Here is a 114,187-nt window from a genome sequence, read left to right as displayed (position 1 = left end):
AAGCTACCATTCTGACCTGACAGTGCTTCACATAGGCAGCAAGGACTAAGGTAAGCTTGGTCTGCACTCTGCACTCCTACCTCTTTCACCAGGGAAGTTTTCTCCGAATTGTAGCCATACTGGAAATAAGTATGGAAATTAAAATCAAATCATTTTACCAGACATCTAAGCTTAATCTGAGCAGAAAAAGGCGCAAAGCGGTGAAAGTCTGGGGCAAAATTTCTTGTCATATTCCTGAAAAAAAAAATTGCAATTTATTTTTCTCCTCTCATTTTACTCCTCTTAATCATCACGCTGAGACAGGTCTTCTTACATGTTTGCAGAACCTTCTTTATGAAACCCCTATATCACTGACCCTTTGAAATCTGTTCTTAAATATGTTTGCAGATCAGCGTGAAGGGTCTGCCTGTGCAACACTGGTTTTTTTAATTCAAAAGAAAAACTTGTATCTCCTTCAACATGTTTTCAAACTCTACAAGCCGCTGACACCTTCTCCTTCAAGTACAGCTTCTATAGCGTGACCCACAGGTCTTTTCTTCCTCTTGCACTTGCTGTTCCCTTGATTATGGTCCCATAATCAGCACAGTGAAGAACTGGCAAGTATAAAGGCAGTGAGCCCAAGGACATCACTCAAGCATTAAGATAGTGCTGCTTGGGAAGGTGTAGAGAAGTGGTGTCTGACCTTACTGAACCACCTGCTTATGAGAATATAGTTTAGCAATAGGCCTTGTCCACAGGCTCTACCCAGCTCATTTTATCTGCTCTTTGCAGCTGCTGGCAGTCATTGTGACCTCTGCCATGTTCCTACTCTTCTCATTCTCACTCCAAGAGCCAGATCACTTAGTGCCTTGAACACACAGGCATTCATGCAGTCCTAGATCTCCCCCCTCCCATTCTGCCTCCATTCATGGGACCTCAAGCAGAAGTCTCCTGCTCCAATGAGATGGTAACCAAGGGGACATTTTGGCATCCTAACTAGGCCAGTCTGGCCGGTGGTCCTCACAGAATCACAGAATGGCTGAGATTCCAGGAACCTCTGGAGGACATTTGGTCCAACACCCCCTGCTCAAGCAGGGCCACCTACAGCTGGTTCCCCAGGACTGTGTCGAGTATCTCCAAGGAGAGAGATTCCGAAACCTCTCTGGGAAACCTGGGCCAGTGCTTGGTCACCCTCACAGTGAAAAAGTGTTTCCTGATGTTCAGAGGGAACCTCCTGTATTTCGGTATGTGCCCACTGCCTCCAGTCCTGTCCCTGGGCACCATGGAAGAAAGAGTCTGGCTCCCTCCTCCTCTTTGCACCCTCCCTTCATTTACTTATATGCATCAATAAAATGCCCCCTGAGCCTTCTCTTTTCCAGGCTGAACAGTCCCAGCTCTCTCAGCTTTTCCTCATAGGAAGATGGCCTAGTCCCTTCACCATATGCGTGGCCCTTCATTAGATTCTCTCCGCTACGCCTATGTACCTCTTGTGCTGAGGAGCCCAGACCTGGAGACAGTATTTCAGGTGTCACCTCCTCAGTGATAAGCGGAGAGGGAGGATCACCTCCCTTGACCTGCTGGCGATGCTTTGCCCAGTGCAGCCCAGGATACCGTTAGCTGCTTCTGTGGCAAGGGCACATTGCTGGCTGGTGTTCAACCTGGAGCCCACCAGCACCCCCAGGCCCTTTCCTGGAAAACTGCTCTTCAGCTTGGTGTCCCCCAGCATATACTGGTGCACAGGGCTGCTCTTCCCCAGGAGCAGGACTTTGTACTCCTCCTTGTTGAACCTCATGAGGCTCCTGTCAGCTCATTTCTCCAACCTGTCCAGGTCCCTCTGGCCAGCAGCCCGACCCTCTGGCGTGTCAGCCACTCCTCCCGGTTTGTCATCAGCAGACTCGCGGAGGGTACACTCCAAGAGTGTGCCTCCTGAGTGCTCCTCAGCTAATCCAGAGAAGATAAAAGAGGACAAAAGATATCGGAGTCCTTGAAACTGTGATCCTGGGTTTACATGCGATTTTTCAGCTGCTTTGATCCGTAGTTATCCTTCCCCATATTGCAGCTCAGTAGATCCTCACCGTGTTCCCTCAATAGAGAAAGAATTTTTGTCCTTTTTTACTATACTCTTTTTTTCATTCATTTTCTTTAAAATGCATAAAAAGGCTCTTAGTTACAAAAATATGGACAGGAACATGTATATGTAACTATGTAAATGTGTTCCCTGAGACACACAAGAGTAGCTTCTAAAAGCTTAAAAGACAATATTAGGACCTCTGCTAAATCTCGGAAATTTCAGTATGTGTAAGATCACAAGAATAACTGTAGCTATGGTGAAAATTAGTAAACGATATAATTATTGCTATGTATTTTATATATGTCACCCTGCTTATTTCAGTCTAAGAGTAACACAAATACTTCTGCTAAGCCCAGCCATACGGATAGATGCTTAATGTTTTTCTCAGAACAATGCCTTGGAGAGGGGCTATGTGTTCCAGAAAAGAAAGCAGTATTTGCTGAAGTTCTGTAACTACTCTGCTACCTGGCTCTTAATTGCCACAAGTTACTGAGGAAATAAAAGCATATGTAGCTTCCTCAGCTTTTCTTCCAACTTTTCTTCATCCAAAGGGAAAAGCACAGTTATCAAAATCAGTTTGCCCACATCCCCAGATGTGGTATTATCCTGCCAAGAAACAATTTCACATGAATTATAACTGATCCCATAGTTCAGATAATAAAATCTCAAGTACTTGAAGGCAACTACTCCAATAGCAATAGGAAGAAGAAGGAAGCAGTTTGATGAGCAGCTCTATCTGAATGTGACTGTGATGGAGTGGTCACTCATAGCCATCCCGAAAGGTGGCTTTTCCGTTGTTAGCAATGGGACTGCTTACAAAGTAAGATGAAACACCACCACAGGGAAACTATTGCTTTAAGGGGAATGAGACCAAATTAATCTGGTTTGTATGTTATTCATTATAAATATTTTTCTCAGCTCAAACCATGGTTTTTACTAGTGCCTCTTGTTAAATCTATTAGAATATTGAGATGATGAGTGCAGCACAGAGAGGAAGCATTATGTCTGGTTTTGTTTGTACAAATAAATGCTTTCCAAAGCTCTGTATGTGAATCCTGGAAAAGAATGGTTTTGATTTTCCCTTGGGAAATGGGCTGAAACATTTTTGTCAATAGGCGTCCTTTTCAGATAGAAACCTAATTCATTCTGGCCCTGCTGAATCGTTTCAGAGCCATGCACCCTGGCAGCAATAATACTGTCAGCTTTACTCTCATATTAAATTCACACTTGAGGAGCTGTAGATGATGAATTTCAGATTGCTCTAACCCTCGATGCTGTTTTCAGATTTTGAGTAAACTAAAGCAAAAGCTGCTTGCTGAAGGAAGTTGATAGAGTCTGTCGATAAGAATCTGAGCCTTGGGGTCATATAGTAAAACATTTTAAAAAAAAATATATAAGCATTGTATCAATCTATAGGTAGCACAATGGCCTTCCTTTAGGCCAGCTTAAATCAGACATTTTAACCTTCTCTCTTTCTTTCCTTCTAGGTATGTATATGTACTACATTATATAATAGTTCAGAAATCCTCGAAGAGAACTTATGTTGGGGTCAATTAAATTAACCAAGGAGGGATCTGGTAGTCCAAGTCCAGGACAACTAAGTCATTGAAGTAATTTTCAGTTTTAATCCTAAACTTTAGAAAAACAGTATCTTTATCCAGTCTGGTATGCATTGATCTCAGTGCGGGGTGGGAGGGAAGGCAGTTTCTGTGCCTTGCATGTTTATACAATGTCTTGAACATTTAAACAAGATGTGCCTGTTCAAGATGCAAGCATGATTGCTTTATTGCTTTGCACAGTGTCCTTGAGCTCTACATTTACTTTTGTGGAGAAAGCATCAGAATGAAAGCCCGATGGTCAAAGGCTTGTATTCCAAGTAGGAACTGGCATGGGAAGAAGAGCATTCAGCTTTGGTGAGGAGTCAGAAAAGCGAGTAAGGGGCAATTCTGGCAAAAAAAGGGCTCAAGCACAGTTCAGAAACAGAGGTTTTCCAAAAAGGAATTTGTATCCTGTTTGACTTTTTATTCTTGTGCATATTGGCATGGCGCCAGTAGCCTGTACATAGCTTTCCTAGCTCAGCTGGCATAAGTAGTCTCTCCTGAGCATAACTAGGTTATGAAAACAGAGGTAAGGTTTGGGGTCTTCCCACTCACCAAGGAAAATAGAAAGAAAAGACACATCGAAAACATCTGGTTACCTTAAGGTCCTGCTCAGCAACGTGCTTCTTTTCCCTTCTCCATACAAGCCACAAATTCTCCCAAACCTTGACAATGTCTGTTCAGCTGATCTGTCCACCAGACATTTCTTTTGAACTGAACACTGCAATTTATTGCTGGGCAATGAACTTCCCAGCCTTGCTTTACCATAGGAACATGGCTGGATCTCAAGTGGGCACTACCTAGAGGTTTTACTTTCCTTCTTAGGCTTCCTCCTTTTCCTAGAGCTGTACCCTGTTCCTGATCTACCAGACCCAGCATTCAGGCAGCGTACACCTTAAAGTCATTACCATGAATGGTAAAAAGATGTTGGTAGGCTTCAGATTGCCAATTAAGTCTAAATTAAATAACCTTACAAAATTCACTATTTAATACGGCTTGTTCAAGAGAAGATTAAAATAAATATGACAACATCATCGCAGCACAATCATGGAGAGAATTATGTGATTTGTTTCAGTTTTGAGGGAATTAGACTCAGTGGGAGAAGAAGAAATTCCTTAGCCATAAGAACCAGCTGTGGCAGTAAAACACGGACATAAAATTAATTCCCAATTAAAGATAAAAATCATAGGTATGTGGGGAGATGTTTCTTTGTAGTTTAGGGAGGGGGGCTTGTAGATCTGTGAAGAATGGTCTTTATTGGCACATCAGGAAGTCTATCCCTTTGAATGTGAAATAAGTAGAGTGGGTGCTTCACATCAGCTTCTCAGCACCAATCTGCACATCTTTCCTTACACAGTACTCAGCCCAAGCTATGATGCCACCTTGCAAGTCCAGCCACCACAGACACAAGCCCAGTGTGTTTCTGTTCATTTTAGCCTTAACATCATAGAACCTAGCTCCTCACCAGGACGTCAGAAATACCTGGAAGTACTGTTGGAAAAGAAAATATTTAGTTGCATTACACATTAAAGAGCACTGCAATTCACTCAATAGAAAGCAGAAAGTACATAGAGAAGACTTTCCTCAAAGCACCAGACTCAGGTAACCCCAGGCTAACCAGAAACACTGAAGAAAGCTGAAGCACGCTCGATGGCCTAAACCTACATCTTAAACCTGGCAGCAGCCAGGTTCTCTGCACACCACAGATGTAAAGATTCTGCAAAGAGAGTAAACATACTGCAGGCAACAGCTGAAAGAAGCTCAGAACCAGGCACGCGTGCAAATGCTGCACTTGCCAATCCAGTAGAAGTCTTTCCTGTGCCCAGCAAGGAAAATGTTGTAAGGGAAAGAAGCCACGCAAAAATAAAACAAACAACAAACCAAACCAGAAAATGTTCTTGTATGCTGAGATGGCCCCAAGCAGCATCAAACATAGGGAATTTTCAGATTAAGCTTCACATTTGAGTGCTCAGGCTTTTCACAAGTATTTTGTAGCACTTAGACATTAAAGAAGAAAAAAAAAAAACAAAACCAAAGAAGGATTTCCTGTCACTGAAATCATTATAATTCATGAATGTTTGAGGTACTCCTAAAAAGCAGAGACGTATAGATATACCAGGCTAAACTGGTAAAATGCAGCATTGCAGGATTACCCATCACTGCTGCACAGAATAACAAGCACAAAATTGCTGCATTGTAGCTCCTGCCAGGCATTTTACAACACAATCACTCATTCACTCTCCTCAGCCTGACTAGAGACAGAAATGGAGCAACATCAGGACAATACTAACTCAACAGTTGGCTCTTGTTTTGCGGTTTTCTCCCTCTCCACATTTTAGCAGTATGTGGTTGTTTCTATTATTTCCTGATCTGAGTCCTCTCTGTGTGTAGAGATGTTGCTAATGGCTAATTGTATTCGTGAAATTCTAGCGGGAATGCATTTCAGCATGAAATATACTCTATATCCTGCATTTATTCTTAATCAGGAAGCTCAGCCTGTAAGAAGTATGCTGATACATCTCCTTTATTTTTACGTCTGGCACCTTACAGAAAAAAAAAAAAAAAAAAAGGAAAGGTTGGCAAGACCTCAGTCTTTACTATACTGAGATTTTAACTCCTTCAGAGTCTTGTGTTAAGAAAAGATGAATCAGTTTGAATAAGAAAGGCATCCTCATCCTTCATCCTGTACGTATGGGGAAATCTGGTAGCCCTCTGAGGGCATTTCAGAGCAATGTTATTCCTAATTTCAGATGCAAGCAGGAATTTGAAAATGCAGCTATCACCAGTCTACTCATAAGTGGAAGGCTGTATTGTAAGGTTTCTTAATCTGCCAGATAGATATCCTGATCATGGAAACTTCAGATGCAACACTGAATTTGACCCATATATCTACATCTCTTGTAGCTTATGCATCCCTGGAGAGATGTACATGAACTGAGGAAATCTGTTTAGCTCCCTTTTCAAGTGAGGCCTTGTGAATGCTTCAGAACATATTCGAAGCCCCCCAAAGTCAAAAAGACACTGAATTTTAGCAACTTCACTGGAGCTACGCCATCACGTACCATCTTAGATGTAACTGCTGAGAGAAACAGTTAACATTGTTTTTTGGACTTTCTGTGGCATGCCATACAGTTATTAAAATATTAGAAAAGTATTTTTCTTAATGAAGAGGATATCAGGGTAACTTAAAGAATAAGGATATAATAGGCATAATTCTGAAGTCATGGGGAAGTCTGTTACTGGTTTCTGTGAACTTCACATCAGACCTTCACTTTGGAAAACGTTAAAGAAAGCAAAAATGGAGGTTTTCCTTGGCATAATGCAATGGTAGATCTGCCACATGCGGCATGCACCCACTTCTTTTTATTCCTCTTTTTTTTATTAAAATATTAAAAAACCTTGTAATTTGCAAAATTTACATCTTGGAGCATAATATTTCCCACCACAATTCATACATAAGTTTGGCAATTTTCTATCAATTGCATTATTTCCTTAAAGCTTAGTTTGATCTTTTATGGGTACAAGTTGGCAAAATTATGATCAACAACTTGTCGTACTCTGACATGGGCACAAAATGGATTTGACAGCCCTTAGAATGTGTCTTTTAATCCATTAAATTAGCCCAGTCCATTAATATTTACTTGCACAGAAATCTAAAAAGAAAGCTACTATTTAATATGGCAAGTTTGGCGGGCAAGTTTCGTAAAGCTACTATTAGAAAAGAAAAGGTGGTATCTGATGGCAAAACGTGCAAGTCTTCTACCTGGCAAGCACTCACAAAAGGATGCCCTGCATTTCAGCACTGGAAACCATGCAAACATGTTCCTGCTGTCAGTGTGGGTCTCGCCTGTTGTGGAAGGCCATCTTCCAAAAGATTTTCTTAAATAAGCTCAAATAACCATCAGAAGAGTGGAAACAAGCCTCTAATAACATGTCATGCCTTCAAATTTTTATTTTTGGCCCTGACAACACGCCTGGCTATTTTTAGCTTTGAAACTTTGGGTTCAGCTATTTTTCTGAGTGGGGCATTCACAAATAAATGGTGAAATGTTTATTGTATCAGATGGGACCATACAGCAACTTAAAAAATCAGAGGACCCTTGCAATAGCTGCAGAGGTTGGTACGGACAATGACATTGTGTGCCATTGTGACTGAGTAAGGTACTTAAAAGCAAGTGAAAAAATAGCTGGGCATATGCAAAAATGTACCCTGCATCCAAAGTAAAAATGAACAGTTTATTCATACTGATCATGAAGAATGTTTCATCAGAGTGACTTTCTTTAGGCTACTGTGTGGCTCAATAGGTAGCCAGTCTTCAAAGAGAGGCCAAGAGGTAAAAACGTGCATTAGAATATGGGGTCATCAATAATACGCTGAAAAACCTGAAGAGTCATGTTTATGTTTCTCAACCAGAGAGGAAAACTCTTATTCCATGAAAGCATGTATAGCAGCAGCCAGAAGGGTTTCTAGGAAAAGCTCCTAATAATATATGCTCATTTTTTAAGACTCTCTTTAAAAATATATAGAAAATGCTCTTTTCAAAGTTTGTTTATATTAAATTTAAATTCCAAGCAAAGTGGCTTTGGGAACAGTAGCTTTCTGCAGAATTATGCAGGCAGCTCAGGGAACGGCCTAGTTAGGACTGCAGTTCAGACTGTAACTCAGAACTGTGCTGTGTATGTGGCTATATATGCAATTATGTGTGTAAACACAGCTGCACATATTACACCCTTCAGTGCTGATCCGGAAATGCAAATCGATTGGAAAGCATCGAGGGACTGAGAAGGGGGGAGCTGGAACACACAGTGTTCCAGCGGTGGCAAGTGGGACAGTTGTTCAGCTGAGAAAATGCTGGAAGGCAATCGAGACTCAGGCTGCTCCAAAAAGACCCCACACCACTTACCCTCAGGTCTTCCAACATCTAGAAAAAAATAAAGGGAGGTGTAGGAAGCAACAGCTACTTCCTTTCCATTTGCTTAGGGTGGCAGCAGATCTGAGCCGTTGCCTTCTGATTATCTGATACTGCTTTTGCCACTGGATGATTTGCCATGCTTCAGTAATGCAGCCACCTCAAATATACATGATGATGCACTGCCATGAGCTCTTCTTAAGGCACAGACTGGGGGGAGGCAGTGGGAGCATACAGGCAGCGCAAGCGCTTGCACCCAGCTCTAGATGATCTGTGCTTTGGCTGATAACCTTATTAGTATTTATGGGAATTGCTGTGTAAAGTTACACGCGGTGCTCCTTGCCAAAGGATCAATTTAATGTTCTGCCCTTAAGGTGCATCGGTTGTCTGAATAGTTTCCTCTTTATAGATTTGGGCAATATGAGACTGCATTTTCAGATATCCCTGGCTGGAACCCAGTCCATGTCTCACAAATACATTGATTCAGAGAAGGAAATGAAGGAGATGGGGAGGAACAGGGGGAAGTACAGACCTGATAGTCTGTGTCAGATAGATTGAATCAGCCTTCTATTACCTGCATTGCGGGGACTATATCAATCAAAGATACGTTTAAGAAATGGTTCTGAATCACCGAGCTGTGTTTCTAAGTAACCAGGAAGCTTACGCTACTGTGATGTTTATCGACCTTTTAAAATTCTTCTTTAAATATATACTTATGATTGTGTCTACCACTCACCAGACTGGCACCTGTCAAAATGAACCTAGCTTGGCTGTTGAAGCAGGGACCCCTCTCCCTATCCCATTGTCTTCAAGCATCAGTTTCATTCCCTAGTATTTCAGATCGATTAATCTACTTCCTCAGGATCTGGAGTGCCATTTTTACAATTTCTCTGCCTGCAGTGGAATTGCATTCAAGAATGGTGCCCAGCTTGCACGTCCCATTGAAGGTAACTTACCGTCTTCACTTTTCCCCTGTAAGACTTCATCTCAGCTAAGGCTGGGAAAGTGCCTGATATTAAGTCTGATTTCCCTCATTTGCGCAGTGCCCACAGAGCTAAAACAAGAACAATATTATTGACAAATTAATAAAAGGAGGAGATATGTTGATAGATGAAAGGTATTTGCAGGGAGGGAAGACTGTTAAGAGCTGCTAGACCATAAACCCGTCCAGCTAGGTCTGCTCAGAAACAAACACATTTTCATCAGATTTCCTGATTCTTTCAAATAGAAATAATGTCTGTAGATTACATGATTTCACTGGAATTTGTCTGGAATTCTGCTAGCAACCCATCTGCTTTCCCACTGTCCTCCTGTTCAGCTCCAGGGACACCCTTCTTATTGATGGGCATGGGTAGAATGGAAATGCCTGATTCTCAGCATCCTGAAATCCCAAGTGACTTTTGTGTCCATGGCTCTAGGGTTCTCTTTCCTTTCACAAGGAGAGACATAATTTCATTTTTTTGTGGGTTTTTGTTTTTGTTTTTGGGTTTGTTTGGGTTTTTTTATAATATTATTGATGATCATCTCTGCACAGGACCACCCCAGATTTCACCATAACCCAGCTCCCCATCAGATGCAGAAATGAATTCTCTCAGCTCAGTTCTCCACTGTCTCATGTCTAGCTCTTCAAAATGGGGAAAAAAAGCAGAATTTGGTGCTTAACTACTTAGAAAGATGTGAGTACGCAGCCAACCCACTCAAGAACTGTGTATTAGTAAGGAAGAAAAAAAGAAAAGAAAAAAAAACCCCAAACATGCCAGCTGTTGCAAAATGGTATGTGGAAAAATCAAACCTTTAAGATGTTTGTGAGGTGCAACTGAGCTATCTGTAATATACACCACATGCTGCCTAACATGGTGCCAAGGTTTTAAAGAATCCTCTGAAAATTTAAGATGATGCTTTTCTTTGTTTCTGATCCTTCTCTCGCTCCTGTTTCCTAGCAGATCAGGTAAAAAGGGTTTTCTACCATCTTAACACATGTTAGTGGTAAGGGAGTAATATAACCTGTTGTCCAAACATCCGATAGATTTGGTATTTATACTTGTAAGGGTAAATTTCAAGCCAGATATTTTCTTTCTCCACAGGTATTTGCTCCCTTGCATCTGTGTTGATGTTGCTTAACTAAAAAAAGGTATCTTGCAGATGAACACATGCGTATTTCTCCTGTGACTAATTGTTTCCACCAGAGCTGCATATCCACCCTCTGCTGGAAACTGAACTGTTTCCACCTTCTGGAAACTGAACTATTATTAGACTTAATCTTGTGGCACTTTATCCACAATGTGGCTCCTGGAAGGAAAGAAATTGCTGTAGGATGGAAAGGGCAGAACAATGATAAATAAAAATACTTAAAAGCTCAAGGTCCGTCTTCAGCCAGATGAGCTCAAAGCAGAAAACAAGTGTTCTTTCAGAAAATACATTACAGCATCCTCTGGTAATGAAATAGCACGAGCGCTGTTGTTACATGTATCTGCAGTCAACTGGAATTAGCAGAATAGGAAGAGCTACTTAAATTCTGTGTGCTGGTGGCACAGCACCCCAGAAGCCGCTGGAAAAGTTGGCATGCAGGAGGGAAAAAAAGCGTGCATGGGAGGCATGGTAAAGGAAAAGTAGAAAAGTTAATACTGATTAAAAAGTGTTCCTGTCTGTTGTCGGGGGTTACATTTCTGACCTGTTGTAATTGGCATTTGTGAATGTAAATGTGTACTTTCACATGTAGCTGGAAGAGTCTGTCCTGGCTGTCAGGCCAAAGGAACTTGCTCCCTTGATGATGATGGGTAGAGAGTAGCCTCTCGTGAAGGCTGCAAATATATCTGTGCTAATTTCTCCATTAAGTAACAAGCTCAGCCCAAGACATCTGAAACCTACCTGCGAAACTGACAAAAATTTAGTACCTCGCTAAAGTGGCCACACTGTCAATGACGGGCCCATCCTCTGAAGCATCTGTAAACGTTCTCAAGCAGCACTACTCATGCAGAAAAGCTTTCTGGGGTGTTTTCCTACTCCCAGTCATCTGTTACAACGGCTTTGTTGTTTTATTTGCCAGGATATCTTCCATAAAATCTATAGTTGCATTAAAAAACATAATCCTGAAAGACTGCTCTGCAATGGCAGTATGTCAAGAACAGTGGCCACAGGAAGAGCATTTAGTAAAAGACCGTCAAAGGGCACTTTGTATGTACTATGTCAGTGACATGCAGCCACCTCTGGGGTAGCCCACACATGCTGCTCAGTGTGCTTTAGGAACACTGAACACTGGAGACAACCATCATTATGTATCCATCTGAACAGAAAAGCCCCTACAGAAACCATTATTTGAAGAGTCAACTCTGTTGACCGTGGGTGGTTTCTACCGGTCGCTTGTCAATCACAGCACGGATACAGATGCTCTCTCACCAGTCCCCTGTGCACCTTTGGTCTGGTCAGGCTTTTTAGCAATTTCCCCAGGAAGACAGGCATCCTGATGGAAGGAATGATCTACTGTCTTTGATGAGATTTGCCTTCCAGCTCATACTAGTGTCCTCTTGCACCAAATACAATCCATTGGGAAAGGGGTCCTTCAAGAACAGGAAGAAGGTGGTGGCGGTAGCAGGTTTGTCACTGGAAACAAACAGCTGGGTTTGTGGCGGCTGAGGGGACAGCATGGCAAGTTGCTTGCTAGGCACCAGGGCGGTGAAGCTTGATACCTAGGGAGGTACTTAAGGGTGCAAGAATGAGCCTGTAGGTATGCTGGTACCAAACAGGACGGAAGCTGTAGGATAAGGATAAGAATGGGACTGAAGTCCGAGACCCCTCTCCTGACTTTTTCTGAATGCTTCTAGTTTCCTGGGAGAGACCCTGGGGGCAGGTGGAGGTACTGAGTGCTAGTGTGTGGAGGAGTCTTAGGGTAGAAAGGAGGGATTTATGCCTGCTAAGACCAGGAGACAGGAGTAAGCTGTAAAGGATGGATAGGCTATACCTTAACGGAAACAATTCCAGTTTGCTGATGCAAGGAACCATGGCTGAGAGAGCTGATGGGAATGGAAAATTTTCTTTTTACAGCTGGCACATTCCTCAGAAGGAATGTGGTTCAAACTCATTTGGCCTCTGAAAAGACCAGAAGGGAAATAAATAGCACAGTCACAATGAACAGAAAAAATCAAACCGCCTACAAAGCCAATACCGAGTGACAGAGCAAGGGCAGTACTTGCAGGTGCATTTACACCAACACCAGAAGTCTAAAAATGGCACAAGGGAGCCAGAACACTTGGCATCAAATGGCAATCCTGATCAAACCAGCACCTTGGGGATGCAGTGGGGGGAAGATAATCAATGGCAGCTCTGCCACACTACCCACTTTACAGGAATGACAGGGAGGGACATAGGGGTGCGGGAGTGACACTGTACGTGAAGGACTATATGAACCGTAATAGAAGAAATATATCATAGGAAAGAGACTCATTGTAGAATGCTTGTGGGTTGAAATACTGTGGTGGAGCCAACACCATGATCATGCTGATGACAGCATTTAGGAAATACTATCACAGATCAGAAAACCTGAGAATTTATGACTGGTGACTGTAGAATTCTCAAGCTACCTTTACACAGAGTGAATAAATGCATCACCAGAATGAGATACAGAATAAGTAGTTCAGGAAGCATTTTAAGAACTTTTTCCTAGACTCCCCAAGGGGTGTGGGAGCTAGATCATGACATGCTAGCTAAAGGGCTGCTCTGTAATAGTACCCATAATGGTAGTAGGTTTAACACTACAGTGGGAAAGGACAAGCCAAATAGACTCAAGCCATAGCTATTCAATTGCAAATAAGAAAGTTATGTAGAAATAAGGGAGCTGATCAAACATATAAAGACCAATTCAAAAGCCTTTCAGGAGCCTGGAGACTGTTCAAAGATCTTATATCAGAAACCCAAGTAAATGGTATAGCACAAGTGAAAAAGAGAACAGTGAAGACCTTGGACGCAAGTAGAAAACAGAATAAAATAGGGAATAGAAAAAAAAAAAAACCTCAATAGAAAAGTCAGGCGGGTTAATCTAGAAAAGTCAGTCCCCCCTTCATTGGGGGGAGGGGGAAGGCAATACTTAAAAATGGAAATGCTCAAATGAGAACAAGAATGGCCACAACACAAGTCAGGTCAAATGTAAACAGGAATTAAGAGGGCCCAAAAAGAACTTGAGGAGCACCTTGGAATGGATGCTTATGCTGACAGCAAAAAAGTTATGTAAATACTCATAGGCAGGAAGCACTAGCAGTTGTGAGACGGTTGGATGACTGAGGTGTAGAAAGGACATTCAGGAATGAAAAAGCCACGGCAGAGAAGCTCAGTTAATTCTCTCCTTTTCCTTTTGCTGATGAAGATGGTGGGGAGGCACCTGCTCCCTACCCACTCTGTGTAGCAGATAGGTCAGAGAAGCTAGCTTGATATAAGGTAAACCAACAGTAAGCATTAGATGGAATGAGTAGGTTAATGTTAACAAGTCACCAGGACTAGCTGAAGTTCACCTGGGAGTCCAGTGGGAATGTGGCTGTGCAACATACCCCATATGCTGGCCAGTAATTCTGCAGCGCTGCACCAGCATGCATGTGGTCTGCCAGGGTAGGTCTCATCTACACATACAGCCCAGAGATGGTTCAGGGATCTGCAGACTCATCAGCCTCCCTCCCACCCCAGGTAAGAGGGACTCTTTCAGAAAATAGGATCTCAGAGCATGGGATGAACACAACCAGCTGGGAAAGAGCTAGCATGGTTTCTGTAACAGAAAACCTCTGCTCCAGCCCACTGAACCTCTGGGGGCAGCGGGGGGTGTATGAATAAGCATGTGGATAAAGGAGATCCAGTTGGCCTCATAACTTGGATTTTCAAAAAATTGTGTGTTGGGAGTGGGGACAGATGGGCTTCAGGGTAGATAAATACATTACACATCTAGGGGGGAAATAATCTAATACTCATCTACGGGATGCTGAACTTGGAACCTGCAGTCGTAATTCGGGGATCTTGGAGTCACCACTGACGGTTCTCTGAAACTGGCTTTTGTTGGCTGCTGCGCATTTAGCCAACAAGATGTGGGGAATCATTATGAAGGAACAAGACTTTTGGCCCTAATAAAGACTTTGCACAACCACAGCCACCTTCAGCACTGAGTACAGTCCTGTTCACTGCACCTCAAGAAAGGGCATACAGAGCTGGAGAAGGTTTAGCGAAAATCAAGGGAATAAGCACCTGCCTCTGTAAGAAGACACTAACAGAGGCTGGGGCTTCAACTGGGAGATGGGGGAGGTTATTCAAGGGCAATCTCTGAAGCTTACCACAGGCAGCTGTTGGAGGCACACTGCATCAGTAGGTTCAAAGGCAAACTTATGGACCATGAAGAGATGCTAAAGGCAATCAGCAGCAATGAAGCATCACACTGCTATTAAAGAAGTATGACTGCTGAGGAAATATGAGGAGAATGGGTCACTGGAAATGGCCAGGCTCACAGACTCTTGCTAAATAGTGTCTCCTATTGCCATTGCTGGAGAGTGTATTGGGCTGGATGGGCCACTGGTCTGAACAGACTTCCACCACACTATGGCTGCTGCTGGAAATAGGACAGTAGACTAATGACGCTTTTGATCTGACCCAATACAGATGTTCTCATCTTCCCAGAGAGCTGGGAAATTGAAAAATAATGACACAAAAGCCCTTGTCCAGGTAAGACAGATCTGAACAAACCAAAATATCTCTTTATACCAACAAACCCATTGTGACTTGCTGCTCTGAAGAGCGGGGCAACTGAAGGGAAGCTCAGCAGAGGTGAACACGCACTGTGTTTGTCACTCTCCAGCCTTACCACCAACTTCATCAAGTATGGCCAGGTTGGAGGCTTGAGTCAAAGAAAAACAGCAGTGGATGAAAACAATTGCCCCATGAACAAGCCTGAGAAAAGTCAAACTTAACTTCACCAGTCAGACAAGGGAGGATGTAACACCTGAGCCACCTGCCTATAAGATGATCATTAATCAGCTGCTTCTAAGACAAGCATTGGACACTGACGTAAGGTACTGAGAAAGGGAAGAAGGAACCAGACTTACAGGTCTCTGACCTGCATTACAAGGTGCGAACTGAAAGACTATCCTTGCCTTAGTGAGCAGGAGTCTAGAACAGGACACAACAGAGCAACACAGGTCTGGAGGAGTGTAAGAAAACTGTAGATTTGCACAAGCAGTTGTCCTTAGAAAACTTAAAAAAATAGATCTATTTTCATGGTCTTACATCTTTGGAGATGTGAATTGAAAGTACTCATAGGATACAGCCAAAACTACTGGGCTGGGGGAAGGGAAGTCTGTGGTAAGCAGGTTCAGGAGAACCCACTTTCTTGAAAAGTTGACAATAAAAGTGTATTAAGAAATTACACTTCAGAAACTGAAGCCAAAGATGACTGGAGCCTAGTGATGCTCAAGGCATGCAGAACACTAGGGAAGGGAGGCTAGTGACAGTCCGGCAAGGTCAGCATTAGCCAAACAGTTCACTTTCAGCCTGAACTGGAAACACCAAAAGGGAAACCAAAAATTATTTGTAGTAAGCTACTTAGATTTTAGCATCTTTATTTTTTTCCTTGATACAGGCATTTGACCACCATCTTCCCATCTTTATGGTTACTGACAACATGAATAACAACAATGTGCAACTTGGTATGTTGTGTAGGCTTGGAAGAAGCCAAACTTACCGCCCCACTCAATCCAAAGGGTACCCCCATGATTTCATCTGCCCGCTCTGCAGCTACCAAATAGATGTAGAGGAAGAACTGATGTGAAGGAGAACTGTGCAACTGTTACAGAAAAAGAAATGCTCTTAAGTACAACTGCAGCAGCAGAGCAGTTATGTGAGTTCAGAGGCAGATGAGGAGCCTGTACGAGCTACTCATTTCGGAGTAGGGTAAGAACGTGAGTAGGAGGCCTAGTAAGAAAAGAGAACCAAAGATTATCCTCCTACATATACATATATCCATACACATACACAGAGGTTGCATGCTACTTACACAAACTCTTCCTCAGGCTTTTTCTGTACCCGTGGAGCAGTGCTACCACTGTTTAAAGTCCTGAGACTTTTAATAGGTTTGCCATTAATTCTGTTCTCTCCTTCAACACCTGGTGGGGTCTGGCCTTGCCGTAGAGATGACTGTCATTGCCAGTTATAAACTTGAGGACTGAGGAGGAAAGCTGGCAAAACCAATGTAGTCAGCTGTTAGAGCTTTGGAGGGGTATGGGGGTAAAGATGGAAAAGTGTGGGGTCTCCTCTTTAACTGCTCCTTAAAGCTGAAGATTCAAGGACTGCTTCAGCTCCAGGAAAGCATCAGTATCTTCACAGAATCATAGAATAGCAGGTTGGAAGGGACCTCAAGGAGCATCTGGTCCAACCTTTTCTGGCAAAAGTACAGTCTAGACAAGATGGCCCAGCACCCTGTCCAGCTGAATCTTAAAACTCTCCAATGTTGGGGAATCCACCACTACCCGGGGGAAATCAGTTCAGTGGCTGATTACTCTCATTGTGAAAAATTTTCCTCTTGCGCCCCATTAGAATCTCCCCAGAAATAACTGGTACCCATTACCCCTTGTCTCTTCCAGGTGACTCCTTGTAAAAAGGGAGTCTCCATTTCCCTTGTAGCCACCCTTTAAATACTGGAACATGGTGACAAGATCTGCCCTGAGCATTCTTTTCTCAGGGCTGAACAAACCCAGTTCATTCAGCCTTTCCTCATGTGGCAGGCTTCCCAGTCCTTCGATCATCTGTATGACCCTTCTCTGGACCCTCTCCAGCCTGTCCACACCTTTTTTGCATAGTGGGGACCAAAACCGGACACAGTACTCCAGGTGTGGCCTGACAAGCGCTGAGTAGAGTGGGATGATTTCTTTATCTCTGCTGGGGATGCCCCTGTTGATGCAACCCAGCATCCTGTTGGTTTTCCTGGCTGCAGCAGAGCACTGTTCACTCACACGGAGCTGCTTGTCCACCAGGACTCCCAAGTTCCTTTCCACAGAGCTGCTCCCCAGCCAGGTAGATCCCAGCCTGTGCTGCACTCCTGCGTTACGTTTTCCCAGGTACAAGACCTTACATTCGTCTTCGATGAACTTTGTAAGGGTCTTGTTAGCCCACTCTTCCAGCCTGTCCAGGTCTGGTTGGAGAGCAGGGTGGCTCTCCCTTCCGAAGCGTCCACTTCCCCACTCAGTCTGTGGGGCAAACTTCATCAGGGTACACTTGATCCCATCATCCAGATCACTTACAAAGATACTAAACAGTGTTGGGCCCAATAGCAGTCCCTGGGGGACCCCACTTCTGACAGGTTGCCAGTCTGAAAAGGAGCGATTTACAACCATGTCCTGGTGCACCGCACGGACCGCTTCTCTAGGCAGTAACGTATCCGTTTCTCTAGGAGGAGGCTGTGGGAAACCCTATCAAAAGCCCTGGGAGAAATCCAGGTAGACAACGTACATCATTCACCCCACATCAGCTGAGCCCATTAGTTGGGTAACCTGCAAGTCCAGTGCTGCAGTTATATATTTTAAAGAATATAAAGTTCAACAGGACAGATAAGTGCATTAAGACAAGAGCATGGAGCTCTTCCCACTAAAAAGCAAAACAATCAAAACCTGAAATTTGGACTCATCATTCAAGCTGTGGTACCAATGCACTTTAATGTAGACTGTAGTAAGAAAACACCTTTGGGGCAGCAGGGAGAGAGGGACAGTTACTAGAAGCTCTCCCTCCTTTCTTTGCAGAGAAGCTTAAAAATGCAACTCATATGCACTGGAGGAAGGAGATGAGGGTTGGATTTGCCTCCTGTTGCTATAGGGGAGGATTTGGTATTCCAGATAGGGGTAATTGAGATAAGACTCATGATTGCTACGAAAACCTACTTCTGTGACACTGGGGCCTCCTCTGTTCTTCACGGCTGTTTTCAGTGCCATGTAAAAAGAAAAAAGTTAAACTAACTATGTATGAAAATATTTTAAAGGGTTCCTGCAACTTTTCTGCCATAGTTCCCTTTTCTCCCAATTTAAAAAAAAAAAAAAAAAAGAAAAAAAAAAAAAAAGGTGGGTGGGATTTGGAATGTGGAGAAGGCAGCACAGAGCTGCTATTCCCAGTGCACACCTAGAACCAAACACCACCAAGACAGGGAACTGCACCAAGTGCATCACTGGTCCCTGCAATGTCAACTTTTATTAGTCTCTACAGTAATGTAAGAAACATGAGGGCAATCTTTTGTAGTCTCTCTTCTGAAAGGATTGAACCTCTTCTAGTGCTGCAGTTATGTATTTTAAAGAATATAAAGTTCAACAGGACAGATTAGTCCATTAAAATGAGAGCATGGAGTTCTTCCCATTAAAAAGGAAAATGATAAAAACCTGAAGACCGGAGTCATCATTCAAGCTACAGTACCAATGCACTTCAAAGTAGACTGTAGTAAAAAAATTAATATTCTTCTCCCTTGCCTTGGCACTCCTCCAGTTGCATATTAAGCCTGTGGGCTTGTAAAGAACAGACTTTCCACATAAATATACATCACATGTAATTCAGTATGTGAGGCCAATTCTTCTGATAAATATATTAATTTTAGGCTTGTTGATCAATGATCGTGTCTCTTGCTGTTCTGCGTTATCTGTCACTCCCCCAGGGATGTTTTCTTGCCAAAAGCAGACACCAGTAAGCAAAATGCTGGTAAAATGCTGCAAAATGTCTTGGGCTTTTGTTCTTGACTTCAGCTCAGATCTCAGAAGAGGAGACTTTTCAGTGGTGGTGAGGAGATTTCCTGTAGATCCTAAGGATAAACAGGCCGTAGGTTGGATGGAGCCGTTTCTCCAGTACTTCTTGCTTTCCTCTTCCCAAAAGTCCCCATACTGTCTTACACCTCTAGAAGCGATGCAGAGGAAAAGTTAAGGTCGTGGACAAAGCTCTACTGCTGAGTACAGAGTCTGCTTACCTGCCCAGATAACGGAAGATGCCGTGAAGGACCGCAAGCACAGTACATATGAAATGGCACTGGCAAAAGGGAACACCCAGGCACTCAGTCCACAACACTGCACCTACTGTGATAAGGTATTTAGCACAATTCCCATTCACAAATAATTCATGCTGATCGGCTGGATCAGCATCGCTCTTGTTCTGCACGCTGCTCTTCCTCCATTCAGTCATTAACTGCTTTAAACTTGTTTAACCACGCTAGTAATATGCAAAAAAAGGTTTTAATTTACAGGGCTATCTTCTCAATATGAGCATTTTAAAGTTCATTATTACTTAGAAAATGTGGCTCCAAGTGAGATAAAAACTTCAGCTCATGGATATTGTTAATAAAGCTCTGCTGATGAGCTGGGCTTCTGCATTTTGAAGCCAAATACAAAGCAAGCCCAGGTGAATTAGCATATGCTATGTTACTGAGTTGTCTAGATCTCAAACAGTGACGCTATTGACTCCCAATTAATCATACAAGATGACAGTACTGAAAGGAGATAAAAAGGAAAAAAGGGCATTTGTGAGTTGGCAACAAATCTAAAAGCCGTCACAGTTCAGCGGGGAGGCTGGGGAAGGCACGCTGCACAGGGAGGACAGCATTTCCTTTAAGATTACACAGGGTTTATGACTACTGGATTTGGACCATCAGGTCCAGTTTGTTATTTCTCCAACTTTTCACACAGCTCTGCTTAGAATGCAAAGGCTAACCCTTTGCTTTTGGCTGAAGATCCTGGGGCTTGACACTCAGCTAGAGCCTAAACGTGGTTGTGGACAGGCTGTAGGAGCAGAAGTTGGAGGGGGGCAGACGGAGCCCCTATGCAGAAAACCGGGAGGAGAGCGGGGGAGGCAGCAGTGCAGCGCGCAGCAGCATGGCTGCGCAGGGTCCACGGGGCTGGTGCAGGGTCCACGGAGCTGGTGCCGGAGGGAGCACGTGAGCCGCCTGAAGCACGTTCCTCCAGCTCCCTGAAGGAAGCCTCAACGCTTCCCACCCATGTGGTGCTTGAGCTAACATTAGAAGCATTCAGCTTGCACAAAGTACCAGCTCAGGAAAACACAGCAAGGCTGCTTCTTACAAATGTGAAATTCTTCATCCACTTGCCCCCGCGTGCCATCTGCCCAGTTCATCCCCCACATGAGGGCAAGCTGGATGTAGTTCCAGGGCAAAGAGCCCAGTGAAAGCAGAGAGCAGAGGGGAAACTCTGTCCTCAAGAGTCTTGCCGGCATCGCTTGCCAGACTTGCATCGTGACTGGTGTCCGTTTTTATTGAAACACCCACCTTGATACTACTGACTGAAGATCAGTTTTCTGATATGGTGGCAAATAGTTTGGTCGGGCAGTCGAACACTCCGGTGTCCAGAGTAACATCGACACGTTAGCTGGAACGGGCAGCGCGGCTGGCCTGACGTCCCGGCCATGTCTCTCTGCTAGGCAGAAATGCAATCACCTTGGATGAATAAAGATGAGGTCGTCTTTACCACAGTGCACAGACTTGGGTTTTTTTTTCCAGCTGTGAGTCTTTCCTTGCATGTTTTGCCCCGTTCCCTCTTTTTACCTGCTTACCTCAGGGCTCTCGGGGAAAAATTGCTGTTATCAAAACATCTGCTCATGACTCTGTGTTGGTTTAAAGCACAGGTTCAGGAAAGTCAGATCTTTTACTTTCTTCTTTCAGCGCAAAAAGCTGAGACCCAGGAGACCCAGCACTAGGCAGCAGCCTCCACTGGATTCTCCCACTGTGTGTGCAATGCACACGCCTGGGTTGGAAGCAGAGGGGGGATTCCCAGTGCGAGCCCCTTAGCTCTGCAGCGTGCATCAGGCTTTCCCCAGGGCTGCAGGAGAAAGTATTTTCCTTCACACACAGACGTTCTGAAGTGTAAAGGGCTGTGATGGAAGCTGGATTTCGGTGAAAGCTGTCAAGGTACAGCACAGAAACTCTTACACTCCTGATAATCTGGACTGAGCCACTTTCAGTCAGCTGGATGCAGTTCATTTTGTGGTGGTTGACTTCTAGAGACAACTTATCCCTACTACAGAAATGTTTTTGCTTTTTAATAGCGGTACTACAGACCGCTGTATCACAAAAAGTAATAGTCTGCCGTGCATTCTTGTTGCTATTGTGGACTGTATTTGACTTCAGGGTAATTTGTGTGTTTGCTCTTGGATGTGGACAGAATTTTCTGTGAGGCTGGTGTGCTGTCTATAAAGTTTTACACCTCTGGTCAAAACTGTAACAAATTTTCGGATGTAAGAAAGCAAGTTCTGTCTCCAAGTGAGGCACCGAAGTCAACTACAGAAAAACCAAGCGATGGTTTGCCCCTTTTGAAGCCCTTCTGAATGTACTGGGTCCTTGCAAAGATTAGCATCTTCCATGAATGAATGGATAGGAGACACTGTTGGAAGTAAACTGAAAAGACTGCTGCCCAAGGGACTGATCCTATGACTGAATCAGCAGCGTTTCTCTGTGGTTTAGTCTCGAAATACAAGACTCAAGCAAACAACAGACAGCAGGAAGAGGGAAGCAATCAGGTGATGGTATGTCCCGTGCTAACCAAAGGTACTGAGTAACTACAATCCTGTTTGTAAATAATACAGGTTATGTTACGCCAATCTCAAAGATCAGCTGGAGTCGGAGCCCCTCCAAAGAGCTAAGCTTTTGGGAGAACATACTCAGTGTTGTGTGGCCCTCCCAGAAGAGACCCCCTGTAGAAAAGACCTTGGTCTCTACTGCAAGATCTATTTTTCCTTCTATCTGGATACATTTACCTCTTTCTTGCTGTAACCTTGATCTGTCACTGTAGTCCAGATAGGGCACGTCAAATAGGAAGATGAACAGACATGCAAGGATGCTGACGCTTTTTGCAGTATCATCACCTTGGCCGAGGAGGAAGACAGTCTTTTGAAACCTGCTGGACACTCATTCATAAATTGAGGCTGTTGCACTAATGAAGAATTCCAGTTTAGTCTTCAATGGCTCCATAAAATAGTTAATTATCGGTCATTACAGAGAAAAAAAAAAAGCCCCATATACGTGATGACCAAGAAATAAGAGAAGCAAAGAAGTTAAAAAGGAACTAAATCAAATTACATCTACAGCAGAGCCTGTCACCAATTGCATAGCTGGAAAATGTTGAAGTGGCTGAAGTTCATATTTTTCTGAAGCATTTGTTAGTTTCTAGGAATAGCTCACCTGTTTCTTCAATGGACTTTTAGAACATTAAGCAACTAGTCTCTAAATATTATCCTCTAAAGATCCACTGAGACTCCTTTCTTGCAGGCTGCACATTCAGTATGCAAGGGTCTTGGACTGCACAGAATCTCCACCCCTTATCATACTACTTTTTTCTTTTCCTCCAAACCCTTTAAGCTGTGCTGCAGATTTCATTTTTTGCTCTGATAACCTTGAAAGGTGCTGTTAGGCAACTAATGAATTTAAACCGGGAAGATAAATATGTGTGTATTCCTGAGAATATTCTCAAGAGATTCCCTTTGAGATAGTAGCCAAGAAGAATGAATGTCTTGGTCATGTAGACCTCAGAAGCATTCCAGATGTAACTGGTACACAAAAAAACCCTGAGGAGCAAGTATTTATTAAAGGTGCAAGGTCTTAGCAAGAATGGCACGCTAATGAGGGAGGAAAGCCCGTAAACTGCTCTTGCAATGTTGCTTTTAAACAAATCGAAGAGCAGGATCTGATCAAGTATATCATGGCAGCCATTGCCTTTTCTGCTTCTTCTGATAATTTTTTGTGTTGAGGTTTAAAAGACCTATGGGAAAACCAGTCATAAAAGCTACTGACCAAGCAGGCAGGTGGGGCACAGTCAAGCCAGAAGCTCCTGACACATGATTTAATGCACTTGTATGACCTTCAGGCCTTGGCAAGGCGATGTCTTGCACTTGCCACTGGACATCAAACAACCTAGCCAGTCAAAATGGGATTATTTTCTCACAATCAATGAGCCAGTAAAATATTATACAGAATAACAGAGGATTTATTGATTCTCTCTGTTTGAATGATTTGCTGTTAATAGCTGCAGCTGTCACAGGCAGGCATATAAACGGGCTTGGAAGTTCAAGAGCCTGCATGCTGGAATGCCTCGCTTAAGCGAGCATGCGAGAACGTGAGCTGTGATCTGCTCCTGCTGACACAAACTGCAGGAAGAAAAACACGTAACAAGTTATTTTGCTATTAGATTTCCTTTGGTTGTTTGCTAGGGTTGTCAAGGGGCTTCTTTTAGTTCACTTGGAGATCAATCTCCTAACAAGGCTGGTGTCAAGGAGCAAAGAATAATGTGGGGCTACTCTGCTGAGCTCTGGGAGCTGACTAGCCAGTCTGAGATGCCCGAGAAACAGGACGATACGAGCAGCAGCAAAACAAGGGCACGGTGCAAGGGGATCTGACCATTGGTAAGAACAGGTGGATTTCCAAACTATTCAATTCTTGGTGACCTTGTGATCTTACCGTTGGGGTATGATAAAAGATTTGAGGTGGGCTGACAGCAGTTTCTGGCACAAATTTCCTGTACACACAAGCCTGAGTAACTCAGGCATGCACGTACAACTTTGGCTGTAATCCCACCCAAAGTACCTCAGCTATTCTTAATGGCTGTACTGGGATGGCTTATTGGAGCTATGCCACAGTACAGAAAAAGATGGATGATTCATGGGGTCAAAAGACTGAGTCATTTAAAATAAAACTTCAAAGGCATCTGGCTGATTTCTATATTTAACTGCCTAGTAACCACGAATCTGACCAGCTGGCCTATTAATTAAGAAATAGGCACCATCCTGCAAGCACTTAAATGTTCAAATCGGGTGTGGTGAGTTACCTGAAAAGCACCTGCGCCCCAGAAAGGACTCTCTGCTTCAGATTACAGCTGGAGCCCAGACCCCAGGGCAAGGTGAGATGTTGCATTAGGTCCTGTTGATTAGTTCTTGGTAGCTCCCTGCTAGAGGATCGTGCGGCCACAGCAGAGCCACCTAATCCTCTTCATGCTCTGTAAATGGCTATTGGACTAAGCCATGATGGTACTACTACTCTCCTATAAAATGTTGGTTTTCTGTCAGGAACTAGGTTGCAGGAAGAACTATGGTGACTTAGGTGTTGGAAGAGTCAAGGAAAACTTGAGCATAACATGCTCGCTCTCATGCAGCTATGACAGGCACGGCTGACCTCAGCAGACAAGCAAATAAAAATAGGTTGTGCAACGAACTACGGGGCTTCTACCAACACCGGCTGGCCAATCTCTAAAGCACTGGAGGATGACGGACAGAGCTCTGCACCTTACAGGTCACTTTTCCCTTCTCTGAGGGACGATGAACCTTCTCCTGGCAGGAAAGCAGGTCCAGCCTGCAAATGTCCTATATTAAAGATGAAGAAAGGTAACACCATTTACCAGGCACTTGGATATGGGAACAACTTACCACATATCATTTGAATAAAAATAACAGTCCAGGTTTATTATTGGTCTATGGCCAGTTTAAGGTAATTTGTGGGAAAAAGAAACAAACAAAAAACCTGACAAAATTCTTCATCTGCTGTATTTTGAAAGCAGGTGCTTCATTAGTATGGTTTAGTTAAAATACGGTGACGTGAATGGCAGGATTTATTGAAATGCCATGATTGCAAGGCATTAAGTAAGCTATGTATGGCTGCACCCATGAAGTAAGTCAGAAAATACCTAGATTTTGGAGCACTTCAGTGAAAACTTTATCAAATTTTCAGTGCATATAGTGTAAGCAAACACATAGCTGCCCTGCTTGTTAAGGTGTTAGTGGTGGTTAGCATAGCAGAATTGTACGTGACCAAAGGCAGAGCTTGCCCAGGAACGCCAGCTTGCTTTCATGTCTGTAAAGAGCGGACGTTTAAGGGTGGAAAGCTACCCAAGCCAACATATCTATAGATGACTCAATAAACCTTGCCAAATCATTAACAGGCATTGGCAAGGATGGGAAATGTGAAATTGCTTTTGCATGGTAGGATTTGGTTGAGGTGAAATGATAGAAGGCAAATTGGCCTTGAGGTTTACAAGCATGCCTGCTCTTCTAGCTTAAAAAGAACCAGAAGTAACGGAGGAAAGTGAGGCAACAACACGCCGTAACGGGCTTCAGCTGGTATTTGGGGCTGCACCTGTGCGTGTTGCAGAGCCTGACATGAGGTGCTGCAGAGGCTGAAATCCCCTGTGGAGCACTGCAGCCATGTGCCAGTGTATGCTCAGCAAGACTCCTTTTTCCTTCCCAGCTTGCTGGAAAATGTCCTCAGAGCTACGTGCTAGCCTATCCTCTTCTTACACACCTGAGGTACCCGTTTTACACATTTTCTATCGATATGCAGCTTCTATTGGTCTGGTGACTATTTACTGAGCCATTTAATTTTGTAAATTTCTAGCTGAATCTTCCAGGCATGGAAAAAAACTTATCTTGCTACAAACTTCATTTTGTTAAAACATGAGGTTATCCTTCATGGCCTCTAGAGCTTATAAGAAATGTAAAAATTATCTTTTTTCCTCTCTTTAACCAGCAAATGTTACTGTTTTTTTCCCCGCTAACTCTGTTATTCAGGTTACTGATTGTCAGTAATTCCTACCCAGACCTGTTTCCTGAAGATCCTTCAAGAAAGGGATGTTAAGATACGAGGTCATCTGATATGCAGAGTCCTGGTATATGTTCACCTTCGCTATTAACACATGATGCAGGAGGAACAAACCTCTTACTTCCATACCCAAGGTTATGAAATTTACCACTTTAAATTCTCAGCAAAGATAAAAAAAGTTGAAAAAACAAATCTAGTAAAGAGGGATGCATATAAGACTCCCAACACATCAAGCGTAATGAATGGTAGAAAATATATCTCAATGTTAGACAACTTTTTGCGTAAGAGGAACTGTACAAAGACATAAATGTTTGTTTGGTAATGTCGTTGTTTAAAAACGTGTTTTAAGGTTCCCTTTTTGCTTTTGGGAAGTCATATAACTTCACACTGGGAAGTGCTGACTGCTTTTAGACGAGAGCAATTCTGACTCCCTTCCTGGCTCAGCTGGCATTTATTACTCTGCTTTTAGTCTGGTACCCTACACATGTACAGAAATCTTTAACTAAAAGCGGGCAACAGGTCTCCTGTTACTGCTTCTGTTGCTCCTGAAGGGCTTCTGCATCTTACGCAGGGTAGTTCGGGATGTAGCGAGAGAGACAACAGAAATTTCCTCTGGGTCAGACTCCTGAAGCATGCTGTCCCACACGAAGTGCCATCAGTTGGTCACCTTAATTATCCAGGCTCTGCTGACTGCTGAGCATTCAGGATTTGATGCCAATGTGGTGACTGCTGCTCTCCAGCCTCAGTATGGTAGTCAGCTGGACTAAAGCAATTCACTACTAAGATTCAAAGCCTTTAAGACATGTATTTTAGTGTTCAGTCAGATGCGCCCTAAGGCTTATCTCTAACCTCTCAGCTATTACAGGTAATAATAGTATAAACCCACTTGGGTCTCTGAAGTGCAGTTTCCCACCACAGCTTTATGCAGATAGAGTGGAGGAAGATGACCGAACCCCAGAGCAGACAAAGCCCATTAGCACAGGATGTCTCAGTTTTAATAGATCAAAAATAACTCTTTGACGCTGTAGCAAAGAATCTGACTCGGGTGCTCCTCAAGCATCAGATGTCAGCTGGGCGATGGTCCAACTCCTTCACGTATCAGGCCTCTACCCTTGTGGGAACTGATGAGGGATCGATAATGCACTCTTAAAGGGTGTTCACTTTAAATAGATCTTCATTTGGTGACCTGCAGCTGCAGTGTTGTAAGCTGTTAGGATGTTTTACATACCTGACTCTAGTGTCTCTGCCACTCTGCATCCCATATGCTTCTCTCTCTTTCCCTTCCAGATAATGGGTACATGTTTTTCCCTCTAGTACCACCTGGGCTGCTTTTAGGAAACTTAAGTGTACAAAACAGAAGAACTACTTCCAAAAGGAGACAGGCAGATGTACTCTATCAGGTTCGCCAGATCTTTCATTCTGCCGATTCATTCTGCAATGCCTGAAGCAGCACAAGGACCATTTCAACGTTCAGCTATTACTGGATGGACAGGCAGACACAACCCGTTTGTCCAAAATGGGATACCTTCTCCATACCTCTTCCTAGCCTTTCCTAGTATGGATGCACCAGCTTCAGAAGGGATCATCTCCTCTGGGAGCAACACACCCACCGAACTGCAATCATACCAGGGAATTCTTGCCCCAGAGTATCCACTGTATCCAGGGATTGTCTCAGTCTACTTGGTTGCCTCTAGACTTTAGTTTCTTCTCATTCTGATAGCAAAAGCCAGAAAAAGCAAGGTCAGAGCAGGCGAGCACAAGCGCCAGGTGAGGTCATAGCTGGAAACATAGCTCCTTGGTTGGAACCATCATCACTTAAGAATTCCTTCAGGAAGCAAAAAAGCTGCTCTCAGCTATCCTTCATACAATCTTCAGGATTTAGGCTAGGCAGGTAAGAGACTAAACTGTGACACTGTGGAGCACGTTTAATAAAAATACTCTCATGTGGTTGGACATCGCTGGAGTTACCTACAAGCTGTGCAGCCTGCAGCACTGTTAAACACTGCAGAGTATCGACATACTTGTTCTAGCCACCCTTTGCTAGCAATGCTCTCCCTGGGCCTACATAAAGATATTAACAGCAATTAATCTCGCAGAAGTCTACTGCTAATCGTAACTTGTTAGTGGCGAGCTTTGCCTTCTCACCCTACTGGTGTTCCGCATGAATGTACTCTTATTAGATTTTATTTATTTCCATAGTAAGCACAATACTGGAAAAGCTTTTCTGTGCCCTCTGCTGGTTTTCCAAGGCACTCATTTTCAGCTTAGAGTAAAAAACTTTTAAAATACTAGGACAGAAACATAGGTGAATACTGTAACAAACTGTCTCCTCCGCTTCCCTCTGAGACTTGCCATATGACTACAAATCTTCACTTTTGCTTACTTGCATTTCCTTCTGAACTAGACTGTTCAGGAAATTCAGGCAATCCCCATCTTTTCATAAGCAGCAGGCTTCTTTGAGCAAGTCTGCATGGACTTAACTACTGGAGTTTCTTTTGGTTGCCCTTTCATGTTGAGGAGAACAGCACACTCCATGCACCTCCAGCCTGAACCTTATGGACCCCAAATCATTTGTCATTGGATCAATTACCTCCTCGTATTTCTGCCTTTACTGCAAAGACTCCTTTAAAAGCTACCTCTGAGACCAACTGTACTAGGTTATGCCCAAGACTCTTCCAGGACAACTGTCCTGTCCTTCACGTAAATTTTGGATATTCCATGAGTGTTTTCCAAAAGCTCCAGACTGAATGCTGCTCTGATGCTCACTGTTGACTTACACTGGTATTCAGTCAGTTGAGAAGACTTCTTTACAAGAGTCTTAACCTGAAGCCTAACGCATCTATTTCTACATTTTGTGGCATTTCATTTTGCTCTGTGTGTAAAGACAATGTACGTTCATAAGCATACGATCCTTTGGTAGTAATCTAACTTCAAAGAAAAAGTCAGAGATTACCATGAGCAGCTCCCAAGGGCCACATGCTGAGGCTTGACAAATACAAGTAGGATATACCCTCAGTGCTAGAAATCTGTATCACAGTTGCAAGCTGGGCCTGGTTATGAGTGTAATAAAGGGTATGATATCTTAAGATTCACACGGCTTGAGTCACATAGCTGAGAAGAGAAGCCTTACTTCTAACTTTAAAAGTAAAGCACACTAACCCAGAACAAATCTCCTAGAATAAATTGAAATGTGAGCTAGATGCAGCTATGGATACACAGCGGCAGTAATACTGCCTTGCCCGGAAAAAGGATGTATGCCTTTATCATCCTAACTGTAGTTTAGGATTTTGGATGTGAACATAGCCTTTTTTCAAACCGTTTTTAATGTACGAGTGACTTGACTTAGAAAAAACTGTCTCATATCTATAAGCCTGCGTTACTGATCAAGTTCTGTCTTCTCAGTACAAGCAGAAACACTAAAAAACTAACAAGGCAGCAGAACTTACTAAAAAAAAAAAAAAACCAAACCCCACCAAACCCAGAAAGCAAAACACCACAGACAAATCCACAGAAGAGTAATACAAGCACGCACCTCCATTGTGAAATGACAAATTTCCTAGGAGTCCCACAAATACTCTTTCAGAAGTGCTGATATGCCAACAGTAATACTTTTTATGAACTACTTCTTCAGGAAACTTTAGTAGAAAATTACAGTGTTAATTGACAAAGTCTCCCCCTACCACTCCCAGTGATACGCACACACACACCACAGGAGAGGAAGAACACTTACGTTAAAATCATGCCAGTAAAAGCCGCTACCAGGGAATCCAGAGTCATCTTAAAACACAGGAGTGTGACATGACTAACCAGCTGCAGCTGCCTTCGCAATGAATGGAGCAAACAAACAGTAATTTTCCTGTGGCATACACCCACGGCATCCAGCACACCACCAGCTCGGGGCCTCGTGAGCTAGCCCACACCTTTGCATGTAAGTGCCCACCTCACCAGTTCTTCTCACCTTCATGTAAGGTCACAGAAGCTTTTAACATCTGTAACAGCAGGACCAACATGAGTGCTGGTGCCTCAGCCCTCTAACAAGCAGCTTTTCTCTACACCTGCCTGTAACAGTTGACCTGCTGAAGCGAGAGACTGTGCCTCCATTCCAGCCAATCCATGTCTCGGGTCACTGTCCTTCAGCAAGATCATACCAAATGCCAGTACTCGATGGGAACAACAAAAGCTGTCATCAACAGTAACTTCAGAGTTTTAATTAGGAAGTCTTTAACAGATCATCCGAAATTTTGATTGGCATTCATCTAAATGTTACAGTAATTTTGAGCAGATTTTAGATCAGGGGTCCTCAAACTTTTAACCAGGGGGCCGGCGTGTGGATGCAGTGGCAGGCAGTCATCTGCGGCTGCTTGGTTTCCCTCCCCAACCCCCGGCGGGGCGGGGGGGTTCTGTAAATACCGGGGGGCGGACTGAGGACCCTGGGGGGCCGTATCCGGTGCGCAGGCCGTAGTTTGAGGACCCCTGTTTTAGATTATGAAAATTCATTACATTCAGCATAGAACAACTGCACTGTAAATTATTAATCCAGCCCTGAGCTGGAGCATTAAACAAGTGCAGTCAACTTCTGAAGACAGTATTAATCCTGGAGTTACATCTTCCATCAGTGCATTGCTTCAAACAGCTGTCACTTAACTTTTCCCAGAATCTCTGCTCCTGAATTTTCACCTCAATAGTACCAGCCAGAAGCCCAAAACAACCAGCTAATTTGTGTCTGGCCTCACCAGTGAAAGCCTTCAATACACCCCATCTCAGGCTCTTAGATCTAGGATCTTCTTTTGGCATCAACCATTTTGCAGAAGTGAAAACTGAAGGTATTTAGATAAATGACAATGTCAGCTGCCCCACAGGAATGGATTGCACAAAGATGGGCAGCAAGACTATGTGTGCTTCTTTATTCATAGCCATAGCTACTTTGCCACGTATTCCCTTTAAGTTATTTTATTTTTTAAGTTAGATCAACCATCGTTTCACTGGAAGAGACAAGTTCCCTGCTCTTCTGGTAGGGAGGAGAGCACACCAGCATACGTGTCCCCATTTGATATGTACCAAGTCCATTTTAACAACAGAATCCTTGGCCCAGAAACTATTAAATCCCCCCTCCCAAAACCAGCTGCATGCAGCTCTCTTGGGAACTCAGAATCTGACTTGCGCCCGGAAATGCATCTGCTTTGTAGCGTTGTTACGCATTCCTGTCTTGAGCATCCACTTTGACTTCATCCTCTGCAGGTACTGCATATCACGCTGCTGAGCAAAGACTGCCCCTTCAGAAAGAGAGGAGGAAGAGAAAGGGGGTAAGTGTCTGTAAGCTTACTTACTACTTACATACAAACCAGCTAACCTGTCCATTTACATCAGCAGTTAGCTATACGTTTTCCTTCCCATACTGCTCTAATTCTTTACACTTTTCTCTTGGGAAATGCCAGTTCCCCCTACGAATACCCATGACTCTGATTAAGGGAAACTGTTATTTTGCATTCCAATGTATGATTCTTTTATTTCAAAAGTGGATATAGATCACGTCACTGCTTTCCAACTTGAAAAGTATTCTAACTGTCAAAGAATGGTTTATGTTGCCTTAATAAATAGCAAGAGTAGCTGTTTTGACAGGCAGAAACCAACAAATCTTAGGAAGTCACCAAATATCACAAACGCACATGCTGATGAACTGAAAGGCTTGCACAAAGCTGCGATGGATTTTAGACACAACTTCCTGTCACTTATTTTGCTTGGATGTCAGGAATGAAAGGGGACCGAGTGGAAGACAAACAACTGCATAAAACCCCACAAATGTGAAACAAAATTGACCTATTTTAATTGTACAGTAACGACATCCTAGAACCTCCTCTGCAAAAAAGCCACAGTCACTCACCTGTCTGACTTGTCCAGCCCAAAGCTCTGTACTGCTGCAACACCCGACCCACTGCTTTCTTATTTTTCGCAACAGCCACCGTTCTTGACAGACCAAACCGTTGCTTGTAGTATCTCATCAAAGAACGATGACCCACCCTTGCACCTGTTGAGAGGAGGGGACATCTTACTATGCATAATGAAGCAGCTTCTGAAATGTAGTATTCAAGCACACCGTGAAAACTGTGGAAAATCCCTATGCTAAGAAATGCTTTTAGAAGGCTCAGAAGCTAAAAACCTTTAGGACTACTAGGCCCTTGATTTAAATACTTTAAGAGCTGCTGTACTGCACTCTACCTTGAAGGAAAAAAACCCAAAGAGTGCTGTTGTTCAAGAGGGCCTTAGCTTAGATAACAAACAGGCAGTTATCAGAACAGAAAGTTTTCATTAGGAGAATGAGTAGAGGCAGTGCTGTTTCAAGTGACCAGGGAAGTAACTTGCTGACATTCAGGAAATCTTCTGTAACTGTATAGTTGGCAGCACTTTTCAGAATGAAAGGGCTGAGGTCCACTCACACAAAAACCACTAAAAGAAACAAATATACAAAAAAACCCCAAAACAACACGGAAATAAAAATCCAAGCAAGAGTGTCAAATGCTACACACTGCAAGAGTACATTGTTTAAATAATTTAGTTTTACTGAACTAGTTTACTAAATTAGTTTCCGGCTGCCTCTCTGCAAAAAAACCTACACTAGATCACCTAAGTTATAGCCTCTCCAAGTTGCGCTATGAAGCATGGAAACTCTTGGAGTATACCATGAGAGTCACGTTAATGAAGAGGTGAAGTGGGCAAAGGCACCCCCTGCCTCAGTCCACAAATACATTCATGCTGAAGAAGTGGAACTACCTGTGAGTGAGAATAATGGAAGGCGAGGCCAAGACCCCAAAGACCCTTAGATGCAAAATTACCTTCTCCCTTGCCATAGGAAACCCCTTACAGTGATGACCTACGCTGCAGGTAATGGCTGCAGCTGTGAGAAACAGAGACATCGTAACACAAATCTTATGCCTACCTGATGGAAGGATCAGCTCCATAGTGTCATCATCATAATCCAACTCTCTCTCTGCTGGGCGCTCTCCAGACACCTCCATATCTTCCCCATCCTTGTGATCAGGGTAACTGCTCCTGTGGAAGAGTAGCAGTACATGGTTTATATATGGCGAGCAGCTACAGCTATCCAGACCCATTACACAGAAAAACTGCTATGCACAGCTACAGCAAGCCACAAACATTGTCACGTGTCATCTACTTTAGTTTGGGAGTTCTTCCCAGTAGCACCCTGCCCTGAACAGATACCCAAGACAAGGGCCACTCTTCCTCCCCCTGTCCTATAACTCAGCACGGCTCTCCTGCTGCACATGTAACAGCGACTTCTGGCAAAAAGCCACCACTGTGCAGCCCAGCAGCTCTGCACAGCTGCTGAATGAGCGCTCAGAGAAGCTCCGCTAAATCCACCTGTCACCATAATAGGAGGTATTTCTGACCAAACTGAACTCATCTTAGGATAAGTTACAGGAAGCTCAACCAGAGGCCTCTGAATCACAGCAGTCCTGTTTAACTCCAGCTACTTAAAAAAATTAAAAATCCACAGTAGGTATTAAGCCCACAATCCATCTAAAAGGTAATGGAAAAGACAGAAATACCCTTTCATGGTCTCTTCTGGTGCACTGGAATCTACACTCAGTAACAGCAAACATACAAAACAATTCAAAACATATTTTTATGTAGGACTGGTATTAGTGGTCACAGGAGAGGAGAACCAATCGTGTTTATTTTTACCTAGAAAAGTGGTCAACCAGCTATGCAAAATAAGCATCAGAACCAGAAACGGGCTAACTTTTAAGAATGAGTAATAGTTTCTGATGCAATATTCAACTGTCCTTTTGTCTGTCCCCATCTGTGCTCCACTCAAAGAAAAGCATTCTCACCTAAAATCATAGAAGTCTGCAAATTCCAAGGCAGCATCTCCATCTGTGAAGAGTTTGCAGTGGCTTTTATCATTCATGTGAGCCTGCACTGCTTCTGTAGAGTAGAAGGATTTCCCTTTCTCGTTGCACCAGATGCAGATTTTCCCAACAACAACTTTCTCTCCTGCGGAAAACATTGACACTTTTACTGGTCTGAACAGAGCCTCTCTAGTCAATAATGAACATTCCTCTAATGTGGGCCTCCTAGCTCGCAGAGACAGAGGAAGAGCCTTGAGCCTTGCATTTCCAGAAAAGCCCTGCTGTTCCTATGCCTTGACCATACGGCTCCACCAGGGACAAGTCTGTGCATTCAAAGATTTCTTATGACAAGATATGGATCATTATGTACTCTCAATAACAAATTTCATATGAACAATACAGGTTTTTATCTATTACTCCAAAGTTATTTTGTTTGCATCATTATTTGTAGACATCCAAGAAGGTATTTTTTTTTCAGCTTTTAGCTCTCTTATAAGTATTATAAACCAGTAAGGCAAATACTTGTGACTCGTTAGTAGGGTACACAGTCCATATGCACACATCAGCAACAGTGTTGTCCTAAATTTCATATTAGCTGAACGACCTTCTCAATGTTAGAAAATTACATGAGACCTACAGGGTACATGACCACATGTTTGATCAATGGGGTTTTCTCCCACTCTCCCCTGAAAGCCTGTGGTCCTGTTCATGATCAAAATAAGGAACTAGACAACACTCAGATTTTACACAAAAAAAACCCAAACCCAAAACATTTAAAGTCATATCCAAGTGAAAATAAGCAGTAACAGTATATAATTATCCTGACCAAAAATCAGAGAACATTCACAGGCATACCCAGGTACTGGATTAGTCCTCTCAGATCCACAAGGTACTCTATGTCTGGAATGAAGAAACTGTGAGCTTTCGTCATATGGGCCACATTTTTCGTGAGAGATCTTGAGTGGTGGGGACAGAACAAGCAGTCCGTGACTGGGATGGCCCCAACAGCAGGAGTGCTTTCAGCTTCTGCCTGCTCCTCCTCTTCTCCTACACTTTCCATCTCTTCAGAGCCGATGTCTTCATCAGAATCCATGTCTTCCCAGTCTTTTAAAGGAAGTTAAAAAAAATATTTATTTGTATGATTACTTCTCCCAAGCAAAATAAGTCCTGATTAAGTTAGAAAAAGCTATAGACAATATTGCATTTTCTATTCTTACAGCGAAGTGCCACACGGTCACTTCCAGGTGTAAGAATACACCATTTCCAGTAAAAGACATTTGCACAGCAAAGCTTGTCTGCTCATAAAAAAAGTGCACAGTTCCACTATTTCCCACCCTCTCTCCATTTTCTCAGCTATTGAAACTTTATTGCTGTTTTGAAGCCTTAAATTTAATTCACCACAGCACAAGAACACAAGTATGGCTCATTAAAAACAATACAACTCTGTCAGAATCATGAAAATACTGATTTCCAGCAGAGACTCAGCAGTGAGGGAAAACACTCCTGTTTACACATACATTGTCAACAACAGAGAAAAACAAAACCAGCTGTCACAGATACACTATGTTACATTATATGTTAGTAATACCAAGATATACTAATTATTTTACACATTTGCAAGATTACTGCAGAGCTCATTAATGGATAGATGAACCAGCAATCTGATTATACTGCTAGAGGGGTCTAGAAATCTTTAAGGAGTTCAGATCCAGTGCAGTGAGCATTTCCCAGTACTCTGTTCGTACTGGTCCCCTTCCAAATGCCATGCGCACGCACAGTGTTTGAGAACAGGGAACACAATGCTCTCCAGTGTTGTAGGTGGCTAATTAGAGATCTCTGCTATAGGATGTAGTTTAACAATTTCAAAAGCCTGACACTGAATTAACAGGCAACATTCCTGAACAAACACTTAAAAGGAAAATCAACACTCAGAAACCTACTGAGATTTCAGCATTACAATTTATGACTAACACATGAATACAAAACAGTGCATGCTAGCTCCTTCTTTAGATGCAGAGATGCACGTTGAGAGATGTAAGTTTCTTCTCCTGTAGAACAGAGTCCCTGAATTGCAAATGAAATTTCACCAGCACAAAACTGCTGTAACAGATGTAGCAATGTGACACAACGGTTTCAGTAATGAAGCTGGCATGGTATCGTCCCACTTCATTCACACCTGTCCCCTTGCTGCAGTTTAATCACCCCATTCAACTGCTCCCATAGATGCATTTGGGGCTGCACTGTAAACTACAGCACTGAAAGCATCCATGTTAAAAATAACCTTTTTACAGGAATTCTGAAGCTCTGATCTTTTCAGTTGTCCATTTTGCAGGCTCACCTCCAACAAGGAGCTGTATCCACACAAGTGGTGAGGATGAAGCAGCACAAACAGGTAGTACGAGTGGCAACTCTTAAACCAATTTTGATATAGATCAGGCGTCCTCAAACTTTTTAACCAGGGGGCCGGCGCGTGGATGAAGTGGCAGGCAGTCATCTGCGGCTGCTTGGTTCCCCCCCCAACCCCTGGCGGGGGGGGTCTGTAAATACCAGGGGCTGGACTGAGGACCCTGGGGGGCTGTATCTGGTCCACAGACTGTAGTTTGAGGACCCCTGATATAGATGCTGACAGCCTGAGAAGCTATGTCACACAGTGTCAGGCTAAGGAGCAAACTTTCTCCTCTGGTCTTGAAGGACAGATTAAAGAAAAATCAACACTTCAACAGATAAGTGACTGATGGGACAACAGCAAAATATCATGAGTGGATTTCAGTTCATCTATTTTGCAGAAGTAGTTTTAGGGTAACCTTTTATGTTAGACTTTGTTAAAGGAAACTTCTGGAATTTTACGTTGGAAATAGTGTTCGTATTAGTAACACTGAACCTTCACACACATTAGTATCTTCTCCAGCTGGCAGTTCAGACACTAACAGAGTCCTTGGCTGCAAGCATGGGCCAACCGCCAACCTTAACTCCTTTGTTAAGCTGAAAATTTAACCAACAGGAAGACCTTTTGTGATAGAAAATGCTGTACTACTACAGAAATAGGAGGAGACTTTAACACAAAACCAGCAACGACGTAGCTTACCCCAAGCCATCTCTTGTCAGTATGGTTACCGCCTTACCTTCTTCCACATCCTCTTCTTCCTCTGCTTGTTGTTTGGCCAGCTTCTTTGCTTGCTGTTCAAACCACTGTAGCCGTGGAGGTTTTTCCGATCGTTCTCTACTCTGCGATAAGCTGGCGCTTTCTGTAGAAACCAGAGAGCTACTTGTATTACTAGGAGGTAAAGGTGTCTTCTTTGGAGACGAAGACGGCTGAGCTCTGATGGCTTGCTGAATAGCTGTGTTCATTTCATCTTTGTTTACACCCTCTGGGGCCAGGCCCTTTTCCAGGTTCTTTTCATTTAATATTTTTACTTTCTTGCTGACAGCTTCAACAGCTTTCTTCTCCAGCTCCAGGTGCTTCTTGGACTTTAAGTGATTCTCATAGGCATTGAAGTTAGAGAATCTCTTGCTGCAAACTGTGCAGTAAGTGGCAGTGATTTTGTTCTGCTCCTCTGCTACTGCTCTCTGTGCTAGGACTCTCTCTTCAAAATTCTCAGCAGTGACAGGAGGCATGTCAGCAACCTTACGCTTCAAGTTGTATCTATGCCAGTCAGTTTTGTAATGGGCACGCTGAATGTCAGCATCCTTGAAAGCCACACGGCAAGTAATACAAGTGTAGGTTGCCATTACTGGAAAGTGAGCAAAAAAATAACCGTTATGCTAACAAAGATAAGTAACAGCCACAAAAAAAAAATCCCCAGACACAACATCCTGACAGCACCCATGTAAAGCAGCACTGAGACAAGACAGTTCTTGCACAGAATTAAATTTAGTAAACATGCTGTTTGCTAATGCTGGTATTATGTACTAGAAGGAGTAAAAGAAAATATAAAAGACTTTGATAGGGTTATCAGAGATAACTCGTACCACAGGAGATCTGAGCATCCCAGCTCTGGACCCAGCACCCACTGTGCTTGCCAGGGTTCAGACAGAATGAGTATTCCCAGCCCTAGCAGCAGTACTTCAAAAGCTCTGCAATTTTTACTGAAGATCAGACACTAAAGGTTCTTGTCAAATGCGTGTTCTGCCAACTATAGGCTTCTGAGGAGATTAGTGATTGCTACAAAAAAAGGGCAGGAAGGGAAATCCTGTTTCATGCCCATTTTCCACTTTCCACAGCCTTATCAAATAGAAAAAAAAAAGGTTACCGCATTTAAAAAATAAAACCCCCTCAGCTATCTGGAGCAGCACAAGTACTGTCAACAACACTTTACCCCAAAGTACTGTGAATCTGGAGACACAGTCAGTCATGCCTAGATCTCGTGCTTGAAGCCACTGCTACTACTGGTCTTCCTCTATGCTCCACCATGTAGTTGAGCTGCATTATCGGGGCTGTCACAGGACTACTAGATGGCAGTGACCTGTAACTGATGTCGCCCTTTCCAAAGCCACTCATTTCCTTTCTTTTCAGTGCTTAATGAAAGTTAACCTTTCTAAGCAAAGCTGATGGAATCTCTTGAACGCTTCAAAAGCTAAGAGCAAAAAAAGCATGTTCTAACTGGAGAGCACTAAAGCCACCCCCATGTTTTAACCAATTTAGAAAACCTATAGTTTAATCTGGAAAAAAAAAAAAAAAAGAGAAATAAGACATCAGGAGGAGGGGGTCTGAAAGCAGGTGGAGGAACAACAGCTCCTCCCAGAACCTACCAACAAGGAGGAGCAGTTGTGAAAGACACAAATACACAGAGAACTGAAAGGTATTTTATGAAATGCTTGTTCCCTGGAAGAACTGGACTCCTCATTCTCTGTTTGCGCTATCTGTAATCCTACAGGGACAGAAGATATGTTAACAGAAAATAAAAAACACACTATTTTATTTGAAACACCATAAGCATCCATTCAGTATAACAGATGCCTTTTGTCTGAGAGGAAAATGTATTCTCTGCTCACTGATGGATCTCGATTGCGCTCTGAAGCATTTCCCTCCCACCTGCAGAGCTGCCTATCCCTTTCCTAGCCCCCAAGCAAGTATTTTACTGCCACAAACCAAATGATGCAGAATCACGTTTGCTATTAATCACAACCCCCTTGCAGAAACCTCGAAGACTGGACAGTTTGATCTGGTCTCTTACAGGTAGACAGCAGCTACGCACTAGACTACCCTCAGGTTGATTAAAAAAAAACAAAACAAAAACCAACAACAAAACAACAACCAAAAAAACAGATCAGAAGAAGAGGTATGCCAATGAGAGCATCCAAAACCATCACCCTTCATATATGACCACGAAATGAAGAAGCAACATTCACAATTCAAGCTGCATAAAGTACAAAAAGCAGAAAAAGTGCAAAAAGCAGCTGCAACCAGCCCTTCCCACTGCCCACGTGCATTTTCACTCCCAATTTTAACCGACCAAACCAAAGCACTGACCCTTCCCCTGCGTGGGGCTCTGGAAAACCAAACCCGAGGCGCTCGCAAGCCCCCAGCCCGGGCACAGCCGCCCCCCCGCCCAGGGCCCGTCACGGCCTCGGCTGCTTCCACCTGAACTCGGTCCGAGGCGGTGTCCGCAATGCTGACACAAGACGGAGGGGCCTGGCTGACAGGCAGGCGCTTACCCTGCGGACACCAGAAGCCACCGCACAACTTAAACCCGAGGGGAGAAAGCAATAATAATAGATTAAACCCCAGAAGGGGCGCGGGCGGAAGCCGCGAACCTTCGGGCCGCTGAGACGTGGCCAGCCAGGCCTGACAGAGAGGCTCCGCCATGAGGGACCGCGACCGAGCGGCCGGGCCGCGCCCTCCCCGCCACCCCCGCGGAGCCGGGCCATGCCGTGCCGCCCACCGCCCTCCGCAGGACCGCCGCCGCCGCCGCCGTGCCGCCCACCTGCCGCCCGCGGGGCCAGGCCTCCCGCGCCGCCGCCGCCAGCAGGAAGTCCCGCACGGCGCCAGGCGGGAAGGGCGCCAGGCAGGAAGGGCGGGGCTGCCCCGCCGCCGCCGCGCCCGCCCCCTAGCGACGCGGAGGCTGCGCAGCGCCGCCTGCTCGCTCCGCCGGCGGGCCCGCGGGGGCAGCGCCCCGGCCCCCAGCGCTGTAATCCCATACCACGTTATTGGGGGGATCTCATGTGAATCCAGTTATGTAAGCGGGGCAAATACATTATACTATTCCCAGACTAGTCCCATGATACTGTTGTCCGGTGTCATCATTCAATAGTGTCCAACAGTATTATTAATTCCTTCTTAATTAAATTTGGCTTTTATTTCCAAACAAGTATTTACTGAATTTCAGGAAAAAAATTCTTTAGAGGATATGTTCAAAAATAATCAGGTGCCAAATGTATTCCAAATTTTTTAAGTGCTGTCAGTCCTATTTTCTGAACACTCTTCAAAAGAAAATGAGAACCATTGATCCCACTCCCAGTAAGGTAAAATAGAATAACACTTCAAACAGGTGCTGACTGGATTACTAAAAGTGAGCTTTAAATGAAACTCAGTGACTGTCAGTAATTTCCAAAGCTCAGTAATACCTTTAGGTATCTCAACATGAAAGATGCAGTACTTACCCCCCTTATAATTAAGGGTTAACTCTTAATAAATAAGAGGGTTAATTCTTAGAGATAAGTCTTGGGGATAAGTCTTAGGGTTAAATCTTAAGGTTAAGTCTTAGGTTTAAGTCTCAGTGTTAAGTCTTAGGGATAAGTCCTTGGGTTGAGTCTTAAAATTTAAGTCTTAAGGTTAAGCCTTAGGGGTCACCGCCGCCCCGGGTCTGTGCAGGGGTAACGCAGCGTGGGGGGCTGCGGGCAGGAGCGGAGCCCGGCCCCTGCAGGAGGAGAGCAGTGGAGCTCCCTTCGAGGGCTTTTTTGTTTGTTTGTTTGTTTGTTTGTGGTTTCTGCTTTATTTTTGGGGGGTGGATGGGTATTTTCCCCTATTTTGGGAACAAACGAAGCATTAGCTATGATGAAAGATAAAAACTAACACGCATTTATTAAATGGTTTTACAAACAATCAATATAATAATTCCATGTTTACAAAATAGTAATCACGCTAGGTAAAGTGCTGCAAAATACTTTTAAATAAAGACATTTTGTAATTTTCCAGTTTCTGGTTACCCAGGTTGGTGTTGCTCACAGACCGTTACGCTGCTCGTGCAGTGAACAGACACAGAGACTACGGGAAATTTGTTCAGAAGGCTTAAACAGTCCGGGAAAAGTGCAAAACGAACAAAAACCAAGTAAAACTAGTATTTCTTCAGATCCTATTACTTTGGATTAAAAGACTTCCCCTCCTCTGCATAGACTTTCTCCCCCCCCCCCCCCCCCCCCCCCAAACAAGCTGAGGAGTGGCAAGCAGGTGTGTGGGACCCACGCGCAAAAGCCCCATGTTGCTGCTTTTCCGCTGGATGTGACACACCTAAAGGCCACGGATCCAGCGGCAATCGCTCCGCCTGCACTAACGCCAGGGGAAATTTGCCGAGCACAAAGGACTGAACAGCATCCCACAGACCCTGTCCTGACACATCGTTTTCTTCCAGCACGGATATATGACGCGGCCACTGCAAAGCGAGGGAGGGTGAGCGCTTCAACCACGCTACTGCGAAAATACACAGCATCCTCAATGTACTGGCAGGCAAGAGCATGCCAGATAGTGCAGGCAGTACTGATCCCACGGCAAGATCACGCTGTGTTACCCCACGGCACTTGCTCACACGTCCCCACGCTGATCTATGCCCTCTGCACTGCCCGTACTGCCCTTTGACTGGAAATTGAAGGCAAGCAGGCTTTCCACGGAACAAATGCACATTTCCAAGCTACATCCTACCTCATACATAGCTTGCCTTTCCTCCTACCCGTGTATTCAGTTTTGGAAGATGGGAAGGTGACGACAGTGCTCGATAGGAAAGATGCTGTGGGCCACTGTGACAGGAATTTTTAAGTAACTGCTATTTTGTGGCTGCTGCTAGAATACAACAAAATGAAGGTTTTCCTGAGGGATTTCCAACTGAAGGCAACATGGAAGGGTTGCACAAAGGAGAGAAACGTTTTCTTTGTGTTTTGCTGTCAAACTGCTGGCAGTGGAATGTATCATGTCCAAGCAAAGTGATTCTTTCATGCAGTTGTTTGGGAGGAAGAGGTAATATCCTGCAGAAAATTAAGCATCTTTCCACTACCTGCGGAAGAATATTGAATATTACAGAATTACCTCTTTCCATTAAACAGTACTTAGGGGCTTGAATAGAATCAACTACCACAAGAACAGAAAAAAAAAAATTCTAACGACACTCAAATAAGCAATTATGCCCCTAAACTTGAACAAATTGCATGTTCAAGTTTTGCTTTGTTTTTCTTTCTGGGGAAAAAACAAACAAACAAAAAACCAAAGAAACTCTTACTGGAGAAAAACTGGATCTAGTTTTCTATCTTGAAACCAGAAAATGGATCATTTACAAAAAGTCCAAGAAACTCCTCCAACTGCTTTTCCTTCTTGATCTATTATTCTAGACGAGTGCCCCTGCATTACGTACTTCATAAAACAACAATAAAGTGCATGCTGTTATAAGCCACGATTGACAGCCAGCTAGTCTGTCCTGTCAATCCGCTCCAGAAAAGCCTGTGAAGGACTGCTCCCTCCCTCCCTCCCTCCCTCCCACCTCTCCCTGTCCCGCAGCCTGCTTCCCTTCCCGGCACCAGTACTCCTGTACAAGGAACAAGGAAGCACACAGTTGTTTGTGTGCCTTACAGTTTCATCAACAAATTGGAAGTTGTACTCTTCTAAGTGTATAGATTGTCCTAAACATGCAGCAAGGAAATGAGGCTTTTAACTCATCTGAGAAATTTAAATGGCCTTTAAACTTACTGATTTTCCAGCAAAAGCTTCTTTTATTTTTGGTTTGGTTTTGTGTTTTTGTTCTGTCTTGGTTTGGTTTTTTTCCCAAATGAGAAGGACAGGCTGTGGGAAGCTAAAATGGAAACTTAGTGACCAATGCTGTGGAAGTGATGTGGCCACGTTTTTTAATCATTTCCAGAAACTTGCTTTTAATGTTAAAATGTATTTCAAAAACTGCATCTTGTGGGTGCTATATCCAGCACCCGCTTACTTCATAATGGATTTGATAATGAAGGCACAGGCTCACGTTTTTTACAGGAAAAGGACAGCAAACACGGTCAATATGCATTACTGACACAAAAGCACAAGCAACAATAAAGGTAGTGTCAAAAATTCTCAGCATCTTTCTTTTTTACTATACTCTTTTTGGCCATCTGCCTATTTTTTCACCTCAAAAGGAAAAAAAAAAATGGAATTAATTTTGAACACAGGCTTACCTACACATATATGTTAGTGGAAGATTTTTATACTCTGTTGCTGTACTTTCTGAGGGTCCTAGATGACAGTATTCACCTCTTCAAATGCCAGTAAATGGAAAATGACTTTAGTAGTAGTAGCAGCTGACATGGTCCCTCAACTTTGCTAATGGTTTACATCACATTAAAAAAACTAGCTTTACTTCTTCCTATGTCTTTGATTACTACCTCTTGATATTATAATTCAATTTTGTCACAGGTGAACAAAAAAGCCCTAGAAAAAGTTAAATCAGTTACCTGCTTAAGATCCCATGCCACTCACTCAGCATGTCTGGAGTTTAAACTGGCAAACAATTTAAACAAGTTCTTGTTTGTTTGTTCTAAATTACATGCCAAGAAGAAGACTGTGAGTGTCTTCTACAGCAAATGACCTCACCAAATACTTTTAAGTATCTTAAAATATTCAGCTTGCAACACAACTTTTGTTGCAAGTGATGGCAGCTGTCCTGGGGAAAAAAAACCCAAACCCCACAGAATCTTGAATTAATGAAGTGGTATCTAAAAAAAGTGGGGTTTGGGTTTTTTTTAACTCTCTAACCTCTATTCCAAACAATTACTATCCACACCTGCTCCCAAAAAGGTTGCTTGGGTTAGATGATATATCAACTTGTAAAAATAAAAAGGTGTTGGCTGACTTCACATGGGCAATACTGCCAAGGACCAGACTCTATCAAGGAACACAGCAGGTGGTCAGTCAAATAGCATGCCACTTTACAACTCTACAAGCCTAAAACAGCAAAAACCTTGGAAATGCATCGCCATATCCAAAATAATTCAAAGGTTTTAAGTATGAAATCAAATTCTTTGATAGTGTTGCACACATACTTAAACTAGAGTTGTGTTGGTTAATGTGTTTCATATTTAGTAGATGTGCTATACGTAATGCTAACTCATGGATTCATGCTTTTCAGCATGACTGAAGGAGGTGAGATTTAGTTAATCTCATTGCAATCCTGTGGCAATTTACCCTCGCCGTGTGAATCATTAATTTTATCACACGGTTGGCAACCAAGAATAAATAAACTGCCAATGTTAAAAATTTGGCTCAGGACCCCAAAATGCATGGTTGGCAAAAAGATAAAAAAACCCCTCTCCCTCAACTCTTGGAACAACTCATCTCCAACACTCACCTGCAACCAAACAGTGAATAGATAATTCATTTCCATGCTATTACACTGAGGTATAACTACCAGAAACACTGAACTATCAGTATCAGCTGATATTTATCCAGTTAATTCACTCTGCATAAGGGAAATTATTACAATACATCTAAAGGAATAGTTAAAGCTTACAGCTCAGAATTTTCCTTTTTTTTTTTTTTTTTTTTTTTTTGCATTTGATTTCTTTTGTGTATGTGTTTAATTTCTTCTATGTTACCATCTGCAATTTCCAGGTTAATGACTTCCAAGCAGATTTGAAAGGAAGCCTGAAGACTTTTTCTTTTCCTGGGATTCTGCTTCTTGGCCTTGTGAAAGTCCCAATTCTTTCTCAATCTGCTCAAGCTCAGACTGGTCAAGCAGTTCAAAATCATCAGCTTCTTCTGTGTCTGTCTCCTCGCTCAAACTGGGCACTGCATGTGAGGGAGCTTGCTGTGCCGACTGCAACTGGTCTTTGATGGCAGCAGATACTGCAGCTGCGATGACATCCCCAGCAATTCCACTCATTAAATTAAAGGTTTGGTCACTGGTCAAAGGCAGGGAGAGCCCTGCAGTGGATGGTCTCTCTTTACTCTGTCTGGAAGCATGATCCACCTTGAAGTACGTTTGTTCTTTTCTTCGTTTTTGCTGGATGGGCATACCGATGCTTGAGTCATCATCATCATTTGTTCCGGCACCATTTTCTAAAGAAGGAAATTCTGAAAGATCTCTAGCGAAAGCTTCTTCATGATCACTAGGTCGGTCAAAATCTATTACAGGATTAACAGAAGGTAACAATGTTAGCAAACACGAAAGGCTTCCCCCCAAAAAGCAGACAAATATAAAAATGCAGTCAGTAAGTGTTTAAATACATTTACTAATCTATAGACTGGCAGTTTTCTGAAATCTCAATGCAGAGCAGTTTGTGTGACATCTAAAATAAAATGGTTTTGAGGTCGTAAATCAAATACCATAAATCAGCCGGTATTCACCTAACTCACTATTTGAGGAAAATACCTTTTAAAAATAGTATCTAGCTGTATATGAAACAACCCACGCAAACCTTTAGCACAGCTAGTTCTAAATACAGCAACCACAGAAAGTCCTAGAATTTATAATGGGACACGAGGTCTCTAAACTCTTTTTTTTTCACAATACATATAATTTAGAAATATGTAAGCATGTACAAAAGTATTGCAAGCTTTTAATATACTTTTAGAATAACAAAAAGAATATTTACCTGTTTAATCAAAAATACAAAACCTCTGTAAAGACTTTATTTCTGAATTTTTCCTTTCTTGGCCAATGCTTGTATTAAATAGGAAACAGAAAATGAAAACTCTACAGATGATCTGGAATTGTTTCATGTTTTTAAGAGGCCAAAAAGCAGAATGTAAACTAATAAAATATTATAACGGCTGCATTAATGGCATGATATTTGTTACTAGAAATGTGTAAAACATACTGTACAGTACATGGCCTGTGGAAGAGGCCTAATGAGCACAAGGGAATACTATGATCTAATAGTGGAATGAGAAGGTAAAAAATAATCGGTTTGAACTTACTTTCTATGAAAACAAGCAATAGAAGCATTCATAAGGGCTAAGGAAATGAATCCTAAAAATGTCTCATACATCATTTTCTCCATTTTCTTTAGGATAAACAGGCTGGGAAGGTGAGGAGGAAGGGTTGTGCTGTATGCAGAGTGGTGTCTCAAATGCACAGAGCTTTGACAGGAGATGAGCCAATCACTGGATGCATCCCATCTGGTCTTGCACTTGTGTGTCTGTCCCATTTGCTGAAATGCTCCATAGGACAGAAGAGTGGATGTTGTTTATTTTTCACTTAGCAAGGCCTTTAACGCAGTTTCCCACATTATCCTTACAGCCAAACTGGTGAGTGAAGTGGGTAAGTGAACTGTAAGATGGGTGGGATATTGGCTGGACTGACAGGGTCACAGGGCTGTGATCAGCGATACAAGGTCCAACTGAAGGCCATTTATTAGTGACCTCTCAAAGGTACCGAAACCAACACTGTTCAATGTTTTTTATTAATGACTTGGATGACAGGATGGAGTGCGCTCTCAGCAAGTTCACAGGCAGAAAGGAACTGCTGTGGGCCAGGTGTATTTCATATTCTGGAGGGCTGGGTGCCCTCAGAAGGACCTCAACAGGCTGGAAAAATGAAGAGGCTGAAAAGGAACATCATGAAATTCAACAAAAGCAAGTGTGAAGTCCTGCATCTGGGATGGAATAATCTGTGCAGCAGTACAGGCTGGGGGCAATGAGACAGCAGCTTTCAAGAAAAGACCCATGGACAGCACGTCAGTGGTATGTCCTTGCAGCAAGAAAGGACAGCCAGATACTGAGCTATAATAGTGAAATCAAAGTAGCAAAGTCAATGGAAGGGATTTTCCACCCTCCATCCTACACCTACATTTGGAGTACTTTCTCCAGTTTTGACCTCTCCAGTGCACGACAGAAAATGAAAGACTGGAGTGAGTCTCCTGGAGGGCCAGCACAATTATTAGAGGGCTGGAGAACAGGACATTAGAGGAGATGCTGAGAGAACGGGCTTTGGTGGGCCTTAAGAGAAGGTGGCAAAGGGGGGGGGCGGGGAATCACATAGCTGTCTAACTACCTAACGGGACGGTATAGAGAAGACGGGGCCTGACTCTTAAAGGTGCACAGTGGAACGGTAAGAGTAAATTGACACAAGCTGGAACATGGGAAATTTTGACTCACTGTAAGAAAAAAACTGTTTCAGCATGAAGGTGAGCAAATACTGTAAAAGGCTGTCCAGGGAGGTTCCTGAATCTCTGCCACTGGAGATGCTCAAAATTCAAATGGTCAGAGCCCTAAGCAACTTGATAAACTTGAACCTGCTTTGAATAGGAGGTTAGATGAGATGGACATTGATTTATTCCAATTTACGATTCTGTGATCATACAATGCCATCTATTTACAACTTGAAATAGTAACAAAATAATTTAAATTATTAATTTAGCCTGTATAATGTCATTACGTAGTATCACCCTGCTTGTAATTTATAGTGAACTTTTCCTAGAAGAGGAGAAATGCAGGATGAGCAGAGCCACGAATCCACAGGTAAAATTACACCAAACTACTCTTGCCCTTAATCTTTATTCAGGCGAAGCGCTAACTGAAAGCTTGGTGCGTAAAAAGTAAGAACTTGAAGATCTGGTCAATACCAAGACGAATGCTTGAGAATCTTTTCCTATCTTAGTCTTCACATCTAATTTAGGCTTATTGCTGGCTGTCTTCATTAGCGTTCTGGTAATAAAACCTAATAATACTTTCTTTAACTGGCCCTTCGGCAATTCAAAGTATTCACTTTTTCTTCCTCAGCTTTTATTTGTATAGCTTACCCACAAAAGCATTGATACTAACTTAAATGATTTATTTGCTTAAAAGGTTTGGCAGAAGAGAGCACTAAATCTAGCACTTTCTGAACGTGTTGATTTTACCCACCACTACTTACTTATTTAGACACTTGCTGATCCACTTCATGGCTTTTAAGGTGAGGACAGTTCTTACACAAGACGTATCCAAAATTATATAAAACTCTGGAATTAATTTATATTCATTGTAGGTGAAAAAAAACCCAAACCAACCAACCCAGAAAACTTCTGTCCTCAAATTCTCCGATGATTTTCAGGTAACTTACATGACTGCAATTCATCGGTGAAACAGATGAAGCCATTACATACCATCAGATGTGTCTGTCTGTGGAGAATACCCCTCGGATAAGTTAAAGGTCCCATTATCGGTCCAAGATACTTCTGATACATCTGTGTCAGACACTGACAGCTCTTTGGCAACAACTGCAGCACTAACCTATACATAAAAAAAAAAGTCCCATACATGGCATTCTTATACTCAAAATAGTCATGCTACAGGAAGCCAGTGCTTAGATACTGAAAAAGAAGCCTCTCGCACGTCATAGCAATATAAATCACCTCCTATTTAAGCTTTAATTGTAGAAACATGAAGAGAATAGGAGTATACAATACTTAGGAGTGAAGCATCCCTCTCTGTAATAACTTAAAGCTGTATTACACTAAGGAACACAGAGAATTCCAGTTATTCATTCTGGAAGTAACATCCTACTGTAATGAAAGCAGAATGAGCCTGCAAATACAATATACATTTAAATGTAAAGAAATGCATAAACTTGAATTAAAAAACCAGTCCATTATCTATACGACAGTCAACAATTAGCTAAACAAAAATCATTATCCTTTCCAAATTTATCCAACAACATTCAATTATGACAGCTACTAATTTTTATCCCATGAGATATATATTTTTTTTTCAGAATACAAAACACCTTCAAAGCAACCACTATAAGTCAGACTCTATACACTATTGATCAAATACTGCATAAGAATTCCTGTAAATCTGAACTTTTTTTTGTATCTACCAGTGTTCTGATTATAATGGAAAATCCTTTACCATACAGTTATTTGGATTATTAAGAGAGAAAGGAGATATTAGTGTTCTCATACATATCTAGAAAGATATTTCTAGATAATGTGCTGACTTACACTATTACTGAAAATGATCAGAGAAGCGGTTACAGAAGTATCTGACAGATTATGTAGGTTTTCTATGAACGTTTCCCTTTTATGTTTTAAATTGATAAAAATGAACTGCAATTTCACTGTTGCAAATAAAACCAGCCACCTTTGCTGCTGAATTCTAGCTTAATCATTCTACAGCCAATACAAAATAAACACGTTCTTAGTTCAATAGGCCAAAGAAACCATTACCTTAAGGCCAGAAGTCACAAATGCAGTAAGATAATCAGTATAAGCCTAAAGATGGAGACTATGAATCACTTTTAAAGCATACTGCTTAGTTCAGGAACAATGCCTCCTGAGCAGGTTAAAGTCTTCCACAGAAGAACAGAGACAGTAGTCTAGATATTCTCCATTATCCATATAGATTTTAAAAGCAAGACAGGGCTGACTGAAAAAAAGTCACCTTAGGACACAGAGCTGATATGTCTAATTCACTGTCATCTTCTGTGGGTTTTGTTTTTGCTGTTTCTGAAAGAAAAAAAACATATTTTTTATCCTACTCATGACAATGGACTTCCAGGTTCAATGTGTGTTCTCTGTCACAGTTTGCGTAGTACAGTAAACTTTCACCTGTTGGCGCAGTGCATCATTTACGTAATGTGCTACTAAGGTGAGGGAAACAAGGCTGATTGAGAGGCTATTTAGCAAAATATATTGTGCAGCAGCCAAAGCGGGACAGATAACGTTGCTCTGAAATACATTCCAACAGATTTGTTTACCTGTATTGTACTTCCTTAGAAGTCTCTGTCGATCACCATAATGTTTCTACCCTGGCAATATCTATCTATCTTTTAAACTGCACTGTTGGTACAACGCACAGTTGTAACATAACGTTAGAGCAGTGTAGTTATCCCAGCACATTACTTTGCCATGAGAACATGCAATTTTCTGGATAATTCATGTAATCTTCATTCACAAAACCCTTCTTCTTTGCACCCAGCCACGCTGCATTCATATTTATATGCAAATATGCATACAAAGCATCCTGTGAAGTCTAGTAGAAGGTTGCTCCTTACAAAGAGACACACAAATTTTGTCTCCCCTCTCCGTCTCAGAATAGCTTCGTTAATGTTTTCAACCAATCTAAGCTGAAAAACACAGTCATATTATTCTTGGTGACCTATTTATCCAAACTGCTATTTCCTCTCTTGTGTCAGTACAAAGGTTTGTGAACCCATGTGGTGAACACAAGTGGTGAAGCAAGGTAGGGAACTTGTCTGGGTTAAATTAAACTGGAGGGTGAGGGGCAGGACAAAACAAATCTAACTTCAACCATTTCCCCAGTGCTGGCTTATGACATTTATGAAGCAATAGTCTGATGTCTCTCTCTGCCAGTTTCACTTAAAAGTAGAACAAGGTAGAATAATACATGAAAGACAATTTTCAGTGCATGATTCCGTATTTCCAACAACTGCTGCATTGTATGTAAGAGCAGGGGAAAAGGCAGATGGTTCCTCTGATTGTGTCTAGGAACAGCACATTGTTTGATGAACAGCTACAAGAAATGCATGTTTTAAAGCAGATACAAAATCTACTGCTGTAACACTAACTAAAAAGGGTAGGCTACCTGCAAGTAATGTGACTATACTACCAAGGTTTAATTAACAAAACTGTAGCACACACAAAAAGCAAACTAAAAATAACATTGTTCATATTAATATTTTTCTTGAAATAGCTTTATTACTTAAAATCTAAAAGTTTTCAATGTTATAAAGATTTCAGGTGAGATAGGTGAAATTTTGTTTTAAACCGATTTTTCCGCTTTCTAACTAAAAACTTTAATTTGTAGCAACGATCCTACCGCAATTCTTAAATGCTTACTGAGTATTTGGGGAAGAAAAATTCTTGCTGCTGTTGGGAATGAAAACAAGGCAGATTCAGATACCTGAACAGAGTTCAGTGTCCTACTGAAAATTCTGTTATGTCCTTATTTTGTATTATTGGGCAAGTGTCTCTCCTGGGTAAGTCTGCCACATCTAAACAGAGATAAGCATTGCATACTGAAAGCGAGCAGTTTTTTTTCTGAAAACCTACAAGCAGTACATCTAATCAAGTATGAAGAGAACCATCAGCCTTGCCTTGTTGCCTTCCATGACGGAAACCATACCCAGACATCTGACATACATTATCACTCCTTATAAAACTAAGAATGGTAGCCAGGTTCAAAGCATGAAATACCTTTACAGTTGGCTTCACAGGACAAACCAACTGGTCTGCAATTTTCTCTGCACACAGAAATATATTATTTGGGACTATAGTTCACTACTCACCAGACCTCTCTCTCTTCTTCTGGTTGATATATTCCACTATTCCAAAATCTAGTTTCATCAGAACAGTCTTAATTTTGTTGCACAATTTCTGTCCAAACTCATTGCACTTAAGGAAGGGACATAAAAAGGCACACAATACTGTGATAAAAATGAAGACAAGAGAGAAAAATTGTATTGAAATATTGCTTTATAAGAAGTTACTCAGTAAAGTTTAAACAATGCATTTACATAACGTACCTACTAATTTTACGAAATACAATTAGTTTTACATTAAAAATGCACTGTGAAATACCCATGTCACACAAACTGTTAATGTCAAATCCAGTTTCTAGGAGCCATTCCTACTTGTTACAGAAAATACCATTGTATTCTTACCAACTGACACCTTTTTTACTTCCAGTAAGGCACAATTTATGATCAGCTTAACATTTATCATTATCTTGACAATGGCCGCAGTGTGTCAGAATCACCACACTTAAACGCTTGTAAGCTGACTTCCATATGAGAAAAGGCACTTGTCAGAACATATATATGGGTATATATATATATATATATACACACGTATATATGTCCCACCTGACCTTGAATGTTTGTGGGGGTGACTGGTGGTGGGGGTGCAGGTATCTACCACTTCTCTGGGCTACCTGTTCCACGACCCTTACTGTAAAAAATTTCTTCCTTATATCTACTCTGAATCTACCCTTTTTTAATTTAAAACCATAACCTCTTGTCCCACCAAAACAGACTCTGCTAAAAAAGTTTGTCCTCATCTTTCTTATAAGCCTCCATTGAGTAATGAAAGGCCACAATAAGGTCTCCCCAGAGCCTTCTCTTCTCCAAAGTTTGAACCACCCCAGCTCTCTCAGCCTCTCATCAGAAGGGAGATGTTCCATCCCTCTGATATTTCTGCAGCCCTCCTCTGGACCCTCTCCAATAGGTCCGTGCTTCTCCACAGCTGGATGCAGTACTGCAGTTGGGCTCTCACAAGAGTGGAGCAGAAGGGGACAATCACCTCCCTCGACCTGCTGGCCACGCTTCTTTAGATGCAGCCCAGGATATGGTTGGCTTTCTGGGCTGTGAGCCCACATTGTCGGGCCACGTTGAGCTTTTCATCCACCAGCACCCCCACATCCTTCTCAGCAGGGCTGCTCTTAATCCCTTCACCCCCAGCCTGTATGATACCGGGGGCTGCCCCGACGCAGGTGCAGGACTTGCACGTGGCCTTGTTGAACTTCATGAGGTTCCCATGGGCTCACAGGCACCTCTGGATGGCATCCCATCCCTCAGGCCTGCCAACTGCACCACTCAGTTTGGTGTCATCTGCAAACTTGTTGAGGGTGTGTAAATATATACGAATAAGTAAGGAAATGCTCCCTATACAGAGACCAAATAATGAACAAACCACATACATAAATTGTGGCTGAAACAGAGACTGTACTTACGCAGGACATAGGAGAGGACAACTCCAGGAATGTAACTTCCCAAGACAGTGAAAAATGTACATACACTGCAGACTAGTAGGCAGAACTGGCAAAAACATTAAAATTGTCCATTAACACTTCCACTGTTTAAATGTTTAGATCATTTTGCAAAAGAAAAATGCTGCACGCTAATTGAAACCTAGAATGCAGTGGAAAATTTAAGGTGCTTTTGCTTTTTGTTGTGTTTTTTTTTTTAAATTAGGAAGTAACTTTAACACTTCTGGTGCAAATAAGCATCACACAGTCCTCTGGCTAATTAAAACGTACCCCTTCTTCTACAGAAATATGCTATTTTTATTGATTTGCTGTGAAGTTTTAATAAGCTCACAATTATTGCTAAAATTTCTAGTAATTACTTCACTACACAAAGAAGGCTAAACAGCTGATATTCAGGGAAAAAAAATCAAATCACTCATTGAAATATTACAATGCATACTTGCTGCATGCTTACAAAGCAAAAAATCCTTCCTGTAAGTACAGTTCTCTCCTCTGTTGTGTTGCTTTGTGAAACCATTTTCTCTTATACGCTGCAAGCATTCTCTTGATGCTTGTTGGTACTCTAGCATTCCTGTTAATGACAAGACTGAGCTGAATTTTCAGTATCAAAAGAGATTTGGCCTCTGCTGTGACTGAGACAGAGCGCATCTTTCACAACTGTACAATGCTGAGTACAGAACTGATCTGTTGAAAGTTTACAGAAGGAAACCATTTGGGTTTTGTTAAATTGCAATAAAATGGTTAATTCAAAGAAATTTTGCACACAGCATCAGTGCCCAATTTGCTTGCAATTATAGCAATAAAATAATGGCATGGCTTACAAAATGAGGTCAGAAAAAAGAAGGAAAGCACACGGTCAAAATTATCTTTTTAAAGTCAGTTGTTATATGTATCTTAACATGCAGTTACTAAGTCATGTTACCACATGACAAAATTATGGGACTGTGTATACTAAAACCACATTTCCTTACCTCAATATATACCTACTTTTAAAAAATATCAGTTTATTATCCTGACCATATAACTTCTTTTTGTATACTTTATTAATCTTTGAAATGTATTTCATCCTGTTACTTGTCCATATTTTCAGTCTAAACTAATATTTGAGTGTGGTACTATATCCTATTTGCTAATTCTGAAAAGCCTGTTTTCAGGAAAGATCTTGCGGCAAAGTTAACTGAAAATTAAAAGAGGAGAAAAAGCTTCCTAATCTCCTTCTAAATTGTATTTAACAATACAAATATAAAAATGAAATCTTCTGTTGTCATGAGATACTTCTAAATTATTTATATTTTTCTTTGGAAAAGAAAGCTGCTTCGCTTTTCACTAGAAACTACGTAATGATATTCCTCCTATTTGGAAGGAAGAAACCTTACTCTTGCCTGCCTCTTCACGAACTGGGTTCTCCAGCTCAGTCTTCCCAGTAAAGAAACCCAAACCCACCAACTATGTCTGTATAGAAGAAAAATTATCACAGTAACGTAAGAAATTATCTTCTATCATGCAATACTTGTGCAACTATTCCTACTACAATTATTTGAATACTACAATTATTTGAATACTACAATTATTTGAAAAAAACCCTCCATATATACGTTCAGGAACTGTATACTTTTTCTGCTTTTTCAAGCTTTTATTAAATTGTGATGTTTTGAATTTCCTTTCCATGGAGTGACTGGTGAGGTTCCAGCAGCTGTAATGGGAGGGACTGTATTGCTATAAACTGTACCATGAGCTTTGCTCACTGACAAGCTACCTGTGTTCTCCACAGCAACCAGTGGCAGAAACTCACGACTGAATGTATTATCACGTGTATTTTATTTTTCATGGTTTTGCTTGCTTTGGGTGTTGTGGTTTTTTTTTTTAACTTATCTTGCCTTTTTATAAAACAGTATTGAACTGTAAATCTTACTTAGGAGTGCTTACCTTGCCAGGGTTTTGTTCCTTGAAGTGGGACATTTCTTGAAGAAATACAAATAAATTCATCAGTGTTTCTGAAATGCACTGATTTATTCTGGGTCTGTAGTCTTGCCTGGAACTGATGACTTTCCAGCTGAGTAAAACAAACACAAATACACAACAACTTTGGTTATAGCTCATACAAAAATTGAAACTGGTTGAAAAAACATGTTGTAAAGCTATAGTCTTCAGTGATCCAATGTCTGCTGCTATGCTAAAGAAACCTGTGCTTGTTTCCACATATTTTATACTTACAAAATATTTTTTAAAAAATAAATATTATCTTGGCAGTAGCAATTCTCAGTCCATACAAGCAATTACGAAATAAATTACTGCTTGTTCATTCCAGCCATATGAAAACACTGAGTTCAAGGCACAGCTGTCATCTAAATTAAGCAACTGAACCCCAAACTTGTTTTTTAATAATTCTTTTTTCTTAAAAACAACACAGCACAGTAATTTTCATTGCCACAGGTTGGCCTGCATATTAATACGTTTAATTTCAAGCATACAATCTTTGTGCTTTTTCTTATCTATTTTTTGTCTTGTTTGCCAGACTGCCATGGTCCGTAAGAGACTGATATCCAACTTAGAAAAAAAAATAGCTCTTAAGGTTTTGATGCTTACATTCATTTCCTTACTGATTTTTTTATTTCTCTATTATACTGAAAGGACTGTTTCTAAAGCTTAGCTTTTTTGGCTTATTAGTGTTCAGTCCTTCTAACACAAATTAGAAACTTTAGAACAATTTGCTGCAAAACAGGAGAAAGCTTATCTATCTAATTTCGGGCTGATCAGTTTATAGGCAATATCCAGCTGAAATGATGACATGGTATATATACCTTTTTGGAGCAGACAAAAACATCTACAACAAAGATGCTTTAGGAAACAACAAATGAAAGGAAAAACATACACAGGCCAGTCAATGTCAAGTGAAGTGGGTACCAAGTATGGATGTACCACCATGCAAACCCTGAGAATCCAAAGGAAATCTGCACCAATTTTACAAAGTTATCTTTTGCATAATTCACTGCTCAGTACACACACAGCTTTGATCACAGTGAATGCAAGTAAACCATAAATAACCCCACAGCCACTTTACCTGGATACATAATCCATTAGATTTTTAATGCATCACTGCATTAACAGTAAACATTTTTTCACAGGTGGATCACATTACAGGATAAATAAAAAACTACGCTATGAAAAAAGTTTGTGTGCAGCAATAAGGCCATAACATAGACTGTCAGATCAAACTGCCAGCTTCTTCTTCCAAGTAATTACTCTACTGTTTAGCTACTAAAACAGCACAAGGCCCTGTTCACAGTTGTTATTGTTATTCAGAATGCAAATGCCCTCCGATAGCTCCCTGGGACAACTTACATTTTAGCAAGTGTCAGAAAGTGACTGATGAGATATTTGCTATTCAAACCTTACCCTGTATGAACTTGGGTTTTCAAAAGTAACATTTAAAATTTTGCTTTACTATTAGGAATAATGAGAGATAAAAAATTTTTTGTAGTGAATATATGACTTTAAAAAAATACTTCCTATCACCACTTGTAATGATACCTGCAGTGATTAAAAGCTTCAACATTGATAGATGCTCAACAGATTGCTTAGTCATTTCTGTTGGCACATACTGTAAAAATTACACGCCGTGATGAGCATTTGGACTTTCCTCAGTTGAAAGCTGGTTAGTAGGTAGCTCTTGTCTACCTTCTCTACTGAGGACACAACACATAACCTACCTTTGCTGCACCGTACTGTATTCACTTTGAGTCGTTCTTACTGTAAGGCACCATTATGTCTTAGGATACGAACTTGTTAATGCCTCTCATTTCTTGATATATGGAAAGCCATGTAGGTTGTAAATTTTTTGAACATGTTTGTATTTTTGTGAGCCACTGGCAATACTGATGCACATGTACAACAGCCTTGACGCCCTGAGGCTACTGAGACTGCCAGCTCAGGTGTTACTTTGGAGTTCTGTTCCGTGACAGATGTAATGGTGCATACTTAAAATTACAGTACTGCTTTCTAATTTGCTTTACACCTAACATTTTTCAAAACAGATGTAGATCCCTATACAGCAAGTTTAACCTACCAAAATAGGCTTATTTTTCCTCATAAATATTTTGCAGCTTCTTTAGAATTAGTTATAAACTTGCAGGAACCCATAGATTAAAAGTGGCCGTTCTGTTTTTCCAAAGTGCTTAAAAAAAATTTTGCTCCCTCATGTTATTTTTACTTCTTCAGCCTACAAAGCAAAAGTTTACAGTAATGTTTTTATATGGGCATGAGTTCACACCCCACTTGCACCAAGAACTGCAACGCAGTTCTTTCTAGTAAAAGCAACTGGTTTACTTACACAGCCCAAGGGAGAAAACGGCTGAAGGAAAAATGGATTTGAATTCTGGAAATTATGTACTTAAAAGTTACACGTATAATTGCACTGCACTACAAGAGATATATTGATTTTTCCTAAAAAGATAAACTTCTGACTTGCTTCCTTTTGCAGGGCTGGGACTATATGCTCATACTGCACTGGAAGGAAAGTGGTCTCTCACATGGCAGTATGCAAAATATACTAATATAGCACTAAAGGGATGGCTATTAAAAGGTTCAAGTGGCCTAAATTAGGCAGAAGCTTTGATCAATGAATCAGGATAGGAAGTAAAATAATGTAGTCCACACTGTCTACTGCATTATAACATCCAATGAAAAGTTTGGGATTACAGTATTAGCTCAGATTTCTGGTCAGAGATTAATAACAAAACTAGGCAAATGGTAAATATATATATAAATGTCTATTCCACTTTATCTTCCAACTGAAAAAAAACCCTCTATATTTTCAGTTGTAGAACCCCAAAGATTACTTGTATTTTACAAACTATGATAAAAGGAGAAAGCGACTTTGAATTTAAAATCCAATGTCTCAGCAAGAAGAACACCAAACTTAAGTTTGCCTTAAAATCTTTAATTAACGTTTCAGTGAAACCCCAGACAACATGTCTGACATTCAATTCAGCAAGGTCTAAAGCCACTTTTTCTTACAATTATATAATCTTGTTCTCATTTCTCCTGAACACACAGGATAAGAAGATTTTGGGCTTATGTTGAATTTTATACACTTTGGTCCGACTGATTCCCACATTTAACTTTGTGAATTTTTACATACTTTTATCTAAGCCAGGAGTAAGTCTTCTCCCGCATACATGACACCCATTTTTATTCTACCTGGGAATGGTACATAACTTCTTTTCCATTAAACCTGAGCTTTCCTAATGTAATGGAGGTTAAATAACCTTCTCCCCATTTTCAGAGACAGCCTCCACAGCTTCATTTTTAATAGCAGGTCAGGAATAATTTTGGTGAAAAATGTCTAGTTAAACACAAACAGAGAAACGTCATCTTTATGCCTGTTTTTAACGACGGTACAGCAACCTCACCACGAGATGGCGCCACAGCAACACCGGTACCGGAGCACGGCTTGGCGCCATTTCATACGGGACATCAATGGCGCTCGTGGGGCATCCATAGTCAGTCTGTCACCTGCACAGCGAAGCGCTGAACATGACTGAAGGAAAAACTCGTATTTCAGCAGCAGTGACAACTGATTCAAGTTCAAAACCCAAGCTGTCGCCCTATACCTGACTTTATTATACTATTTATAGTGTTGCAGTAGTGTGATTTCCTCTTACATTACAAAATATTCGGGGTGAGGTGTTCCCCCCCCGGCCTCTGAGAATAAAAACCGTAATTTAAAATAGTGTACCTGAAATTTATAGAATGAGAGTCTCCTGTCTTGAACTAGGTGACTTTCCTAAGACAGAGAAAATGCGACGTATTTTCCAGGCACGCATGGCACTGCGTGCTGGTATTTGCCTCCAGCAGAGAATGTAAATAAAACCATTAAATAACTCATGGAGAACCCAGCAGGAACCCGCTGGGAGGGATTAGCAATGTTACACAGAATTTTTGTCCGCCTCCCATCCACACTAGTAATTCCAATTTGCATCCTTTCTGATAATTAGCAGCTTCAGAAAAGTAGTATACAAGGGTTTTGCTTTATGAGAAATGCAATTTTATGGATAGGCTACTCTCCTTACAGAAACATCACTTCCAGCTTTTGTAAACCATTCTGCAGCATTAGTAACAATTGAGTTGCCTGTTTATTCTAGTGCTGAAAACTATTATGACAGCATTCCGCATTACAAAACCCTTTTAGAGACTTTGCTCCTATCCTTTACTTAAAATTGTTGACAAAGCAGAACTTTGTGGAAGCACAAAGAGAGAAAATGGATAGGCCTGATACCTACTATCGAAACAGAGCTTTTGAAATACATAGGACAATTGTAGATAGTTGGCTTACTAACTTTAAGTTAACAGCAAAAAAAGGATGGGTGTGTGTGAAAGCATAAACTACAATAATGCAAACTACTTCCATACACACTAACCAATACAAAGACAATCTAAAGAGGAGATGCAGCAAGGCGCGCTGGGGTAAGTAACAGCAATTCAAAAGACGCAGGCAAATTACGCAGAAAAATGGCACATTTGCAGGGAAAGTTCTCTGGAGCTGCTTCTCTTCACCGTTAATAATGCTTTCTTTTGCCAAGCTGAAAAGATGTTGAAGGTATGAGCTGCAGTGCAGATAAAATGTGTTGCTACATGCATTGGTCCCGTGGTCCACATGTGGTGTGCTGACAGAGAAGCAGCCAAGCAAGGCGAGTGATGGCTCAGGTGAAGTTTGTTCCAGAACATTACAAACCCGCTATTAAGCTTGGTCCACAAAAGAACGCTTGGCAGTTTCTTGTAGGCCACCAGAAAATCGTAACACCTTTGTCAGTTCTGCTATAGCCACACTTTTCTATTTTACAAGGAATACCAGGGACTATTTCAAATCCTTGTTCTAAACTTGGGCAACTAGAGGTGCAAGAAAGTCAGCTTGCGGATCTTCAGCACGAAAATCAGATGCACATGCTGCCTCTTCTTGTTCACACCTACCAAGAACTACCAGCCCTGGTAACACCTGTCCCTCCTGTCCCTTGTCCCCAGAGCCCACCTGAACAGCAGCACTACCCAGAGGCCAGATGGTTGGAACCTGATGAAGGGGGATCGAGAAAGAAAGGAGATACAACATGTGGTTGTATGTACACAAAGATGGGAAGGTTATGTCATGCCCTTGTAGAAAAAGAAATAAACATTAGACCTGCATGAGATCAAAAGCTGACAGACACATAAAAATGCATACTCCATACAAATTCATTCTTCAATAATCACATTTAAAGAAAAAACGGGGAAAAAAGAATATATGTGAGGTAGATGATGAATGTGGAGTGCATGACTATGACATCAGTCAACTAAGAACATAAAAAACCTACTTCAGCACAGTATTAGTGGAGTTACAATACCTTAATAAATGACCTAAATGTGAACCCTATACTTCCTGCAGAAACAGCTTTTGGGGCTCCTGTCCAGGTGTCCTTTGGGGATAACAAGCAGCCAACTGCCTCTGAACAGCTTCAAAGGCTTTTGTGCATGATTTAGAAAGAATCCAGTTTTATGCTCCCATCACTTATCGTGAGTTTGATATTAAGTACGACACTTCTATTCTAAAATGACTGTCAATAAGATTGAAGGTGTTCAGAGAGAAAATTAATCACTCATATCCTTCTGACTGCCTACTGCATCATTTCTAAAACTGGGCAAATACATAAACTGTTACCTAGTAGCTGCAGAAAAAAACCAAACAAAACACCCTCCTGCCCCAGATGCTTCAACTCATCACAGTCACCAACTCTGGCCAGGAGAGTCAGTGGCATTACATTCTCTAAAAATGACTGATGGTATCATGCTCTCATTTCGTATCTAGACATCTGTTCAAGCAAAGCCCCGTCACATTTCTCTCAGAAAGGTCAGTAGCTCTCATGTTACTAGTTTAAAGATCTCTTCGTGATGTGCTGGATTTTTTTTTCATTATGTGTACACAGTTTCATATGTATCTTCACATAGATATGCTACTCAGAACTAGCAGTGACAAAGTACACCATGATGTGGTGGATCTGAAGGATTGCACCTACATAAACATCAACAAGGAGTCAGTAATTACAGAGCTTCTAAACTGTCTTGATTTCCCAACTGTAACCACACATACTTGAAACCTGTGCAGACTGTAATTTTAAGGGTAACTTACAATGTATTAGTCAAGGTGGAAGAGCTGAAAGTTATATTCCCAAAGATATGTAAACCAAAATACAAGTAATTTGGCTATTTTATAGTCTTTTTAAGTACAATCTAGAGCTTATAGAATGATGCGGCTGTAAGGGATGTGGAGATCTAAGGACAAACCCCATAGGCAACCAGGAGGTAAGTATGAAACGTGACCAAATGAAATGTGTAAACTATTAGCAAAACGCAGTCAAGCAGGTCTACCTTTTCAGAGCTTTCACAGGTCTCTGCTATGAGGAAAGCAAACACCACAGTGCAGAAGGGAGTGATTATAATGATGCAGTTACCCTTCTTTGAAACAAAAATTTTATATCTAAAGACCTATGCCAAAATATATTTTTAAATTTCTCTTCTAAATTATTCAGGTACAAAGAAAATAAATTCGCATTTAGATAAAAGTTTGTGGAAAACATTTTAAATGTTTTTTTTACATTTATATTTCAGGTGTCCAAATGAAAATAACCATCCCCCTCTCTCTCCCCAAAATATGAAGTACTGTAGAAAGCACATTTTACAGTTAAGTGTATTAAAAGTATCAATGCCAAACCCTCTGAAATCTACTATTGAACTGTGTGGTAGAAAACAATGCAATATTGATTAGCCTTATTGAATTACAAGTAACAAATCTGTGACTGTTAAGTGCGCTATGTGGAAGGGACATAATAGCAAGCACCACTGCACTCATAGCATAGCATCTTTATGACCTACGTAGCTAATTTAAAAGGTTATTATGTAGAACTGTGCTTTATTCTGTGCCAGTTTGGGATCCTATGCAATCATCAGCTATACTAAAATAATTACATTTGACTCATGTGGCTATGAGCAAGTCAGTAAGACTTGCAATTTAAATGCATCACTGGGGCACCAGGTAAAATCCTGCTTCCTTCCAAGAGTTCCATGAAAGGATGCTGTACCACTGAAAGAACGAGGAACACAGGAAGCATCCACTGATACACTCCACTGTCAAACTTCAGGGAGCATCTTCATCTACATCCTTTTTGCCACAAACTCTACACACCTTTTGTAATAGAAATCTCTCCAGCTTGTAGATATCCATATGCATTTTGTTTCCCATTGCTCATCTACAGACCTACACAGGTTTACACTTTCACCAACATCTTAACACTGTGGCAAACATCCTTCAACTGACCACATTTGACATCTCTTCAACAATAAGGCTTGGGCACACTTGGAATCTCCAAGATACACAAAGTTAGATCTTGGTTTTAAAAGAGAAGCTGGAGAACGTCGGTATCAACCTTAAAGAGTAACTAACAACATTCCCCTTTAATTCTCATCTCTCCTGTAATTCAAATACATGATTTCTGAGAACTAAATTAATTTTGTTAATACCATGCAACACCGCTTCTCAAGCTTTCAAAATGTTTTCTTTCTGACCTCATCTGTCTTCATCTGACACTTGAATTTTGTTCTTTTTATTAACAGTGAATCAGTCCAATTTACTGGGGTTTTTTTTCCAGGGAAAGATGTGCAATAACAAGCTGAAAAAAAATCTTATTTCACAGCTTTCAGTAACATGCATGCCCTTTTTATTTCTTGACCAAAAATATTTTTCAGTAAGTATTACTGCACAAGAAATATGTTTAAATCATCAGCATTTGATGAGGCTGGATGTGTTTTTTCTCAATGCACTGCACAGCAGACTGGCCAGGATATGTGACTTTCAACAAAACATAATATAAGCAACGCTTCATCCCTGACTCCATATGCTTCTTGCATAGCGTGTTAAACCAAAATCATAGCGGTATTTTCTTCTCTTCAGCTGACATGAGAACATTTTACCACTGGCGTGCTACTCAACAATATCAATCCCTTAAACAAAGGGGTTTTTTCCTTATATTACTAGTCGAGAACAAACTTTTCAGACAGTGAAAGCAATTCTATTATTTTTAAAATATACCCAAGTGTTCTGCAAAGAGATAGGGGAACTCATCTTGTCCTACAGGTTGCTTTAGGGATGGGGGGGAAAAAAAAAAGAAGAAAAAAAGGAGCCATTACCACCAGGATTTTATTTTGGAGGGGATGTGTTCATTTCTTCTATTCAAGTGTAACACCAGTTGTCTTTTAAAGTCTTAATAAAAAGCTGTATTGTCTGTCTTTCTTTAGCTGATCAGATACAAACTGGTTAACTCCAACTTTTTTGAATGTGATCCCAGTACAGATGCTCCTCAATGTAGCAGACTGTACTAGATGTTGTCACCTTTTGATGCATGTCCTGCTAAAATAAACAAAATATACTCCAACTTAATATGGGGCATTTAATTGTCCAGCTCCTCTAGACAGATTCTTCTAAGCAAACTGACAGGTCAGCTTTCACAGCAAACCCCTCCTTTGACCTCTACTACTCTTGCCCAGCTCTCCTGAGAGAAACACCAGCTATTCCAGTTCGAGGTCATTCAAAACACAAAGTGTGCTCCAATAATCAAGTACTATTAATTCAAAGTCATGACTTAGCCAATAAGCACAGTTTTTTTTAAACGTCCCTTTGCATGAGAACTGAGTGCTTCAGTGTCACATAAATACTATTACAGACTTGCTTTCTGTTTAGCAAAGATGATAATGCTACTACTATGTGCTGTTAACCTTTTAACCAAGACAGTACAAGGGCTGCGATTTTCCAGGTCAGCTTCCTATTTGTGATAGAAACTGGTGATGTAAGAAAGACATTTTTATTGCACTATTTTTGTTCAGAAAAGTGAGGAAGTCTTGTTTCTGTCAACAGCACCATAAAGTTCTGTTTGCAGAACTTTAAGCAGCTCTGCCCAGCTGTTGGAAGTGATTCTTTTATTTTCCTCCTGCAAAGACAACTCTTTTAACCCTTTTTTACAAAATCAATTCATCTTTCTCCTTCAGCCTCCACATTCTTCAGCTGGGATACTCCTAGTTCAAGGCCTCTCAAAGTCAAACAGCTAGGAAAGATGAGCTGAGCATTCCTCGAGTTGCAGAGCAGCTGCACAAAAAAGGAAAACTGGATTTTATAGTGCCAAACAAAAAATACTTTTAACCTGCAAAAACATAAACACGACTTTTTGTGTAGTATACCAAGGCAGCTTTAACTCTTTGCTGTGCAGAACTTTGTTCTCACTCTCTTCAATGTGTTTTTATGTATTTTGTATAAGCAGGTGACCATTTAACCTCAATGCATTCGTGCACTAGTGAGAATTCCTGGCACGAGCTAACCACTTGAGGCCTACATTTGTGCACTGGATTCAATCATAAAAGGAAATCAAATACTTTCTGCTTTATTAACTAATACCAGCAGAAGAAACAAATATTCTTATATAATTACAAATCAACATGCTTTGAATAAGTAACACGCAGATTTGACTTTAAACTGGATCTCCATTTTTCTAAGCTAAGCACACACTGAGAAAGCTATTGCACTGTGAGATGGTAGTTAAAAATCAACCAGTTCAGAATCACACAGCTTTCTCTCCCATTTTTAGTCAAGTCATAAAAGGTTCCTGGCTAACAGTTTAGTGTGCCACCCTTTTCAATGATAGGCATGTGACAGCGATTAGAACAACACAGACATTATTCTCATAGAGGAAGTTATACATCAGTATCTCTTTGAAGCAACTACAGCCATGTCCTTCCACCACTTCAGGACCAATTATTCACAGTGCCTTCTACACATTCTTGACCACCATTCCATTCTTCTTGAGTTGCCAATCTTTAAATTTTTTTTTAAAAAAAGTAAATTATACCATCTTACACCAAAACCATAGGAGACTAGATGATAAAGAATTACTGGGGGAAGTACTGTCCTTATGCTAAATTGTTTTCAGTCCTTTACCTTTGACCACATCTTTCCTCACTGTTCTTGATCTGCCACCACCCAGTATCATAAAACAGAAGATGTGAGCGTGTACCTGATCTATCTGACTCCTAGCTTTTTTGATAGCCTAAGAAGTATTTGTGCATATGCTCCTTTGCTTATTATACATTTAAATTCACAGCGTGACTAACAGACGATTGGCCAATGCCACATCTTTAACTATGACGTCATATTATTCATGAAATCCACTTGTGATGCAATGTTACATATTTTATGAAGTAGGACATGAACTTGAGAGAGGAGAGGATGTAAGAAGTATTCGTTTGCATCTGAGAAGGAGCTAGGAGGAGTGCAGTGTGCCGAAACTGAGCGGTGAACAAAGTTCATTCTACAGCTTCTACAAAAATACCACCACCCTCCTTTTTCAAATATATAAAGCAATAGCTTGGATTCAGCATGCCCTCAAAATTACCACATTATCTGTGCATTTACATAAATATCTCTTCTTTTATGACTCCAAAATGAATTGCTCCAGTCCAGTTCCCGTATTGCTCCAGTATAGCTCCCACAGCTCCTCCTTCTATTTCCCTCTTGTTTAACTTGGACCACGACCTCCACCGAATCGCATTAGCACTTCTGCTGGAACGTTCTCCAGTTATATCCTACTTGTTATGACCGTGACAAAGAAGAAAATTAATTTCAGAAAAAATCAGAACCTTTCTATTTTCTCAAAACTTTTTGCTCAACAGCAAAGACACTAAAGGATGAGCAATTACGATCAGGGTCAATTAATTTAATGGTAGTTTCAGAAATTACAAATGGGAAGAGTAGGCCCTGTTATGCATTTTCAGGTTACTGCTTTAGAAATGTTCATCCTTTTTGCCTAAAAACAACTAAAACAACACAACAAAAAAACCAACTTTAATTCATAAAAAACCAAAGTCTTAAGAGGGTTAGGCCTACTATTGCTTCTATTTAACTGCCAAAACTTAGTACAAGCCTTCATAGAGAAAGAATAGTGAACAAAGTAAATTAGGTATTACAAAGCTTTTATGTTTTGCATACCAGTTGCATCCTTTTACATACTGGTAAACGCTGCAGCTTCCCTCCCCGCCATTGAAATTTTTGGGGGGGGGGGGGGGGGAAAAAGTCAAAATTATTTTTCTTCTCAGCTGGTAAGATTTTCTCTCATCTTGACATCTTAGTTTGAAAAAAAAACAACCCAAAAACCAACCCCTCATAAACCGAAACAAAACAAAATGCCAAAAAGCCCCCACAACACATTTTCAAGGAAGGACATGATGCATATCCTTTATAAAATTGATTCAAAAGAAAAAAAAAAAGGTAACTCTGATCTGAGACCTCTTTTTTTAATGTGTCATGTGTATGAATGTTTTCCTGTATTAAAAATTATATAGTTTAACAAACTGGAGATTCAGCTACACATTTTTTAATGAATGGCAATTAACACTTTGGTGGCTATCAGTAATGAGTTAACGTTTCCTTAAAAGTAAAGAAAAAAAATGCTGCCTACTACACTTACTTGTAATCTATGTTATATATAGGGCACACCTTAGATCTCTGCAAACAGAAATGTATAGGTGACCCACCCCTGCAGAGACCCAATTATGCCACTGGGGATGGATCCATTCACCCACACTCACCCAGTTAGGTGACCATGCCTGAACATGCTGACCTACAACAGAGAACCAGAAACGTCTTGTGTGTGTCATCTATCTTACAGCAACACATTGACATACATATTGGAAAAACATCCACATAAATGTTCAAATTTAATCTAACTAGAAGAAAGTGGATCTGAAGCCATAATGAAATGCTCACTTCCGATTCTTGTAAGTTCTTAAACTTGCCTCTATAATTTGGCATTTTGTTAATTAACTTCTAAAAAGAAAAATTCTATTTCCAAATACATGGCAGGTGGGGTTTTTTTTGCAATATAAAATATTTCATTAACACGATTTTAGAGCCAACATTTTGATTAGCATCAAGCAGCAACTATGGAAGACTATGTGGACTTTAAGAAACCTAGATTATAAACCGTCATAGCCAAATATTAGCAACATCCACCTTTTCAGTATCTATTTTAAAATCTGTTTAGCTTAATTTAATTAATGCATTTGTTTCATAGGCAGGTGCCAGATCATATTTGAGAAAATAGTCTTTGTTAAATTGTTTTTTTAGATCCAACTACTTCCTTCTTGTCCTGACTATTGGTTTTACAAGATAATTAAGATAAAAGTTAAAACTTCAGAAAGACAGGCATACCTCAAAGGGACACAGTGCCCTATTTCATAGTAATGAGTTATGGTTCTGTCAGTAATGTGGCTCCAACAAAACTATTTGTGTCTGACATTTGAGGCTTGTAAGTAGTCCCATGGTTGGGAAAAGTGACTAGGTAGAAACCACCCGGTATTTTCTTCCCTTCACCTTTAGTTTAAGAAATACATAAGAGCTGAACAAACTTAACCTCCATGCAGACATTAAGATCTAATACTACTCTCCGAAGTAGTCTTCGGTTAGCGTTAGAGGCAAACCCCTCAAGAATTAGATGATCTGTTACAACGCAGATAAAACTGATAGGCTGAGAACTCAGGAGTGGACACAGATTAATTACACATAGCCTGGGTCCATACTGCGCTGCACAAGAAGGCCGTCAGAATCAACGTACAGTACCTTTCATCTTGTCCCAGATCCTCACTGTCTGGCATTGCAGATGTAAAAAGGAATTAGCTCGCTCTCTCTACACCAATCTAGATAATCCAGGCAATGATCTTCTAGTCTGTTTTGTGTTTTAGAGGTGACAACCCAGGCACCTGTCCTGTTTGCTGCTGAGAAGAGTGCTCCTTGCTCAGAGAGCAAATGTTTACAAGACATCCTAAGTGCCTGCTGGTCTTGAATGAAGTTCAGAGCATTCAGCTTTGATTGGCCAAGGCTATAAATAAACAAGTCGTGACTCACCTCACACACTATGACAGGGTGTTTAGTAGCAAGCACAGCCAAGAGCAAAACAGTTTTGTTGTTTTTTTTTTTTCTTCTCATCATGTGAGGGAGAATCACCTCCCAGTTAGTACATTTTATTTTTCTGCTTTCACTGGAAAGCTTCCTCAACGTCTTCCATTTTTCCCAGGTGTAAGTGAGCAGCAACCAAAATGATAGGAAGCTAAATGACAAACTTTAAAGTAACATGCTTAAAAATATAATAGCAAAAATCTTACTCCAACTGTAAAAATATCCTTCTTTTTACTCCCCACAAAGTATCAGTAACAAGCTATCAGAAGCAGCAAAGTTATTCTCCGTTGACTAGATTCACAGATGAAAAAAAATCCCACTAGCTCAGTGATCATTTTAAAATAGGGAATAAGAAGATGAGTTTTCAATAAAGATTAATTGCATTGTGTTTAAGTTCTGATTCCAACCTCGTCTGCCACAAGCAGTCTTAGCTATCACAGGGATAGCAGTAAATCGCACTGGAACAGTCCTCAAAATGAAAGTGTGTCAACAGGAGGAAATTTGCTGCCGAAATACTTCAAATGCCTCGGTGAACAACCGAAGGTGAACTGACAATTTTACTTACCTCCTATGGCTTTTTGCTGTGCGCACGACAGGGATTCTGTCACCCCAGTTACACCAACTATGTCTCTTAATTTTCAACACCCCTGCAACCTTATCTGTGCTGAGGAAGCTTTGTTGCGCAGTTGAACACTCCAAGGATCACACAAGTACATTGTTCAGCACATTGCTCAGCACTGCTCTTTCACATGCCTTGCTTCTTGCATTAAACAGCTTGACCTATTGTTCTCAATGTATTTTCAAGTAACTATTATATGCAGAGATCTTCACACACAAAACTTTTCTTCTAGGAAGGAACTCAGCAAGATTTAGACCTGCCTCTCCTGCATGAGACAGTAGGAATTCTCCTGTGGATGCCACATCTTACAAACAAATAAATAAAAAAATAAGCAAAGCTGGAAGAAAAGGTATGCCAGACTAAAAAACAAGCACACCATACCTTTGATTTGGTAAGCTGTATTTGGTGTATTGCGGGTAATGCATCATTCGTTGCAAAGCTGCTTAACTTTCAAAAGTACAAAGGATTCTATCCTTTCTTCTTATTTTAATATAAAATATTTCAAAACTATTAAAACCTAGACAGAGATTGCAAAATTTCCCCAAACCATGGAATCATAGAACTATTACTTCGAATTGCATGGTTTATATTTACTATGTCTCTGAATTAATAAAATGACCTCAGGAAATGATGAAAAACAAAACAAAACAGGAATACTGCCTATCTGTGAATGACAACTTCCTTAACTCTTATCCCAACATTTTAGTTAATTCCTTTTTTCTTTTCTTAATCTCATCCAATCTTCTGCATTCATATCATTCCTAAATCTTTCACAAGCCATGTGCTTCCTGAAGCAGTTCAATCGTACTGGCATTTTAAAAGAAAGGAGGAAGAAGAAAAATGGGAGTAAGGTCCTATGTCTAAATTATGCAAGGCAATATATAAGTATGTATTAATAAATGTCCTGCTCTACTCAACAAAGATGTTCCATGGTTACCCATACCTGCATATTCCAATATCATTCTTTTTTCTTTCTTTTTCTACTGCTGTTATAAATAGAGCTGAGTTTCCTTACCCTGAAACAACAGAGCTGCTAAAATAAAAAAATCTTAATTAATGAAATCGTTTTGTGTGACAACTTCATTTCCAGATTAAAACTCTGAATTCCTCTAATTAGGAAAAGAATCAAAAGAACTGAAATCTCAAAATACAGAAAAGCATTGAAAGTTTAAATGTAGCATCAAAAATTAAGAAGCAAAACTAAAGCCCTTGTGCAACTTCAGTTGCTTTTGTTTGTTTACAACAAAAAAATCTTCAAGTATGACTTTGGGCTGTTCATTTCTCTTGCACACTGTACACAGTGCTCACCACTACAACATGAAAAATTGTTCACTGTTTACTTCTACAATTCCTTAGAACTCCTCCCTAGCCCTCACTGAGATAAGGAGGATGATATCACCTTGTTTACTTGTTGATAAGTAAGTCCTGGAAAGATTAGGTTCATAAGTGTCTACTAAATGAGTACCTAAGTGAAATGTCAAGGACCTGGTAACTGCGAAGTAAAGCATTTATAAAACACTTCAGTACTCAAAGGCTAGTTTTCTACTGATTCCACTGCTCGTGATTTTTGCAAACCAACTTCAGAACACCAGCGTGTAATTAGCTGAACCACAATCACACTGAAGTATTTTGCCAAGTGTCAGGAAGAACACTATATAGAAAATTAAACTCAATTTTCTGATCATTCTGAATCCTTCCCCACCCAAGGGACTTGGAGCTTGCAATGGCTCATCTGGAGGTTTCCAGCAGACTGGGCTCCAGACTATTTCACAGCCACATGAGATGGAATGACCTCTCCAAGTACACTTGGGTGGAAGACCAGCAGGTGAGCAGAACTACTGTACTGAAGCAGGCCAAAGGGCTTCTGGCATCTCCTACTGTGTCCAAAGGCACAGCGCCTAGGGAAAAATGCATTGCTGCCTCCTCCAAATAGCCTTCCAGACTCCAACTTGTGCCTCAGGAGTTTCCTGAATCAGCAGTGATGTCTATATTTTTAGCTCTGAGTGGACTTCCACATCCTGTGATAGCATCTGTAACACCTTCTGGCCAGGACTTCTGCAGCTTAACTACATACTGTTTAAAACCAAAAGACCCAACCGAAGCCCACCCCATTTTTTTTGCTCTGATCTAGTCTCTTCAACTGATTCCCAAGTAGTCTTATGCTGGGACAGGTAGATGACAATTAACTCTCATTAGCTTTTCACAGCTATTTGTAATTTTTGCAGACCATTATCACATTATTTTTGATGTGACTGCAGAACCTAAAGGTGGAGCAACCTAGAAAAGAGTTTAGCTGGAAACTAGAATTACTAAAAAACAGTTTAAAACTTTTTTCAACATGGTAAACTCTGAGTGACTAGAAATGACAGAACTGAGGAAAGAAAAGCTCTTTCCCCGCCCACGTTATTTTTCAGGGAGGTTCTTACTTCCTTGCTTAGTTGCAGCTAACGCTACAACTTTCTGAATTGCAGGGGACTTTGGCCGGTGCTCTTGGTCCCTTTGAAGCTCCTTCTTGCCACCTCTGAGGCCCCAACTCACACGACTAATCCCTGTTCCTCTCAGCAACCTCTTTGCTTGAGTTGCTACCTTCCAGCCTTGCTATGTCTCTCTCACTTCTCACACCCACCATTTTCTGAGATTTTCCCTCCGTGGGTTCCTCAACAGAAAAGACAACCCCTTCCACCTTATACTGGGTTCTTCCCCCAGCCCCATTACTTCTGGAAGGAATATGAAAGCACTTGATTTTGTAATCAAAAGGAAAATATAAAATTGATCATGTTCTGCTCTTGGTCAGCTCATTCAGCTTACTTTTTTCATGCATGTAAATTGTTGCATGCCCTCAAAGATCTTCCCCGTTCTTTTCCAAACTTTTCCTACATTTATTATAACTGATTTAAGATGGGAGAGATCAGCAATGTGCACCATTACTCCTGGCGAGGACATGCTACTGACTTACAGATTTTGACCCTTTTTGTCAATTGTTCCTCATGCTCTGTTGGCCCCGATTACCACATTTTTTACACACAGCTTTCCAAAGTACATGGTCCTCTATTTTATTTGGATAACTTTCAGAATCAATCCTTCTTCTGTTCATCTCCATTACCCTGGTTCTTCAACTAAACAGACCTGTTCTAGACCTTTCTCAAAACTTCCTGGATAACTGGAAGTAATGGCTCTCTTTACCGTCAGGTATTAAAATACCCCAGATGATGTGCTGGCACACAGATCAGATGCCAGCCTGACACACTGCCTGATCATGGAATCTTACCTGTTTTGCTCTTGTTCAGTCTAAATCTGTACTCAGCATGTATCATAATTATTAAGTAAATGGCCTTCCCTTCAAACAGTATAGACATCTATGTGAAATTTTCCTTTTACAGACAGGCACCAAAGACTTCAGAGGCGGTCATCAACAAAAGAAGGAAAATAAAAGCTATGTTCTTGCCAGAGACAAGGAAGCAGCTTTACTGAGTAACTGCGAGGACTGGAAATAGCGTCAGATGCACTGTTTTATACACGCAGATATCTAAGAAGCTTTAGCAGGTAGGTGAAAGGCAGAGTGCTGTCCATGTGGAGGGCAAGGGAAATTATCTGGTGTTACCTGGTAGATGGTGTACCCCACCCAGTCTGCAAGCTTTCAAAGATTTTAATTACTCAGCCCGCAGCACGCTTTGGCTGGTCAGCGAGCTCCAGAGCCAGTCACAATCACTACCACCTTGAATGTCTCTCATCTTTAAAAGGAGAGTAAGACAGTGCTTTCAACATACTACCCTGTTCTAATTATTCAGCTACGAATGAGTCTCACTTCTAATAATAATGAACACTGTATGTACATTTAAAGACATCCTAAAAACCCTCATAGCAAAACTGACTCATAGCAAAAAAAAAAAATATTATAATTTTTAAAATCATGTTTAGGATTAAAACTAATTTGCAATGCATGTTTCTGCTGTGAATAAAAATCATGTTAGTAACTTCATGAAATCCCCCAAAATGGAATATTTTTCCCTCTTTTTCAACATAAAAAACTGAATATACTGGTCACATTTCTGTGTGTGCAGGCCTGTGTACCTTCATGTGTTTACCAGAACATATAGATGGAAGTGTATGTTTTATCTAATTCGTCAATTTGAAGTGCAGACTCAATTTCCCTGTATTGTCAACATCCAAATGTGCTGAATGACACCTGTCCCAATCCTATGTAAACTGATTTAAAATTGGAAATGCTTATTATATTTACTTAACTTTGTGAACTCTTCATACAATGGAAGATATATACAGGAGGCTTGTTTTAGAAGACAGTAAACCTTTCATACCAGCGTAAATGGAAAAAATCAAGATACAGCTGCTGAACATGCTCAGTTTTTGCTGGAGTATTATAGCAGGTATAACCTCAACCTGGTAAGTAGTGTGCTAAAGACGGCTTAAGACAACTATTACACACAAAACATAGTTTTGTATTTATCTGTACCTAGGACTAGGAATGGGAAAAAAAAACAAAACCAAAAAACTTTCAACAGTTGAAGGCCAATTAAAACAAACAAAATAAGCACTCAGAAAAAAAGGTGTCTTCAAGGAATCCTGCATTGTTCTTTGTACCTGCATGAAATAACTAATTGTTAAAACATTTTTTAAATCATGAGCTGCATATTCAGAAAAAACCAAACCACTCATCATTCAGTTTTGACATTAAAAAAGTAATGCAACATTCAAAAAGTCAAACAAGATATCGCATGAAGAAATATTTACTAGGCAGAACATAGCACATAAACACATATTTTTAAAGAATCATAAAAAATTAAGTATGAAAGCAAACTGACTATTAACAGACACAAGAATCTGATTTCTATCAGCAACAATATATTGTCACTGTGGGTTTTAGTGTTACATCGTAAAGCACACATAATAATATGCTACAGTGCATGACAGTATTGCCATGTTTTTGAACAAAAGCAGAAAGAAGAGATAAAGGAAGTAAGAGCCACTTCAACTGCAGTTTAAAAAGCAAATGACTACATTTTAGTCACATGAAGACAGCGAATCTTCCTCTGGCACAAATATGATAGATCGTGCTGGATTTGTGTAACAAACAGAGAAGAGCCGGAGACATGGCTGTAAAATCTTACCACTAAGGTGAAAATCAAAACTGCTCTGGATCTTTTTGGCCATGGGATCTCGTTAAACAGCTATAAAAGAAACAGACCGGGGACACCCCTCCACCCCCACATAATACATCACCTAGCAATGATCTGATCAATTTATAAAGATAAATGTGTTTTCCCAGATTTTTCAAGAAACTCTTTACATACTGTTTCATGAAATTATTTTGTTTGCTGTACCACATTTCCTCATTACCATAAGACCTACAAAGGTGCTTATGTACTAGTTCATCTATAATAATAATAACCTGTAATTCAGTAAAGTCACATTAAAATGCAATTTTATTTTACCAGGCACACATCCTACTCAAGACTTAGAAATGCCACTCCACCTGTCTCTTTCAGTTTGTAGAAATCAGAATCTGTTTCTTCCCCCACTGAAAAGAGATGAACTATGCGGAAGGCAGACCAAATAGCAAGATATCTATACACTGAAATTAGCTTGCATTGAACAAACTGGTCAAAAGATTAAAAATAGTTAAGAATGCATGAAGACTTGAAAATATTTTTCAAAAGTGCTGATATAAAGAGTTAAAGGACAAACCTGAGAAGTTTGTTTTCTAATGTAAGTATTAGACACGGCACAAAACAATGCAAGAAAAACAGACTGCCAGCAAGCTACCAAGAAAATGAGAATATTTAGAAGACAATTCTATATGCAATTAAATTAGGAACATAAGAAGTCACTCGGCTATATAGAATCTCTAAGGTAATTAGGACACTCAGAGCCACATACTGACAATGCCTATGTCTAAAAGATTTTGCTGGTATGCTCACAGTTTGCTAAGACAACTCACCATTATATTTTGAGGCTGCTATCAACCTATGAAGAAGAGGGTATCATCCAGTTTTCTGCCTAATTATTTAATTTATTTTTCAGTGCAACGTAAGAAAGTCTCACCAGACAATGGCTAGTGCAACTGCAAGCTGTAACTAGATCAAAGTCCAGGTCCTAGTCCGGAATTAGACCTTAAAAGCTAAAGGATGAGTAACTGCAGGACTTCAAATACATTATACTGGAAGCACGCACACAGTTACGTATTATTAACAATTTTCTTTGACATGAACCCTATTCTTATGTTCCAACTCAAAAAGCCAAAGTTTTTGATTAATATTCAGAACTGCTAGCCAAACATATTCACATTAAATATGATTAGTCATGATTCCTTCAGGGCCACAGCCTTTTTCAATGCCAATATAATGAAAGTGAGATGGATTACTAAATTATACTGTCAACTTATCAGCTTACTAACATCAACTTATTATCTATTTGTTGGTTTACTGTATGACAAGAGACAAATTCTCTAGTGTTTCGTATGCCTGATGATAAAATTACAATCCTATTCTCTCCTTTTAAAAAGAGCTTTTTCATAAGAATTGTCTTTATTCAGACTCACTGTAGTAGTTTATAAAACTGTGTAACTGTGACATTAAAAAATATTGAATCATCACTAACACGATTCAGCTTAAAGGCTGTATTTTTACCTGATAGAGCAACTGGAAATTTGTATGCTACCTGTCAGTACTTTCCAACTCCAACATATGTAACAGCACATTAGCAACTCTGACACATTATAATGAAAACACTGAAACGTAAATTTATACAAGCAAAGTTTAAAGTATTTAGAAATTAAAACAAATCAGGGAAGAAATGTCAGCGTGCATGCAATTTAGAGGCACACATTTGTGTATGCTGCTAAACCAGCTTGTTTAAAAAAAAATTAAAGAAAATTTAGGGACCTCTCACCAGAGTTCATATATCATTTGATCTCACATTATAGTTCTACCAGCTGAAAAGAAAGCAGACATATAACCTTGTTAAATGCTAATATTAAAACTTAAAGAAAACAGTCCTACATAATATTACAAGCAACAATGTAGAAGGGTAAGATAGGTAATAATGACAAATAAAACCAAGAATAACATTATACAAAGCAATGGTTCTTCACACGATGACAACTCATACATAACGACAGACTAGATAGGATGGTTAATTCTGAGACACACGGATGAAAACAAACCCCACTATCCTGGAGTGACTGGTGTGCTTAATTTCTTACTGCAGTTTCTCCAAAGTAAACACCTGCCAAACCAGAACCATTCTGCTCTTTTAACATCCAGCCCTCTGTGAAATAACTGCAAATTTCAAGCTATGGAGGCCAATGAAACACCACACAGCTCCACAGAGAAGGCAAGGGGGCAGTCAAAACTGCAAAAGAGAACTCAACCCGCTCCCATGATCACACCTACCCCCAAAAAAATTCAAGAGTTAAATGGCTCTCGAGCTAATACAAGTCAGGAAAGGTTCAGACCAGGAATGCTGACCAATGAAGACCTGCAGCTTAACCCATTTGTCATCAAGGGCACATGCAGATATGTGAGTGCTGCCAGAACACTCAGCCAGAAGTGCTGAGCACCCGATAACCTTTGCCCTGCCTCGAGAAGATGATAATATGCATGACATTTTGCTGAGAGGCTGACAGTACTAGTGGGAAGCCAAATTAACTTCAGTTATCTAGACTTTTGTCTCACAGTATAAAAGATGTAAGTTTTCCTTTATTATTAATTTTGATTTAAATTCAATCCATTTCATAAGGTGGTTTAGAACACATGCACAGCAGCAGCTCCTATCACCATTAAAACTTCCTTCTCCCTCATTTTTACAGACATCTAGATTTCTGAAGAAACTTTCTGTTTAAGCTGTAGGAAGCACATTTCAATAGTACCTTTTGCTGCCAGAAGACTGAAAAAATAAGTTTTCAAGTTAGAAGTTACTTATTCATACATTAATTTTATCTATGTAAATCTGTGAATTGCATATCTTATCACAGCTTTTACTGCTTCCTTCAGAATCTTGATAGCTGAGATACCTATCAGAAAGCGTTCTTTGCTTTGAAAAACCTTCTTTGCTGATACACAGATCGTAGAATATCTCAAGTCAGAAATGACCCGTAAGGATCATCGAGTCCAACTCCCTGGATGTTCCTAATAGAGGAGGGAAGCAGAACGGTGAAAAAATAACACTCTACTCGGGCTCACTTCAGTTCAGTGAGGTGAGTCTTTCTTCTTAAAAAAACAAAACAAACAAAATATAAAAAAAACCAACCCAACACCCCCCCCCCCTCGACTTTAGTTATAAAATATTCAAAGCAATTTATATCCTCTTTCAACTACTTTTCAGGTATCTTGTATTTCTGTCCACCTCATTTCAGTGATTAACAAAGAAAGCCCCAGAAAACTGATTTCCGTATGCTAATGTTATTCTTTAACAAAAAAAAGCCTCTTCAGTATGCTTGTTGCTTGATTACTGGTTGATGAAATAAGTATTCTTCAAGGTACATCTACAAGGGTTTTGAGCAAAGTTATTTTAAAACCTTAAAAAAAATCTGTTTATACATCCTTTTCAGAAACTTTTTATATTTCTATTTATCATCAGATTAAGGAGTTTTCAGCTGAATTCCCACATTTGAGACTCTGATTATAATACCAAATATCTTATTCAGCTAACAAGTTAAGATGGAAGTTGCCAAGCTACGCATCCTAGGAAAACTGCCTGCTTACGGTGAACTGACAATGGAAAGTTTTGTTCCTGTACAGCCCTGACATGAGAACTTCCTACAGTAATTGTTCAGACACTTTTGGAGTCTTTGCTATCAACACACAAGACACCAATCTCACATGTGTTTGTTTCAGTTTGTGTTCCAAGAAAACATATATACATGCATTTGGCTAAGAGTTCTTAAAAAAGTTAGGAACAGTATTTTTCTAAAGATCAGATGTGCAAACCTTAGATATTACTGATCTGATTTGATTTTGTTACTCTTATCTCATGCATGCCTAAATGCATAAAAGCAAGTTCTTAAGGTACACACTGACGTTGCAAATCCCATGGAATGTGGTGGTAGCAGCAGACACTCAGCCTAGAATTGGGCAACAGCTATCTGACATGCCTTTCTGGGTCTATCTGCCTGTATAATTTATATACAAATTATTAACAGCATATACAAACGCAGAAATAAATAGATGCATTTATTTCAGTCTTACTATGTAACTTAACTGAATAAACAGTTAATGCTTTTAAGACTTTTAACAAGAACAGCTATGCTAGGTCAGCAAAAGTCCATCTAGCCTGGTCTTCAACAGTTGCCAAAATTGAATACTTAGGGATACCTGAGCAACAGATTAAGAACACAGGAAAACATGTAATGATACCTCCATAAAATACAATACAGCCTCCAACTATCTGCAACTCGGGGACTTTCCAAGCCAGAGGTGGCGATTTTTTATTTAAAAGCCTTCAATTAATTTTTTTCAAATAATTGTCCTGCAATTTATATTTTCAACCCACATATAGTTCTAACTTTCACAACAGTCCTGTGTCAAGGATTTCTAAAGCTTAATTGCATATTTTTAACTTTTCTCCAGCCTGCTATCTGCTATTTTTGATGCCTTCTCATTCCAACAGCATGAGAGAAGGCACGTTCCTTATGGTATCTTAGAGACCTCTATTAAATTTCCCTTTAATTAATCCTTTTCTCTTTTGAAAAGTCCTGTCTCATTTACTTGTTCTTTATACAGAAATACTTCTGTGTATTTGGTCTACCTTATTGCACTACTCTGGACTTTTTTTTCTCCTGTATCTCATTCTGGGAGGTAGCTGATCAGAACCAAACACAGTATTCAAGGATGTAGACATAAAATCAGACCGGCATGTGGCTGTGGTTACTTTTGCCCTGTATGTCTTTTTACTGAAACTTAACGGTACATTTAGTCTGTTAATCAGCGCTGGTTTTGTGAGACTAAATCTTATCCATGAGTGGTTACAGTCACCTTCGGACACTCATTTTATATGTGAATTTAGGACTGGTATTCCTGCATAACTCTACGGTTACCTACACCAAATTTAATACACTATTTTACTGTGGAAAAAATCCTGTATCTTCTAAAATTCTTCACGTCTGTCCTTGTTTTAATTTCCTTGAATAATTTGGTACCTCCAGCAGGCTTGGCCATCCTACCATTCACTGCCTTTTCAAATTCACTTATTGAGTACATTTATCAGAATTGTTCCAGAACACACAGCTGCAGGACTCAATTCTCCAAACTTTAACATGAAGGCTAGCCATGTACTCTCACTGCTGTCCCCTATAATGCATCTGATTATTTTTTTTAATCATGGGGCGATCTTCTATCATTTTCCAGAGTTACTTGTTTGCTTTTAGCTAATGCCTTTTGGAAATTCAAGTGGACTACATCAATCTCAGCTCAGCATTTTGTCAGTCTTCTTGTCTAAAATTTTTAATTTTTAAAGAATGTTAATATTTTACTTTTCAAAGTATTAAAAAGAGTATTTCTACTACTTTCATATTGGATATTTTTATATTCATCGTGCAATTCCCTTAAGCGTTACCTCACTATGAACAGACCTACAGTAATGTCAATAGCCACAGCCATGTCAATGATTGTTAGTTGTACTACCAACCCAAGCACTTGGTAAAAAAAGGCTGAACTTCTGAGAGTATCATTCTCCTTATATCAAATCCAAGCTAGGAAAAGGAAGTATGTGCCATATGGTGCTGTGACCGTAACATTCAGGTGGACTTGAAAGAACTTCCGTGGTTTTGTGCTACAGTAAACATTTGTCTCCGAAAATTTTTATTAAACTGGTCTCCTGAATATGTCTGACCATCTGTATTCAAGGAGTGGGGAAACTTGCAGAACATGAAAAAAAATGAGCATATGCTACTTTCTATTTTCCACAGTGTAAAAAATAAAAGACATGTAGTTTTATAGAGCTGATTTTGAGTGTCATTTAGACTCTAAACCATCTTGGAATAGTAACAAAACAAAAAAAATAATGCACGAAATATATTTCAATATATACATTGCATAAACATGCAACATCTCTTCTTGGAAAAAAGAAGATGAAAAAAAGGAGACTCAGGGAAGGAATATCATAATGTTTGTTTCAAAACAGCTAAGCTGTTTTACCCAACTGTATGTCGAAACACCTAAAAGAACATAGTATGTTATTCTGCTGGTAGTCTCACATGCTTCAACAAAACTGTGTGCCAGGACATTCCTTACTAAATTAGTGACTAATCAGATGTTGTGCTTGGAAACACACCCTCACGTGTTACAACAACCTAGGCATCTGCAACATTTAAAAAAAAAAAAAAAAAAAAAAAAAAAAAGGACGACTATAGGTTCTTATGCCCCCCTGCTGTAAATAACTTCCGTCATGCGTTTTGTAATCTAATGCTTGCATTTGGCAAACCAGATGCAACTAAAGATCAAAACCTGACTACTACACAAACTCAACTCTACTTACTCTGATCTTTCTCCTGACTATCACCATTCTAAAGATTCCAAGCAATGACATCCTTTTCTTACCATGGCAATAACTAGTGTATGTTTCTTAATACCTTGTTTCATTAATCATAAATGTTTCTTGCTTCTTTTATAAAGTTCTCAAATTAACTGAAATTGCTTCTTTTTCCTTCTTATTACCTTCAAATTTCCAATATATTTTATAAATTGTTAACTTGACAGGAATTAAATCAGCAGGCTGTTAGGAGACCTGTATGTATTTTCTTCTTGTCAAAAACAGCATTTTTACAAAACTGAAAATGTAATTTCTATGTTCTTGCTTCATACCAAGGGCATATTGTTTATAGAAAACTGTGTAGTGCTATAGAATTTTCAATCTTTGTTCTGGTTGTTGAGATACAAAATAGTAAAAAGTATTAATAATTCAGTTTCTCAAACCACATATAATGTACAGAAAAGCAAGCCTTCTAAGCACAGAAAACAGTCACTGATTCAATGACTTGGGTTTCAGGTTCTAAAACCTTTGCATTATCTATAGAATTATCTGAAAGCTGCTCTCATGATGCTGAAATCAATGCTTAGGGACAGCTCGGCCCAGAACCATTTCTGTATATCATGTATAAATATTCTCATAACCAGATTGATGTTAAATTACGTGGCAAGAAAAAACATAAAAATCCACGACTGGCAACAACTGTGACAAGTCATCACAGCAACTGAGTAATAAACTCCTCTAATAAATATACCTATGGTACGTTTGGGTATTTGATTTAGTAACATTTTGTGTGGAACAAACCCTGTTCTTCTCCTCAAAATACTAAAATAACAAAAGCAGCATTTCTGCCTAGAGAAACAGTTAATATATACGAATATTAAAAGGGGGAAAAAAGCTGTTTGTACTTGCAGGAGAAACACATCTTTTTCACATTTTTGAGTTTGGCATAAGCCGTAAGATTTCGTGCAGTCTTGAGTGATAATATGAAAAAACAGAACATGGTGAAGTCTGTTACCTGTTTTTATGAAGTTTTTTTATCAAATATGATTTCACTTGTGTTTAAGAAAACCAATTCCAAGATTAAACAGTCCATTTTTTTTTCTTAATCCTAAAAGCAGTCTCTCTATTTAAAGTAACACTGGGGGCTCCCTGAATGCTATAGTTTATAAATACACTTTAAGATGACAAGTCAAATGACTTCAGGATTGTAAGCTATCTCTCACAGTTGTTCAACTGTTAAAATGGAAAGCGGTAAGAATAGAATAAATATACTGATGGTAAAAATGTTACATGTGCAATGGAATAAACATAGGGAATAAGACACATGACCATTTTAACATTAATCTTTCTATTTACTCTCTACCTTTTAAAAAGGTCAGTTTTTCAAACTTATCTTCTGATGAGCAATTTAAGGTCTGTCATTCCGTTCAAAGCTCCACACATCACAAATGCACTCTTCCTCTACTCATGATCTGTCTGGTATTCGTTGCAACAATATTCTGCTGGTTTAAGTATTACTAATAATTCGATGCAACCCACCTAATTATATAATGAACATTTTAAAGTATTTACAAAAGGTGGAAAATATGAACATTACATTTGCAAGCAGAACAAACCTCTGACGCAGGCACATACCCAACAGCTCTCTGACTATCAGGCTGTTTTGGACTAGGCAGTAGTTAAAATTGTTGTATGGTCTAACACTACAAAATGTTACAAAATGGATGTTTCGACTGTATGTAATTTTTCTGTTCTCTTTAACAGGGCATGGTACCTTGATACTCTAAAAAAGGTACTACTGCTTGTTAACCAATTCTGGGATAGAACAGTGTGCAGCTAAGGTCTACCTGTCCAGACATTAGTAAACACTGCCTGACTAAACTCTGTGAAATCTTTTAGCTAAAAGATAGTCTTCCTAACTCCAAGTTGCCCTAAGAAAAGCATATTCTTTAGAAGAATCTGACTTTTTCCACTCTGTGCTGTCTGCAAAGCCTTGGAATACAGTACCTCCACTTGAAAATAAGTAATTAAAGATCACACTCTAACCAGTAATGTAGTGTTACTTCTAGTGTACTGATATGCAGCTACTTCTGCAAAGGCACAACTACAAACTGTGAGACATCTGACATGATTCCCAGCACAAATTAGAAAATCCCAGAATACTAAGTACTTGTTCAAAAGTCTTGACGGCTTAAGAATAAAAATTTAGGGTGCAGGCTGACAGTGGCAGGGAGTGAGAGCTCATCTGTTCAAAATGATGCAACTGCATACAAATCTTCCCCTTTCCCTGGCTGAGCTGGGTAGGAAGGCTTTTGCTACCCTTCAAAAGGCAGTTCACAATCTGAGCTTAAAGTTCAACATGTGAGTTGAAGTACACCTGTCTAAGAACGAACGTTACTTTTTGGCTGACATTTTATAAGAGCATGTCCAAACCTTTTGATCCTTCAACTGGAAGAATCTTCATCTAGGATATGAGGGGTCTGATCACTTTCCTCCACATATACTTTATTTCAAGTTTCACTTTCTTATTGAGGAAATACCTGTCAATCACATCCTTGGACAGGTTTTCTTACACTATTTAGGCCAGCAGCCAGAGTGTACCTTCTATAACCTGACTCTGAAGCATGCTATTTATAACAAAGACTTTGTAAATATAAGCAAGTCAAAGGAAGAAAAAAAATCAAGGTCTTTATACTGAGAAGTGCAGTAATACTCAGAACTGACAGTAATATGTAAGTGTGCCTGCCAGTAGCTGACAATTTCCAAGCAGCTTTGAAAAATAAATAGGGAAAGAGTAACAGATGCTATGGTTAGCATGAGAAAGCTGATCTGCTCAAAAATGGTCAGAGAACAACATTTTCTTAAGGTTCGGGAGGTACCCAAATATCGTCCGTTTTAACTCATTTGATACTCTCTGTTGGGGTCCTTGCACCCCACAGCAAGCAAAGATTAATTGCTTGCCTCAACAGGGGTCCCTAAAGGCAGACAGAAAAAGTGATCCGAGATAGATGGTACCAGCACAGCTCCTCTGCAGTTTTTCAGATACAGTTTTTCTACAGAGATATTCACAGGCTTAAGAAAGCAACCCACAAATACGGGATAAATGAATACTTTAAGAGAAGCTTGCACATTTCATTGTACGTCATAAAATCACAGAACCCTTTAGGCTGGAAAAGACTTTTAAGATCTTTAAATCCAACCGTTAACTAGCACCGCGTCCGAAATGTGCCCCACCGCTCAACACAAAAGAGTGTATTTTGTTTTCCCTGTAATTACATGTTTAAAGGTTTCTCTCTGCTGCTGAAAAATACTGGTGCCAATACTGCTGTATCGATAACATGAAAATATTAAATAGTTAATGACACCTCCAAACTCCCTTGTTGAAAGCTGGAAAAACTTAGCAAACAGCACGCAACTACACTGCACAAATCAGCGACCTGAAATGCAGCACCTGCCATACTTGCTCTTGTCCAAGACGGAAGAGATCTAAGCGCTTGTTATTGAGATAGTGCAAAGTTGAGAAAGGGAGAGCTCCACAGTAACGCTAACCATTTTGGCAATATTCTCTTTCTAAATCTCTGGTTTGTTTCTCTAGTCACCTCCTGGACCGAATTGTGTGTATTCTCTTTATTACTTTCCTTTCAACTCCCATGAATTTCCACTTGTTGTTTTGTTTTCTTAGTGCTGGAAACATGTTGAACTAAAAAAACCAAAGAACCAAACGCCTGCTATTCTAAGTGTCTTCTACTTAATGTTTAGTTAATACTGTGATGAAAAGAAACATTTTATCATTACAATAAACATAGCAATAAAAAAAGATGTGAGACAGCCTAGATTATGGTAGGCAGTAGTGGGGAGGGTTGCATTTTTTTCCCCAGCAATGGTAATACAGGTATTACGTGACATGCCAGCAAGCATGACACAAGAGCTATCAGAACTGGGTCAGCTCCGAATTAGCAGTTCTTAGGCTGTTCACAACGTACAAATCCACCTGGCTGCGCTCACAGACACCTTTAACAGAATGGCATTTTTGATACAGGGGATCCAGAAGCAAAACTCTCATGAATAAGTGTATGGTGACTGCAGCTCTGTACTTCAAGAAATGAAACACAGAATAGAGCTGGCTTTAATATATGTTGAAAATTGCTGAAGAAAGACTGACTTATATTTTCATTAAAACTATGACAAACAAAGGCTGTATTGTCCGTCTTCCCATTATTATGGAGCTAGCATTTTTCAACTGAGTGTAACAGTTAATTTTTACCAATGAGCAACAAAGGAAATTAATTACTCAGTCACTTTTGCACAGGATGCAGCACAACCTGCAGTTTGCAAAGACTGCATTTATGTCAGGTATTTATTTCACACATTTAATCATGGATGCATGCAGTGACTTCATTCAAATAAAAGTATTTCAAACCTAGTTTATTTAACACATCTCACTGTGCAGGTGCCCAGATGACCTTTTTTCCAACATAGCGGTAAACTGGCAAAATCATAGAATCACTTAGGTTGGAACGGCCTTTAATATCATTGAGTCCAACAATAATGCTAGGTATAAGCATTCTTAGAAGTCTCCACATGAAACCTCCTGAAGTTGTTCCGTGAAATTATTCCTTCTGACTTATTCAAGGAATAGTATCTTTTTATCCCTGAGAAGATACAAACAGAACACTAAAAAAAAACCCCAAAAGAAACAAACAAAAAATACCCGCTTTCAAACAACATGCTTAGAAATGACTACTGAAATCTCCTGCCTGTGAGAGATTAGTAAGACCAAAAAACAACTGTCAATTCAGACTACGTGAGGTGTTCTTCCATACCTTGAAATTTTAATTAAATAGTTGTATCAATAACACCCTTTTGTTACCAGAAGAACAGAAGAAAAAGGATTTCCTAGAGGTAAAAAAATGGTAGTCTTCTGAATGACTCCATAGTATCTCAGTGTTGCAAAACCAAAGCACAAAAACATTTAAATCTTTCAGAGCTCTCTAAATAGAATAAAAAGTTTAAATAATTCTTGATAACTTTGAACAACAACTAGCCAGCGGATTAGAGGACAGGAAAGAACTGTGGGACAAATGAAAAGATTAATATATTTCTCAATGATTTATGAAGTTGAAACTAGAAAAAACAGGGTTATCTAAGTAATTTCAGATCAACTACTCTCACTTGGATACCTGGGAGAGATAGTGACCAGGTTAGTAACATAGCTGAGAAGCCATTAAAGCAGTCAACAAGGATGATTCAGTATCTAAAAAAGTAAAAAAGGTGGCATATTTCTTTTAAATAAAGTACAGAGCCCATCCTAAAGAAAAGATGGAAGCATACATCTCAACTGTTGCAATGCTTCAGATTTCCTATATGACACTTAAAAGCAAAGTGCAAAAGTATGGCTTATATGCAATCCCCATAAAATAACTTCACCTTTAACTGAAAAGCCATACCAAAGGGCAGGTATTAGAAGTGTTTTGTTACATGAGATTGATACGCCTTCAGCATTTTCATTCAGTATCCGCACTAATCCTTCAGATGAGTGAGTGGCAATACCCTGGGAGGGGTGGAGGACACTGTAAAGGACAGAATCAGGGTTCAAATTGGAGCTCAAACTGTTAAATGGCATGGAACAATCCACCAGCCAAACTCATCGAGAACATGCTGTATTTGACAAGCCAAATGCATGAACACAAAATGGGAAAAAACCCAACCAAAACCAAAGGATAAGTGTGTAAGAAAACATATCAAATGGTCTTCAGACTTTGTGTGACACCTTTGCCAAAGTTACATCCTTTCTACTGAAATACTATTTTTTGTTCCTGTAAGAAAATGAACACACAACATTTTACCAGAATGCTGATTTTATCATTTATCGAATATAAAAATAAACCCTGAAGAACACGTTAACTGAAAAGTGAGGTAGTAATTTGGAAATAACTACTTAGAAAGCAGGAATAAAGTCACGTGATATAAAAAACTCAAAAATAAATATGCAAGCGTCAAGAAGTTTTTGCAATGTAGACAATTCTTTCTGCAACCCACAACAGATTTGCACACTTCTCTATAATGTGCCTTTGTGATCTGAAGATAAAAAAAAACACCACGCATATTGCTAGCTGAGTTGTGACAATGCATTATATTAAACGAATGATAATTACAGTAATTGATATTTGAACAGTACAGTGGCTATGGAATACACAAAATATAGGTTTAAACCGCAAATAAAATTCTCTTTCTATTTGATAAGATTACAGTTCCACGAGTATGCATTCACTTTCTGCAGGACTGCAATCACTTTTTTCTATTAAGAATATTTGGGAGAATCGTATTTTTAAGCAGAATTATTTGAGGTATGTTACTCAGCCACATATACATTCCAGCACAAACTCCTATGAATATATGAGCTGAAATGAATTGAACAGCAAACACTACAAAATATGAGTGGAAGCCTTTGAGTACAATACGTGCCTTCAGATTATATCTAAACAACTGAAGGAGGAAATATTTGCACTGTGAAACCTATTTTTATCTATTTATCCATTATACTATATTCTGCCCTCTGCCTTCCTGTAGGTCCACAGGAAAAGTTTTTCTTCAGTCTGTTACCAAATTGCATGCAGTTGTGTACAGCCATGTGAAAAATGGATCTCGTCTGGATGACCAAGAGACTGCACAATGGGAACTGACACCAGCAGTCCCATGTTTCAGTTCTGACTGGCCAACACAACTGGCCTTGTCTTACATTACCTTTGTTCCTATTTGCAACATCAAGGAAATGGATCATCAAGGAAACATTGATGCAACAATCAAGGAAACAAAACAGGAATACTTCCATTGCAACCCTGATTCTGTTTAGGTTTCCTAATGGAAAAAGACCTCTTATTTCCTAATCCACTCATCTGCAATGAGATCTCCTTGCAACACCTTGAAGGACAGAAAGAATTATTTTTTTTTTGACGTACGATTAAGCGGCATATCCTTAAGGTCTGATGAGTGATCTGAATACACAATCACACTGTGCCAGAAACGTATTTCAGAGAAACTGCTTGCATAGCAAAGAGACAGAGGTAAATCTAGTCCCCATGTTTGTTTGTTGAGCCCTGCAGTTGTTACCGCTGTGGAATGGTATCCCAGCATATTGCTGCAAGAGTCAGCTTCTTATTGTAACTGTGAGCACTAGTCAATGGCATCTTTAAGACAGACAGGACTTCAGACCAACAGGGAATAATGACACAGGATTTTAAATGCTCTTACTCATCTCACCACCCTAGGCTTTTGGTATATATTCAAGGGAAACAAGTCGTCACCATTAAGGTACAACATACCTGACCAGCCCACAGACATGCATTTAGGACGAGATGAATCATGCCGTGTATATCACAAAGTATTTCAACTCTTTCTCCACTGACTATGACATAAGACTAGGCAGACTACATCAGAAATCTTCAGGCAAATCACTTGCAGATTGCCTTAAGCAAACCCAGCAGGCAAAGTATATGCAAATCAAAGGCATGTAAAGCCTCAGACCTAATAAATGAAGCATGATAATTAGATGAAAGGAGGAATTGTCTCATTTATCTTTAGTGATAACATGAAAAGGTTTTTTTCATTGCTGTCAGTGACATATTCGGAATAATTTTGCACAAGTGTATTATGCAGTCACGATTAGATTAAGATTTTTTTCTTCTTCTTGGATAAAAAACAATAACCACACATTGTGTGAAGTCTGTCAAGCTCTGAACGGGGCTAGTACAGAATACTACCCTTCTTCATACTGCACTGACCGTTGCAATGCATGCAAATGTCTATGAGCTGGGCTGATGCAAGGGAATTTGTGTAGGTTGAAAGATGAATTCAGGTCTTGGGAAGTTATGACCCGAATCTGAAGCAGATCTGTCACAACAGGGCTTTAGCACCCAAGTAGTAACACTCCCCTGAAAGTGGGCAGCAACTTTGATGGCTCTGGGAGTCCAGAAGTAGCACCACAGTTAACTCTCATAAAAGAAGTCCCTTCAGGAGGGACTGGAGGAAGTGTGTGTGTGTGTGTGCGCGTGAGAAACAGGAACATCCTGGGCTTGAACAATAACCTCTGTACACCTCTTTGTAACCTGTCAGTGAAGGCTGTTACCTTAGAAATATCCCAGTTAGCTAACTACTGAGCTTCAAGAGAGCTTCAATATTAACCCATGGTTTTCAGCATCAAGTCCTGAATTTCTTCAGCAAAGACAGCTGCCAGTTAAAAGCTGCAGCCAAGAAGTGTCCTTTTTCTTGTGATGGTCCTTTCTTTGCTTATTCTTACAGAAGTCCAAGTTTTGATTGGTCTGATTGTACAGGCAGCAGTGGTAAGACACGCTGTTCAGGGTGTGGTGCTACATTATTTTTCCCTTCTCTTGGGACCAGAAGAAGACGTGGAAGTCTACCGGGGAGGAAAATCCCCTCTAGAAGGAAGAGTCATTCTTTCAAAATACAGGGCCAGGAGAACTCTTTCAGGACTTACTTTCATGGCCTAAAGAATTATAACCAAGACATTCAATGTATAATAACGTAGTCAGCACTACACATCTACTGCAGTCTGCGTGGCTGGCGCGGCTACTAGTGCAGTACGGCGCTTAACACAACCTTTGGTCAGGCAAGCCTCTTCTAGAAGTCAGTAGCTTTCATTTAAGACAATGATAAAGCACTGTGGGGCCTGAAAACTAGCTATGCACAGCTGCCAGTTTTCACAGCCATTAACTCCTTTCTTTCTGGCTTATTCTCTTTAGTGTCTCTCTGATGGCCATTTTAAAGGACTGTTGCTTAGCCTCCTTGCAGGCTGAAGCTGATTTGGGGTTTTTTTTTAGGTTTGTTATAAAAAGCATAATTTTGAATTAATATTAATTTGACCTCCTTAAGTTTGACCACTCAAGAAATGAAGGTGTGCCACAATACTGTCCATATTCTAATACTACTAGTAGTGACCAGAGAAGCATCAGGTTTCAATCTTGCTAGGACAGGAAGAAAAAAAACCATCTTTATAAAGAAAAAGAGTAATTTGACAAGTTACCATCTTGACTGCTGCTTTAACAGTTGTTATCCATTTTTAAAAAAGGTAAGATATCAGTAGAAGAGCTCCTCAGAAAAAGAAGCAGGTTCAGAAAAGCGTGTTACAAGAGTCAGCTTCACTGAGAAAGGCTTAGGCTGAGACCTTGTTTCAGTTCAAAAATTTTTAACTTAAAATAGTACTAAATGACTCCATTAGAAATAAAAGCACGGGTCTTCTAACATGGGCACATTTTACATGGGAGACAACTAGCATTCTGCATTCGAGTTAGGGCAATGAAAAAGAAGTGAGGCTATGCTTGCTTTAACTAGTCAGCAGCACTCAACAAAGATAAAGGAGGACTAAAAGCAAGTGCAACAACTTAGCAGTGTCTTTATTGAAGGACTTGATCTCTGATGCTTGGAGCACACGTGCAGCAGAATGGATGTAAAATAGAAGTGAACGTTGGAAAAAATGCAGGTGTCAGAACAGCAATAATCAGTCATCCACCCTTCAGCTACCACCAGCTTTTCTTGCAAAAATAACAGTACAATTCATACCATTTCACTATTAAAAATCATAAAGCTGTGCTACCATTTATGAAAGATCATAGTGTGATACTAACTGGTGTTGATTTTCAAAACCAGAATTAAATAACACAAAGGTAAGGCTGGAAATTAGTCTGTTCAGGTAATTTGTTACTTTCTGACTATATTTTGATACACTAAACTGGGTGTGGCAATGCTGTAAGGCTCTAGAATTGGTTATTTATGCAGTTACACCACTAAAATAGCTATCGGCAATAGTTCTGGCACATGCAAACTTGCACTTTTCCAAATAACCCAAGTAATTTCAAAGTTGGCACAGACCAGGAAACCTTTCCAGCCTGCACAGGGCCATTCTGGGCGGACTGTAAGGCAGTTAAATGTAAGGCTGTAAAGACTACAAACACATCTAATATTTGGGAAAAGGCATTGCCTCTCATTCAAAGTACCACAGACCTACTAAACTTTTTCTCCCCATGTTATTTAAGAGTGTGTGATTCTCTGCTGGGTATTGGTTTTTGTAGACAGACAGTATGGAGATGTTTGACACAGCTTGCTTATATAAAATAACATGCAAACAGTTCTTCATATCCAATCTCAAGTAAAATGAAAAGCACCACAATCAACAGGCACCTTAATGTTAGCATTCAGAAAAAAAGAAAAAAACCCAAACATAGCCACAGTGCAAACAAATGCAAAGTCTTTATGTGAAATTATAAAAGTTCTAAATGAAAGCTAGGCTTCAACAGTTGAAATTCTATTTATCTTAAATAACCTGTCAAAGCTGCCTTAATACCAGAGAACTGTGAAATGTCTAAAGCAACATCTATTTTTAGACAAGGTATGCAAGAGCCAGAGAACTGCAAACCCGTAAAGACTCATCTCTGGTCTGTGCAAACTGCCAGGAAATCTCATAAAGGACCTGCATGTCTATCCTATGGTATCCTATAAAGGACAGCACATCACAAACCTTCTGTGCTTTCAGAAAATCAACCAACTTGTAGGTGAACATCGATATCCAGAAAATTTCACCTGAATTTCAGATGTGGCTTTCAAAATAATCTCTCCTCAAACGGTCTTACAGAGACTGCAAAGTCATGGGATATGAGAGGAATTATTCTGGCAAAGATGGAGACCAACTGCAAGGAACTGCAGAACTTTAACCAAGTATCAAGTGATTTGCTTGCAAAAAGGCTGATGAAATGTGGAGAGATTCAAAGACAAAAAAAAAAAAAAAATCTTAAAGTCACATAGGCTTAAAGCTGACTTTTACTCCTCAGGAACATAATCTTGAGATGTTTATATATCCATGAAAACAACAATCCAGAGCTCAGCAGAGGTTAAAAAAGCCATCAAGCATTAGGATTTATCTTGATGAGAGGGCATTCTTATGACAACGTGCAGTCCCATGCCAATGTACAGTCCAACGGTCTCCGTGAATGCTTAACGCTATTTCTGTTTCTGCCCGCCTCCTGCCCCTGCCAACAAAAGGGATAAGAAAAATGGAAGGAAAGTGCAGCAAAGCACAATGAAGAGATCAAAGCTACAGAGAACTTCTGTTTTAGGCACAAAGTTCATCATGAACTGAACAGGACAGGGTAGAGGTTTATAAAGTCACAGCTTCCTGGAGAACGGAGAGTGATTGCTCACTGTTTCTCCAACACAGAAAAAAAGGTAGAAAGGGATAAAGAAACTATTATACAGCAGTAAACAAACACAAGGCTGTGTTCGCAAAACACATAGTTCAGCTGTGGATATCTGTGCTACAGGATGTTACAAATAGCAAGTGTCTTTGAGAACAAAAGCAGTAAGACACATTCATGTAAGGTCCACCTAGAACAGCTTGGGGCAGGGAGGGGAGACACCACTTCTGGTACTTCCAAATCCTTCAACTGGAAGTCGCTGGGGGCTGGGAAAATATACCAGGAGAAGGATCTTGCAAGCTTGTCTTGCTTTTACACACTTCCTGAGGCCGTATTTCTCTTGGCTATAGGCACTTTCAGAGAGCAGATACCAGGCTAGATGGACTTGCAGATTGACCTTGTGTTCTTACCATTGCAAATTATTTCACACAGAGACAAACTGTGCTTGTATTATAATACCCAATGGCATAGGCTATGGTTAAGCTTATCGGATTTTCTTTTCTACTCTCTGTACTGCCTTCCCACAGAACAGAGTCAGGTCCAGGACCCTGGGACATCTCAAAACCTGAACCCCAGATATTTAGAGTACTGATTTAAGTCTTTTCCCGAAAATCAACTGTTCTGTTTTGGGGACCTGATGAACTGGAGAGCAAGACAAAAAAAATTGTCTCAGACTGCAGAATTATTTTTCATGGAAACAAAAAGCAGTTAAAAACCCGTTTCCTTCCATTCCACAAGCAATTTGATTTAATATTTTTTGTCTTTCTCTTCTCAAATGTAAACAGACAGGTAAATTCAGATGTCAAACCCCCCAAAGGTAGTAAGTTTTATGTAAATTCCTCTCATAAAGAACAGGAGGAAAGAATGAGACACAAATTACACTGACCTATTGTGCCACAGCAATGGCATCTCCGTTAAAATCTCTGAAGCGCTGCCAGTCTACACAGACACACTAAGTAGCACTAGCTCTGGTAGAAGAACCATTTTATGCTGCTCAGTTTATGAGCTAACATGTCATCAGTTGCACATAATTCCACTTCAGGTTTTTAAGAACGCCTTAAGATATTTCATACCTCTAAAGTTTAGGAATGACTGCACATCTACTGTAACTGCCACGATACTGGTATCTATCTCTAGGCAGAAAACAAAACCCTGCATCTTCCCTTCTCAACCTTTATATTACTGTTGCTTCAGTACCAGGGTGCAATACAATTGTGTACTAATGGATATGCTTTCAAATGACATCAGACACACAACAATTCCTGGTGGTCTGTTTAGAAGAATAATACCTGAAATATACAAACTTTATCCTTAAATATACAAATTTATTCTGAAAATGGATTGTCTGTAAACCATTCAGAGACACTGTTTATACTAAAAACAATTAAATCAATTATATACTCTATACTAATGACGTAACATAAACATTTACCTGTGGACTAAGGCAGCTCAATGGCAGGTCAACAGACTTCACAATTATTGATTGATTTCTATTTCTATGGATATCAACTAATATTTCTTTGAAACTATAATGATCAGTGACTTGTATTGACTACTACAGAAATAAAGGGAAACTCCAGCAAGCTTATCTACTTCTACAAAGCACTGGTATAATGATGTTTTAAAAGAAAGTGACCTCAACCAACACAATATTTTTCCCTAATAACCAACTTCAAAGAAAAAACTACTTCCCAGAAAATACAAAGCGCAATAATCCCACTGTAAGAAAAAGCATTTCTGAAAGTATTTTGATACGTTTCAAATCAGAAAAAAATACACTTCTTACAAAATTATTAAAAATTAAAACCAATGAACAAGCAGTAATAAACTTCGAAAGGATGCCAAGATCAAAATAATTCAGTTCTATTTTAATTAGAGGGAAAATAGACTATTGTTAAATACAAGACAAACTATAAAAAAGAAGATAGAAATAACAAATATATTAAAAATAATGTACCTACTTGTCAGTAATGGTCCTCCAAAGCTGCGCACCTGCAATTGTTGGAATGCAAGATGAAACACAATGCACTAAAAACAAACAATTTTATTTTTTTTTTAATTCATAAGGAATGTTCAGATTTGGGCAAAATGACTAAGGAATTCTCAGTTAAAATAGGAAGGATACATTAATTTAGAGTAACAGTTCTTTAATTGTTTTCTGTAAACTTAACATATCAATTAAAAATGTAAATGGAAAAAAATCAGTATCTTATTTATATATTATCTATATTTTCACATGGAAGGAGAAGACATCCAACATAATTTATGCTTTACGTCTAGTAACTGACAACCACTTTCTACATTCCTTAGGAATATGTAATAGTCTTGCCATCTAGTGGCTGGTTGGAAGTGTCTAGTAGCTACACAGAAGTCTTAAACTGGGAAGAATTTTCTTCTCCTTTTTCAAGGGCATTTCATTGATTTCAAGTCACTATCACAAGATTTTTACAGTATTACTTGAAGAACCTGATTGTTCTTGAACTCTGCATACAATGCCATCAAAGGGAACAGTAAAACAAAAAAAAGTTAAATGTAGTAAAATAATAATTTTGTATACTGGGAAACACGGGTCTTCTAGTTTCATCTCTACAATGAAGGGTTAAATAGTAACACAGAAACGGGAGTGAAACACAAGTGAAGGCAAGATGGTATTCTTACTCTCTTAGCTTCATCAATATTGGTACATCTTGGATTCAGTCAAATACAAATATATTAGTAATTGCAGCCAAGAGAGAATTTACCACCTTCCAACTAGTGAAGCATTCAACATTTGTGGTGATGTATATAACAGAGCTTAAAAATTAAATTCTGCTAGGCTTTGTAAATTGGCCTCTGAGCTTGTAATGCTCAGGCAGGAAACAGAATGGTAACGAAGACTCCAGAGAAGGCAATGATGATAAACCATGCTTCAGAAAGGGTTACAAATAACTGCCGTAACTCAGCAGAGAATAGGCTTTGGCAGTCAGAAATGATGTGGTAGCACGTCACAGAGGGATGCCATGCTTCTCTGACACCTATTTCCTGCTTAGCACATTCCAGGTGATTTTTGAAACACTTTGCATGGGGACTCAACATCAAAAAAAAGACAAAATAAACACTTTAAAAGAAATCTTGACAAGGAAAATTAGACTGATGATGAGCATTTTGTCAAAGAATTTTCAAGATGGTAATTAAGTACAGGACAGGAATTTTAAAAAAAAACAACACCAGCACAGCCAACAGACTCAAAATCCCTTTCAAATTTTGTTGTATTCACGTAAGACTTTATACACACTGGAAACTAAACACTACATAAAGTAGAAAAACATAGCACTCACTTCTTACTTCAACTGTGCCAAGATAGGTCATTTCTCAATCTGTTTAGAAAGTTGGTCAATTTATATTGGGTCTCCCAAACTTTCCAACAATGATGTGATTAGAGTAATGTTAGAAGAAATATGAATGTTTAGTAAAACTTGGTATTTTAGAAAATGATGCGTTTTCAGACCTAGCAGTTAAGAAACAAGAATGATTGTTCACTAATAACAATTCCACTCATGCTAAAACAAGTCTCCCAATGCCCTGCCTACAAAATACAGAAAAACTTAATTGAAAATTATAATAGATCATCACAGATATATTATTTCTCTCTGAAATTAGCTAATACTTTTACAATAATCGTAATATCAAAGCAGATTTAGTAATGAACTAACATGCTCTGAACTGCAGGTATTTAAGCAAGGAACTCTATCAATATACTGCCTTACCTTTTATCCTTGAGAATACCAAATCCTTTATTATCTGAAGAATTAGCACTCCAAGTATTATGACAGAAGTCAGATGATACACTCTCCAAGGGGTCAGTGCAACAAACCTAGAATGTCAAGAATAAATAAGCATTGAGTGCTTTTAAACTTATTGGAAGCATATGTAAATTGACAGCTGCTACTAGTACTGAAAATAAAGAGGAAAAAATAGACTGATATTATGTTAAATGAATTTAGTTTCTCCCCACAACCCCTCTACAGGGATAAATCACTGAGAGCTCCAAGCGTGACAGTATAATTTAAAGATACAACTGTTAAACATACATTGAGTTTGTAGTAGATTTTTGTCCATGCTTTTGAAAGGAAGTACAGAAAAAATATCTAGAAAAAATATTTTAATTATTGTATAGGAAATATTACTTTTAAAATTAATTATGGTTTTATTAACATAAATTGTCTTGGCACAGCACATTAAAATAAAGGTTAAACATTTGCTTCTGTTTCCTATAAGGTCTATGTTCACAAAAGACTTTTATACAGACCATTCTTTCAAATGCAAAGACTAGGTAAAACTGCGTCATTCATGGCGTAATACTCAAACTTGCCTTCGTAATGTGCTTTTGCAAATTTTTTTCATTACATACATTTTTAGAACATGTCTAGTCAAGTTAAACAGATCTAGAATCAGAATGTATGATTTATAATCTCATGCACTGCTGACTTCGCTATCCAGGTGCGTTTGGAGATTAGCTCTTCTGTTTCATTGACAAGTGTCAACTCACAAAAAAGGATGTGAAGGATAAAAGAATTATAATTCAAATTAAATTTAGAAAAAGCTTAGGTATTTTAACAGCTTGTTTCAAGCACTTTAAACCAGATATCTCAATACAGATAATGAGCAAATTAACATTTTTTTCAAGGCAAAAGCAAAATTAACTTAAAAAAAGAAGCTGAGGATAGGAAAAATCAGTAAGAAACCAGTGTCCTAGGTAGTGGATCAAATGAGAATACCAACAGAAAGAAAATCCTACAAAGCTGGGAGGTTTCCAGGAAACCTCCTGGATTTGAAAATGGTAACTGGCCACCCAACTAGTTGCTGCTGCAGAGTTTTTCTGCAAGAAAGAGGGGGAAGGGAAGTGAAAAGCAGTAGCAATCACAGCCACTGGAAGAAGCCAAGAGGCATCCTTTGAGCACACATAGTTTGTTTGTTTTTTTTTTTAAGAAAACTGACTTCCAGGTGTTTCTAACAAGCTCAGGATAAACCACAGTTTTAGAAAACTGCTCCGGTATTCCTTGCAATCCTCAAAAAACAATACTGCATCAAAGAAAGTGTCTGTGCCGCTGATTTTCACATTTAACAAACTCGTAACACCTAATTACCCTAGGCAGACCAGGATATTATTTCCAATATGAACAGATAAGGTCACTCCGAAAGTTTTTTCTGAATACGAAGGTTTTCTACATCTGTGCAGAGTTTAAATTTTAAGACTATTTTATTAAAAAAGCATGAAATCAAATACAGCTGACTATTACTTAAGTCAGCTCAGGAAAAATCATAATAATGTGTAGAGAAAAATGATTACAAGCTAAGTTCTTTCAAAGCTACCCAAGCACAGCTCATTAAATCAAAACTGTTAACAGCTTTAATCCATCATGCTGCCCCACTGTTTTTCTTGGTAATATTCTTCAGCATAAAAAAATTCTTGATTCTGTTCAAGGATTAAGCTCAACTGCACTGAAGACTTTCTTTAGCCTACTTATTTTAACTTACTGATAATGGGGGGTGGGGGCAGAGATGTGACCCTACAGAAAAATCAAAGGATTCTTCATAAAACTTCTAGGCATCAAAAGTTTCTAACAAATACAGACCTTTTAAGTTATCTGGGCTTAACACCATGCCTATTCTGTATGTTCTTTGGGGTGCTTGTGCATTAATATTTTATAGAACCAAACGGTAAGCCCCAATTTAGCGATTACCATTGGCCAGTCCTCAATGGTTTCAAAGAAATGCATCAATACTGAATTTTATGTATGTGTGCATTCACATAAATTCACACATTTTATTAGTTCTTGAAGGTGAGACCAGATGTTTACTAAGCAGGTTTAGTCTGCCTTTCAGAGATTATACAGAACACGTTTGACCTACTTTATGCTCACAACTAAACCATACACCCAGTTTCACTGCAATCACAGCTGTCACCTGCTGTTAAAAACAATTGCACTAATGCAGATGAGGATTAACACACAAGGATTAACAAGGTAGCATCCTCTCTGAAAGATGCTTCCAAGTCATGTCATTCTACCTTCTTGATACTGCAGTCTTTCTGCTTCATAACTTTTGGGGAAAAAAGCCTGTAATCTACCTGAAGCAGCTAATGTAGACACCAAACACGGGCTCTTCACTTACTGGGAAAACTTTGAATTGTTCTGACTGGACTTGCCATGCTTTAACATTTTTAGTTGTCACACTTCTTCCTCACCTGCTTCAGTACTGTTTATTCACACTGTACTGTTTGCAAGAAAGATGGTCTCCTATGAATTCATTTACAGCCAGCGTGTGTCAGCCCTCAGGTGCTCCAATAATACAGATTAGAAAAACTGATTGTGAGCCATATGTCAGAGATACTTATGTCCTTGAAGCCCTTACTGGTCAAAAGCTGATAAGGTCCCCTTGCAGTTTTTTTGGCACATGTCTACCATAAGCTTATCAAAAGGTCAGCCCAACATTGCAGGGATCTGAAAATCAACTTACTATGCTAGCACTGTCAGGATTCAGAACTTTAACAAGAATTATCAACATGATGTGTACCAACCAGCCTAACAAAAAGTTTCAGTGGTACTTTTTCTTATTATTAGAAGTTAAGGGTTCCCCCCCCCTTCTTTCTTAAGAACAGTTTACTTAAGTATTTCTAACACACACACATATATCTGACAAAACTGAAAGCCTCTACAACATCACCATATACTTCACAAAAATATTCCTGTTTAGTAGAAGAATCCATAGCTCTACTTACTCAACAAACTTCTATGCTCTCTTTTTAAGCAATAAACAAAACAGACTGAAGTTCAAATTGTTTAATTTCTTCTAAAAACAATTACCAGTAACATAAACAAGATCTTTCCCTCCATAAAATTCTGTGGCAATTCAAGATATTTCTTTTTTTTTCAGAAAGCAAAGGTTAAAACAATGTATAGAATTATGCATTTTACATAATTAGTTCAGCAGTTAATAGGGCAGCTTGCATGACAAGGGGCAAGAAACTCTCCTGTAGACAGCGTGGGACTGCACAAAAATGGGTCATGAGGTGCCCACAGGTCTTGGTCCCAGGCATTGGCTGAAATAGGTATCCCCAGCACGCAAGAGGCCTTCACTCAAGACAAGCTCCAGAGGCAGGATACATCCATCTGGCTTTGGGGCTACAAGAAGTGCCTCTCCCCTGGGCTGATGGCAACAGTGGCCTCACCTGTGAAAGATGTCCTCTGGTTAACACATAGAGCAGTCAAGTGAAAGTGCTACTGGAGGCAGTAAGCAGATGGCAGACCACTGTGGAGAATAATCTCAAAAACACTGATGGTCCAACAAGCTGAGCAATTTGGTCTAACTGGGCCTAACTGGAACAGTTCAAACTATCTGACCTCCTGTTGTCCTTCTAGCTTCTTCTGTGTAGCAAGAACGTAAGCTTGATGGAGCCAAGCCTGCTACTGAACTCCACCGGGGAGAACTGAGAAACCACGATTATAAAACGAAATAGGAGAGAGATCAAGTATTGACTGTTAGGATAATTAAGCAGGTGTTGGCCACAGAGTTCGTGGAATTTCCATTCTTGAAGGCTATCAAAACACAACCCTGAGCAATCTGTTCTGAATTACTGATCCTTTTTGAGCTAGAGGTTGGACTAGAGACCTCCTGAGGCCCCTACCAATCCGAATGATATTTTCATTCTGTGACTGTTTTAGTTTATTAAAAGTGGCTGGCAAATCCTTTTTGGTAAGATGCTGAGCTTAGAATTTTAAGGCATAACAGTCTGTATTTCTTGGCGTACTTGTACTGCAGCTGAACTGCAATTATTTTAAACTGCACAATTAAGAGTCAAAACTTGCCAGCTTCCAAACAGGTCAAAATTCTTCAACGATGTAACGGTAAACTCTTTCTGTTGCAATTTAAAAATAATTCACATATACAATACTACATACGAATGTGAGATTTGGTAGGGGGGAAGGTACACCATTCTGAAACTCCACTGAGAGCTACCCTACCTGCTCTTTAGCATTTCAGTCACCTTCATTTTCTCCTACCTACCAACAATTACAGAAACAAAATCATTTTCTTAAATCCCCTAATACAACTTTTCTTAGCAAGTCATGCTTCTTTATTTTTAGTATCACATAAATAAATATGCGTTGTCATTAACCTCTACTGTCTATACAGAATTTGCTAAATTCAAATGTAAACTTTTCAGTATTTTGGCAAGTTCCATATTTTGCTAAAATGTAATGTTTAAGTTCAAGAATTCTGCTCTGACTAGAAATAAAAAAAAAGAATATCCTTTTCACAAGCTTTGTGAAGATCAGATAGAAAAAAAGAGATAGGAGAATAAATGCAACAGAAATCCCAATGGCAAAAGCAAGACTGTACATAAAACAGCAACACATTAAGACTAATGATTAGGCTTAGTCTGGTTAAGAGAGCTCCTTTACTTGCTCCTGGAGGTAATATTATCTAATATTGCATCACCTAAAGATAGAAAAGTACCCTAAGGTACCTTGTTCTTGACTTTTCTCCAGCTTTTTATAGTATGGGATGGTGTCATGGTTTAACGCCAGCCAGCAGTTAAGTACCACAAAGCTGCTTGCTCACTCTGCCCTCCCCTCCCGCCCCCCAGTGGGATGGGAAGAGGTAAAACCTGTGAGCTAAGAACAGTTTCATAATTGAAATAAAGTAAAATATAATAATAATAATAATAATTATAATGAAAAGGGATGTAACAAAAAAGAGAGGAGTAAAATCCAAGACAAATAAATGATGCACAATATAGTTGCTCACCACCCGCTCACCGATGCCCAGCCAGTCCCCCAGCAGTGATTGGCCCCTCCCCGCCAACTCCCCCCAGTTTATATACTGAGAGTGTGACATTCTATGGTATGGAATATCCCTTTGGCGTGTTTGGCTCAGCTGTCCTGGCTCTGCTCCCTCCCAGCTTCTTGTGCCCCTCCTCACTGGCAGAGCATGGAAAACACACAAGTCCTTGATTTGGGGCAAACGCTACTTAACACACTGATGTTTAATCGTTGCTATCAACATTATTCTCACACTAAATCCAAAACACAGCACTGTACCAGCTACTAGGGAGAAAATTAACTCTATCCCAGTTAAAACTGGGACAGTTGGTTGTATGTCAATACTGGCAAGATATGTTAACTAACACAACAAATCATCCATTGGAGCTATTAAATCAAGAACTAGCCACCTACCAGCACACAGCTCCTGGGACAATTAATGGCACAAACCTGATCGTACAGATTCATTCCAATGGCACAAGCCAAAAATTTCAGAAGTAAACATTGTCATACAATACTGCAGTCTGTAAATGTACTGAACTCATAGGGTGTGACAAAAGCTATTTTTAATTGTACTTGTGAGATACAGGGAAGGCATGGACCTACTAAATTGCTTTAAAAGTTAAATAAATTTGACAATACAAGCTTCATTTCAGGGGTGAAGGTATTTTTTACAACAAATTTTAAAATTATGAATGACTTGTATTTAGTAAACACAAACATTTAGAAACTATTTCATCAAGAATTACAACAATTTAGATTATCGCAACCAGAGCTAGCTATTTCTGGAAAGCTTTAGTAGGTACACTTTTAACAACCATACATCCTTAGATTAATTCCAGAGATAAGCACACAAATACATGAAAGCTGTGAATAACACATATGTGTACATGGAGCTTTGCTTCACTGTCAGCTATTGACACATTCATTGGCTGCATGACTGTCTTGCAAACTTCAGTTCAGTGCTCAACAAACATGTATTTACATATTAAAACCAGAGCCCAAACCCTGCAAAGCATTTTTGTGGAGCTCTAAATAGCACAGCTTGGTATATACTCCTTTCCTCATTAAATGTTAAGGTGAAAATGCACTAACACTTTCCAGACATAGTTTTCCATAGAACCAGTCTTCTTCCATAAGACACAGGTAAGCAAGCATGGGCCATGACATAAATCAGATAGAGAATGGCTCTCACCTGTACAGATCAAGCATTTCCAGTGCATTTTGAGAATGCTCAACTGCTGACAATGGATATTCTTGGGGTTTTATCTGCTAATTTTAAAGCTCCTGCTCTTACAGAGGACTGCCCAACACTGTTTCAGCCAGATGTCCCCAGCTATGGCACGCAGGCAGGGAAAAGATGTGGTCATAACTGTTTCCTGCTTGGAGCTGAATGTACAGCATTTTTCCATGCTTACTGCTGGAATGATCATCAGCACCAGTCTGGTTGCAACAAATCCTGATGCCTACCTCAAGCAAGAGGTCTGGGGAAGGGGAGGAGGGTTAGTTTTCTTCTAAATACAGCATGAAATGCACTTCCTGAAGAATGCTGAAATACACTGCAAAGGCAGTACCAGAAAGCTTGTGCTTTTACTGGTCGCTGGCTCAATCATTTTATTTGCCCTTTTGTGAATCAAGAGGCTGTAATATATATTAAATTCAACTACATTTATTTAAACGTAATTTAACACTTTGGCTCTTCTAATTGAAAAAAAAATCCCAAAGCAGGTTTGCAAAACCTGCTCTTCACATCTACTGAATGTGTGAAGTTACAACTTCTGTGGGAATTGCTTAGATGTAAAGGATTTTCATATTAAGCTTCTGTAAATATCAAAATGCAGTATCTATAAAGATTAAAATCTAGATGCCCAAGTATTCAACACATTTGAAATCCAAAACTCAATAATCTAGTCTTTTTCCTGTTCCTTTAGTACATCTTGGTCTGAGCCAAGACATTTAGATACCTGTTCAAGATTTACGATGTAAAAATCCTTTCCCCATCCCTGCACAAAAAGTGTATATACTGACTTAATGCAAAACAAGTTACACGTGCTTTTTTGGGAGAATCTATTTACAGAACAGAATTTGGTAGAATCTTATTATGTTTATATGGTATTTAACTGGCAATCTGTATGTCTGAAAGATACACAAAACCTGTGGTACAGCAGATGCCTGTTGCAGAGGGAAGCATATTACACATAACAAAAACCGTTTGCATATGTGCTGTCAAAAATTTTAGAACGAACAAAGACTTTATAAATTCTGTATAAAAAAACTCCTCACCCCTACAAAAACCATAATTTGTTGAATAAAGTAATTTCAAAAACATATACTCCACACCTGTTAACCCAGATTTAAAATGTGCACACCACCACTTTGGGTGCCCAGCAGCTTGAACTCAAATAGCTGTATATCTATTTAGCTGAAAACATGTAAAATACTGTAATAGAATGCTTCTTAAAATACATGCATTAAAAACCATTTTAAATCATTTAGTGGAGAAAAGTGTAAGCTTGTGTAGAGATTAGGAAGAAACATCCTTTTCACTTAATTTTTTTTCTAAGTAACAATGCCACCCAAGAAGTTAGATAGCCAAGATTTTTAATAAAATATTTCAACCAGAACAGAATAAAGAACTGGAAAGTAGTTGATTCATTACTTTATATGCCAACTAGCAATGATTTTTCCCTTAGATAGTGCCCAGAAGACTAAAACCCCTACGATTAAGAACATAAAAAAAAAAAACCCAAACAGAAGAGGTGTGATTATTATTCTAAAACTCACAGCATTTTCTTTAATTCTTTCTTTGTTGAGACAAATCAACAACCTTTTATTTAAGAAGCTTATTTGTCCGGTTTTATTCAAAAGATTAGGATCGTATTTGTTCAGCCAGAAAGCACAGATCAAATCAAACCTGGACAGCTATTCTTTAGAAAACCTTCTAGGACTTACAAGGATTTTGGAATAATAAATAAATCTCTTGTCATAAGAAACAGACTCCCATAAATTTAAACTACTATTACTGACAGCTATCTGTAGAAGTGGTAGTTCTCTCAGAGGTCTGTGCACAGGTTGCAGGTCAAACACTACTGGACAACTCTAACTAAAATTAGTAACACATAAGATAGGAATTTAAATTTCACATTCTCTCTACCCCAACTACAAGAAACGACAACATAAACTTATTTAAAAATCTAAATAAAAATGAAAATTGTACAATTCTCTAAGCAACAATACCAGAAAAATCTTTAAAATGCTTCGCATTTAATCACCAAAGACAAATTTGCTTATAAAATAGAGTATTTGGGAGTATATTGGTGGTCGGGGAAATAGTATCAAGTCAGTAATAAAATGTCTCATTACAAAATTATCTTACCGTTTGCAAGGAAAATTCTTGAGGAATGCAGCAATCTGAATCATGTTTCAACATTAGTGGCTTGTGGATCAGATTTACTGCAACCTACTGCATTCAGATAGGCATATAAAATAAAAAATTGAGAAGGAGGAAGTTTAAACGACCTCAACTACATACCTTCTGAGTGCACCACAACATCAAATGCTACTGTTATGTCAGTGAAAATGGGGGATGATAGTCCCATGGAAGCTAAAATTATTTTGAATTAAACACGTAATCAAACAACCTGGCTTTCATTATTTTTGCAGAAACATGCCCAGATGACCTTAATTAACCTGTACTTTGGCAAAGTACAGAGGAACGCTTAATCCCATTTTCTCATACAGTAGCAGCAGTTTGATGTTAAACAATTCACCTCTACCATGCTGCCCTAAATCTCCTTTTCTTTAATGCTCTCATTAGTCCTGTAACATCTACCATTGGAGCATAGCATATCCCTCTAGAACTTCCATTGTTCTCAAAATTCTACTTACTACTTGAAAGGTCTCATTATTTTGAGTTAATACATGAAGAAATCATCATTTCTCTCAAGACAACTGCTTTAGACACAGATTTTTTAAGTTTTAGCAAGGCAGAATAAACCCAAGCCACTCTGCAATTCAGCTATTCTCCTTTGTTCAGGATTTCCATCTTTCCCAAAGTCCTCATCCTGGATTTGGCCCTTAATTGTTCAGTAATGCTCACTTCCCCTCAGTTCCTCAATTATCCCATTTGATTTCTTTTCTGATTGATCCTGTTTTCATCTTACTGGTTGAAAAATGCTGTAAACTGTCCAGGTTTTTATGTAACACTCTCTGGCTCTTAAACAATGTCAATTTTTATTCCTGTAAACCGATCTCTCAGACAAAACCACACAAACTGTCACTAAAAGCTGCTGAGATAATGGCTTTAATTTTTTTTCCTAACTAAATGAAATTAATTTAACTTTCTGTTCCCCTTTTCTACCTCCAAAGCCTTCAGAAGTTTTAATAATTTCTATTGAAAAAGTGAATATAAGCTTAAAACTGCCTGAGTAAAAACAGGCAGACCCTAAAATTATATCACACCTTGTGTTGCCATCGGAATTTTAGCTTCACTTGAGAAAGCATATTTTGGAATATCAACTTCTAAGGAAAAAACCCCACCAAACCGCAAACATTTTTTTAAGCTTGCAGAACAAACAGCAACCTACGGTACTGTAGCTGGGTATAATAAAATAATCACAATACCAATGTTACAAAACATTGATAAAAGGCAGCAAATTAAGTAAATTAAGACCATCAGACTAGAAGAAACATAAACCAGTAAGCACGTAAGAAACCCATTCATGTGGATGTGCAATGAATTTCAAAACTGCCTATGCCAGAATATTTTCTTCTCTTTTTTAATAATGACTGTATTATAATTACTAAAGAAATACATCAAAACATAACCCATTCTACTACCCTTATTTAAGAGATAAAAGATACAAACTCTTACTAGGGTTTGAAGCAGGATTACAATCTGTATTAAACTATTCACTTGTGTGTTATCCCGATACCTTGGATTTTGGGAAAGTAATCCCAAAGCAACTAAAAAGGTAGCTCTAAGATTTCCTATAACAAACATAGATGAAGACTGAAATTCCCCCAATTCAAGACCACATTTAGCATCTGTGGATGTAGAAGAAAAACATTCTGTCATAGAAACACAGAAACATATAGATGTGATCTCGTGACTTGGGAGATACTACAAATTTAAGATGGTGATCTGAAGGCCAACATACTACAAACTGGCCTCAAAACGTCAATACCCCTTCTTACTCCAACTCACTTAATTTTCATGCATTTTTCTTTATGTTTTGATTTCACAGATTTCTTTTATTCCATTTCTCACTTGATCTATTTTGCCAGTCTCCCTACTGTCCACCACCACTGATGAATTTCCCACGTTATATTCTAAATGAAAGTAAATATTTTGAAGCAAGTATTTTCTTCCTAAGGATTTAAATTTGGGCAGAACCAGTTCTTTTAATATTAATTCTGCTTGGTATGCTCTCAGATTTGAATGGGGTTTTCAGAAAGAAAATGTCTGGGGCGATGGGTGGTGGTGGTGGGGTGGTGGTGTGTGTGCGGAATCCCTGTGTACTGAGTACTGTGTACCTGAATTACAGCAATAGGGAGCAAACCATTCATATATTGCAACTTGCAATTCCAGTAACTGGACTCATCAAGCATCCAAAGTTGTCCAAGTGAAATTAAATACTGAATTTAGGTAGCCAATACAATCTATACAGAGTCTCTGAATTTCTTATGAATGACATCTGGTGGCATGCTGGTAATAAGTGGTTTGGATGGATAAAAGCCACCTGATCTTTGTACAAGGACTGAGTCATCCTTAAAGAAGGGACCACACACAATGCTGGAGGAAAACAACCACCAACCCCACAACCCGCCGGCAGTACTTAAAGACACTGATCACCACACTAGCCTTCTAGAACTAACATCACTAGCATAAGACGACTACCTAATACAGACAAGACCAAGAAAAAAGTATTTTTGTAAGCAGTGGACTGCCTAAGGTTCAGAATGCTAAGTTCACCAAGATGTCCTGTTTGACCAAGCAGTTCTCCAAGGACTACATTTCTGGTGGTACCCACAGTCAATGTGGACAGCAGACAGGAATTTATATTCCCCTTTTGTAAATACTTGAAACGGAACATAATGACATCGCTGTACCAACACATACATAGAATTACAACAGCTATACAACGCGTGGCCACTGCATGCCTAAATGTGCATGAACATCGCTTTATAGGCAAGCAATCCATCAAGATGTAGTCGTGGCATCCTTTACAGTTTGTGTGCAAATACCTGAGAGAAACGCTTAAACCAGTATTATTTTCTGACATCAAAAGACTAAACTAATGAAAAGTAATGCTGGCCGCGGAGAGATTGCAGTATCATTGCCAAGCAAAGATTTCAATTAAGAAACACTTCAATAACAAATCTTAAAGCAAACTGGATAGTTAAAGCGCAGTAAACCTCTAAACTCTGAATGTGTTTTTGTTACCAATATTAAAATAGAAATTAGATTTTATATCTGGAATAAACATCTTACCACAGTCTTCATCTGATGCAATGCACATGACCAGTTCAGATATAAGAAATCTTGTTTCCTCTCCTGCTCAATTAATTCTCTCATATAACAAAAATATTAATGAGGTTTGAGACCAAACAAAAAAGTCTGCATATGGAAGGTGACAAAAGACACTATTTTTAATGGTAAAACTTGCCAGTGTACTTGTCTGAATCAAGGAATCATACTTGTATTTTACCCAGTTGGTCAGTTAATTTGTTCATCCAGTAGTGACATCACATAACACTGTTAACAGCAGACCTGCAGTAACATACAAATTTGTATATGAGAAAGCATATAAAAATCCTCAAAGAAAAATCTGAATTTGGGCTAGCAATAAGAACAGCCAACAGGTTAACACAATAAATTTGTTCCACAAGGAGACAGAAACAGAGAAAAGATCCACTACATCTTAGTCTTTTTACTGCTTCTCTTCACAAGAAACCCTATAGAAATCAAGTCACTTGGGCAACTGGATGCAGCTGGTGCATCTAAGGATGATCCTGCAGACATTAATGTATTGTGTTTGAAATATGTATCTGCAAATATAAAATACATATTTAAAACAAATACCTGCAAACTACAAAAGACATACAACAGCACATGCAGAATCACTACAATTTAACATGTCCCCCTGACTTCATAGAAATAATTAAAATAACAGATTGGGAGAACAAAAATTAAAAGCTACCACTATCCCCTCTACCCCTCCTCCCAAATAATAACTAGGCTAGAATACTAGATAAAATCTAGGCTTGACCGTTAATAGCTGTCTAAGATTAAACCCAAGACAACTGAAAGCCAAAACAACTGAAAGTTACCAGTCAGCAGCCTAACACTTAGAATACCTGGACTAAACTTCTGAAACCAGCAGAGTTTCTCTGCTTTTGGGCAAATCACTCACTCTTTCAGTACTATGCAAGTAAAAGACGGGTGGGGGAAGAAGTCTTATTTTCCTCAGGTGTTACTTTGACTTCCATTTGTAAACTATCTGCAGCAGAAAAGTAGAATCTGTATAGTATTTCAGATGATTAGGTGCTAAATAATATATATTTACCCCTTGTTAATTTCAAAGAGTTTCAGCTGAGGTCATTTGGGGCAGGAGGCTTAAAGCTGTTCACTGTGAATAAATAATGGAAGTGATAAGTGACAAATGCTTTTTCAATAACCAGATTTCTTTTTACTTTAACTGCCAGTCTCATTTCACCCATTTTTGAGATATTTTTTTTAAAAAAATTAGTTCACTAAATGTACCAGTACATATAAAAATCTAATTTATATTATAATTAATATTCGATACATTTATTAAAAATATTAAAATAAAGCATATCACATCAGCTTTTGCAGAGTCTGAACTTTAGTACTGCCTTCATGTGAGAAATCCATGGAAACTGAAAAATGGTACAGTACTGTGTAGTTTAGGAAGGTTCTGAAGTCACGATCAAGAACTAGTTGCTGTAAGTCTTGTTAAAGAGTTCACAATGACTTGTTCAGAATATTCAAAAAACCAAAGGAAAACAGAACGAAATCAAATTAGTAAATTTCCTGTACCTGTAAGAACATTATTTCAGTAGCAAACATTAAAAATGCATTTACATACAGTACTGTGGTTAAAAGATTTTTAATGGGGAAGAGGTTAAAATAAAATATAAAAAACACCAAAATCAAAACCCAACAGATACCGTGACATCAGAGCAACAGTTGCTCCTCAGCAGCTCCTACTGCAACAGTTTACACATCAAGTGTTGTAAATGGCATACATACACGAACTAAACTGTGACGAAAACACAGTCCCACCAAATTAACGGGATGGGAGGAAGGAACATCACTATTCTCCCAACATTTAGAAAACTAAAATTAAACTTCACCTCCCCTTCCTCCTCCTTCCACCAATGCTATTATAGTTAGCGAAGTCTCCCATCCAGCAATACAGACTTCTCAAGTTTGAGAAATACTGAGATTAAGGCCCTACACACTGGGAGTTAAGCTACCTCTGCACGGGGAGATACTTGTAGGCACAAGGAATAAAGATGAGGCACATTAAACAGTAACTGGGAAACGTTTCGTCAACCTAGGCTCCAGCCAGCACAAAGCCCCGTTAGGAGAGACTTCACAGGCAGAAGGGTGCACTCTCATTCCCAGTTCTGAAGCAGTAGCAACTGGCTGAGTCATCACAAACCAGGCTGACAAGCAAATGGATTTCAAACAAGAAGGCGAAGCAGCAAATGCACTGTGCTGCAAACACGATGCCAAGGCCAAAGCAGGTAAATGTGAAACCAGATTTAAATGATTGTTTAATTTTCAAAGTGCCAGATTTCACAGGTTTGCTAACAAGGTCTTTCCTGATGTCTTCAGTCTCAAACCACAGAAGTTTACTGGCCATCACACCTGCTCCTAGGTATTTCCTAGTTTGTCTCCACCTCTCAGATCTCCCTGGCACTAGGACAGCAAGCTTCCTGCTGAAGTACAATACCACCAAAGCAAAAGCAGTCCTTGCCCTGACTTTTGCCATTCTGGCTCATCTTGACAGTAAGAAAGCAGAGTGAACTATAAACTTTAATAAAATAGTATTTTGATAAAATACTGGTCACATAAGTTGCCAGTAAGACTACCAATGGAGATTTGCTACATGCATTACATAATGCACGCGCTATATACCTTGCTTATGATCAAAGTGGGACAAAAGAATAGCAAATGAGTTGCCCAGCAGGTACAATTCCTTGAGACACAGAAAAGTATTCTGTTAGACACTGTCCCTGAAAATTTTATCAGAGCCATGCCACAAAGAAACGTAAAGCGTTATGACTCTTCCAAATCACTGAAGGAACAGTTGTTCCCTGAAGCATGCAGAAAATGAGAGCAAAACCATGTAACTTTTTCAGTGAAAGGATTTACCATGGGTACCTAAGAGCAAGACCGCTAATAAAAGTCAACCTCAATTAGGCATCACACACGCTGCTCCTGAGATTAAAGAGGATAAAATGATTTTGAAAATATTTGCAGAGAGGCTCTCTTGTGCAATGCAAAGCTTCAGAAAGTTCTCTTTCCATGACTTCGACCCCATGTTTAAACATCATACTGTTAGGGTTACAGAGAACTAAGTGGAGTTTCCAATTAATCCACCTCTTTGCTTGTTTACCTCTCATTCACTTAAGATGAAAGGAGGCCGTTCCAGCCACATGAAAAGAAACACAGTTCAGTCTTAAGAGTCTCAACGGTATTATTAGACAGAGCCCTAATTCATACATCTCTCTACATGAGCAAGCAGGCATACAGCAACATTTTAGAAAACCAAAAACGTAGGCATCGCCAAAACCTAAGATCAGGGGAAAGTCCTGGAAAAGTTTCACGTAGCAAGTCAAGTTTTCTTCTACAGAAATAAACGGAAGGGTCGTTACAATGAACAAATCCCTGCGTTAATTTCTGGGGTTTATACGACAAAACTGTAACGGACTAGAAAAAGCTTAGTCAAAAGCGAGAACTGGTGCACTGCAGTAACATCCCCGCCGTCCCCACGCCACAAAGCCGCCACTAACTAGGCCACCAATTCGGAAAAGCACGCACACCCGGAATGAACTCCGAGGGAACGGGCCGGGGCAGCCACCGCGCCAACGGCGGGCTCCCGGCCGCGTTCCACGAGGTTTCCCAACTCCGCAGGGAAGGCAGCCCCCGAGCTCCCGGGAAGGCGGCCACCCCGCTCACCTCAGCCGCAGGGCGCGCAACTTCCCGGCGGGGCGCGCCGCAGCTGTGGTCTGAGGCGCCTCCTCGCTGTATGAAACAGGGGAAATGGGGGGGGGGGGGGGCTGCGAGCTGACACAGAGGGTGACAGAAGCCGAGGGAGCTGCCGCACACAACGCAAGGGCCGTACCCTGCCCCGCAGCGGCTGTCGCGGCAGGGGAAGCGATGGCGCAGGTGGAGGGAACAGCACAGCCTTCCCCGCGGGAGGGCAGGGGCGGCTCCCCCCACAGGGCGGCCAGGGACCGGGCCGGGCCTGGGGGTGCAGGGCAAACGCGCCTCCCGGGGCATGAACGAACCGCAGGGCGGGGGCAGAACGCGCCCGTCGCCAGGCGGGGCGGCGGCGGCCCGGGCAGGGGCTTTCCTCTCCCGGGGGGCGGTCCCGACCCCGGCCCCCACCCCGGCCAGGCTCGCTCACCAGAAGAGCAGGTTGGCGCAGACGAAGCCGCCCAGGCTGTGCAGAGGCCGCTCCCAGCTCAGCGCCGCCGCGATGCAGCAGCCCACCGCCAGCCCCGTCTCCCCCAGCAGCGCCGCGGCCGCCCCGTCCCCGCCTGACACCTCCGCCGGCTCCGTGTCCCCGGCCGCCGCCGCGCCCTTCTCCTCGCGGGCCTCCGGCCGTTCCCGCCCGCTGCCACGCTCCCCGCCCGCCTCCGGCTCCGGCTGGCGGGGCTGCGCGGGCGCCGCGCTCGCCATGGTTCGGTAGCAGCCGCCGGGCTGCCGCTAGGCCGGGCGGAGCTGAGCCGGGCCGGGCCGGGCCGATCTGGGCTGGCGGGAGGCGGGGCAGGGGCGCGGCCCGGCCGGGCAGCGCTAGGGGCGGGGCCCGGAGCGCAGCCGTTTCCCCCCCGCACCCCGCCCCCCCACCGGCGCCGGGAGCCGCCCGCCGGGCAGGTGTCACGAGGGGCTGCGCGTGCGCGTGGCAGGTGCCTCGGGGGCGGTGCCTCGGGGGCGGTGCCTCGGGGGGGGAGGGGCGAGCGGCGGCGCTGCCGGCTCGCGGGGATTGCGCGCGGGGAGGGTGACGCGCTCGGCCGCGCGCTAGTTGCACCGCCCCGCCAGCCCGCCGCCGGCCCCGCCCCCGCGCCGCCCGCCCCGCCCCCGCCCCGCCCCGGCTGTCCGCGCCCTGAGGAGGCAGGCGGTGCGGTGCGGTGCTCCGCGGTGCTCCGCGCCGCCTCTGCCTCCCGGTGGGTGTTTGCCCAGGTTGACGAAGTGGGCAGGTAAAAGCGTCGAGGATTTTGGCTCCTTGGTGGGGGGAGCTGGAGAGCCGGGTGATCCTGGAGCGGTCGGGGTTGAAGGGGCCTGTGGAAGGCGCCTAGTGCGGCCCCCGGCTCGGGCAGGTGCTCCCCACGCAGGTGAGGCCGGGAACCTACCGGCAGGTGTTACCGCTGAGCCTCCTGCTTCGTCTCCTTCGTGTGCATGTCCCACAGCCATGCAACAGTCTCCAGAACCCCTTTTTTTTTTTTTAAATAAAAGGACGTAAATTGTTGTCACAACGCTGGGAACTTCTCCTTAGATCATGAAGGAGGCTACAAGAGTTGATGGCCTCCATCTGCATCTCGGGCATCTAAGAAACTACTTACCAATCTATACCACGGTGTCCTGCACTACTCTCTGGCCAGCCTCAGGCTCCAGCGGGAAGCTTGGTGCTGTCCTTAGGGTGATGATGTGTGTAGCTGGTGGGGTTATGGGGGAGCTGAATTCTGCAGAGCGTGCCTGGTGAGAAACATCACTTGAGCATCTGTTGCTGAATAGGAACAGCCAAAAATTGGAGCCAAAGAAAATGTCTCACAGGGTAAAATGCATAAAATTAAATATTTTTTATTGCAAGAGCAAAGGAACAAAACCAGAGAAATATTGAACTAATATTTCTAGCTTAACTGAGTACCCTGTTAGTTTGGTTTTATTTTTGTGGGGAAAGGAGTCATACCTACTTGAAGGTCAACGTGCCTTTTTTTCACTGTAGTATTAAAGACTAAATAAGACCACAAAATTAATTAAATTGCAACATTGACTGTGGGTTGCAAATCTGCTGTGTGTTTTGACTAGATGACCTTGGGAAGGGGTTATTTCTCCGATTCCATGTTCTCTGTGTGGTATATGGATTGTATCCGAGAGGAAGCATACAGAATGTTATTCTACATAAGGAATTATTTTTTTTCTAAAGGACATTTTGGTTTTATGCTCATTTGTTGTACTGCTATGCTCTTATCTTTAAGAACCTGGCTCCAGGCAGACCTGCATGAATAGTAAGCCCAGCTAAAAAATTATGAAGTGCTGTCTACGAAGGTCTGAGAGAGCAAAAGGAGAGGGACAGGCTCCCCTAGTAACCTGAAAAACACAGATGGGAAAAGAAAGGCTCTGGGAAGTAGTTGTAGCAAGGATGGAGAAACACTTGTTTTGCTTCAGTTTTGTGCTGAAGGATAAAACTTTGCCCTAAAAACACTTGGTCAAAGCAGGGTGTCCTCCCCATGCAGGAAAACTGGAGCTGTCTTGTATGTGTGCAAACAGCTGCTTAATAGTTACTGAGTACTCCTGGTATTGCCTCTCTGGGGTGTGTGCACTGGTTGTCTGCAGATGCTGATTCCCTGTTTTTGGAGTGGGAGCAGAGGGAATCTTACCAGTCCACACGAGTAAAAAAATAGGGTCTTCTCCTAAGGAAAAAGAGGTAGGGAGAGAAGCACAGATGCGTGAGTTTCTCCTGTACTTATCCTTTTCTTTTATCAGGTCACTGCCAGACACTGTGCTATCTATGCCAAGCTGTTGTTCTAATGAATGCTGCCCATAACTTGCCAAAACCATCCTCAGCTTAGCCAGCGGCAGATTGCTTTCCTTTGCTGGCATTCGGTCATTTCAGTAATGTGGGCTGTCCTGTCCAGCATCTAAGACTAGCCAATGCCAAACAGTTACTAGGTTACCCTGGAAAACAGTCAGGTGTTCCTTCTGCACTTTCAAAGTGACCATGTGATAGTTAGCCCCAGAAAGTACACTAGGGTTAAAATGTGCAAGTTCCAGTTTAACCAATGGTAGGATAATGGCAATATAATCCTATGACCCTAAGTTTTAGAACCATGGCAGGTTTTAGACGATCCTCCCTTACCAATATTCCACTTTTTATTTTTTTTAAACGTTTGAGGATAATTATATGCCCACCCCACCCATTTATACTCTGCTGTGCTCCCTTCAGTCACAGGAGTTCAAGAATGCCCCCTCTCCTCAGAAAAGGGCAGATGGAATCTGAGAGAGGAGGATGAGGTGAGGTTTCAGTGGGCGAACTGCAGATACAGGAACTCTTTCAGATTTTTATTAAACTTGCATCCATTCTAGATTACTGGTCTCTACTTTCCTGACCTGTACCATGAAGGCTATAAACAGAAATTAGTGAAAAGTTCTTCCAGAACAGGTTTTATAATTTAGCTAATGGAAAAAAAAAAAGCTTCAAGAATTGATGGATGCCAGCTCTTCTTTTTTCACTGTTGATTGGTAGTGGGTTGGGTTTATATGAATGAGCTTACTGAAAGTGCTCTGCTATAAACATCAGTGTGAGAGGAGAGATGGATGATTAAGTCCCAACTATTGAATGTTGTAGATGTCTTTTTCAGAAAAAATTGTAGTAAATATGTTGTCTGGCTTTGATCTTTCTGTATTTTGATGTTTAGCCTGCCAGGGTTTAAAGGGTTTATGTGTAGTTTGTGAAGTTGTGCTGGGAAAAACTAGGACTAGCACCCAGTGCACAGTTGCATGCGTGAGCTGTAATGCACAGAATTATGTTAGGGACTGCAGTTCTGGTGTCAGGGACTACAATGTAAGTGATCGATGAAAACTGAGGAGAAAGCTTTGTAAATGGTTGTATCAAAGTAGCTTACAATTATCAAAGCATTCCAATGCTTCTGAAATATGTTTGAAAATTCTGATGTCAGCATAGAGCAACGTTGT

General features: G+C 40.3%; 2 protein-coding genes across 4 annotated transcripts; both read right to left on the bottom strand.

Annotated features, from left to right (window-relative positions):
• Window positions 1–30,316: 30,316 nt before the first annotated feature.
• ZNF622 (zinc finger protein 622) lies at window positions 30,317–40,009 on the bottom strand. Of its 2 annotated transcripts, none has more exons than XM_055705819.1 (7): window positions 39,923–40,009; window positions 37,121–37,729; window positions 34,854–35,102; window positions 33,981–34,143; window positions 33,065–33,177; window positions 32,012–32,155; window positions 30,317–31,403 (listed from the first exon to the last, which is right to left on the bottom strand). In XM_055705819.1, the coding sequence occupies exons 2-7, from the start codon at window positions 37,725–37,727 to the stop codon at window positions 31,276–31,278; spliced, it is 1,404 nt and encodes a 467-aa protein (XP_055561794.1). In that variant the 5' UTR covers window positions 37,728–37,729; window positions 39,923–40,009; the 3' UTR covers window positions 30,317–31,275. The 2 variants fall into 2 exon arrangements, with proteins under 2 accessions (XP_055561794.1, XP_055561792.1); XM_055705817.1 differs by lacking the exon at window positions 39,923–40,009 and adding an exon at window positions 39,753–39,772.
• Window positions 40,010–40,995: 986 nt separating this feature from the next.
• RETREG1 (reticulophagy regulator 1) lies at window positions 40,996–111,143 on the bottom strand. Of its 2 annotated transcripts, none has more exons than XM_055705675.1 (9): window positions 110,679–111,143; window positions 94,957–95,063; window positions 93,172–93,238; window positions 54,808–54,934; window positions 52,846–52,930; window positions 51,404–51,541; window positions 49,537–49,601; window positions 48,261–48,387; window positions 40,996–45,300 (listed from the first exon to the last, which is right to left on the bottom strand). In XM_055705675.1, exons 1-9 carry the CDS (start codon window positions 110,951–110,953, stop codon window positions 44,789–44,791), a joined length of 1,503 nt encoding a protein of 500 aa, XP_055561650.1. In that variant the 5' UTR covers window positions 110,954–111,143; the 3' UTR covers window positions 40,996–44,788. The 2 variants fall into 2 exon arrangements, with proteins under 2 accessions (XP_055561650.1, XP_055561651.1); XM_055705676.1 differs by having other exon boundaries at window positions 93,172–93,202; window positions 110,679–111,140.
• Window positions 111,144–114,187: the final 3,044 nt, after the last annotated feature.

The sequence above is a fragment of the Falco cherrug genome, chromosome 3, assembly GCF_023634085.1.
Source record: "Falco cherrug isolate bFalChe1 chromosome 3, bFalChe1.pri, whole genome shotgun sequence".
Classification (NCBI taxonomy): Eukaryota; Metazoa; Chordata; class Aves; order Falconiformes; family Falconidae; genus Falco; species Falco cherrug.
Note: the sequence above shows the minus strand (reverse complement) of the source record. Positions and strands in the feature narration are given on the sequence as shown.

Coding starts and splice junctions, on each gene's coding strand:
- RETREG1 (XM_055705675.1), bottom strand. CDS start 110,953: ATGGCGAGCGCGGCGCCCGCGCAGCCCCGCCAGCCGGAGCCGGAGGCG. Junction 52,931..54,807: donor AGGAACAAAACCCTGGCAAG/GTAAGCACTCCT, acceptor TGTTTTTGCCAG/TTCTGCCTACTAGTCTGCAG. Junction 49,602..51,403: donor GAAGAAGAGAGAGAGGTCTG/GTGAGTAGTGAA, acceptor TTTTTCTTTCAG/AAACAGCAAAAACAAAACCC.
- ZNF622 (XM_055705819.1), bottom strand. CDS start 37,727: ATGGCAACCTACACTTGTATTACTTGCCGTGTGGCTTTCAAGGATGCT. Junction 33,178..33,980: donor GCAGACTTCTATGATTTTAG/GTGAGAATGCTT, acceptor ACTCTTCCACAG/GAGCAGTTACCCTGATCACA. Junction 32,156..33,064: donor GGAGCTGATCCTTCCATCAG/GTAGGCATAAGA, acceptor TCCTCTCAACAG/GTGCAAGGGTGGGTCATCGT.